This window comes from Gopherus evgoodei, chromosome 5, assembly GCF_007399415.2.
Source record: "Gopherus evgoodei ecotype Sinaloan lineage chromosome 5, rGopEvg1_v1.p, whole genome shotgun sequence".
In the NCBI taxonomy this organism is placed as follows: Eukaryota; Metazoa; Chordata; order Testudines; family Testudinidae; genus Gopherus; species Gopherus evgoodei.
This window is the reverse complement of record NC_044326.1, coordinates 30,844,815-30,956,753: the sequence shown is the minus strand read 5'-3', so window position 1 is coordinate 30,956,753 and position 111,939 is coordinate 30,844,815. Positions and strand designations below refer to the sequence as shown.

At 40.7% G+C, this 111,939-nt stretch overlaps 2 protein-coding genes across 10 annotated transcripts; both read left to right on the top strand.

Annotated features, from left to right (window-relative positions):
* The first annotated feature begins 10,429 nt into the window (after nt 1-10,429).
* On the top strand, nt 10,430-103,324 carry PROM1 (prominin 1). 9 transcript variants are annotated; one of them, XM_030564558.1, is made up of 29 exons: nt 10,430-10,520; nt 19,534-19,961; nt 42,611-42,669; nt 47,166-47,192; nt 49,368-49,573; nt 54,881-55,001; nt 57,707-57,770; nt 59,859-59,948; nt 61,617-61,834; nt 62,248-62,322; nt 63,734-63,797; nt 78,048-78,207; nt 79,234-79,386; nt 80,690-80,813; nt 81,411-81,514; nt 81,973-82,057; nt 84,031-84,177; nt 84,482-84,553; nt 90,259-90,351; nt 91,381-91,398; nt 91,796-91,849; nt 94,651-94,731; nt 94,847-94,915; nt 95,462-95,554; nt 97,135-97,250; nt 97,962-97,985; nt 98,356-98,424; nt 101,330-101,369; nt 101,618-103,323. In XM_030564558.1, exons 2-28 carry the CDS (start codon nt 19,742-19,744, stop codon nt 101,346-101,348), a joined length of 2,625 nt encoding a protein of 874 aa, XP_030420418.1. In that variant the 5' UTR covers nt 10,430-10,520; nt 19,534-19,741; the 3' UTR covers nt 101,349-101,369; nt 101,618-103,323. The 9 variants fall into 9 exon arrangements, 8 of the variants coding, with proteins under 8 accessions (XP_030420418.1, XP_030420423.1, XP_030420420.1 ...); XM_030564559.1 differs by lacking the exon at nt 10,430-10,520 and adding an exon at nt 10,661-10,741; XM_030564563.1 differs by lacking the exon at nt 59,859-59,948 and having other exon boundaries at nt 101,618-103,324.
* Nucleotides 103,325-103,843: 519 nt separating this feature from the next.
* FGFBP2 (fibroblast growth factor binding protein 2) lies at nt 103,844-106,104 on the top strand. The gene is made up of 2 exons (XM_030564275.1): nt 103,844-104,813; nt 105,776-106,104. The coding sequence occupies exon 1, from the start codon at nt 104,136-104,138 to the stop codon at nt 104,799-104,801; it is 666 nt and encodes a 221-aa protein (XP_030420135.1). The 5' UTR covers nt 103,844-104,135; the 3' UTR covers nt 104,802-104,813; nt 105,776-106,104.
* The last annotated feature ends 5,835 nt before the right edge of the window (nt 106,105-111,939 follow it).

Sequence of the window (111,939 nt, the reverse complement as noted above, 5' to 3'; positions counted from 1 at the left end):
CCTGATTTTTTACAATCCTGTTGATGTCCCACTCTATAAACCTGCATTTTCAGTTTTCTTATGTGATTGCACTTCTCTTTGTGCATGCAAATCACATAATTATGCTTGCAGTACACAGTCATATGTCCAGATGTTGCACAGGCAAATGTATAGTTAATGCACACTCATTTTGGGTGGCCCACCCACTGCACACAGCTATCACAGTTTGCTTTTAAGATATAATAAGAAAGATATGTGGATTAATCACAAAGAATGCAAGCTACAGAGCAATCAGTTTGTTCACCTCTCCTTTATAATATGCATTTTTCAAAATATCATAAAATTTGTCCCCAATATCAGCCTTTATCTTGGGTGTAAATATATACTTTGTGTAATATGCTCTATTATAAAATAGAGACTTCTGAATGAGCATTTCCCCTTCTGCTATTACCATCACCTTTGTCACCACTGAACACTTTTCAGTACCTCCTACTGCGGCTGTTTGAAGATTAACACATAGACCTGTCCATCCAACTTAGTCAAACATTACCTGCATTTTTCATGTGAGGGTCCTCAATAGTCTGTTCGGTTTTTTCCCATGACATTCATTAACAACAAATAAGAAAGGTCGTGGGGCCATAGCAAAGTTCAGTGACTTAAAGTGTGATTTTTATGCTGAAAAATGAAACTTCCTTACTCATCACATTTGCTCCCTCTCAGTTCTGTCTCTTTTGCTGATTTTAGTGGCAAAACTAAGTATTTAATGTTTTTACTCGTTAGCTCTGCAGAGCCAATAAAACTGAGAGCATGAGTGAGCAGGCATAAGTAACAGGACTGACTGGAATTTAGCAAACCATTACATTGGTGCAAGCCCCTTGAAGACCATGTGCTTGCACAGGTGTTATTGTGGGCATAATCTGAAAAACATGGAGTTGCATTGGTGTCAAGACAGGGCCAAAATGGACCTTCTGTTGCTGGTGATGATATGCAAGATGGAAATAAGAGCCATTTTGGCTCTCAGAGCCTGGGCTGAGTTCACAAAACTGATAGGAAAAACATCCTTTTACTTGCAAACTAAGCATACTGGAGAATAAAGTAAACATGGAACCGCACAATGCCATTTTTGAAAAGTCACTTTTCAAACCAGATCTGCACTTTAATACCTAAACAAATATTTCAATTGAGTGAAGAAATACTATTTAATAAAGTATTGGTAATGGGCTGAGCCCTGAAGAGTATTATTTAAACCACAGGCCTGAAAACACTGTATGAAGAGGTACTGGTGCCATTATCTTTGTTTTTAATTGGAGAAACAGGAACAGAGAAGTTAAGTGATTTGCCCAAGCTTACAGATAAAGCCGGTGGCAAAGACATATCCTATTTTGCTAATTATGACTATCTGTAATAGGTGAAGCTTTCAGTCACATCTATTGTTAGGGCTGCCTAACACTTTCCATAATAAGTCCCTGTTTATAATTTTGCTGGGTTGGAATTTTTCATGCCAGTTCTCTGCCTCAGGGTGATTTTTTTTTAAAACTTTCAACAAAAAATACTTCATCCATGTCAGCCAAGGGTAGGGGAAAATACATAGCTTTTTCAATGTTAAAATAATCTTACATCCATTTAATTGAGCTCTAGCCCCACCTTGCCTTAAAGCAGAGCTTGACATTTGGCAGGGGAGTCACCCTGAAGTCAGAGACATGCCTTCTTGTTGTTCTCGTGACAATTCCCTCAAGTTTGTCTGCTTTACAAGCCTCTGAAAATCATAATTTACACATACTCAGAGGTTTGCTAGACACTGGCAGTAAAAGTCTGCAAAAATTCCATCTGCCCTGAATGCGCTTCAGCTCAGACTTCCTTGAGATTGCTCCTTCTGGTTTGCTAGAGGCCAATGTGGAACTGGAAGGGAAAGCAAAAAGTCCCATAGTTGGGATCCTCCTTCCAGATGATAATGTGGTATCCTCTCGCACTGAGGATACCTCTCCAGGAGAGTGAACTCCAGTTATTAGGAAGAGACAGGTATTAGTAATGGGTGATTTGATCATTAGAAACATAGATAGCCAGGTTTGTGATGACCAGGAGAACTGCATGGTGACTTGCCTGCCTGGTGCAAAGGTTGTGGATCTCTCAAGACATCTAGATAGACTTATGTGTAGTGCTGGGGAGAAGCTGATGGTTGTGGTACATGTAGGTACCAATGACATAGGGAAGGATAGGAGAGAGGTCCTGGAAGCCAAATTTAGGCTGCTAGGTATGAGATTGAAGTCCAGGACCTCCGTGGTAGCATTCTCTGAGATGTTCTCAGTTCCACTCACAGGACCAGTTAGACAGGCAGAATTGCAGGGTCTCAATGTGTGGATAAGACAATGGTGTAGAGAGGAGATGTGTAGATTTATTAAGAACTGGGAAAACTTTTGGAAAAGGGGAGCCTACACAGGAAGGATGGGCTTCCACCTAAACCAAAATGGAACCAGATTGCTGGCACTTGAAATTAAAAAGGTCATAAAGCAGTTTTTAAACTAAGGGCTGGAGAAAAGCTGAGAGGTGCAGAGAAGCATGTGGTTCGGACAGAGACATCCTTTAGGGGAGGATCTGTTAATGGAGATTCTCTATGTCCGAGTAAGGAGAAGAGGATGGAAGATGATAAAGTACAGGTAGGATCTGATGAGAAACAGTCAAATGAAAAAAAGTCTCATTCAATTACATCATGTAATGGGAGACAGCTAAAAAGTGACAAATTTTTAAACTGCTTATATACCAATGCTAGAAGTCTAAATAATTAGATTGGCGATCTAGAGTGCTTCATATTGAATGAGGATATTGGTATAATAGGCATCACAGAAACTTGGTGGAATGACAATTACCGACCAGCTAACTAGGATGGTGATAGTGACTGTGAAATGTTCAGGGAGATTGGAGAGGCTATTAAAATAAAAAAATCAATAATAATGGGAAATTTCAACTATTCCCATATTGACGGGGTACATGTCACCTCAGGACAGGATGTAGAGATAAAGTTTCTTGAATGCTTAAATGACTGCTTCTTGGAGCAGCTAGTTCTGGAACCCACCAGAGGAGAAGCAATTCTTGGTTTAGTCCTAAGTGGAGCACAGGATCAGGTCCAAGAGGTGAATATAGCTGGACTGCTTGGTAATAGTGACCATAATATAATTAAATTTAACATCCTTGTAGTGGGGAAAACACCACAGCAGCCCAACACTAGTATTTAATTTCAGAAAGGGAAACTACACAAAAATGAGGAGGTTAGTTTAAAAACATATTAAGAGAACCAAGAAAGAGCCACCGTGGTTAAACAACAAAGTAAGAGAAGCAGTGAGAGGCAAAAAGGCATCCTTTAAAAAGTGGAAATTAAATCCTAGTGAGGAAAATAGAAAGGAGCATAAACTCTGGCAAATGAAGTGTAAAAATATAATTAGGAAGACCAAAAAAGAATTTGAAGAAAAGCTAGCCAAAGACTCAAAAAGTAATAGCAATTTTTTTTAAAGTACATCAGAAGCAGGAAGCCTGCTAAACAACCAGTGGGGCCACTGGATGATCGAGATGCTAAAGGAGCACTCAAGAACAATACAGCCATTGTGGAGAAACTAAATGAATTCTTTGCATCGGTCTTCATGGCTGAGGATGTGAGGGAGATTCCCAAACCTGAGCCATTCTTTTTAGGTGACAAATCTGAGGAACTGTCCCAGATTGAGGTGTCATTAGAGGAGGTTTTGGAACAAATTGATAAACTAACCAGTAATAAGTCACCAGGACCAGATGGTATTCACCCAAGAGTTCTGAAGGAACTCAAATGTGAAATTGCAGGACTACTAACTGTAGTCTGTAACCTATCATTTAAATCAACTTCTGTACCAAATGACTGGAGGATACCTAATGTGACACCAATTTTTAAAAAGGGCTCCAGATTCGACCCTGGCAATTACAGGCCCTTAAGTCTGACTTCAGTACCAGGCAAACTGGTTGAAACTATAGTAAAAAACAAAGTTGTCAGACACATAGATAAACATAATTTGTTGGGGAAAAGTCAACATGTTTTTTGTATAGGGAAATCATGCCTCACCAGTCTACTAGAATTCTTTGAGGGTGTCAACAAGCATATGGACAAGAGGGATCCAGTGGATATAGTGTATTTAGATCTTCAGAACGCCTTTGGTAAGGTCCCTCACCAAAGGCTCTTAAGCAAAGTAAGCTGACATGGGATAAGAGGGAAGGTGCTCTCATGGACTGGTAACTGGCTAAAAGATAGGAAACAAAGGGTAGGAATAAATGGTCAGTTTTCAGAAGGGGAAGAGGTAAACAGTGGTGTATCCCATGCGTCTGTACTGGGACCAATACTGCTCAAAATATTCATAAATGATCTGGAAAAAGGGGTAAATAGTGAGATGGTAAAATCTGCAGATGATACAAAACTACTCAAGATAGTTAAATCCAAAGCAGACTGTGAAGAGTTACAAAGGGATCTCACAAAACTGAGTGACTGGGCAACAAAATGGCAGATGAAATTCAAAGTTGATAAATTTAAAGTAATGCACATTGGAAAACATAATCCCAACTATACATATAAAATGATGAGATCTACATGAGCTCAACAAAGAGATCTTGGAATCATTGTGGATAGTTCTCTGAAAACATCCACTCAATGTGCAGCAGCAGTCAAAAAAGCAAACAGAATGTTAAGAAAAGGATAGATAAGACAAAATTTCATATTGACTCTATATAAATCCATGGTATGCCTACATCTTGAATACTGTGTGCAGGTGTGGTCACTCCATCTCGAAAAAGATATAGTGGAATTGGAAATGGTTCAGAAAAGGGCAACAAAAATGATTAGGGGTCTGGAATGGCTGCCATATGAGAGATTAATAAAACTAGGACTTTTCAGCTTGAAAAAGAGACAACTAAGAAGGGATATGATAGAAGTCTATAAAATCACATATGGTGTGGAGAAAGTGAATAAGGAAGTATTATTTACCCATTCACACAACATATGAACCCAGGGTCACGCACTGAAATTAATAGGTAGCAGGTTTAAAACAAACAAAAGGAAGTATTTTTTCATACAACACAGTCAACCTGTGGAACTCCTTGCCAGAAGATGTTGTGAAGGTCAAGACTATAACAGGGTTCAAAATAGAACTAGATAAATTCTCAAAGGATAAGGTCCATCAATGGCTATTAGCCAGAGTGGGCAGCAGTGATGTTCCTAGCCAGTTTGCCAGAATTTGGGAATGGGCGACAGGGGATGGGTCACTTGATGATTACCTCTTCTGTTCATTCCCTCTGGGGCACCTGGCATTGGCCACCGTTCTTGTGGCTTGAGGATTATGCTGTGACTCAAGTGAGAGAAAGGTGCCCAGGCGCCAGCCTGAGTGAGCAGGGCTCATGCACAAGGCAGACACATAGGCGCTGAGGCCTGGGGAACTTGTACAGTGAAGTCTTAGGTGATGAGGGATTCTAGGTGCCTCCAGAGTTAGGCAGCAGTGGAGCAAGGATTCTGTGGATCACAGTGCTGCCTAAATATTGGACTTAGGTGCCTAATGTGAGCAGTCCTTTTATGGATCTGGACCTTGAGGACCATTGCGAGCTGCTGTAAATTGGTGCTTGCCAAGTTAGGCTGCTTAAACTTGTTCCAGGTCAGAAAATCAGGGGGACATTACTGTCTGTTAGTTCTCAGCTTTCTTCTCTTTTCCCCACTCTTCTTGGCTGCACTTGGGGAGCTGCCTAGAGCAAGGGAGCCATCACTTGCTAGGCGCTTCCCTAGATTCAGGCAGAACCAGTTGAGCTCCCACCCTGCTGTCCCTCATCCAACAGGAACAGAGCATTCAGAATTGTTCTCTTCTCCCTCCCCTGAGGGGCAGCAGGAATCAGTAGGGAAACTGCTGAGCAGCTGCAGCAGGGAAAGGTCAGCAGCTGTTCAGAGTGCTCTTGGATCACATCAGAGCTGCTCCTGGAGTTGCAGGCAAAGCAGTAGAAGGCAGATAGTGAGGTCAGGCCCCCATCCACTATCTCATGGTGATAAGGCTAATTCAAACATTTCCATTTAAAAAACAGTGTGTCACTCAGTGAACACATTGTCATTCGATAGTCCAATAGAAATGATCTTGATAATCACTTTCAAGTGCCTCAGGGCTGGACACCTATAATATAAGGAAACTCAAACATAACTGGAAAGTTGTACCTTTCTTTCATTCACCAGCCTATACACCAAAAGCTGGGAAAGACGTTATGCATTGTTCATTTTGAACAGAACGCATGGACTTGCCTGCAATCAGCAAATTAGTTTAATTGACAAGTTTATTTTTGCAAAAACTAACTCTATTTTGTGAAAATTAGCATATCTGCCTATAATTCCATTTAAGTACTTCAGAAGCAGCCCACCTACAGGGATATGTGAACTACTGTTGTTTTTCATACAATAGAATGGTTGTAGCTCACCATTGATGAGCCAAGTGAAAACCTGAGTTTCTTCTGGTCAAGCAGAGCTAGATTTACTTTTATATCTGACTTCTCACCTCCCCCTATTAGATACACAATCTCTTCCAAATTTATGACTGCTCTCCTGTGCATCCCTGCAATTCTTTATCTCTGTAACTGTATGACTTACCTTGGTAGCCTGTAGGTACAGTAATCAAATTGGCACTGAAATTTTACCTTTCCATTTTAATTTTTATATGGGGCAAAGGAATCAAATTCAGTAGATAGTTTGAAGAAAAGTTTTGGGTGCTCATGACCTACATTTGCTATTTGGAAACAAATGTTGCCCAAACATTTGTGCCTATTTTAGGCGATGTACTATTGAATCTGAACTCCTCATTCTCTAGTTCATTCTTGAATGCTTCCAATTTGGATTTAAAAGTTTATTAGAGAATGTTTAAATAAAAATGATACAAAGAGTTCAAAGCATCAGTTGTTGGTCATTGGGGGCAACATACAGAGTATAGGGGGACGCTGGTATGTGGGAATTGGTTAGCACATAACATATACAGTCTGCAAGGTCCCCCAATGTGGGGTGCATGGTGGGTGGGATCAAGAAGCAGTAGGGAAGCAGTGAGGGTACATCGCTCATACAGTGGGTTACACGTAGTCATGGGTATAAGTAAGTGGGCCGGGTAATGGGGACAGGATGACCCTCGCATGGTGGAATCTAGGTCGGTGGCTTTAGGGCTTAGGGGATATGGTTCAGTAGGGGGGGTTTATAGGCCTCCTCCCCCCCATGGGTGCACAGAGCCACGCTGGCTCACTCTTGGTATTGGCGGTGGCCGGTGATGTGCTCTATGTAAATGTCCCTAGACCACCGGATAGTGTCCGAGACCATCAAACGTCTCATGAGCCGTGCATAGCGACGGCCCACCCCACAGGCCCTAACTACACGTTCATTACAGGGATCCCAGGCACCCAGGGCCCCGACAATCAGGGCATCGGTGTAAACCTCGTAGCCCTTTGCCCACAGGGTGTCCGCCAAGGGGGCATATTTTTCGAGTTTACGGGCTTGGGCTTCACGGAAGGCTGGGGTCCTGTTCTCAAACGGGATCGTCACGTCGACGAGGATGATCTTTTTCCGCTCCTCGTCCATGATGACGATGTCCGGGCGCAGCAGGTTGTCGGTGTCGAGGATGGTGTGGTTGATTGCGACCTCACCCAGATGTGGGGCAATGGCCTTCATCAGCCGGTCCTGGACGGCGTTGTGGCGCAGCTGCCAGGCTCTGGCGTGGGGCTTGCAGCTGCACAGGACGTGGGGCAAGGTCTCCAGGGCGTACCCACACTTCCTGCAGCGCTTGTCTCGGTTCCCATGGTGGATGGCTCCATTGAGCGGGACGCAGTTCAGGCGGGCGCGGTGTATGAACCGCCAGTTGGCGAAATGGGTGAAACTGCCCACGGGGAGAAAGTGGTTGCTGGAGTCCCACTTGCTGGTCACCTCAAAGGCCTTGCCCTGGTCGGGTTTTTTCCTCAGGGTGTCCACGTAGAGCACGTGGACAGCGGCCTATAGTGACTTCTCCAGCATGCCTCTGGCTCCGGGGCTGATGATGGTGTTGTCCTCTGTTTCGATCCGTGGCACCAAGACTCCCAGCTCCTGTCGTTCCTCGCTCCATATCCAGCGGCAGACCAGTCGTTTTCCCAGCCGGCGCATGGCGTTGCGGGCACGGGACCACAGCGAAGTAATGTCGCCCCCGTCCCAGGCGAATTCACCGTCCAGGGACCCGCTCAGGAAAGTGGCTACATCCGGGCCGGAGGGTGGCCTGCCAATTCGCTTCTCGATGACGGTGCGTAGGGCGGCCACTGCGACGTTCTTTACCATGGCGTCCGGGCACGTCAGGAGGCGGAAGGCGTGCGTGACGACCGCAATGTCGCAGAGGTCACCCATGCGGGGGACGTTGGCACCACCGTGCCTGTGGGCAATGTATATGAGCTCGTTGCTGGCTCTCTGGGGCAGGGACAGCCACTGCTTAACCAGCTGCCGGATGGTGTTGTCTGCCTTGTTGAGGGGCACCTTTGCCACGGCAGAACCTCTTAAGATGAAGGTGATGCGGGGGATTAGGAAAGTGTTGAGGGCATTGATCTTCTGCCACGGCGCCAGCAGGGATGCGTCGATCTTGGCAGCGTCCTGTAGGATCTCCCGGATAGTGTCCTCAGGGGTCTGCCGGACGCGGACACCAGTCGGCGTGCTGAGGTGTTGGTACGCCTGTCCTTCTGCCAGGGGAACGACAGACACCTTTACTTTCCCTGAGGATATTTTACAGCTGTAGATCCTATCCTTTGAGATAGCTCTGTCCTTGGTTTCTTTCCACCTCTGTCAGTTATTTCTATCTGCAAACAGAGTGAAAAAGGGAAATAAAAACCTATTTTTTCCAGTGTTTTTAGGGATATCTAGGGCAGCATTCTGATCTCATTTCACCAATGTAAATTCTTACTGTGCCATGAGTAGTAGCAGTGAAAAGTGAGATTGACTGTGAAAAGTGCACAAGAATTATTCCTACCAGTTATGTTTTGATATTCCAGTTGGGGAAAACCCAGTTGGAGAAATATTATTTACCCCTTCATACAGCACTAGAACTAGGTGTCACCCGATTAAATTAATAGGCATCAGATTTAAAACAAACATAACAAAGTACTACTTCACCCAAAGCAGAGTCGACTTGTGGAACTCATTGCCAAGAGATGTTGTGAAGGTCCAAAATATAACCAAGTTCAAAAAACGAATCAGATAAATTCATGGATGACAGGTCCATCAATGGCTATTAGCGAAGATGATCAGAGATGGAACCCCATGTTCTGGGTGTCCCTGAACTGCTGACTGCCAGAAGCTGGGACAGGACAACAGTGGATGGATCAAGGGATCACTTGATAAATGCCCTGTTCAGTTCATTCCCTCTGAAGCATCTGGCAACAGCCACTGTTGGAAGACAGGATACTGGGCAGGTGGACCATTGATCTGACCCAATCAGGCCATTCTTCTGTTCTTAAAACCAAGCTAAAATCTCAAAGCTGCAAATACGAAAATACATGATGTGGGACAAGGAACACAAAAACACAGTCCCTGGAGAATGGAAGTTCCTGCAGATTGACATATAGGAAATAGAGAGTTTGGGAAAATTAATTTGGCTCCCTGTCCTACTGATAAATCACTGGTCTCTTTTAGAAGCCAAAGGAACCACTTAGAAACAAGGACATGAGTCCTGGGAGTAGAAAGTATAATCTTGTTAGGAAACCAGGGCAACCTCAGAAAAGATAAAATAAGATATTGTTCCAAAAACCAAAAATAGAAGTGGCTTTTATTAATGTAATTTACAGGAAATGCATAACTGTGCGATTGCAAAAGAATATTAAGCTGCTTTATTAAACCCCAGAATAAGGGCAGAAGGGCATTCACAAATCACCAATCTAGGGGGTAAAAGTAGGAGGCTGGAGTCAACTGACAAAATCAAACTCTAGTTTCTCCCCAGTTTTTTGAGATACTCAGATTTTGGTTCAGCCCACTATGTATAGGGATACTGTCCCCTTGGATCCGTTTTGAGTTTGAACTCTTCACTGCGAAGAGGTGTCTTTTGGACCCCGTTTTTTTGTTTGCCCCACTGCAGAAATAAGGGGCGATCTGTGCAGACTTGATCCCGAACCCCTGGCCATTGGAGACCATCAGGCCCCTGCAGAAACTACCTGCACAACTTGGACCCAGCTCTGAAGAGTCAGGAGACCTAAAGTTCGGGGCGTGCAGCTCTGGGGGGGGGTCTCCTTGCCCCCCATACTCAGCTTGCACAGAAAGCAACTGGTGGCCGAGCTGTGCATACTGCTGGGGAACCCGGCGCGCGACCCACTTGACCGACTTCGCGTCCCGCAGCCCTCGCTTTGCATCGTTCATGAGCTGGGTGTGGGGCGCGGGGAGCTGCTGATTGGTCCGTGCGGCAGAGGGCGGTGCCTGCCTGGGGGGCCTGGCGGGGAGGCGGCCGGGCGGGGAGGCTCAGGAAGCCCAGCCGGGAGCCGCTGGAGCCGGAGCCGGAGCCGGCGCGGGCTGTCCCTGGGTCCGGGTGAGTGATCGGCTGGCTCTCCCCGCGCGCCGCTCTGCAGGGAGGGTGGAGACCGCGGGGGGGTCCCAGCGCCGCGCAGCCCCGGGGCAGAGTGCACGGGTCCTGCCCTGCGAGTTGCTGCTAGTCCCTGGGTGGCGAGTCCGCAGGCAGTGCCGGTCGCGGTCGAGGTCTGGAAAAGCCTGGCTGTGGTGTGGGAGCCCATTGGCGTGGGCTGTGAGCAGGTATAGAAAACATCGGGGTGTGCGGGAGAGAGGTACCTCCATAGAAAGCATTGTAGCAGAGGCTCTGCTAGCCCGTTGGAGGGCCCTAAGCAGGGACATTTGGGGTGGGGCCTGATCCCTCACCCACCCCTAAAATACGGATTGCTCTTTGTGCAAACCAAAAATTATGCTAACTTAATGCATAGTAATGACTTGTTAAAAAGCCCACGTTCAATAACGTGAACAGTATTTTGGGGGTAATACTAAATACTTTGAGCCTCTTGGGCCGCTAATCAAGTGCTCGGTCTACTCATGCCTAGCGCCACCATTTGTAGGGTGCGGGAGAGGAATCCCCTCCAGCAGCCGTGGGAGAAGGGAGCGGGACCTTGCTGTAGAAAACAGTGGATGTGGGGTGGGGGGAGCAGAAGAACCCCCCCTAGGAAGCACTGAGGGAAGAGGGGGTCCCTCTATAGAAAACACTGTGAAGGGGTGAGGCATGTGACACAGAAGGGTGAAACATCCTTCCCATTATAGAAAGCGTTGTTGTGGGACCGTATGTTCACATATGTGTTGTGAGGGTTTGGATGTGAGAGAAGCACAAGGCAGTACTGTGGGAGAAAAATGAGGACCTCCAGAGATTAACTAGTATACCACACTCTGGAGATGAATAGGGTGCTGTTTTAGAAACCACTTCATCTAGCAGGTTCAAGAGGGTGCGTTGTAATAAGCAAAAATATGCTGTGGTATCTGCAGTCAAATCTTGAGTCCAGACTTGAAGCAGAGACCCAGCCATGCTCACCTCGTGGCTTTGTATATGTTACAACATTTTATTGTGCTCAAAGGTGACTGTGAAGAGTTGAGGTAGCTTATGAGTTACTGGCCATTAGTCACTGTAGTTTAGGACAGATCGTATTGAAAGGTCATGAATGATTACATTCTGGTCCCAGCAGGGAATCATGAAGTGTTTGTTTTGTGGGGTGGGGAAGGGAAGGGGGGGGGCAGGGGAGAGGAGTTGACTCTATCTCCTTCTGTTCATCCTATCCAGGGAAGCAATTAAGAAAGAAGCTGTAAAATCAGTTCTGTAACTCCAACCAAGACAGAGTTTAACCACAAATCATACTATGTAATATTTAGAATTAAACTGGTGAGGGGAGAGGAAGAAAATCCCAACTGTTTAAATGTAATTGAGAAGAAGGGGGGAGGGTCTTGTCCCATTTATGAGATATTATTTACACAATCTGTTGTAATCCATTTTCCTCTGCATTAGAATCTTTCCAGCATACCCCACCAGTTCTGAACTGTCAGCACAGCAGATTTCCTTTTTATGGAATGGCTTCATAATGTTGAATGTTTTTATAATCTTTTATTTTTGCTCTACAGTGCCCTCATAGGGCATGCTTTATAAATATTATCAGAGCAAACAAGCTGATTTTTTTTTTCTGTCCCACTTAATGAATCTAATCTAAACATTTGGTCAACTGGCTAAAAGTAAACCAGCTGCCAAGTCTTTCTTTCTTCTGGGGATGGAGACTGACTCCCCTGGAATTAATTTTAAGGCAGTTGTTAAAATTATCACCTCCTTATGAGGTATTTTGCTGTGTTTCAGTGAAACGCAACCCAATTTTTAAATTTTCCTTTTTAAATCTTTGTTTTGTTTTTTTAAACAGATCCAGAAATGCCATCCTATGTTCTGCATATCTGGCTACTGTGACTCCAGCCATTCTCCCATTTTGAACTCACAATATGCATGTTAGATGCAAGTTGAGACTTGAGACTCTCCAGCAGGGCTGGTGCTACTATTTAGGCAGCCTAGGCAATTGCCTAGGGCGCCAGGATTACTGGGGGGGCGGCAGGTGGCTCCGGTTGACCTGCTGCAGGCATGCCTGCGGACGGTCGGCTGCTCTCGCGGCTCCGGTGCACCTCCCGCAGGCATGCCTACGGCAGCTCCACTGGAGCCACAGACCAGCGGACCCTCCGCAAGAATACCTGCGGCAGCTCCACCGGAGCCGCGGGATCAGCGCCATAGCGGCGAAATGGCCATGCGCCTAGGGCGCAAGAAACCCTGGCGCCTGTCCTGCTCTCCAGTGTTAGTTTTCTTTATTGTTTTGCTACTGTGTTCTGCAGTCCCTGATGTTTTAGAAGGAGGTTTTTTATCCACGAAAGCTTATGCCCAAATAAATCTGTTAGTCTTTAAGGTGCCACTGGACTCTTTAGTGTTTGTGTGGATATAGACTCACACGGCTACCCCCTGATACTAGAAGGTACACATACTCCCTACTCCTCCTATGGCAACAAGTTGCAGTCATTATATCACAGGCCTAGAAGAGGTTTTGTAACCAAACGCCAGATCTTTTGTGACTTGCCAATGGCTAGTGTGGCTTATCATTTTATGTATTCTGAATGTGAAGCTTTTATATTTTTGTGTGTGTGGAATGTACAGTGCAAGTAACTTTCCCTCATGTGGCTGTGACCTCATAATTTGCATTGCTCTTATAGTGGTTGGTGTCACTGGACTCTGGAGAGGGAATTATAGACCAACTTTTCAAATGTTTAATTTAAAAAAAAATGTAATGCACACAGCGGAGTCCTTGATCTGTGTCCAGTGTGGGCAAATGCCCCATCTTCTGCCCTCCATTCTTTGTTCATTGCCAAAGGGCTCCCACATCCTGCTCTAACAGTCTGGCTCCTGGTTAGTTGAATCTCAGTTCAGAGTGAATTGCAGTCACATCACTGGATTGCAATATTATGTTTGCATAGATTGCAGCATTAAAGGGAAGAAATGCAGTGTAGTTGTTAAAATTGAAAACTAGACATTGGAGAACCTGTGTGCTATTTCTAGCTCTGCAACTGAGACTTGGTCTGATCTTAGAACAATTCCTTAATCGCTCTGTGTCTCAAACTCTTCATTTATAGCAAGGGGATTCTATCCTACCTATGTGTCAGGCATGTCTAGGCTTAATTAATGTAGTAAGGTGACTTGAGAATCTTGGATGAAACGTGTTTGCTCGCTCTCTCTGGAGTTAGTATTCTAGCATACTTTTTATACAAAAGTTTGTGGCATGCTCTCTACAGAGTGATAGATCGCAGATGCCCTAGAGTTGGGTGTAGTTCATGGGTGGGAAATCTTTTTGGTCTGAGGGCCATATCTGGGTATGTTCCCTGCCAGTGGTAGCTGTGGGGGCAGCATGCTGAGCCCCCTGGCCGCTTCTGTGTGTAGGGGGGATATGCTGCTGCTGCTGCTGCTGCTATTTCAGGAAGCCACTCAAAACCATACCCCCAACCTCGCTCCCCAGCTGGAGTGCTGGAGAGGGATAAGCCCCGGACCCCACTCCCCAGTGGGACCTCAAGGGCCAGATTAAAACTTCTGAACGTCCGGATGTGGCCCAAGGGCCATAGTTTACCCATCTCTGGTGTAGTGACTTCTATACATAGAAAAGTATGAGGAGGGGTTCAGAGGGAAAAAAAGCCAAAATCTAGTATTTTTAAAGATGAAAACTAATACCTGTGCAAATTACAATGAGAAATAAACTAAATTATTCCATTCAGTTACATTTTATGTAGCTGAATTTAAGGTTTTCATGAAAAACAAGGACATTAAAATGAATGTCTGGTATCATGTGGATTAATTAATAAACTCCTTTTAAAATACTATACAGTTCTGTTCCCCTGCCCACACACTTATACTGAATATGAAGAATCTGTGTATCACCATGAGTGTAGCTCACAAGACGCAAGAGTAAAGCGTAATGTGCGGTTTGTTTCTAATGATACAAAAGTCTTGTGCAATGGTGAAGAGTGTCATAGAAATAAACTCTCATATATGTTTGTAGCATTTTTTTTTGTCACTGTTGCAGCTTTGCCTTGGGGATTGGTGGCATTTTTATTGATTGCATATTCTATGGATAGGTTTCTTTTTCCAATGCTGTTCATCTATTGTAGCATCGTTAGCTAGCAACAAACTTCCAAAAAGTTTTTGTTTGCATAGAAAGATAAGGAAAACAAAAGAATCCCATTCACAGCCCCGATCTCTTGTGATTTGAGTAGGGGAGCTTTCAGTGAGTGCAATTCCTGTTCAGATGCACATTGGCTTTTTTGAGCCATAGGACTGGTAACATTTCTGTAAGCTTATTATTTATTATTACTATTATTATTGATATAGCACCCATAATGTGCTGGTGCTTTACACAGCACTTCTCTTGAGGAGAATTTACACTTTTTTTTTTGAAATAGCATGGCAAGAAATACCACCTTATTATTAGAGGGAGGATAAGAATTCTAGAGGCATTCCTTTTTGATTCCCAAGAGGCCAGGGGAGCGAAAACTATTTTATTTCTAAAGTGTAGTTGCTAAATTTATTTATATTTATAATGATAGCATCTGGGGATTTCACTGGCATCTGTAGAATTGAAGAACATTTATGTTCATGTTCTCATAGTAGGGTGCCATTAGTGTCCTCATAGCAGGGTGCCATTAGTGTCCTGAAATATGGGATTGGACCTTGCATTTTCAACAGCATTCTTCTGTAAAGCCAACTAATCTTTTTAATGTCATAATATTGTATGACTTAATATTTTCATCAGAGTCACACTAGTGACTCTTTAAGTTTTTTTTCTTCCTCAAGAAGGCACCTTCATAGTGCTTTACTCTTGTCTACATAATTCTGTGAAACTAAACATTCTCAGGTTTGGAAATTAAGGGCTCAGTTTATTACCAATTGAAGTCAATTGGAACCTTTCCAATGGCTTCATTAGGCATTGAATCAGACCCTAATTGATTAGCACTCAGAAGCTAAATAATAGATTTACTTGAAAATTATCAGAAAATTCAAATTGCACTCAAAGTTGTGTACCATTTTTTTCGTGCAAAATGGAGGTTGAACTCCTGTTAAAGGTGGGTTTTATTTCACACTTAAAGTTAACTAAGATGTTCCTACCATTCCATAATTAGAAGCATTCTAAGCAATCTACAATATATGCTGCTTATTACATTTAATCATAGGGCAATCTATAAAGGGATAAGATAGCAATCCACGATGAAGAAAATCTTGAAGACTAAAGAATGAAGTAAACAAATTTGGGGAAAAATATAAGATGTCCTTTGGGTCTATATATCTGTCTGGTTCATAGCATAGATGCTTTGTAACCATCAGTTATTGCTTTGAAAATGCTGAAATATTTGAATTTATATGTGTAGTTTTATATGTGTAGCATTGAGTGTCATGCTTCAGGGTAGTTGGAAAGACTGCCTTTTTTGAATAAGGCATAGGTTTTTCAAATATTTAGAGGAGTATTAGAATTGTTCTTTCCTGGCTTTTTCTAGTAAAGATAGGCCAGTTACTGAGAGAAAATAGAAGCTGAACACCATGAAGAGGAGGAATAGTCTTTATTCCTGGCTCTGATTTTGGATTTTTCTGTCCCAGAGAGCTCCTCTAGCTTTTGACTGATATTTTGAACAAAGCATGTTTATTGCTCTTTGCAACAATAAGTAGTGGATCTGTGGTGTAGCTTGGTGTATTCAAGGTTGATAAACTGGATTTCTCCTCAGAACACTTGCTGTGTGTAATTTAGCAGGAGCGATGGAGGATGGGGAAAAGGTTCTTAGATTTCCCCATAGCTGTGGTGTACTCCTGCAAGAGAACCCATCACCACCAACATTGTAGTTTTTTACCTTCATGCTTCATCAGATTTTGGTGCACCATGGAGATCTGGGGGACAGGGGTTGTTTGATAGTAAAGCATGTATATTTTTGTATTATTTTACCTTTGGTCCTGCAGGTGAATGGTTCTTTTCTTCCAGGGCGTTCTAGAGGCTCAGCAGATTCATGACCCTTCAAGGATGAGCCAATCTGGGTGGTTCACCTCTTGCTTGGGAAATAGGGTGACCAGACAGCAATTGTGAAAAATCGGGATGGGGCTGGAGACCAATAGGCGCCTATATAAAACAAAGCCCCAAATATTGGGACTGTTCCATAAAATCGGGACATCTGGTCACTCCATAGGGAAAGTCATGAACTCTGCTGGGGGAAAGTACTGTTGGACCAGGAAAACAGTAAGCTGCTTATATTCCTCATTTCCACTCATAAGCCAAAGCTCAGTCCAGCACACGGGTCCAGACACAATTCAGAAGAAATTAGTGGTTGACATAAGGTGTTACAGGTGTCCTTTATATGTGTACTGATGTTCTGAAGGGCAAGAAATCTAGGATACTCCAGTAGAGTGCTAGACAGTGCCTTGATTGGCCCCTCTAAGGAGTTTGCAGTCAGTTGAGGCCTGTACACCAGCCAGGAGTTTGGATCTGTCCTATACTTGGATTTGTATTACAGATGGATGCTCTTGAAGGATTTAGCCTTTAAAAAAAATAGCATTTTTGGCATCCGAAGTCAGAGGAGAACAGAAATACCATCTTTTTGTTTTTGTTTTTCTGCTTATGTTGTACCAAATAGCCAGTACTGGCCAACTGGCCCAGGGCTGAGTTGGCGGAGTTGTCTAATTAGGCCTCAGTGACACAGAGGCAAATTCATATGTTTCATTTGAAATGAACAGTATTGGCTCTTTGCTTATAGACTTCCTCAGCAGTAAAATTGACATGACTCATGTATTTTCACAACTGCTCTTCTTTTCTTAATAAAAGATGTAAAAGTGACCAGAGTTTTGCTAATTTCACTGTTTTGGGAAGCTACAACCAGCAACAGAATCATTAGAGTTGAGTTCACTTACTCAAAAAGACCGTATCTCATTGGTTCATATTCTATTATTTGTATTATCATAATGCATCAGAGCCCCAGTCATGGACCAGAACCCCTTTGTGTTAGGTGCTGTACAAACACAAAATAAAAAGACTGTTCCTGCCCCCAAAAGTTTACATCTAGATATAAGACAAGAGACAGCAGGTGAAGCAGACAGACTGGGATTAAAAGGAAACTATAGGACAGTATTGGCCAGTAAAATAGGCAGTGATCTCAGCAACCTAACTATTCTCCTGTTTTTATAGGCCTCACAGCAAAGGAGAGTTCTGAAGGGGGATAATGAGTTAGTTTGTAAATGTTTATGGAGAGTTACTCTCAAGCATGGGGGCAACATGGAAGAAAGCATAAAGGTGCTTGTTTGAAAATTTTAACAAGTGGGTGATGGAGGCTGACATGGGCTGAACAGATGTGGGAGTTGACTTGTCAATGCTGAATAAGAGATAATAGGTAGGGTGGCCATAGGCTACAATAATAAGACAAATAACTGATTTTTGAAATGATAGAAAGAGGGAGCCAGTGATGGGATGCAAAGAGGGGTTACATGATCAAAGCAATGGGTTAGGAAAATGAGCTTTGGAGCAACACTTTGAATGGATATGAGTGGGTGATGGTTCCATTTGTCAAGGCCAGAGAGAAGGAGGTTGGAGTAATTGTGATGTGAAATGATGAGAACCCAGAGAGAGGTCTGAGTTGAAGATGACACCCAGCTTACAGGCCTGAGTGACATGTAGGATTGGTAATGTTTTCCACAGTGATTTGAGAAAGGGGGCAGCAGGGAGGATTGGTGGGGTGGGGGATTAAGAGCTCTGTTTTAGCCATGTTGAGCTTGAGCTGACAGACATCCATGAAGAGCTATCAGAGACAGACCAAGTTTTTAATATGGACAGAAGACAGGTCTTCAGTAGAAAGGTAGATTTGTGAGTGTCAGCATACGGATGGTAGTTGAATTGGTGTTTGTGACTGAGATTGCTTTTTGAGAGAGAAGAGAAGGAGGCCAAGGACAGAGCACTGTGGAAAGCCTTACAATTAGCAGGAGTTTGTGAATGAGACCCACTTGTGCTTTATAGGGAAAGCTTCCTATCTACCTGTGGCAATCAGATTTTACAGTAATTGGCAGAGAAGGTGTTTCTTGAATCTAGAACATTCAGCATCAGTACAAAGATTTAGCTTCATTTTGGTTACAAATTGAAAGTGAAGAATAACTTACATTACATTGTTGGCTATGTTGAAAGGGAAATATATTATACTAAATATGTGGGTTTTTTGGGGGGGCATTTTATGTTTGAGGGAATTAAGTATTTTAATTATTTAAATTTTAGTATTAGAAAATGCATGAGGTTGATTGTTTTAATCCATATTTTATTTTTAAAGTCCACATACCCTGTCTGATGTCCCTATAATGTTATGTGCCAGAAATTTTTTTCCCCCATGACCATATGTTACTGACACTATAAAATGAATTGAAAGTTTTTAAATCCTTCTTTGATAGGTGGTAATTTCTGGCTTCTCCTTTAATAAAATAATGCCATAAGAGTAAAGAAATAAATATGCCTCTGCTAACCTATGTGGAGGGGGAAGTTTTGCAACACTGGCAAGTTATGAATTCTCAGGGCAGAGAAATTATATCATTTTGTATTAATCATCTGCTTATGTATATCAATCCTTGTGTGGCTGTCTCCATGCATTTAGAGTTGGATGTTAAAGCATTCATAAAATGCACTCTGATTATTTTGTGACTAAATACAATACATCTGACTCTTACAATTATAAGTAAAGTAAATATTTGTCCCTTTGATTTCATTTCCTCTTTATGCTGCATACCGTGAGATATATAATATTTATTTTAAAGGCTCAGTCAAAACTGTGAATAATCAGTGGTTTCCTCAAGTACTGTGTATAATGGATCAGTTTTTTCACACATAGGAATAAATTGGTCTGGTCTGCCCTATTTAGCTGGCTAGTATAATCTTTTTGTGTTATATTTCCACATGAGATTGGAGGCATCTCACACTTTCATATCCTTGTGGAGTGAAGGTGCTCATTAAAGAGTTGTTTTCTGTCTTTGCCAGAAATGGTGCACTGCCTCAGTTCTGTGAAGAGCTTCCACGCTATTCCGAAGTCAGTGTACATTATCGAAGACTAACCAAAGGACTGAAGACATCAGCTTTTTCCTGCTGACACATCTCACCCCCCGTGAAGAGATTTCTAATGTGCTGAAGATTGCTAGACTTCGGGGGAGCAAAATCTCTACCTCATATTTTATGAATATTTTTAGCCATGGCTGTGGAACTTTGTTTACTGCTGCTGTCGCTTTGTGGAAGTACTATTTCAGAGGTGCAGCCTTTACACAAACCACCTCCTGGAACTTTGGATTTTGGGTTTGTGCCTGCAAAGACATATGATACAAATGCATATCATGAACCTGGACCAATAGGAATTTTGTTTAGACTAGTCCATTCTTTCCTTTATTTAGTGCAACCAAATTCTTTTCCACAAGGTAAGTATGTAAATTATATCTTATTTTAATGACCTACTTTTAAGATATTAATTTTCACAGTAAATAGTGACATCCCTACTTAAAAATAGATGATATATATGGGTTCATTACCAGCAAGCAGTGGGGTTATGAATCTGTAAAAAAAAATCACTGGTGTTTGTCAGTGATTGAAATCTGCCAGTGAAATTTTTTTTGTCTCATAAATTTATTCTTTAGCTATTTGAGTTTTTTTATTTTATTGAAATTTGTTCCCATCTCAACTCTACTCTGAATCCACTGCTTCTGAAAAAGTATAAAAGCCTTGCCTCAGGTTTTAATCTGGGATAAAAGTTTAATTATTCTCGTTTTCGGTGGTCATTGACAGACTGTGACTTTTTACTATGTAATTACAAGATTTGTTCTAGAGATTATTCTGCAAAAGGAATGTCAGTAGCAAAGTAAATTCCATGCATTTCTATATCTGTGCATCTGTACTGAAGTCATAAAGAGAATTGCATTGTATAGCTACATCTAACTTGTGACTTATTTGTTTAGCTTTGTAACCTTAAGAACTTAAGCTTTTACTCTCTTATTGGACTATTTCTCTGTTCTCTGCCCCCCTCCCCCTGCCCCCGCCCAACCACTCTGGTTTCCAAAGCTGGAAAAGAATTAATAAATTCTTAAGAGAAGTATACATGTTTAAGATTCTAGATTGTCCATGAAAGACCCTTCAATAAGCTCTTGGAGCTGTGGATCTGGTTTTTTATTACTGGTTTGTGTTTTTTCACCTCATTTACACCGTCTAGTTCAGGTGTTAAAACAGAATGTCAATAGTGTTTTTGTATAAATTTGGCATTAAAATTCACAGCAGGCTGAAATTTTAGTATATGAAAGCTGAGCAACATTTTTATTTTGTTTTACTTACAGATTTTCACCAAATTACTTTGTCTGTTTTTAGCTGTAGCTGTGCACAAAAAATACTTACTGGTTTTAAATGTTACCTGCATTTATATCTTAAAAAACCTTTTCAGTTCAAATAATTGGGATTTAGAAAGACAATATGTACATCAGTCCAAATGCTGTGCTTCTCAGGATAATTACAAGGAGCTATAACTTCATAATTGGTTACTGCTGTGTATAAGAAATGAGCTGTAGCTCACTAAAGCTCATGCTGAAATAAATTTGTTAGTCTCTAAGGTGCCACATGTACTTCTGTTCATTTTGCTATGTATAGTGTCTCCCATACATTTGTTTTTTCAATATAAAAATATGAAGTCCACAACCATGTCAATGCTTATGGAAGAAAGCGGTCAAAACAAACTTGAGTGGGTCTCTAGTGTTATATTGAAACCAAACTTAAAGAATAGGCTAATTCTTATTCTGACTACGCCTCTGAGTTATTACAAGTTCACATAAATACTGTACTGGATCCTGCAAGCCTTGTAAGTATCCATTTCTCATATTTATTATCCAATTGATTTTAATGAAATTATTCTTGTGAATAAGAGTTCCAGGAATGGGTCCTATGAACATAGGTGCAGATTTTAAGTTTATGGGGACTAAACCTGTAAATACTACCAGGCATAGGGTTTATTACAATTTTTGTAATCCTATGGGACTACTTACAGTAGTAAATGCTATACCCAGCGGTAGGTGTTTCCAAGATTAGGCCCGTGGAGAGCAAGTAGATACCTAAACATAAGTTCTTTGTTCTTATTTAACATATGCTTTTCTTTCCTTCTCTTCTCTCCCCCCTATATTTTTCAAAACCTAGTTTCTAACGTTTGCGTTATATGAAGTCTTTTTTGTTCTCCCTCATCCCAAAATTTAGATCTGAAGGATGATGTGGATTTCTGAGTTGTCATCATATAATTAGTTTAATCCCATAATCTGTTTTAGCATATGCTGTTCTATTTCATATCTAATGTATTAATTATGAGGTTACTTTTTAACTGTTTATAAAAAACAAAGACACTGGAATAGGATTTAGTCCAATCAAGAGTTGAAAAAAACAGATAATTTTTAGTGCACATATACCTTTTACACAATCTCTTCCAGAGTGTTTAACTGTAAACTTTGTTGCTACTAATTAGGCAGAGGCTTCAGGAGAGTTTAAATCTTAATGTAAGCTGTGGGTATTAGCCTAGTTTTCCCCTGAACCTTCATGTAATCAATGTGTGTTGTTGCTTTATAGCCATGAATCAGAGAAGAAATGTAATTAAAAATGGTACTGATCATTGAAAGGTCCGGAAAATATGTCCGTTCGAATAGCAGTTGAGAAATGGGGAGATTGCCAAGAGTCCCACTTCCACCTTTGACCTTTCTCTTTGTTCACCTGTAGTACATGGCCTGCTGATTTTCCTTGTTAGTGCTAGAGAGGGATTTCTTTAAAGGTACTGTTTTAAGACTTAGGGCTTGTCTACACTGGCAGTTAACAGCGGTGCAACTTTCTCGCTCATGGGTGTGAAAAAACACCCCGCCTGAGCACAGCAAGTTGCAGCGCTGTAAAGCGCCAGTGTAAACTGTGTCCCAGCGCTGGGAGCTATGCCCCTTGTTGAGGTGTGTGTTTGTGTTTTTTCCCAGAGCGCTGGGAGAGACCACGCAAAGCATGTCAAAGTGCTGCTGCAGCAGCACTTTGGTGTTGCCAGTGTAGACTAGCCCTTCGCGACTCGTACTATTTAAATTGCATGTATGTATTCTTACTGTGCTTAAATCATTTATCTGCTTGCAGTAATGTTCAGGTAAAGCTGAATGTTTCAAGGCCAGCCAATGCAGATATAAAATGCTTTCAAGCAACAGTAAGCAATTAATAAGGAAGCTATTGCTAACTTTGTGCCTCATGGCAAATGGCAGTGGCACAATATTCAGTGGTGTAGCTGTTAGTCCCAGGTGTTTAGAATGACAAGGTGATGAGGTAATATCTTTTATTGGACCAACATCTGTTGGTGAGAGAGACAAGCTTTTGAGTTTACACATAGCTCGTCTTCCAGTCTGTGAAATAAATTGGCTTCCTGTGCATGCTATGTTGGAGAAAGATTACTTTTAAAAGAAGCAAAGTCTTAGAAGTTACTGATCTTGCATTCTAGATAATAGCAAGTTAGATATGGGGGGAAAGGTGGATAACTGTCATTGGTTTGCAGAAAAAAATCAAGTATAAATCTTTAAAAAAAAAAATGATAATCCTGACATGTTTATTGAATGTTATGGTGATTGGAATCAGAATAAAAATAGGAAACATAATTCATAGCTTGGCTATTTTGACAAAGATAATTGAAATCACAAAATGGGTTACTGTAGAAACATGGATAAGATTTATGTGGCAAAGTGCTGTTTTACTAGATTGCCTTGTGTGGGTGCATAGTAATACTCCAATAATTTTAGCTATTTTTAAGAAACTCTGTGTAATTATGATTTGCATTGTAAGTTAAGAAGACAGGCGAAAGTTGTTTGTGTCTGAGTAAAGATAATATCAGAATGACGTGTGTGTGTGTGTAAGTAATAAAAACAATGCTCCAAATGGTAGCCTAAAAATGTGGATGCACTCGTACTGCAGTTGCTAGTTCTAAATGTTTTACTCAGCTTCTATTGAAAATTTAAATGTTACCTTGGTTTCTTTTTAAATTAATGCGTAATTGAAAATAAATGGTCACTGGGAGAGTTTCATGGCCATAAATCTAACTTTTAAAAATCCTAAATTTATATAATAGGAAAATTAGTTATGTGATCAAATGTGTTTCTTAAGTGTTATGCACACTAACAGAATTAGGACAGGGAATTGCAGCACCTCTTCAGTACACTAATTGTTTAAGTTGCTGAGTTTGAAAGGGCAATATTAAGTTCCTGCTGTGAGGGAAAGAAACTAGTCCTAGTTTTTTTTTAAAAATTGTTCATTTTGTTATTTGACCGGAAGGACTGTAGTGAGTATTGAGAGCTAAAGTCTGTTTTCAGTTCTACCCACTAAATCCCATTGACTTCACTGGAAATTGCACAGGTTTAAATGAGAGCAGAATTTGTCCTTAAGCATATGATACATAAATATTCTGTCGGGAGATGTGGCCTAATGGATAGAATTGGAATAATGGTGCTATCCTCCTTTATAAAGTGTTTCAATATCTGCTGTTGAAAAGCTCTATCTAAATAGTAGGTATTATCTCATGTTTTGTTATTAATTTAACTTAACATTATAATAAATGTTGGCATTTCCAGGAGAATTACAAACAATTTGTTGTCACTCAACTAAGACAAGATATAAGAAAACAGCCTTTGGGTTTTTTCTTCTCACCAGAGGATGTTTTGAAGACCAAGACTATAACAGGGTTCAAAAAAGAACCAAATAAGTTCATGGAGAATAGGTCCATCAATGGCTATTAGCCAGGATGGGCAGGGATGGTGTCCCTAGCCTCTGTTTGCCAGAAACTGGGAGTAGACGACAGGGGATAGATCACTTGATGATTACGTGTTCTTTTCATTCCCTCTGAAGCACCTGGCATCGGCCACTGTTGGAAGACAGGATATTGGGCTAAATGGACCTTTGGTCTGACCCAATATGGCCATTCTTATGTTCTAACTTGTTGAAAGATGAAACAATCATTTATTAGTGAAACTAAATTAATCTGTGATGGTAGCATGGTACTAGTGAAACGGCTTGTTTATTCCACTTGGTGGGCTATGAGCCTTCAGATGTGAATTTGTTGTATACAGGGTATGGTCAATATGATCATTTGGTTGCTATGAATATCTTAAAGTGGCTTCTATCTTTGTTCCCTTGGAAACCAGTTATTAGTTCCAATAAAATGATTATCTGAGATTCATTTGCCAACAGGGTATGCACAGCAAATATTAATCTTAGAAGTTTTCCTCTTCTAGCTAAAGAGTGAGAAGTCATTAAGAGAAGCAGGCTCAGGAGAAACACCCATTTGTTTTCCAGTAAAATAAGACAAAATTATAGGCATGGCCTACTGTACTTAATCAGGGTGGTACAGGCAGTGTATTATGGAATTCCAACCATTACCTTCCAGATATGCACCATTTAGAACAAACCATTTGACAAGTAAACTTGTCAAACATATGCCTTCATGGCAAAACATGGTTTGACATGTTAAACACACTACTTCCCATGAGGAGGAAGGATAAAATATTGACTGAATCTCAGAACTCGAGTGCAATTGGTCTGAGAGCTATTGTCTAGTAGTGTGAGCACAAGACTGGGGTTTAGGAACTTGGGAGTTCCAATGCTAGCTCTGTCATTCAGTCCCCATGTGATGTTGGGCAAGACAGTTATGCCCTGATTTTCAAGTCATTGGGAGTTGCAAGTGGCAGTGTTCAGCATTGTAACATCTCTTCTTCATTTTCCCCATCTGTAAAACTTCCATATCTCTCCCAAATATTACAGTGATTAGATAATGTTTTTAAAAAAAAAGGAAAACAACTACATTTAATAGAATTTACTATTACTGCATAGCACTTTTACACTGACAACTGTAAGTAAACTAACAAAGCACAGGTAAAACCTACTCAAATGATGACTGGAAAGGGAAAGATATTATGAATTGTTCGATTCCGAAAACTGCATTTGATATGGTGTTATGTGTAAGGCATTGAAGCAGAATCTCTTTGCAAGTTTTAACACAAAACTATTGTCACTCAATGTAATAGATTAAAATTGTTACTTTTGTAGACCTGTAACACTAATTTCTTTAAAAGCAGCAAAGAATCCTGTGGCACCTTATAGACTGACAGACGTTTTGGAGCATGAGCTTTCGGGGGTGAATTTCTTTGCTTCCCTCATTAATTTAACCAGTTACTAACAAGGAGCAAAATTAAGTGGACAAGAATGGCCTTACTGAGTTATCCCAGTGGTTCATCTAACCCAGTATTCTATCTTCTGATAGTGACCAATGCCAGATGCTTCAGAAGGAATTGTTCTGTTCAATTCAATCATTGAGTGATCCATCCCCTATTGTCCAGTTCGACCATTTGGCAGTCAGAGTCTTAGGAACACCCAGAGCGTGAGGTTGCCTCCCTGGCCATCTCGGCTAATAGCCATTGATGGGCCTATCTTCCATGAAATTATATACTTCTTTTCTTTGTTGAGTCAATACAATGGCAGATGAATTCAGTGTTAAGTGGAAAGTAATGCACATTGGAAAAAACGATTTGCCTGGTATTGAGGTTAGGCTTACTGGCCTGTAATTGCCGGAAGCACCTCTGGAGCCTTTTTAAAAAAAATTGATGTTACATTAGCTATTCTCCAGTAATCTGGTACAGAGGCTGATTTAAGCGATAGGTTACAAGGCGTGAGAGAGTAGTAGGTATCCTAATCCTGTATAGTAATCGATTAGTTTGTGCATACCCAATAAATATTTCTTCTTAGTATGGTTTCAGCCAAAGAGTAGGCAGAAATGTGGATCTTTACTCTGATAAGATCTCTTTATTTGTGCAGACATTCCAGTGATATCCAAGGAGATGTGTGCATGTTGGGAAAGTATAATATTGAAGTTGAAACCAGCTATATAGATCTGAAAGCTAAGTTTTGCTCTTAGACTTTAAATGTCTTTGGATCCTTTCCACAGAAAACTTAGATCCCCTGAGTATTGTTATAGAGTTGGTGAGATGACTGTTCCATTTATATTGTCTCAGTCCAGATGCAAAAGACTATCTATAAATTGTCACAGAAGTGTGCGTATACTCCACAACCCTTTAAATGTGCCATATGATCCTGTACCTTCATCCTCTCCTCCAGTGCTGTGGTTGAAATTATGATATAGCTTTAAAAAAAGTAAGTATCAGGATTTTACTAATCACCACAAAACATGTATAGCTGGGCAATTTATACGACTGTGTGGTTTCTGAACAAGAGCATGGCCCTGAGTGTCTGATTCTGTCTTCTCAGGGTCCTTTTTTGGGGCTAGTCAACAATTATACCCAGTTTAAGTCTCCATATCCAATTCTAATTAGAAAATAACATTGAATGTTGTTGGCGTAGGACAAACAAGAGAGAGACGTATGAAATGTCCGAAAGGTTATGGGTTCGGGTGTTCAGTTTTCTTTACATAAGAGCAAATCGTTTTTGATGTTTCCCAAAGTGGCGTCTGGGACTGACTTTCTGACTGCTAACAATCCTTAAGTCTGTGGCTAGCATGAAAATGACTTGCATGTCAATAGCTGGAATGATGTGGTGTAACTGCTTAAATCCCGATAGCACCATACTTCGCCCCCTAAACTCCAAGATTCTCAAACTAGCTGTTCCTCCATTTGTCTTGCCTGCAGGAGCTTATCCAATTGGTATGGTAAGAGCATCCCTAACCTGCACAAAAAAACAGCTGGGGGCTGTAGATTGTGAAGTTTCTCTTTTTTTGTTTTTATGTCATTTTTGTGGGGTGGGCAGTGCCCACAGCCTTTTTCTGTGACAAGGAAGGGCTCTGGCGAGGAGGGGGAGGCAGCAAGGCACTACGCTGCTAAAAATAGCAGTGTAGATGTAGGAGGCCTGGCTTCAGCGTGTAGAGTGCTGTGTAAGGTGTATACTCTGCAGGTTCACCATGTAGGGCACTCTACTCGCATAAGTGATGCCTTATCATTTACACAGCTATTTATACCCATGCTAGCTGGGCATGCGGTGATATATAATCCCATTCTACCAACAGCCCGGTCCCTGTCTGCATGGAGTATACATTCAATATGTATGTTGGATTGTGCTTCTGTCTCAGACAACGTTGTTTGTTTGTTAATCTGTGATCACTTTTGTATCCCTGTGTGAACTTATTTTGTTAAAATACTGATTTTTGTTCCCCAAAATACAGTGCTCTTCAGAGGATATTTAGATTTTTATTAAGAAATATAATCAGTAACTGAAATATCTATGAGATATAACTTTATAAGATGAACCCTTGCCAGGATAATGTTTATCACAGGCAAAATACAAAACATTTTAAGAAGTTGTCCACAGCTATATGTAGCTTAAGCATCATTAGCCCATTATACTGATGGGCTCACTTAAAGAAAGAGGTTAGACTGTGATTGGCCTATGAAACACTGTAGTATAAATGTATTGGTCTTATCCTAGTTAATACATTGACTTTGCTGTGTGACCTCAAGCAAGTCATTTACTTTTCTCTAAGCCTCACTTTTCCTCATCTACAATATAGTATAGGGATATTTACCTACTATATAGGTGTCTTACACATGATAAATATTTTTAAACTGCTTGTAAGTTCAGTCAAAGGCAGAAGTGACTAATAAGAGTGCCAGTGTGGAACTGGATTGAGACTGTCCACTCGTCTCTCATAGGCCAGCAAATGGCTGTGAGATGACAGCTGTTGACCTGGGATGTATTTGAAATACTGAACATAAGAATGGCCATACTGGGTCAGACCTGTGGTACATCTAGCCCAGTATCCTGTCTTCCAGCAGTGGCCGGTGCCAGGTGCTTCAGAGGGAGTAAATAGAATAGGGCAATTATCAAGTGATTCATCCTCCTGTCATCTGATCCGAGCTTCTGCCAGAACACAGGGGTTACGCCAATGCTGGACCTATCCTCCCTGAACTTTATTGAACCAAATTATACTTTTTGCCTTTCCAGCATCCCCTAGCAGTGAGTTCCACAGGTTGACTCTGCATTCTTGGAAGTAGTGCTTCCTTTTTGTAGTTTTAAATCTGCCACCTGTTAATTTTGTTGGGTGACTCTCTGCTTCATGTGTTATGTGAAGGGATAAATAACACTTTCTTATTCACTTTCTCTACACCATTTGTGATTTTAAAGACCTCTATTATACCCAGCCTCAGTCATCTCTTTTCCAAGCTGCATAGTCCCAGTCTTCTTAATCTCTCCTCACATAGAAGCTGTTCTATACCCTTCATTTTTGTTGACCATCTCTGTACCTTTTCCAATTCTAATGTATCTTTTTGGAGATAGGTCAAACAGAATTACACTCAGTGTTCAATGTGTGGGTATATTATGGCTCTATATAGTGGCATTAAGATATCCTTTCTATCATCTATCCCTTTCCTAATGTTCTGTTAGCTTTTTTGATTCCTGCTGTACATTGACAAGATATTTTTAGAGAACTATCCATGATGATGCCAAGACCTCTGTCTTAACTGGTAACAGGTAAATCAGATCCCATCATTTATGTACAGCTGGGATTGTTTTCTAATGTGCATTAATTTGCATTTATCAACAGTGAATTTCATCTGCTATTTTGTTAACAAGTCACTGAGTTTTGTGAGATCCCTTTGTAACTCTTTGCAGTATGCTTTGGACTTAACTATCCTGAATAATTTTATGTTGTCTGCAAACTGTGCAACCTTCCTGTTTACAGTTACACAAACCTCGACTTAACACAAGCCTGCACTTATGGAAAAAGTTCTGTAAGCGTTGTTTCTTTGGGTTTGTTTTTTTTAAATGTCGGGTATCCTTCCCCGACTTACGCAAGGCGTTCCGGAACAGAACTCTTGCATAAGCCAGGGAGCGTCTGTGCCCCTTTTCCCCGATCATTTATGAATATGCTGAACAGCACTTGTCCCAGTATGGATCCTTGGGCACAATTTACCTCTCTCCATTCTGAAAGCTGGCCAATTATTCCTACTCCTTTGTTTCCTGTCTCTTAACTTTAGTTACTGATCCATGAGACGACTTTACCTCTTCTCCCATTACTGCTTATTTTGCTTAAGAGCCTTTGGTTTGGGACTTTGTTCAAAGGGTTTCTGGAAATCCAAGTACACTGTATCCACTGGCTGACCCTTGTTCACGTTTGTTGGACCTTCAAAGAATTCTAGTAGATTGGCGAGGCGTGATTTCCCTTTACAAAAGCCATCTTGACTTTTTGCCCTACAAATTGTGTTTAGATTCTGATTTTGTTCTTTACTATAATTTCAACCAGTTGGCTTCATATTGGAGTTAGTCTTACCAGAGTCACCTCTGGAGCCTTTAAAAAAAAAAAAAATAAAAAAATCCATTCTTACATTAGCTATCTTCCAGTCATTTGAGACAGATGCTGATTTTAAGCAACTGGTTACATACCACAGTAGTGGTTCTGCAATTTCGTATTCGAGTTCCTTCAGAACTCTTAAACACCATCTGGTTCTGGTGATTTATTACTGTTAAATGTATCAGTTTGTTCCAAAACTTCCTATATTGACACCTCAATCTGGGATAGTTCCTCAGATTTGTCAGCTAAAAAGAATGGCTCTGGTGTGGAAATCTCTCTTACATCCCTTGCAGTGAAGACCAAAGCAAGAAATTAATTTAGCTTCTCCAGAATGGCCTTTCCTTCCTTGAGTGCTCCTTTAGCACCTCGATCATCCAGTGGGCCTTCCCACCCCCAAACTGTTTGGCCAGCTTCTTGCTTCTAATGTACTTACAAAAACTAATAGCAAAATTTTGTTTATCTTCTGCTAGTTGCTCATCAAAATCTTTTTTGGCCTCCTAATGATACTTGTCAGAGTTTATGCTCCTTTCTGTTTGCCTCAGTAAGATTTGCTTTCCAATTTTTAAAGATTGTCACCTATGTCAGAGTCCTTTTAGCTGTTCAGATCCAAGTCAGAAATGCAGCAATATTCATAACATATTTAATGAAATGAGGATTTTGATAACTGTGGAAATAACTTTCTAAAATTTGTGCTTTCTCTTTGATAGGCAAGAATAAGCACTATGCTCTTCTCTGCCTTTTAGCTGAAACTATAGATTTTGAAAGTAGCAGTTAACTATTCTTAATAGAGAAAAATATCAGAAATGATCTGCACTTCATCTGCTCTTGAGAACTCAAATATTTAAAATATTCTTCCAAAATCTGGGACCTAAGTGCCAAAAATTATTTTCAGGTATATTGTAGCCTTTTGTGAATTGCTTCCAGTTATTATCAGCTAAAATACGTTGTTGTTTCGTGCGTTTGGAATAGACACTAGTCAGGCTACTATGTATTAGCATTGATTTCTCTTCACCGTTCAAGAAATCTGCTGACTATAAATAGGCAGTCATGCATGTTTCAACAACAAGTATGGGTTGGCAAAACTCAACTCTTCGAGTAAATAGAATTTTGGATTCCACAGCATCTTTCTCCATCTTGGAATGAGCCTGGTGGCAGGCTTTAAAGGGATAAAACCCGAAGAGTCAAAAATAACTATTAGCTTTCCTTTACAGAACATACGACTTTAAGGAGCAATGTTTGTGTGGCCTCATCAAAGCGGATGGGCTAGCAAGAAAGCCAGCATTCTCCAACATAGAACTTCAGGAGATTTAATCAGACTCTGATTAATTGGATTAACAGAAACCCATAACAGAAATCCTGGAAACTTTATTTATATCGGAGTAGTTGTTTGGTTTTTTTTTCTATCAAAAGTATCTTCTGAGCATCTTGTAAACCACCTGATTTTGAGTCTGCCTCAGAATGCTATCTGCTGCAGACTGTATGTTAGGTACCTCATTAAACAACTTATACTAAAACACAACTCCTGACTTTTCAATTGGAGCCATGTACATAACTCTGGTTTCATAAGGAACTTTGCCCCTATTGTGTTTTGAGTGAGACGGGTAGGGGAGAAGAAGGTGCAGCATAATTCGGATCTTATTTAAAAATGTTAAACATTTGAGCTCAGTCAGTCTGTGACCTATGGTACTTCTGCAACCATGGTATATTTAGTGGTTTGGGTTCATGTGGCATATACTGTCCTTTGCAGAGAAATGACAAATACAGAGGAGGAATTCTGAGACCATACTGTGGTTGCCAAAAAGCCAGTTGTTGAAGTAATTAAAAACCAGTACCAGTAGTGCTCTCCTGTGTCACTTCCAACTGTCTGCATTCATGTTGCCATAGGCACAAGTTAGAGTATGAAAGCAGAATTCTGTACTATTCTCAGTTTACTTACAATATACTGGAAAAAAATTTTGAGAGGAGAGGGAGGGAGCTGGAAATCTGACATCTAAGGTAAAACAACCTTGTTATACATATATGTTAAAATAATCTCTTTAAATGTTTTAAGGTGTCACTCCAGTACACCTTGGACATGCGAACCATAAAGTACCAGCAAGTTGTTCAGCATCTCCAGGGGGTTAAAACGGGCAATCCTGTACAGCACCCTGAGCTGAACCCTTGCCCTTAATCTGTTGTTAATCTTTACCAGATGGTGGCCTAGAAGAGAGAACTTCATATAGCCACTACAGACAAAAAATATATGGTGATGGATAATTATAGTGCTGTAAACAAGATGGTTTAGTTTAAGCTTTAAAATGTCTTACTAAAAATGATTGAGTGTAATTTCTGTATAGCATACTCTTTCAAGTGCATCCTACTTTACATTGTTTGCTCAAAAATCTGCATACATAATACAAAGATTTTTCTGGAGGCAACTTTTTTTGGTTTTTGTTGCATATTTGCAAGAAGTAAGAATCACCACATCCCTGAAAAGGTTATTTTCAAAGGAAAAACCTTTTATTCTGTGTGTCCCATTTTCTTGACAATCAACATATAGTTCAGTGGCTTAACTATTCAACTACAAAGATAGCAATATACACTCTGAAATCTTGCAATTTTTGGTAAGCGCTTACCTTACACTTACTCCATGGTTCATTTTACGTGTTGCATCTACTGTAAAAGACAGATCTGCATTTTGGGATTTGAGTGAATAGAAAGGGAGAAATGTGAAATTTTAGCTGCTCCATTCTGTAGTGAGCTAACAATGTTTGAGTGGGTTTAAAATCTGGCAATGTGAGTTCCCATCCTTAATACAAATATTAAGTCTGCTGAGCATTGGAACCATTTGATGATGTTTGTGGGGGTTTCCAAGATCCCCTAGGGCAGCATGTTTTTTGTGGAGTTTCTATGAAACATTCTAATTCTTGTGGCATAAGAGGCATGTTTTCCTACAACTTGCATGAGTTTATTATTTAACAGCATTTTAGATATGTGAAAATGGGAAGTTATTTACAATTATTTGAATTATTTTGAAGACTATTTGCAAGTGTCAACTGGCTAACTGCTAGTTATTTTTATTACCATTATAGCTACCCTTCCAGCAGTCCTGACTCATTTTGCTCCAGTCAAAGCTTCCTTATGCTCAGTCACTAATTCAAAACTGAGAACTCTGAAATATATTACTAGATAAACCAGCTGTATACAGAGTAATCAAGTGATTTCTGTGTTGGTGGGTTCCTCCAGAGAATGGCAGTTGACTAGGCAGGAGGAATATCTTCCTTTCCTGCAAGAAGCCCAACAAATTAGACACAACGCAGGTTGTATCATACCCTCTGATAACCCTGGACATTCTTCCTGAGAGAGAAGTAGGAGATGTGGTCTTGGATCTCAGAACATGCACTCAAAAGTTATGTCTGCAGACATCAGTTCTGTAATGTCCTATGACAGTGAGGAATGATTGCCAGGTTTCTACTTTTCTGTCCAAGATGTGTCCAGCTCACTAAGGATGTGCGCTTTGACACACAAGGCATTTATCTCTACTATTAAGTAATTCTTTCATCTGAGTCCTTTTCCCTCCTTTTTGTACATTTTGAGCAGTACAGATAGTAAGTCTGATTTACAAAACTTCCAGGTTTTATGCAGGAAGAATGTAATGGCCAGATTACACTTAAGTAAGGAGTTTCTTTGACAGAGGTGGGCAAAAGAATGATAACTGAATGACCTGATGACTAAGGAAACTAGTTAATCTTGAAGATGGAGTTAGCAACTGCGTGGAGAGATACCTTGCCGAATATAAAGGGACAGGGCTACTATGAGGAAAGACCTCTAATTCCCTCATCCTTGGAGGGAAAAGTGGGTGTAATCTGCCTAAAGGAGACCCTGTGAGAAAAGGAGTAAGCTCTCTTACCTGCTCCGGAGTCCCTAACCACTTGGAGTGTGGGGAGGAATAGGCTTGGCCACTCACCCCCTACTGCAATGTAGACACTTCATACACAGGCCAGAAAGCTACAAGGAACATAAGCAGGTGGGGAAAGAGGGAACACTTGGTCCCTATCTGGATCCCTGCCTTAGCTCAAGTGCTTCCTATATCAAATGTACTGCCTTCCTGGTAACTGCCCTGGGAGAGGGATGAGTCTTGTGGACTTTCTTCTTGCTTGGGCAGGGTAGAGATTCCATGGTGTAAGCAGGGCAGAAATGACCTACGCAGAGGGGTCTGTCCCACTCTGCAACAGCCTGTGTGCTGGGTCCTTCTGCCATTGCCTCTTCCACTAGGAGCTCTTGTCTGACTGAGGTAGTAGAAAACTAGAGCTGATTTGGGGGGCACCTGGAATAAAGAGCTATGCTGGGTGCTGAAAGCCATGTGGCATCAAGGAGTGGTAGCCTAGATTCCAGACTGAGGGGACCTCTTCACTCAAGATCAGATCCAGCTCCTACTGAAGTCAGTGGAAGGATTCTGACTGACTTCAGTTGGCTTTGGATCAGTCCCATGAAGTGAAAACAGAGCCTTTAATTGATGACAAACTGAACTTCCACTTATCTTTGCTGTGAAATCACCAACTATTTTTTGATATCTCCAATAAGCATGAAACTTGCTGTGCATTGACTAATCTTGAAAGTTTGAATTAAAATCTGGGGCAGACCTTCAAGTCATATTTTAAAAGAAACAATGAGTTTGAAGTAGCAGTAATACGTTCATTTAAGGCTAACAAGTAAATTTTCTAAGTGTTGTGAAATTACTTATTTTGACACTAGATGTATTCACATGGACACCAATCCAGAAAAGCACTTAAGCACATGCTTAACTTTAAGCATATGAGTAATCCTTTTGACTTGAGTTGTACAATGAAATACCAGGACATACGTTGAGTAAGAGCATTTTGACGCTATTAAAGTGGTGAGCAACTTTAGCATGATGTAGTTTTCCATCATTGTCTTAGAGTCCCAGAGTCAGCAAGTACTTACACGTTTAAATCTCCCCGTAGAAGTCATAGGTGCTGCTTACTTAAAATTAGGGATATGCTTAATTACTTTTCAGAATCAGGGACTAATATTCTGTATTACACATAATGAGGCAAATGTATTTCTGGCATAACTTCATTGACTTTACTGGACTGACACTAGAACTGAATTTGGCCCTAAGTAATTCATTTTTTTTTAAATGCTCTTTTTAGAGGCACTGAGAACAAGAATAATATCCCCAATTGTTAGGGATCTACCAAATTTGCTGCTGTGAAAATTGCGTCACGGATTGAAATCTCGTATCGGGCCACCCAGCCCTGAAGCCAGAGTGTAGAGTGGCAGCTGCTGGCCACACGCTTAGGCCTGGCCTACACTATGCTTTTTAAATAGATTTTATCAGCGTTAAACTGATTTAACGCTGTACCCGTCCACACAATGAGGCCCTTTATATCGATATAAAGGGCTCTTTACATCGGTTTCTGTACTCCTCCCCAACGAGAGGAGTAGTGCTAAAATCGGTATTACCATATCGGATTAGGGTTAGTGTGGCCGCAAATCGATGGTATTGGCCTCCGGGCGGTATCCCACAGTGCACCACTGTGACCGCTCTGGAAAGCAATCTGAACTCGGATGCAGTGGCCAGATAGACAGGAAAATCCCCGGAAACTTTTGAATTTCATTTCCTGTTTGGCCAGCATGGAGCTCTGATCAGCACGGGTGGTGATGCAGTCCCAAATCCAAAAAGAGCTCCAGCATGGACCGTACGGGAGATACTGGGTCTGATTGCTGTATGGGGAAACAAATCTGTTCTATCACAGCTCCGTTACAGAAGACGAAATGACAAAGCATTTGAAAAAATCTCCAGGCTATGATACAGAGGCCACAGCACAGTGCTGTGTGACAAGCGTAACGGAAAGCCAAAGAATCAAATGGATGCTCATGGAGGGAGGGAGGGGGTACTGAGGACTCCAGCTATCCCACAGTCCCCAGCAGTCTCCGAAAAGCATTTGCATTCTTGGCTGAGCTCCCAATGCCTGTAGGGTCAAACACATTGTCCGGGGTGGTTCAGGGTATAGCTCGTCAATTTACACACCCCCCCCCGTGAAAGAAAAGGGGAAAAAAATCGTTTGACTTTTTTCAGTGTCACCCTATGTCTACTGAATGCTGCTGGTAGACGCGATGCTGCGGCAGTAAAGAGCAGTATCCGCTCCTCTTCCCTCCCCGGTGGCAGACGGTACAATATGCTTGCTATCTGCTGAGTGCTCCTGACTGGCCTCAGGTGAGGCCGGCCGGGGGCACCTGGGTAAAAATAGGAATGACTCCCTGGTAACCGTCTTCATCATAGCAACTGGGGGCTGAGCTCCATCAGCCCCCTCCCTTCCATGTGTAAGGAAAAGATTCTGTACTGCCTGGACTATCATAGCAGCGGGATGCTGGGCTCCTCTCCCCCGCTCCGCTTAATGTCCTGCCTGGGCTAATAGCAGTTGGAGGCTGCTTCCCCCTCATTTTATCTCACTAACAAGTCAGTGTTTCTTATTCCTGCATTCTTTATTACTTCATCACACAAATGTGGGGGACACTGCCACGGTAGCCCAGGAAGATTGGGGGAGGAGGGAAGCAACGTGTGGGGTTGTTGCAAGGGCACCCGCCGTGAATGGTGTGCAGCTCATCATTTCTGCAGGATTTGACACTGAGCAGCTGTGCTCTCTGGTTCTCTGATACACTGGTTCTCTAGTACACTTGCCCCATATTCTAGGCAGGACTGACTCTATTTTTAGATACCATAAAGGAGGGATTGACTCGGGGAGTCATTCCCATTTTTGTCTTTACGCCCCCGGCCGACCTTAGCCAGGGGTACCCATGACAGCACCAGACAGTACAGAATGACAGATAACCGTCTCTGCTGTCATGCAAAGGCAAATTAATACTGCTGCGTAGCACTGCAGTATTGCCTCTGTCAGCGGCATCCAGTACACATATAGTGACAGTAAAAAAAAAAAAACCCAAGCTGAACGGGCTCCATGGTTGCCATGCTTTGGCGTCTGCCAGGGCAATCCAGGGAAAAAGGGCGCGAAATGACTGTCTGCCGTTGCTTTCCCGGAGGAAGGAATGACTGACAACATTTACCCATAAGCACCCGCGACAATGATTTTTGCCCCATCAGGCACTAGGATCTCAACCCAGAATTCCAAGGGGCAGGGGAGACTGCGGGAACTATGGGATAGCTATGGAATAGCTACCCACAGTGCAACGCTCCAGAAATTGACGCTAGCCTTGGACCATGGACGCACACCGCCGAATTAATGTGCTTAGTGTGGCCGCATGCACTCAACTTTATACAATCTGTTTTACAAAACTGGTTTATATAAAATTGGAATAATCCCGTAGTGTAGACATACCCTTACTTTTGTGCTGTAGTTTTGCCACCCTTACTTCTGGGCTACTGCTGCTGGTGGCAGCACTACCTTTTGAGCTGGGCCTCTGGGCAAGTTCAGGCAGTGCCACCAGCAGCCCAGAGAAGTTAGAATGGCAATACCGCAACCCCCAACCCCCTTTGGACCATGGGCCCCTAGTTTGAGAAACACTGTGGAGAAATCACACATTTTTTTGTTGGTCACAGCATAAATAGCAAATTTCACATCCATAAAATTATTTATCCCGTGACCAAGTGGCGAAAAAAGTGATTTCTCTGCAATTTAAATAGACCCCCATCAATTGTATTGTCCCAACTTTTTTGTTTTTGTTTTGTTTTTCTGTCATCTAGTCCTATAAAACTTTCCTGGCAGTGAGAATTGTGTTTGTTTGTTGTATTTTTGTTAATATCCAGACAGCTTATTAAGTCTCTATTGTCTTTTGCCATCACTTTCCATTGAATAGTGCCAAGAAACAAACTTTATGGGTCCTGAGTATTACAACATTGAACAGAAGTATCTAGAAACATCTGCACAACACTCACACCACATGGAAAGGAGTATTTATATGCAGCTCTGCAAGAAAGTGCTAGTATCAGTAAGATGGTGGTGTAATAAGTCAATAGGTCAGTCTGTTAGAGCAGATGGCATCTTGCATGTGCGTGGAAAGCAGGAAAGAGACTGAGTAAAGTATTAACGTAATTAGTATTGTAAGTGAGCCTTATAAAGCAAAGCTCTTTAACCTCAGTGACAAAATGTGTTTTATGTTAAAGCCTTGGATTACTGGTCATATGAAACAATGCATACATCTGCTCAGTCACCGACTTAAAAACTAATCCAGTTAATTTGTAAATAGAGGTCATCGTGCTTTTCACAATGCCTTCCTGTTGGTTTTATTTTGGAAATAAGAATTGGACTCGATAAATATGTTAAAGTTGTGGAATCCTTTGGTTTTATAGACTTCTACAGAGCAATGTAAACTGTAGAAAGATGATTTGTCACCTATAGGAATACAACTTGTGTTGTAAGTTTTTGACAACAGTGATGCTATTGCTCCCGAATGCACACTTAATGTTTAATGACTTCCACATTTAATATCAAATGAGTTCATTATGACTGATGTTACTACAGTTGATGCCAAAGAACTTCTAAAATATTAAGTTAAATCACAGAGAATATAACTGTTTGCATAAATGACTGACACCTGATCAGAGAGGATTAGTAGTCTGTGGCACATCTGGAAACCTTACCAAGAGTGAATGCAGAGGTGATGGGCTTTCTAAAAATAGAAAAAAGTAGTAGTAGTAATGTAGTGTTCATATTATTTGGTGAATAGCTCAACACATGGAGTGAAATCTGAACTTCATACGGTATTTAATGCCTACTTTGTCTAATTAATTGAAGGGACATAATATATGACTACTTGCTAAATAATACATATTAATCTTGATAATCATGATGTTAAAGATAGTTCGTTTGTTTCTGCTGGGCCTGCTTCAAAGTGTATGCAGTAATTCACACAGTTTGAAAAACTACTCTCTCCATCAATTTTTCATAGTATTTCCTAATCAGTTTCATCAGTCTTGACTGACAGCTCTGCTAGTGTCTGAGTAAAACTTCTGTGATTTGGAACCACATTTCAAAACCTTATCAAGGTCATTAAAATAAGAAATAAATTAGTTGACTCTTCTCTGTTTTCTTATTTGTTTCTTTTAAACATATGGCATTTGGCTGACTTCTGTTTAATTCTTAATTCCAAAAGACAAAGATGCCTACAAAGTTACACTGGTTGTGAAACTTAATTTCCATTTCACAGGAAATTCCAATGTTTCGAAATCTCCTATCATCCCCAATTGGAACAAAAATTTAAAATTTCTGACAAAACTAAAATTCTGAAACATTTTGTTTCAGAAATATCAAAATGACCTTATCGAAGTGTTTCTGTTTAGATTGTTTTCACTTTTATATTGGGTAATGTTGTGTAATATAAATATCATAAAAGGGCTTCAGTTATTTTTTATCAAAATTTTAGAGTGGATTCAGCATTTTCCAATAGAAGACTGTCCCATTGGGAAATTTTTTGACCAGCTCTACTATGAAATTCCCTTAAGTTAGGTTCCACTAGTATTTTATTAGCTGCTAATGTAACAGCATTAGCCTGGGGGGTGTCACTGTTCAGTAGGATGCAGTACCCGCAGCCTTTTAATTTCAACATGCATTTATTTTAAAGTGCAGCTTCTCAGCTGCAGGTAGCACAGCCATTGCTTGCTTGAAACTTGTTTTGTTGCAAGTATGGGAATCCTGCTATTTGTGCCTATTCTTGCAGAGTCCAATATCCTTTCTAGGCCCGTACTTCCCCATGTTCAGAATATAAAATCAGTTAGTCCTTGTGAAAAGCTGATTTTGCATTATTGGTTATTCTCAAGAAGCTTTTGTATTGTATTCAGATAACTTTCCTAATCTTGCGCAAGATCTTGATGGTACCTTGTATAAGTGGATGGTCCAAGGCTGGCCTGTAAATAAATGACAAACAAAGGACCAGCTACTCAGTGTAAATTGGCACAGCTTCATTTAGTTCAGTAAAACTATACCAATTTATAGTAATTTTAAAACCATTGCTGGTTATTAGAAAAGACCTAAAGAAATAAGGAATTTAATTACACTTCTTTGCACCAGATGGATCCTTAGTTTATTTTAGATATGGAAGTTTTTTGACGAAATTCACTGTTTCTGTTGATGTGGGAAAGGTGTGTAGTGTATTTGTAGAATATCTGCATTGTGTTTGGCTAAGTCAGTTTATTGAATTTGTCTGGTGTGGAGATGTTGCATCAGTGGGTTCTATTCTGCTTTTGTGTTTCTGTATTGCAGCTGAAGAATCTTGGGAAATATAAATTCTCTGCCTAGAGTCCTTGGCCTCAGTTACTGATTTTGATGCAATAAGGACTCCTTGTTGATCCCAGTATATTTGTAATCTCACAACTATAGCTTTCGGTGTATTGCTTATCGCCCCTGCAATTCTATGTGTCCTTTCAGTCAGAGGTCTGCTAACATTTAAATGTTTAAAGCCATGTTTCAAAATATTTTCCTTGATTAGGATTCTTTAACTTCCAGGAAGCTTTTATATGTACCTCTGTTCCTGAGGCATTCGCCTACATTTTTCCAGCATTTTTTAGTCTTCCCCAAATGATGATGTTTTGCAGTACAAACTCCTTGGTTATCTATTGCTACCAATCTCTCCATGTTCTTATGTGGCCTTTGCTATCCTGCATTTCCACTTTACTCTGTAGCTTCTATGACCGGATGAGTTATCAGTAATTCCCCTTCTCTCCCCCCTTCACCCCAATCTTGGTAGGTGCACTTTCCTCACTTGGTACATCTACCTTGGTGTGCTGGAAACAGCCACTGCTGCCTTGCTCATTGCATGATTGCTTCTTTCCTTTGATGTTTGCAATGCTATTGTAGCTGTTTGGTCCTAGGATATTGGCGAGACGAGGTGGGAAAGGTAATATCTTATGTTGGACCAACGTCTGTTGATGAAAGAGACAAGGTTTTGAGCTAGGAACAGCTCTTCTTCAGTTGTTGAAGAGCTGTTCCTAGCTCAAAACCTTGTCTCTTTCACCAACAAAAGCTGGTCCAATAGAAGATACTGTATTACTTCACCCACTTTCTTCCTTTTAAAGCAGTTTTCTGAGTAACATTCATTTCATTTTTCTCCATAAATCAGGCAGGTGCATATTTCTCTGCCTTCAGGTGTTCTTATTTTGGGGAGTCAGTGAACGTTTGGCGTTTTTGTCCTCCTACTTCCTGCTCCCCCCCCCAGGATTTTTGCTGTAAAAACTGGAGGGGAATTGGGAGCCACAAATACTCCTGCTGACTCCATTGAGCACATCATATGACCTCTAAAAATTTTTAGTGAATTTTTTGTTTTTGAAAAGTGCTGGATTAAGAGTTCTCGGGACTTCAGTCCTCAAACTCTTAATCCTCCTTGAGCTACAGAATAGAGCCATAGATAATACAATGCAATAGGTAACACAAGGCAAGCTTTCTTTTATCTGTCTGCCAGTGATATCACATCTCTGACCTGGAGGGACCAACTTCAAGGGTGAGAATATGAGTTTCCAAGAGACCTTAGCGTTCCAAATGTGCCAAAATCAATACACTGCCACATGTTCACTAGGAATTGGATTGACTCCCCCTCCTGTACTTCACATGGGCTACTAAATTGCCATCAATAAACTACAGTCAGCCACTGCCATCTGGTCTGGATTTAAACTGATAGTGTAGGGTTGAAAGGTTTTATATCCCAGACATAGTTAATATCCTGGGCTGTCTTAACTTGTTTTTAATTGGGGAAAAAAATCAACATTTGTTGATGTAACTCTAAAATGTTGTTTGGATTGCAATAGTGCCTAGAAGCATCAGCATGGATGGACCTGTATGAACATGTAACAGACAAGGGTCCCTGTCCTTAAGAGCTTACAAGTGAACTCATAATTTACAGAATATTAATTTAAAATTAAACTGTCACTTTACATTCCATTACAGTATATTGTGGTGAACTTCTCTTCCATTTTTTTTGGCTGTCGTTTTATGTTGGGTATGTTTTAAATCCAATTAGAAATTAACACACTGAGCTGAGTTATTGGTCTAGCACAACATGGACACTGGTAATACAGATAGTAAGTAAGTAATACTAAGTAGGTGTGCCTGAGAATCGCCTTTGACTACAAGGACTGGGAAAGCTCTGGAGTCTGTTAGGCAAACAGTGTCCCACCTGGAGCTGAGATGTGGAAAATTGGGGGCAGTATTGGAGATCTGAGTACCTTCTTCCCTCCAGTTTGCAAGTACAGTGATTCCCTGCCCATGCCACACCCTTACCTCCTCCCGCACCTTAAAAAGCTACATTGAATATCCACATCAGAATATATGAGCACTAGTTATACAGTTCCATGGGGTATGTGTATGTATATATACTTTAGAGGATCGCTATGATAAAAAACTTAATTGCTGAGTAGATGGTTTTCCAACAAAAATATGGTTGACCTGGCACAAACAAGGTGCATTAGAATCACCCAAATCGATATGCCTAGGTAGTAGGTAACCTAGTATCCGATTTATCATTTCACTGGTCTCTGTGGCATATAAGATCACCTCAACAAAAATAACTTGACAGCTTCTCAGTATGACCTCATTGACCTGGTTATCGTTCAACATTCTCATAAAATGTACAGGTGAGTTTTAAGATGTAGTATTTTACATAGTTATAGAAACTTGGGTATATTTGTCTGTCAACTTTGATTTCCATTCCCAATTTCATCCCACGTAACCTAATTTATTAACGTTTTCTAATTTATGTTATCTAAAACTTTGAAATGTTCTTGCTTATTTTCAGATCTTATCAAAAAGCTAACACAGCAGAAGTTTGGAAATGTGCAGAGTGATTATCAAAAGGTAATTTGTCTACACATAGTAATGGAAGTGCATGTATTCATAATTTAGTTGAAACATTAAGACTCTCTTCCATAAATAGAGAAGAATAATTGAAAATAACAATTGGATATATTATTGACATCTGACAATAACTATTTTCATGGTTTCAAATAAAATACCATGTAAAAATCTTTTTTGAAAAATACTAAGAAAATTTTTGTAAGAAAGTGTTCATGAAATGTGTCGAATCTTTTGTTCAAAACTAATATTTGAAGCCAAAATGTTTAGAAGCAAAAAAGGGCAGTTTTTTACTAGTTATGAACAAGGAGTTCCTGCTGGTCTTCAGATACCAGAAACTTTTTAACCCTATAATAATGCTTATTTTTAACATGCACAATGATTGCATGTAAATATTTATTGTAAAGTATATATTTGTCTCTTTCTATGTATGTTGTTTTTTTGATGTTATGGGAGGTCCAAAAACCGACTGAAAATAGGTTTTAAAGTAGAATTACTCAGGCAGTCTTAACAGCAGTTTTCACTAGCACTCCAGCTATAAAAATGTGACTGTATCTGTCTCACAGAAAATAAGCTCTGGCTTTGTGTTAAGAAAAAGGCTGGTTACATTTACTACCTCCAGATTGCCGAGTTTCCACATTTACTGATAAAATATTTTTAGTTTAAAGTGATTACAGAAACATGTTTTCCCTACCTTCTTCCTATGGCATGGTTACCCTAGAATAGTGTACATTCCCAAGATATCCAGCAACAAGGAATACAACCCAATTTGGATGTGCTACTGGTTCATTTCCTCGAGCCATACTCAAGCACTGTGGTGGGATGAATTCCCGTAGTAAGGACCTTAACTGAGCCCAGATTGGTGACATGATACTTTGTACCATCGGCTAGGTTATAGGTTACTGGAGCATGCTGTGGATAGTATTGTGTGCACTCAGGAAGACAAATCAGGCCCCTAGACTCATGCCCACTGACTTGAGGCCTTTCTGGGAAGCCTTTCTAGCCTGATATCCTTTGCCTGGTATCCAGATGCATGGAACTTGTTCTAAGGTTGTACCAAGTTCCTCCCGATCTCACAAGTTCTTTTGGAGGGATTTGTGGTGATGATGCATTAGAGGCTGCAGGGCCAAACAGAACACCTTGCATACATATAAGGAAACCTAGAGGTTAAATTTCATGGACTGACTGACCCTTTGAACAAGACCTCTAGATCTTTGGTGACATCCGTAGGTCATTCCCTGCTACTGGGAACTGGGATAGAATTCACAGGAAACTTGAAACTACTGTCAGCTGTAATCCTGTGTAGTAAGCCCTCCTAATAAGATCATTTTTAAACTAAACTTTTGTCTTAGCCACAGAGGGTGCTAGGACAATTATCATCTCAGGTATGTTAGAATATAAATCACCTTCTGCCAGGATAAACAAAAAATTGATTGGAACCGCGGTTATGTCCCCGCAGATACCCAATTGATCATGCTGCCATGATTTTAGGGTTCTTTTGTGAGACAGATGAACTTACCTTTTATTTTCTAAATCAATTTTTGGTACCCATTTACAATGAAGACTAAAATTTTTTTTTTATGAAAAATATATCCAGTGCCATTACCACTTTTAGATAAATTGTGGCTAAATTTGATGGCATTTCCAATAAGTGTTTAATGGAATTTATGGAGGTACGTATAATAAATATCCATATCTCACAGTTTGGGTAGATAGGCATCTTAATTGGAGCTGGAAACAAACAGGTTTCCCATCCCACAAAACTTTGAGATTTTGAAAATTTTCCTGTTCCACAATGGAATGAAATAGACCTTTGCAATTTTTTCATGAAAACCAGAGAGAGACCCTCCTTCGAATGGCCAGTATAACTTGGTGGTCAGGGCATTCAAGTGAGATGTGGGAGAATGACAGGGTAGGGACTAGGACAGCCAAGCAATTAGAAGTTAGTTTTTTGATTAATTGCTCTGTTAAACAATAATAGAATACCATGTAAATATTTTCAATGTTTTCTACATTTTCAAATATATTGATTTCAATTACAAAATAGAATACAAAATATACAGTGCTCACTTATTTTTATTACAAATATTTGCACTGTATTAAAAAAATAAAAGAAATAGTATTTTTCAATTCACCTAAGTACTGTAGTGAAATCTCTTTATCATGAAAATTGAACTTAAAAATGTAGAATTATGTACAGAAAATAACTGCACTCAAAAACAAAACAATGTAAAATTTTAGAGTCTACAAGGTCCACTCAGTCCTACTTCTTGGTCAGCCAATCACGAAGACAAACAAATCTGTTTACTTTTGCAGGAGATAATGCTGCCTGCTTCTTGTTTACAATGTCACCTGCAAGTAAGAATAGGCATTCGCATGGTACTGTCATAACCAGCTTCACAAGATATTTACACGCCAAATGCACTAAAGATTCATATGTCCTTTCATGCTTCCAGTCTGGAGGACATGAGTCCATGCTGATGATGGGTTCTGCTTGATAACAGTCTAAAGCAATACAGATTGCATGTTCATTTTCATTGTCTGAGTCAGATGCCACCAGCAGAAGGTTGATTTTCTTTTTTGGTGCTTTGGGTTCTGTAGTTTCTGCACTGGAATGTTACTCTTTTAAGACTTCTGAAAGCATGCTCCATACCCTGTCCCTCTCAGATTTTGGAAGGCACTTCAGTTTCTTCACCCTGGGGTCGAGTGCTGTAACTATCTTTAGAAATCTCACATTGGTACCTTTGCGTTTTGTCAAATCTGCAGTGAAAGTGTTCTCAAAACAAAGAACATGTGCTGGGTAAATTCTACCACCAGGAATACAGTCAGAAATGTAATTCATTATTTTTTTAACATGCGTCATCAGCACAGAAGCATGTCTTCTGGAATGGTGGCTGAAGCATGAAGGGGCATATGAATGTTTAGCATATCTGGCACGTATACCTTGCACTGCCAGCTACTAAAGTGCATGTCTTAATGATTGGCTGAACAAGAAGTAGGACTGAGTAGACTTGTAGGCTATAAAGTTTTGCATTTTGTTTTTGAGTGCAGTTATGTAACACAAAATATATACATTTATAAGTTACACTTTCGTAATAGATTACACTACAGTACTTGTATGAGGTGAATTGAAAAATACTATTTCTTTTATCATTTTTACAGTGCAAATATTTGTAATCAAAATAACAAAGTGAGCACTGTACACTTTGTATTCTGCATTGTAATTGAAATATATTTTAAAATATAGAAAAACATCCAAAAATATTTAATACATTTCAATTGGTATTCTATTTAACAGTGCGATTAAAACAGCAATTAATCATGATAAATTTTTGTAATCGTGATTACTGTTTTTGAGTTAATCGCATGCGTTAACTGCAGTTGATTGACAACCCTAGTAGGGACTTGAGCTTGGGTCTCCCACATCTCCGGGAGTATGTCCTAAATGCTCATCTCTTGCTTATTCTGGGGTAGGTGTCTCTCTCAATCTGAGAAGCCTCCCATCAAATCTGGACAGCTCTATAAAATTTGTTTTGGTAAATTGACATTTCTGATGCAAAAATGTTTAAGTATAGTGTCAGGAATTTTTCAAGTCTTTGGGTGATTTGGAATTGTTTTCTTTTCAGTGACTTCTGCACTTTCAATATAGCAACTCACAACTGATGGGTTGCTCTTATTTTCTAACTTACGAGGAAAAGAGGAAACCCCTGTCTGGTGTGAATTGCCATATGAAGATGCAGAAAAACAATTTAATATTAAGAAATTTGTTGTTTAATCTGTGCATAAGATCTGAAAACAAGAGGGAAGAGAGTAGCTTCTTAAACTCCTGGGACTGATTTTTTTCCACTGTTTTCTCAAAAGGCAAATGGGGTAGCAGAAACGCTTATGAGCCTGTTAAATTAGATTTCTCCCTTCTGTCTCCCCACCTCTTTACCCATTTCCGCTCTTGTAGGTTTTAAGTTTCCTACAGACTTTTAAAGTGCATATGAACTTTCTGTACAATGTGCCAAGGCACGGAAACTGCTACTGTAACTGCTTCTCCTAATGCCAAAGCAATTCATAACTTCAAAAAGCAAAAATATAGTGGAACAGCTCTGACAGCTGGAATTCTTTGAGAAATCGCACACTAATACAGTATCTGAGCCTCCTTTTCCTGAAATATCTTGGGAAATATAACTGACGGTCCATACAAAAATAACTGGTCTGTTTTTATTTTAAGACTGAGAGCTATTTGTGGTGAATGAAGAAATCCTGAATTCTTTTAATTTACCAAGGCAATCAGAAATCCTCTACTACATAATATATGTTCTTTAAATAATTAATTTGGCTTAATTATTTACTGCTTCTATGCAATTTTTTTTAGTTCAGTTGCTTTTATTTTTTTATTTTGGGTATTTAATTGTTTCAATTACAGTTAATTATTCATTACTCACATGACTTGTTTTTGTGCATGCTGCCTGTGCATTATACACATTCTCCATCTGCTTTGACTTCCCCAGCCAGAAAATGTTGTCCTGACTCTTCAGGTAATAATGCCTTCTATTGTATCTGGTAGATGTGCTCTGTGTCTTGCTCCCCCCCCCTCCCCCCCCAAAACTAGCAGGGATTATATTCACTACTCCTGTCAAAACATGCATTACTATTTTCCATGCCATTCTAAATGGAGGTGTTGTTTTTCATTTAAGCCACTTTTGATTTGGTTATGTTCCAGATCGTTCAGATAACCTACTAAAACATATTTCTGTTCATTTTTAGTTACTTTGTAATCTTTTCTGATTTTCTTTTTAACAAATTTTGGCTAAGTATTTGACTTGTAAAATCCAACCAAAATTATCTTCCAAAATATTAGTTATTCTGATTCAGAAAGCAAGAGTAGCAGTTCTAAACCATCACTAGTCTCCTATTTATTCTAGGATTGGCAGTTAGGTCAGAGATTGCAACCATGTTAATGATAATGGGTTACTATTGACACTGCATGTGGAGCAATTTTTTTTCCCCAAGGACTGGTGGGGTTGGAGGCAGATTCAGTACGTCTAGAACTGAAGTATGACGATGGATAGCTAGTGAGAAATTATGATTTGTAACTTGTATTTGGTGAAAATACAACACACATTCCGTCTTGATACTGCTGCTTACAGATTGTATACAAGAGAGAGGAGGAGCCATAGTAGTAAGTGTAATAATTTCTAGTACACTTAAAGTTAACACAGACTTTCCCAAGTGACTTTAATAGCCTTTTAGGATAGGGCTTCTCAGCCCATGGGCAGGACCCAATTTCGGGTTGCCAGAATGTTTCAAAGGTTGTGTGGCAGTTCCTGAGGCTCCTGTGTCACAGGGCTGGCTGGGCTTGCCTCCCTGCTCCAGGCGCTGCAAACTCTGGAGTCCCAGCACCACTCAGATTTGGCCCAGCCGTCATGATAATAGGAGTCCGGGTAGGCTAAATCTGAGTGAGTGGCACTGCAACTCCATGAGCCACGTCACAACTCCACTTAGACAAATTTGGTCCAGCCAGGGGATTGGGGGCCAAAACTGAGGAGCGCTGCAACCCTGGAGGTTACAACGCCCAAAATGGAGAGCTAAGCCTGGCTAGCCCCACAGCACAGGAGCTGCCACTGAGGTGAGTGCTGGGCAGGACCCAAGACCCCAGGAGGCAATACTCAACCAAAACCACCCCAGGACCTTCACCCCCAAACTATTTACTGGGTCGTGACAGACCATAAACATTTACAGGTGGATCCTGAGGCCAAAAATGTTGAGAACCACTGTTTAGGGTATGTCTACACAATATAGAAAAGCCTGTGGCTAGCTTCCCTGGGAGGGTCCCAGAGTTGGGTTCCAGCCTGAGACCTGTAGTCTACACAACAATGGTACAGCCCTGCACCCCAAGTCAGCTGGCGTGGGCTAGTTGCAGATTTTTCTTTGCTTTGTAGACATACCCTTATCAGGAGGTTTGCAAAGGCACCAAGGACAGTTAAGCATCCGTCTCACTGATTAAAAGGGAGTTGGGTTCCCTGCTGCCTTTTGCACCTTTGAAAAATCTCTCCTTTAATTACTGTTTGTTTGTTGCCAGCTGAACATAGCAATGTACATGACACACAGATCAAGAGTCTCCGCCCTACAGAGCTTAAAATCCATCCCTTGATGTTTTTTGTGCCTCAGCTATTTTTACATTTTGTTTTGGAGAGGGTACAGTCCTTCGTCATTTAATATTTCTCTTCAGTTTCATAATCAGGCTTCCTTCTCATAACAGAAATCTGTTTGTTTGTTTGTTTTCAAAGAACAAAAACAAATAATTTCCCACCACAGTACAGTGTATTGGTATATTTAGGGTTGCTAATATTCTCCAATAGTTTTTTGGAACAGCTATGAGAATGAGATCAAACTGTGGGCCTGCTAATCAAATGTACCCATTTTTAATATATTATAATGCAAGTTGCATCAATATCATGAGCATGTTTACTTGTTGAATATGCTGCTTAAACCACTTCTTGATAGGTTAGTTGTCAACATTTACAATGTTTTTATTTGCTTGAGATAGAAATGTTGCTTAGATATGTATTGATGACTTAGAAAACATTGATTTCAGACTACAGTAACTAGTGGATCTTGTAGCTTTAACTTCATTTTTAAGCAGTGGCTGTATATGAATCTCAACAACTATATAATATCTGCTGTTACAGTTATTTTTGTCTGAATTGCAGGCAATCTACTATGAAATCGGCTTTATAGTGTCTGCTGCTTTGGGATTGCTATTTGTTCTGTTACTGCCTCTTGTGGGACTGTGCTTCTGTATGTGTCGTTGCTGTGACAACTGTGGTGGGGAAATGCACCAAAGACAGAAGAAAAATGCTGACTGTCGGAGAGGCTGCTTTGCAATGTTTCTTTTTGTTGCTTCTTTAATTATCAGGCAAGTATAATAAATTGCACAATGCTCATTTTGCCCAATACTAATACTGCATTACTGTACAACAAGGAATATTAAGTCTAGTTTATCGTTTGTAGAAGCTGAAATGGTTTTATTAGGCTGAAAATAATATATTCACTTTTACTCAAAAAATATTTTACAAAGGCATTACAGTAGTGCTAATATGATTAATGTAATGTTAATGAATGAACTCACTTTTTGAGAGGTTTATGGTGTGAAACATTGTTATGATGGAATTTGGCATATGATACTTTTTCTAGGGAGATCACTTCTTGTTTTTAAATCAGATTATCCAAATGGCCATTTAGAGTTGCTAATTCATGAACAAAAGATTATCTGTCTTGTGCTCAGATGCCATCCCATTGAGAAGAGATGTTAGGATGCATTAGCACATTTTTATAATAGTCAGGTGGTGATCAGAAGCGATTGTGTGTGTTTGTCCCTCAAATTTTTTTTAAATCAAAATGAGAATTTTCTAAATGCAGCATGTAAGCTCATGCTGACGTATGAATATTCCAGATTCATACATAATCACTACTGATAAAGATTCTAAAATCAGAAATTGACTGGCAGTGTTTCCCATGAGTGAAAACTATCCCTGCGTTTTCATTGCTATGCAACAATGGTGAGAGTATTAAAACCTTGTTTTAGTAAACTAATTAGAGTTGAGTGGAAAGGTTCATGGAAAGCAAAAAAGTGCAAAGTTTTTTAAAAAAAAAAGTTCTACAGATCATTTTTCTAACAGTATACCACACTTTACAAGTACTTTCCTCCACGAGATCCAAGTAGCTCTGCAGTTCTTTTTGTCCATAAATGTGCCTTAATTCAGCTTAATAAGCTTCAGACTAGTTTCTTCTTGTAGACACATTGCATTTTCTCAAACAGATGAAATATTTTGTGTTTGATTGAAAACGAGGGAGAAAATGTTCTAATGCCAGAAGTATGTCCAGCTACATTTCTGTTGTGAGGTGGTGTTCACACAACACCTTTCAAAATCCATGGATCCTTTACATTCCTATCACAACGTGGTATATTTTGTCCAGTGTACTAAATGCCCCACTAACAACTATGTGGGTGAATCCAGACAATCACTATGCTCTCGAATGAACTGTCACAGGAAAATGATGAGACACAAACACCCTGTCACCTTTGGGTGACCACTTTTCATAAAGCGATAACTCTGTCTGACCTGTTAGTTCTCACTCTCAAAGGAAACATGCACAACACTTTCAAAAGACGAGCCTGGGAGCTTAAATGCATTACTCTACTAGAAACTAAAACTCATGAACTGAACAGAGAGATGGGATTTTATAGCTTAGTCCAACAATCTGTAACCCACTAACCTCCTCTCTTTGTCCTATGACTGCAGAGGTGTTAACGGGCCACTCTACCATGAATTGTCCCTTGCAGTTTATGCTAACTAATTTATGCTAAACAATCTGTTCCACCTTGGATTTTGTTGTCATGCTGGAAGTATCTTTCCCAGACCTGAAGAAGAGCTCTGTGTGGCTCTAAAGCTTCTCTCTCACCAACAGAAGTTGGTCCAATAAAAGATTTTACTTCACTCTCCTTGTGTCTCTGGTTACATTGCTGGCAGCTGGGAGTTTGAATATGTGAATATTGTGGTTATAGAGCAGGAACTGTTGTTAATAAGCACAGATATACCTTTGAATTTGAGCATATTTTATATAGATTGAATTGAGATGTATACAACTTATGATCCTTTTGTGTTGTATGTCTTTTTTGGGGCGGGGGAGTAATTAAGTGCCTATTCAGAAATGTAGATCCTAAAGTACATAGGTTATATCTGTTATCTGGACAAGTGCCTTATTCATGTATCAAGGAAGAACATCTACCTACATGTAATTGGTAATGCAAATAGTTCAGAATCTGGGATTCAGCATGAATCAGAAGAATTGACAAATGGGTTCATAAAGAAAACTCTGATCCAACATTTTATTTTTGTATTAATGGGGGGGAGAACTTTTTTCCTTAGTACTTTTTCTTTAAATCTGTTTAATATTAATTTTCTGTGACTTGAATCTTTTGCAAGTAAAACAATCCCCAGCTGGGTTGATGGTGTTTGCATCCGTTTATGAAATCTCACAAACTAAAACCGAAATATCTGACTTTCGGGGAGACTAGTTAAACAGATATACACCACTCCAGTCTGTTATGAAAAAGGCAGGTCTTGTGTCATCTCTTCCTTTATTTGGTAATTTTTCAAAGCTCATTAGGTATTAAGTAGAGTTTTTCCCCTTTGTGTTGTGTATCTGTTTAGAACAGGCGAATGTTTGACTGCATAGTCTGTTTAAAGATTCCCATCTCTCCCCCACCCTCCTCTCAGAAAGCTAAAGAGAAAAAGATCACATTTGAATTTACAAAGTATCTTTTTTTGTTGGGTTGCAATTGCTGACCTCTTTGCTTTGTGAGAAGAGTACGCTAAGGATATAAAAACAACCCCTTCAAAGAACAAAGATGTCATTGTAAACTTAGTCATGTGAGTTACACACTAATACTGTACTTTACATTTGAATGACAGTTATGAGACATTTTTCTTTTTCATTTGGTCAAAAGAAAGCAGCTAATCGGTTTTCTTTCACTGGGAAAATATTCAGAATCATTGTTCTCCTGGTTGATGTGAAAGAAACAATGTATACGTTTGCCAGAAATGCAGCCGCCGTATTTTGAATGTCACCTTTTAAAGATGCTTAATATATTTATCAGGTCTGTTCGGATTTTTTTAAATGGTTTGGTGGAGACACTTGTCTCTGCTTGAGTGTTGACAGATGTGACTAGGAAGGATTTTCAGGGAGCAGTGGGCTGCAAATGGAATTGAACCCATGCCCTTTCAGTTACTAAAGACAAGTGAGATAATGCTGGTGCCACTGTTGCTAACCCATGCTGCCATATCTTCTTTACTCTTGTCACCAGCATTCACTAGGTCAAAGCTAGCATGGTTATGCCTACCCAAGCTACAATTATACCTTTTAATTTTCCGTGTAGACAGCCCTCACTGGACACTAGCTCTTTTAAGGAAGCAGTTGTTAAACCTTTTGAGTAAGAAATTATCTCTTGATGCTCAACTCTCCAGTTGTCATCCTATCCCAAATCCTTCTTTCTGCGAGGTGAAGGTTAGTGATGCAATTCTAATAGAACAAATCTAGAGTATCTATTTACATCGTGCAGTACAGTAATAAACAGCTCCAAAATCTGACCTCTTCTCTCTTAGCTGCCCATGCCTTATAGCTAATTTCCCAGTGCCACCTCTTCTTCTCTTAGCTGCCCATGCAGCTAAGATTCTTGTCCATTGCTTCTTTGTCTTACTTTCAGAGCCCTTCCCGCTATATCCTTGCTCTGTTACGTTTATTGCAAGATTGGCTCCTCTCTTCACTCTGGCAACAATGCCTGTCTTGATTATCTGATTTGTCACGTCTGACAAGCAACTTTCCTACTTTGTCCCTTGCCACCTCCTTATATATGGGAAAAACTCTTTTTTTTAAAAAAAAAATATAAAAAAACTGCTGTCCAATACTGTCTCTCCTCAAAAACAAACTCAAATGTAACAAATACAGAAAATTGCAACATAATTGCTAATCAGATGGCAAGTTGTGCTCCTGATTTGCTAAGAATTGTGCATGTCATTGTTTGTTTGTTACCCTTCCACCCCACCAGATATGCTTGTCTCCTCCACCTGTTGTATCATGTGTTCCCTAGATTATGAATTCTGGAGTCAGAACAGTTATTTACCATGCACCTAACACAATAGAGCCCTCAATATGGCTGGGTTCTAGGCACTACTTTAAAATAAATGATTAATAGTAGTATGAAGTGCTCAGGTCTCTTTGACCCCAGTTGTAGAGCCAATATCATTTGTGTTAGTGATCTTCTAGCATGATGATCCCATTACATGGTGTTCTTTTTATCTGTCAGCTCCCTTTGATATTGCTAGCCTCAAACTGGTTAACTGCAAGGCAAACTGCATGAGGTTACACCTTAAGACCATCCAGAAATTGCAGGTTGTGAAGGTAACTGCCTGCCTTCTTAAACAACATTTCCCATAGAGGGGCATGTTGCACCCATGGTCTGATCTGCTACCAGGTAATGTCCGTCTGAAATTTAAGGTTTTAATTTTTAACCTGCAAAGGTGGGTTTCTTCTCTGCCTGCCATAAAGATGGTCTCTCTTGACTCCACTGTTGCATTCCCACCTAAGCTTCAGAGTGTGGCTGTTAGTCTACAATAGCAGAGATCTATACGTAAAAGGAGCAGAATAGGGTTTAAGTAATTACAGGGATTTTTTAAAAAGTGTCTCACTTTGGCAACTGATAAACGTAGTTCCATGTGGAAGGAAAATGAACAAAGAATATCTGACACAGGTTTGTTACAGGAGTGGGTGGGTGAGATTCTGTGGCCTGCATTGTGCAGGAGGTCAGACTAGATGATCATAATGGTACCTTCTGACCTTAAAAGTCTATGATTCTGTGATAACACTCTCAAGCTTGTCATGGGCTTTTAGTTACTGTATTTTACTATATATACAGATAGAATGGCGCAATCATAATGGCCAAACTGGGCATATAATCACCAAACGCACTGATTGAAACTCTCATCTGCCTCCCATTTTTCATGTTACTAATTTATGTTTTATATATTTCTCCCTATGGCCCAAGTTCTGCCAACTCTGTGGGCATCCTTTAATTTTAAGCCATTGAAGTTAATTAGACTATGTGCTTTTAAGTATATGCAAAGTGTTTGAAAGATTGAAACCACAGTGAAAAAATTAGCAGTGGAAGTAATTCTAATTTAAAAACTTGTTTCATGTATAATTCCTTTTAATACGTTATTTTACCAACTGTTTTCTTGTAGATGTGTCAAACTAATGATTATTCGTGAAAGGGAATGTTAGCCATCATAAATCATGGCTGTTTTTTAAAAAATAACTAAGTATGTATACTATTAGTATATCTTGTATACATTTTGTAAATTTTTGACAACTGCAGTGCTGAAAATATGTCTTGCTATTGTGTGTTCCTTTTGAAGGCTTTTGAGTTAACGAGATTTCTTTATTAAACATGTAGAAAATTAGTGATCTATCAAATCTTATAGCTAATTTCCCAGTGCCACCTAGTGGTTAAAAATGAAATTTATAGTAAAAGGAGACGTTAATTTGTCTGCAGGGCACCCATTACCCAGATAAATGTTGATTGCTTTGCTAGGTTTTTTGTTCTTAATTGGCAGAATGTGTATTTGCAGTAGTAAAGTAATATCTCGTGTCATTCTGTTTATAGTATTGGTGTCCTTTGTGCTTATGCTGCCAACCAACACTTAACAAGTCAAGTCCGGGGAGCAAAGAACCTGGTGCACAGTAATTTTAAAGACCTGAGAATTTTCCTCAATGACACTCCAGGGGTAAAGAGATGCTTTCTTTATATATGTGGTTGTATATGTAAGATAAGTATTCTAGAAAGTAGTTTTTCTTTCTATTTGGTATTAGTGATGCATGCAACAAGCTGTATTTTCTTTATGCATGCCAATCCATTACGCTGGTTGCCAATCGCATAAAATATAACACAATACAATAAAAGATAAAGGACATCTCATACGTTAATAAATATCCACCTGTTATTCTTGTGGACCAGCATTCTTCGAACAAATAAGGGGCTGTGCAGTAATGTGACACTCCTTTGCCTTTTTTCTTTTGCTGCGCTGTGCGTTGCCCAAGAGGTAATTTTTTAAAAGGGAAATAACCCCCTGTTTTTTAGCAATTCTTATAAAAGTATGCATGGGCAACAGTGCCATACATCCCTTTTCTTTATGCCAATATCCTCTGGAGTGAACTGTAGCCTTTTCTGTTTTTGTTGAACACCTTTTATGCTTTTTAATGCATATATTGAGGCATACCATATGTGAAGTACAGTGTCCTTAATGGCTTCACACTTCCTTTTACGTTGCAAAGAGTGCTCCAAATACTTCTCTGTGACTTTTTCCAATGAAAGATTAATTCCTATTAGAGAACTTTATATGATAGCTTTTCCCTTCTGTGTTGTTGGATGTTTAATTTGTTACAAGTTGAAAAAACATACTGTTTAAAAATCACATGGAAAGCAAACAAATATCCCACTTCTTACTGAGCCAGAGCCAGTTCAGACAATACTGTCACACCTGTGGGCGCAGTGACCACCCTCTGCTTTGGTCATAATAATCCCACTCTATGATAGAGTATGAACTGCTTTTCTTTTGATTGAGGGCTTTATAATGATGATGTGAGAGTCTGGGAATTCAGGATGTCTCCTCTAACATTGCAGCCTGGGCTGAAGTATATTGTTGTTTGAAGGGAAATCTCCATCCACCACTTCCTTAATTCTCTCCACATCTGGGCATATTCTATGTGCTGGAGGCAAAAGGGAATGTATGTAAATGCAATGTCATGGCAGAACCCTTTGGGGTAGGTGTGGGGAAGGAAAGATGAGGTTACGTAATGAACCTTTGGTTTGCAGTGTGTAGTGTTTTTTTCATAAATCTACAATCATTTTGAGCTGGCTCAGGGCACTGAAGTGAACCTGACATTGGTAGTTGTGACCCAGTTATACCAAGAATTCTTCCAATCCCAACCCCCCCCCCCAACACACACACTCCTTTGCATCAGCCACAGCTGGGTGCTTGTTGTCGGAAATGTCAGAATATAAAATCTGTCGTGTTTCCTTCAGCTATTGTGATATATATATGAAATAGCTAAAAAGCTAGTGACTCCTAAAAGTACTTTTGCACTAAGCTAAAATAAGTATTAGAGACCGAATGCTCATGGAAACTGCAGAAACTCCTCAAAGTCTCAGTTATGTATAGTTTTCCAGTTCTTACCTAGGTTTATTAGTTCTTTCTCTGTATAATTAACTAAATGTTATCTATAGTCTATTCTATCAGATCTGACTCTTCTTAGTAAGTTGCTTTGTTGTGCAGGGCATCTTTACATCATGTACTCATGTGCCCCTAATCAAATCCCGGAAATTCTTGAGACTAGTAGGAAGGGTCTTTAGTTTTGTTGACAGTGGTATAGAATCCATCTGATAGATTGTAGGCTGCAGACAGACTTCTGAAGTACGAACTTAACATGTCCAATCAGCATTAGGTGCATAATATATAGAGGATGTGATGAAGATGTCAAGTGCTCAGAGCTGTTGTCATAGATGATTTGCAGAATATGTAAGTTTTTTGCATTATCAACATCACGCTTCAGTGCAGTTAACAGTCTGTCTATTAAGGACATCAACTCATACACCATTCCCCTAGGATATCTGTCCTTGTTTTGCTAGTCATTCTAAATCCCACTTTGTTTTGTGACGTTTGAGAATTCATAGCAGTTTAAATTAGTTTCTTCTGCAGACTCCAGAGCCTAGAAAACTGTGGTATATTGATGAGAGGCAAAAACATAATCTCAGTCAGGCACAAAATGTTTCATATGCTGCATGTGTTTTCGGCCATTTAATCACTGCTGCTTGTGTTGGATTCACCACACTGAATACTTGAAGATGCAAACCAAATAGAAATACAAACCAAACAAAAACTGATTAACAAAAGACCATGTTGTCATAATGCTGCTATCTGGAATAGTGCAGAGCCCAAACTGTCACTGGACAGACCCATAGAATTGGTAAAGGGCACAGTCTGCAATTGGAAAAGGAAAGCCACCTCTCTTCCTGTGGCCAGCAATGGAAGTGCCTGCAAGCTGCCTAGCATAAGGGCAAACAAAGGAATAAAAAGTGGTGAAGCAATTCAGACACTTTCTACATGTATCACAGTGAAGGAGGGACTAAATACTGTTAGATAGCCAGAGGGATAGAACTAGCATGAAACAGATACATGAGACCCTCATCATACTAAATCACTTGACGGAATCCTCATGAAGCAGCAATTGCTGCTATTTAATTATCATTGGGGTTTAAATCTCTCCCTAGGAGACTTCACAATTAAGCATCTCACGACTGAAGAGAATTGTACTGTACATTGTTGGAAGTATTAATGGTAGAGTTCAACAGCTTGGGGGTTTTGCCGCTAAATATGTATGTATGGGGTGGTTACTATTTCTTTACTAAAAATATATTCTTTTAAACTTTTAGCAAATTGACTACTTGGTGAGCCAATATAACACTACCAAGAACAAAGCACTCTCCGACCTTAATAGTAAGCAATATGTTTTTATTAGCTATGTCTGTGTTATGTTATATGTATTCAGTGTAGAGTTCACTGAAGAGCTCGTGAATGACTTCTATCACAATACAAAAGTCAAGTTGTTATAACCAGAATAAAACAAAAATATAATTCTTCCTGAAAAATGACACGTGGCACAATATAAATTTTTCTAAAAAATAAACTCCACTCTTCATTAAATGACTTTCACTTTAAGTCAAAGACTAATAATTTTTGCCTTGTTGAGTTCAGTAATCGCTGGTGGTTTCAGAGGAAGTAAAGCACAGGACTGGGTGCCAAGTGACATGGCTCCTGGCTGCAATGCAGGTTGTGTTTTGAGCTTAGTCAAGTCAGGTGCTGTGTTTCAGTGTTCTTGGCATTATAATAATACCCACCACATAGACATGTTGAGATATAAGTTTACTGATGATTGTAAGACTCTTTCAGATATTTGGCTGGAGCAAGAGAGAACTATTGAGAGCAATTATTTTATAACTAGCACCTGAAAAGCACTGATCATGAAACTTAAAGCAGTTGCTGCATGGTCCTCAGCAGCACAGTTTATAGCGCTTGGTGACGTTTCTGAAGCTTTTAATTTAAAAATAAAAAGGCTATAATGTGGATTTTTTTTTCAAGGCTTTTACTTCAGTGTCTAAAGTTAAAAGGAGCCCAGCTACATATGGATCTTCTCTAGACTAGACTAAAAGGTGTGGTGTTAGCACCCTAGGGCAAGCAAGTTTTAAAAGTCTGTATAGATAAGACAGTGTGTACTTTAACATGCTACAGCACATGTTAAAGAGCCTGTCTTGTCTATGCTAGCCTTTTAAAACATGTTATCACATTATTTAACATCATACTTTTAAAATCCTAGTTTAGACAAAGCCACAGAATGCACAGCTGGTCTCAAAGAAAGGGAGGTCATGCACAAGACTAATGGGCATTTAGAGGATAATTTAAAATTGCCATCTGCATGTTCAGCACTCATTTATGGCTTTCCATGCTCTTGAAGTTGCAGACTAAACTGAGTATTTATCTGCCTCCACTGCCAGTTTAAGGCCTAGGTCTTAATTTTCAAAGCCATCAGTGGGACAGGTTCCAGCTCATAAGAGACCACATCTCCATCTACAAACCACTAGGGCAAAGTGTATAGGAGCTGCTGACAATGCATTTTAAGTTAAGGGTGGCAGCTGTGGAATGAAGTTATGGGGGAATTTAGACAAATCCAGAGCTTGACTGCTTTTAGGAAGCACTGAAAAACCTTCCTATTTAGTAAAGCCTTTCCACCATAACCAGAATTGACAGTGTTGACCACCTAGGATACATCTATGCCATAGCACCCTGACACTGCCTCCCAAACCTGACCCCCCCCCCCACACACACACCCCGCACCCTCAAAAAACCTACCCTAAGAACTTTCTATGACTTGAAAATGGAGAAAAGCCAGAGACTCCATGAAGTTCACTAGTGACTTCACTATTGCCAAGCTATTCTATGTGGAAGATAGATACTGTGATGGGCAGACGTACAAAAATCTAAGATTGATGGAAAATTTAAAGCATCTTTGGGACTGTCTTTTAAGAACACAGCTGGGGCTTTGGGGGAAAAGGAGGGAGAAAGGGATCCAAAGAATCAGTTTCCCTATTTTTTGTGCACTATGAAAAATAGTTCATAGTAAAAGATTGTTGCCCAAAGTTCACTGCAAAATGATGGACTTTTTTCGTAAAATGTGTTCTGAAAAATAATAAAGTAAAGTTAAGGAGCAGTGCTTTGATAACAGTATTGGAGTATGCATTTCTGGTTTGTTGTTGCATTGCTAGAGTGTCTTCACTTTCCCAAGTCAGGCACTAGTAAATAGACCTCACTCCCTTTTGATTTATTGCTTAATCCCGTAAATCTTAGAGGTAAGTGTTGCCAAAGAAGATGTGGGCAGTGAGGTCTTTTTACGCTGAACTTTGACTTTAGTCCTGAGTGCAGCTTTTTTAGAAGTTAGTAAAAATTGGTGCAAGATACTTGTTCTGATAGGTAGTGATACAGGATTGCATTGAACTGGCCTGCAATGGTTTTTATTTTCTCTTACTACAGATGTTGGGTCATTGCTTGGCAGCAGAGTTCAGGAGCGTTTTGCGAAAGAAGTGCGTCCTGCACTCGATGCAGCTCTAACAATGGCAGGAGGTAAATGCATGTCTCCTGCTTTTATTTATTAATCTTCCATTGCCTTGTTAAGAGAGACCCTCTTCCTAGTCCACAAGTTTATGTAATTTTGTAATCAGTCCCTACGTAGAGGTTTTTTTTTCTGGGCATTGTCAAGTGACTTGAGAGTGTTGTGCATGCCTTAGGACAAGAGGGAAAAGCATGGTTCCATTACAGAGGAAAGAGAGCATTATTCCAGTGGCAAGAGCTTTTCCTCAGAATATGCATCCTTGTATCTTTCTGTTTAAAAAGGTATTTGGCATCTGTGCACTTTCAGATGGATAGATACTGGACCTTCTGGGTATTTATAAGCGTCTTTGAATGCTAGGTTTTGGCTAGGTAAATGTCCCATCCTTGCCTCTTCCAGTAGTACCAATGGTTTATGGAAGTTGCAGTGGTAGTGAGTTTACAAAGCAGAGTTAGCCAGTGGATTGATTGCATTGTATGAAAGGTTTTGAGCTTATTCAGCTGCGTCTTTGTAGTGAATTTCCCATCATTTGAAATTGTATGTCTACTGCCAGATTTTTTCTTCTTATATGGAAAGGCTGATTTGGAGAAATTCAAACTTTTTGTGAACAGTAATTAATGAATAGTAGTTTATCTGCTTCTCAGGCAGGTCATACTGTTTTATACCTTCAGTCCTCAAAGGGGTGTTGCTGCTTTTTATGTGTGGGCTAGCACCATCAAGTTAAAATATTTGTCTAGTTTATTGTGAAGGTACCAGCAACTAAGATGTCTTGACCATACATGCTTTGGGCTTATTAACACTTGATTCTGTGATTTGTCCATTATGAAGATGATTTCAACAGTTCTTGTTTTATGCAAAATTTCTAATTCAGGAGTTTGTAAGTAGTGCAGTTGTACATATGAAGGTGAAAATTTTCACTTTCTTTAGTCAATTTTTTTGCTTTACCCATGCACCTGAATCTGTTTGCACACGTCACCAGACCCCTTTCTCATCACTCATTATCATTCTCCTTTCTTTGCTTTATTTTTCTGTTTGGCTTGAAGTCAAAGTGGAAAGGGCTATAAAAGGTAAAAGACTTGACAAAATCTTGTGTGTTGTGTGAAGTGTGGTTCATTTTTTTTGTGCACGTTCTTGTGCATTTTTAGCTGTATCTGTTTGTCTATTACCCTTCTTTTGAGCACTTCATTGTTTTTGTATGACTGGGCTGAGATCTAAAGGCAGAAAATGTTGCACCAGCCATCACTAATGCTGGTTCAACATGTTCTGTTTCACTTGAAACTCAGTTCAGTGATGTGCCCAAAGTGTACAGTAGTGATAGAAATACAGAAAATATTGTACTAAGCTTGCAAAACAAGGCCCTGGATTTGTTGCTAATGACTTGACCCACTTGTGCTAGTATATAATAATGAAACAGTGGACTCATTGTATTTCTGTGTTGCAATTCACCCAAACTAGTGAACCGAACAAAGAGTAAAAGGGGGTAAATTTGCAGGGGGAGGGGGATGGAATCCTGGTAAAAATAGATGGACTGTTTGGCCTGTGCTAGCAAAATGTGCTATGCATCTATTCGCAGTATATTTTCTGCTGCAATAGAGTTGGTTTTTATAGTTAAATGTATGCATCTTGCTCAGTAGCTAGACTGAGTTCTAAATCAAACTTTTAAAATCTTTGTATCATTACAGCAATCAGAGAAACAAAGGAGGCATTGGAAAATGTAAGTGTCTCTGTGGAGGTTTTGCAGGAAGGTACTGAAAGGCTGCATTCTAACCTGACCGATGTTAAAATACACCTGAGCAACACACTCAGTGACTCTGCATGCTCTGCTGCTCAAGCTGCTTCAACTTGCAATGTTATCAGAAATTCATTAAATCAACTGAATATCAATGCTAACTTCAGTGGGGTAAGAATATTGTTTCAACATTTCACAGTGTAGTTTCATTGTATTACCTCAGTAATATTCCTCTGATTTAGGCTCAATTTGTGGAGTAATTTGTGTAGTAAAATGATCTATTCTGCGTCACTTCATCTATGCAATTTCAGTCACTGCTTTTATCTTGAGTGCACTAAAAGTGAGAGAGAGAGATATCTCAAACAGTGATGTTAAAGTGCTGCTCTAGCCAACACTATGATCTGCTAACTATAATTGCTGAGTATAAATTTTGCTTTCATCCAACGAAGGTTTAAGGAGAGCATTAGCAATATTGTGCTATACACATTCTTCCAATTTGTTTTTACTGCCCCCTTTGAAATATGTGGTCAAGTAGTGTATATGGTATCTTCCATTGAACTCAAGAATGCTTTTTTCCATCCTAGTTGCCAGGTGTGAGCGCACAGCTTGCCAAAGTCAATGACGTCCTTAAAATAGACCTTTCCAGTTTGGTTCAAAAGGTACGTTTCTTGGTACATTAAATAGTAGGATGGGATGATTACATATGACATTTGTTCTTGGCTTTCCCAAATAGAAGTCTTTCTCCCCCTTATTGCTTCTTAGCGGGTTTCTCTCCTGACTGTCCCAGCATTGGTTCACATCTTAAGAGTTAATCTAATAATACTTACATAGGGCTTTACATCTTCAGAGCACTGTGCATCCATAATTAACATTAATTTTCTACTAAAGGATATTCTTCAAAAGCAAAAAAAACAAAATCTGGGTCTACTGCAGTGGTGAGCAACCTGCAGCCTGTCAGGGTAATCCACTGGCGGGCCACGAGACAGTTTGTTTACATTGACTGCAGGCATAGCTGCCCACAGCTCCCAGTGGGCACGGTTCACCATTCCCAGCCAATGGGAGCTGCAGGAAGCAGTGCAGGCCGCAGGGATGTGCTGACCACCGCTTCCCACAGCTCCCATTGGCTGGGAATGGTGAACTGTGGCCACTAGATGCTGCAAGCAGGTGTGCCTGCGGACAGTCAGTGTAAAACAAACTGTCTCACGGCCCACCAGCACAGTACCTAACGGGCCACAGGTTGCCCACCACTGGTCTACTGGCATATACGATACCTTTTCAAATTTTAAAGTTTAGGTGTTTTTAGTAAGAGCCTTGTTAAAAGATAGAAAAGCAGTCCACAAGCCCCAGAGCATGAGGGGTTCATCCTGACCTGTGCCTGTCACATGGGTGGTCAGGGTGAGGGGGAGATACAAAGGGAGTAGGAGGTGGCTAGGTAGAGTGAAGTGTGCCCTTTCCTTTCCCATCTGGTTAAGATGCTGGAAAGTTCTCTGGCAATTGGCACCCACTGTTTTCAGCATCTTGGGGTTTTTTTTTGTTTGTAATCCTTTGTCTCCATAAAACAAAGGTCTGAAGAAAAGGATTGAAATTCTGGCACCCGTGACAGTGTTGTTCATCTTTCCTGACTGGTGTTTCTGCTTACCAGTCTCAACATGACATTTTTGTTTTGGGATGGGCTGGGGGCACTCTGAGAAGAGTAGACTATGTAGGTGTTCAGCATGTCAGCATTGTTTACTGAGAATATGTGCGTGCAACCTTAGCTTTGTAAGCGTTAGGTCCACGTTGGACAAAAAGCACCTTAGGGTCATAATCATGCAAATGCGACTGATGTATGTTTAAAAAAGTGTGTTTTGTGTTTGCTTCTTCAGGGACTAATTTTGAGAGCAAACTACCTGGATTAGACTCTCTCATTAAGCTTTCTATAGTATTTTGTACTTTTAATGGGTGACGTAAAATTTGTTTGACATACTGGATAAGATGTGATGTGTATAATGTCAGCCCTTTTACAACACAAAAACAAATGTGAGCAATTCAGCTTTGAGATAGTCTTTTAACTCTCTCCATTTATTTTAGGGCTATGCAGCCTTTAATGATACTCCTGATTTAGTGCTGAACCAAACCAGGAACATCTTATCAGGTGAAACTGATAATAGAATTTGCTTTTGATTGATCAACTGTTTTCTAGAGCATAACATTAAAGCATAGTATCACTCGTTTACCATGGTTATATTTTTGTATCCCCTTTATTGGTGATGTTTCAGGAAATGCTATCAAAGATAGAATCTAAAACTTGTTCTCATTTTTGTAGACTGAGACGACCACCTTTGGCAGTATTATTGTCTCATAATTAAATCTAAGAATACAACGTATGGTGTTTTGTGCATTTTTTCTTAGACTACTACTGCCTTGCAGGTGAAATCGTGAAGTCTAAATGGGTTACTCTATCTTTATTGTGCTATAATGTTGACAGTGCTTTGGTTGGAAAAAGCACATATACAGTATTTATTATTTATTTAAGCTAAGCTCCTAATAAAAAAAAGAAACTGATCTATGTAGTGGTATGAAATCTAGTGGATAAAACACATAATATTTTAACTTGTTCTTTATCTAACCTTTTAAGTACCCAAAAATAAAGCAGTTAAATTGGCTAACGGCTTAGTTATCATTAAAAGGTGACGTAGTACATTACTATATGAATGTGTATACTAATGTGTTTTAATTTTTGTTCTTGCATTGTGGACCTGTTCTGCCAATGTAAACAGCTGTTCCTTGTAAGTTTGGCAAAACGATACACAGTATGTATGTAAACATAGCATACTGTGTGACCTTGTCTAAAATGAGTCAAAGTTTTCTAAGATGATGATGTTACATTTTCTTCATTAAGGAGATCTCAATGCAAAAATACTTCTTTCCAATAGCTGCCAATTTACATAAAACCAGACAGACTTTCATTATTTTAGCAGCTTGATGTTTCTTACTAATAACTGAGTGCAGGGTAGAAATCAAGTGGAAAAACAGGAAAAAATTGTAATAGAGTAATTTCATAAACAGTTTAGTTTTTAAAGAGAAGGAGGGTTTGGGTTTAGGAAAGCTGGTACTGGAATCTATTTGTTCCAAAGCGTAAAAAAGGCCTGATTCTCCTGGAGGCAGTGCTGGCCATTACCAAATTCCTGGGGCATTTCTTTATATATTTATAGTACAATGGTAATATGAAATATTTTAGGAGCTCTGTGTGGCTAAGTATAACTTTTAAATTATGCCAACAGATTGACATGTTCCCTCCTAAATTGAGATAACCAAAATATTACTTCATTAGCACATCTTTTTGAAGAATGCTGCTAACTAATTGGAAAGGCTTTTTATTTAAACTATGCATTTTGTATAGACAGATTATAATTTAACTCTTTCTGTGTTGAAGTTAATATAGGATCTTTAATTTAACAGGGTGTGTTGTAAACTAGGGCTGTCAAGTGATTAAAATATAATCACAGTTTTAATCATATTGTTAAACAATAGAATACAAATTTGAAATTTATTAAATATTTTTGGATATTTTTCTGCATATAACTCAATCATAAGACGGTTCGTTTATAAGCTGACCTCCTCCCCCCGCCCCAGATGGATAAGTAAAAATGGAAATTTATGACCAGTTCAGAAGCTGACCCTGTAATTCTCGTGTTTTATCTCGTATCCACAGGCATGGAGGTAAACCTAAGTAAACAAAGAGTCCTGTGAGCCAGTTGCTTACCCTGACGGGCCAGGACAGCAACTGGTGGAGAAATTTTTGGGGGGAAAGAACCTGAGGGTCAGGGGGGTAACCCCTTTGACCACCCACCACATGACCCCACCCCTAGCCTGGGACTCTCAGGCCTGGTCTACACTACTGTTTAAACCGATTTTAGCAGTGTTAAGCCGATTTAACGCCGCACTCATCCACACTACGAGGCCCTTTATATCGATATAAAGGGCTCTTTACATCGATTTCTGTACTCCTCCCCAACGAGAGGAATAGCGCTATTACCATATCGGATTAGGGTTAGTGTGGCCGCAAATCAACAGTATTGGCCTCCGGACGGTATCCCACAGTGCACCACTGTGACCGCTCTGGACAGCAGTCTGAACTCAGATGCACTGGCCAGGTAAACAGGAAAATCCCCACGAACTTTTGAATTTCATTTCCTGTTTGGCCAGCGTGGAGCTCTGATCAGCACAGGTGACCACGCAGATCTCATCGGCACAGGTAGCAATGCAGTCTCCTGAGAATCGAAAAAGAGCTCCAGCATGGACCGCACGGGAGGTACTGGATCTGATCGCTATATGGGGAGAGGATTCAGTACTAACAGAACTCCGTTCCAAAAGACAAAATGAAAAAATATTTGAAAAAATTTCCAAGGCTGTGATGGAAAAAGGCCACACCAGGGACTCAGTGCAGTGCAGAGTGAAAGTTGAGGAGCTCAGACAAGCCTACCAGAAAACCAAAGAAGCAAACGGAAGGTCCGGGTCAGGGCCAAAAACATGCCGCTTCTACGCTGAGCTGCATGCAATTTTAGGGGGCTGCGCCACCACTACCCACCCCGTCCATGGATTCCGAGGTGGGAGTTGTAATCACAACCATGGCTGAGGATTCTGCGGAGGGGGAAGATGAGGAGGAGGACTACCTTGCAGAGAGCACACAGCACTCCGTTAACCCCAACAGCCAGGAGCTTTTTGTGACCCAGACGGAATTACCCTCCCAAGCCACTAGCCCAGACAGTGAAGCCATGGACACGACCTCTGGTGAGTGTACCTTTGTAAATATAAAACATGGTTTAAAAGCAAGCGTTTTTTAATAATTGATTTGCCATGAGGGCTTGGGATGCATTCGCGGCCAGTAAAGTTACTGGAAAAGTTTAACATGTCTGGAGATGGAGCGGAAATCTTCCAGGGACATCTCCATGAAGCGCTCCTGGAGGTACTCCAAAAGCCTTTGCAGAAGGTTTCTGGGCAAGGCAGCCTTGTTCAGTCCACCATGGTAGGACACTTTACCACGCCATGCATGTAGCAACTAATCGGGTATCATTGCATGACAAAGCATTGCTGCGTATGGTCCCGCTGATTGCTGGCATTCAAGAAACATCCGTACTTTATCTCGCTCTGTTATCCTCAGTGGAGTGATATCGTTCATGGTGACCTGGTTGAAATTCAGGAATTTAATTAAGGGGACAGAGATGGCCATTTTCCTACTGGGCTGTTGCTTACAAGAAATCCTTCCTTGCACGTAGCCAAGCGGGGGAGGGGAGGAAGGATAGCCCTGAGCTTTTTGCGTTTAGCTGGGAAGATTCCTGCTAGCCACGCGGTGGGGGGAAAGGGGGATGATTAGCAGTGATCTTCCATGATACCAGCCATGCAGTGGGGGGAGGGGTAAAGCAATCATCCTAGAGAATTGGATGGAGGGGGTTGGCTTCTGCTGCTGCATGTTAACAGGAAAGAATCATCAGAGGGTACTGTGTATATGAAGGCTGGAGAAGCCGAAAGACAATGGCTTACCATGGCCACATGCAAGCTAAATTCTGATGCCCAGACCTGCATCTGTGAGATCTCTAACACCAGAGCCACAGACACTCAATATTAAGATGCAAAATGCGACCTTGTAATGAAATCACATGTGCTATGTAAGGTGAATAGTGTTGTTCACTATGAAAATTCTGTAAAATGTATCTTTTTAAATACTTCTCTCCCTTTTTTCCCTCCCTCATGCAGCTGCAAATTTTTCAAGCCTCCCTACTTCATCCCGAAGGCTAGCTCAGATAAGGCGGAGGAAAAAGAAGACGCGAGATGAAGTGTTCTTGGAAATCATGGAAGTAACCCGCAATGAAAGAGCTCATCTGAATGAGTGGAAGGACATGGTAGCAAAGTACAGAAAAGATGCCAGTGAACAAGAGGATAGGAGGGACCAACGTGAGGATAGGAGAGACGCTCGAGATGAGAGGTGGTGGCAGGAAGATCAGCGGTGGCAGGATGCAACGCTGGAGCTGCTGCATGATCAAACTGATATCCTCCGATGTCTGGTGGAGCTTCAGGAAGAGCAGCGGGGTCACATAGTGCCGCTGTAGCTCCTGTGTAACCACCCTCACCACTCACTATGTTCCATATCTTCCTCACACAGACGTGTAAGAACGCGTGGGGGAAGGCTTCGTGCACCCGCCCACTCCACCCTCGTAGACAGTCCAACCAAAAGGCTGTCATTACATTGAAATGTGTTTAATGGCCTTTTCCTTCCCTCTTATCCTCCTACCAATCCACACCCGGGATACCTTGTCAGTTCTCTGCCTCTTTTTCTAATTACTTTTTAATAATGAATACATGATTTTTAAACGATAGTGACTTTATTTCCTTAAGCAAGCTGTAATCGAAGGGGGAGGGTGGGTTGCTTACAGGGAAGGAGTCAATAAAGGGGAGGAGGGTTCATGAAGGGGAAACAAACACAGCAGTCACACCGTACCCTGGCCCGTGATGAAACTCGTTTTCAAAGCTTCTCTGATGCGCACCGCTTCATGGTGTGCTCTTCTAATCGCCCTGGTGTCTGGCTGCGCATAATCAGCGGCCAGGTGATTTGCCTCAGCCTCCCACCCCACCATAAAGGTCTCCCCCTTATTCTCACAGAGATTGTGGAGCACACAGCAAGCAGCAATAACAAAGGGGACATTGGTTTGGCTGAGGTCTGAGCGAGTGAGTAATGTGCGCCAGCGCGCCTTTAAACGGCCAAATGCACATTCTACCACCATCCTGCACTTGCTCAGCCGGTAGTTAAACAGCTCCTGACTACTGTCCAGGCTGCCTGTGTATGGCTTCATGAGCCATGGCATCAAGGTGTAGGCTGGGTCCCCCAGGATAACTACAGGCATTTCAACATCCCCAACTGTTATTTTCTGGTCTGGAAAGTAATTCCCTTGCTGCAGCAGTTTAAACAGAGCAGTGCTTCTGAAGACGCGAGCGTCATGAACCCTTCCTGGCCATCCCATGTGGATGTTGGTGAAATGTCCCCTGTGATCCACCAGTGCTTTCAGCACCATTGAAAAGTACCCCTTGCGATTTACGTACTGGGTAACCTGGTGCTCTGGTGCCAAGATAGGGATACGGGTTCCATCTATCACCCCCCCACAGTTAGGGAATCCCATTGCAGCAAAGCCATCCACTATGACCTGCACGTTTCCAGAGTTGCAACCTTTCGTAGCAGCAGCTTAATGACTGCTTTGGCTACTTGCATCACAGCAGCCCCCACAGTAGATTTTCCCACTCCAAATTGATTCCCGACTGACCAGTAGCTGTCTGGCTTTGCAAGCTTCCAGAGGGCTATTGCCACTCGCTTCTTCACTGTGAGGGCTGCTCTCATCTTGGTATTCTGGCGTTTCAGGGCAGGGGAAAGCAAGTCACAAAGTTCCATGAAAGTACCCTTATGTATGCGAAAGTTTCGCAGCCACTGCGAATCGTCCCAGACCCACAAAACTATACGGTCCCACCAGTCTGTGCTTGTTTCCCAGGCCCAAAATCGGCGTTCAATGGCTAGAATCTGCCCCATTACCAGCAGGATCTCCAAAGCACAGGGACCCGCGATTTGAGATAATTCTATGTCCATGTCCTCATCATTCTCGTCGCCGCGCTGCCGTAGCCACCACCTCCTCCTCGCCTGGCTTTGCAGGTCCCGGTTCAGCATAGACTGCACGAGAATGCGCGAGGTGTTCACAACATCCACGATTGTGGTATTGATCTGAGCAGGGTCCATGCTTGCTGTGCTATGGCGTTTGCACAGTTCACCCAGGAAAAAAGGCGCAAAATGGTTGTCTGCTGCTTTCATGAAGGGAGGGGTGAGGCTGTACCCAGAACCACCCGTGACAATGATTTTTGCCCCATCAGGCACTGGGCTCTCAACCCAGAATTCCAAGGGGCGGGGGAGACTGCGGGAACTATGGGATAGCTACGGGATAGCTACCCACAGTGCAGTGCTCCAGAAATCGATGCTAGCCTCAGACCGTGGACGCACACCATCAAATTAATGTGGTTAGTGTGGCCGCGTGCACTCGACTTTATATAATCTGTTTTACAAAACCGGTTTATGTAAAATTGGAATAATCCCGTAGTGTAGACATACCCTCACACACTCCCCTTCCCATCCCTTCCCACTTTATCTGGGAGGGCCAGAGGAGGATGTCTCTGGCCTGGCTGGAGCTGCTCCAGCAGACTGGGCAGTGCGGCCATAGCCTGCTCCAGCGGGCCAGACTGGACGGCACAGCTGAAGCATGTTCTGGGGGGCGGGGCCAACCAGCGTGGCTGCAGCCTGCCAACCCCGGAGCTGCAGCTGCTTTGGAGGCTGGGGGAGAGCAGCATGGCCAGAAGTGGAGAGACTCTGGCCTCGCCTCTTCCTTTCTGGCTGTGTTGGCTGTGCTGCCTCTCCTTGCTCCCTCTGTTGGGAGGAGGGGCTGTGTTGCACCTCTCCCTCTCTATGCCCGTTCATAAGCCAACCCCATTCTCTGGTGCTTCCCTTTTTTACTAAAAAAAAAAATTGACTTATGAACGAGTATGTATGGTATATTGATTTCAATGACAACACAGAATACAAAGTGTACACTGCTCGCTTTATATTACAAATATTTGAGCTGTAAAAATGATAAACAGTATTTTTCAATTCACCTCATTCAAGTACTGTAGTGCAATCTCTTTATCGTGAAAGTACAACTTACAAATGCAGATTTTTTTTTTTGTTACAAGATTGCACTCAAAAACTACAAGTCCATTCAGTCTTACTTCTCGTTCAGCCAGTCGCTAAGACAAACAAGTTTGTTTACATTTATGGAAATAATGCTGCCCACTTCTTGTTCAGTGTCAGCAAATGAGAACAGGCGTTCACATGGGACTTCTGTAGCCAGCGTTGCAAGGTATTTACGTGCCAGATATGCTAAACATTCATATGCTTCTTCGTGCCCCGGCCACCATTCCAGAGGACATACTTCCATGCTGATGATGCTCATTTTAAAAAAATGTGTTTAATTAAGTTTGTGACTGAATTTCTTGTGGGAGAACTGTATGTCTCCAGGTCTATTTTATCTGCATTCTGCCGTATGTTTCATGTTGTAGTGATCTTGGATGATGATTCAGCACATGTTGTTCATTTTAAGAACACTTTCGCTGCAGATTTGACAAAGATAGCTGCAGCACTTGACCCAAGGTTTAAGAATCTGAAGTGCTTTCCAAAATCTGAGGGGGACAGGGTGTGGAGCATGCTTTTTGAAGTCTTAAAAGTGCAACAGTCCGATGTGGAAACTACAGAACCCGAACCACCAAAAAGAAAATCAACCTTCTGTTGGTGGCATCTGACTCATGATGATGAAAATGAACACAGGTCAGTCCACACTGCTTTGGATTGTAATCGAGCAGAACCAGTCATAAGCATGAAAATAACATAAGAATGGCCATACTGGGTCAGACCAATGGTCCATTTAGCTCAGTATCCTGTCTTCTGACTGTTGCAAGTGCCAGGTGCCCCAGAGGGAATGAACAGAGCAGGTAATCCTCAAGCCATCCATCCCATGAACGCATCTCCTTCGGAATGGTGGTTGAAGCATGAAGGGACATATGACACTCTAGCTCAGGGGTCAGCAACCTTTCAGAAGCGGTGTGCCGAGTCTTCATTTATTCACTCTGATTTAAGGTTCTTTGAGTGCTGCTCAGATCGATTCCAATTAGGTGTGCGCGCACCAGGTGCACGTTCATCGGAAGATTTTTACCCTAGCAACACTCGGTGGGTCAGCGGGGTCGCCCCCTGGAGTGGCGCCATTATGTTGCCGGATATATACCCCTGCTGACCCAACGGCCCCTCAGTTCCTTCTTACCACCCGTGTCGGTCGTTGGAACAGTGGAGCGCGGCTTAGCTGATCTCCACCTCCCTAGCTACTCATAGTTTTCTCGTTGTTGTGTATATAGTTCAAATTTCTATACTTGCAGTTAGTTTATTATTTTCTTTAACATAGTGTATGTAATTAAGAGGGGTTCGGGGATTAGCCCCTTCTCCTCACCCGGTGCCGAGACCCATGCCCGGTTCACCAGGTTTCAAACCATGCTCAGCCTGTCACAAGCCGATGCCTATAGGAGATCTTCACGACTCCTGCCTTAAGTGTCTCGGGGAATCCCACCTTGTAGATAAGTGCTGCATTTGCAAGTCCTTCAAGCTGCGGACCAAAAAGGAGCGGGACTTTCATCTCAGACAGCTCCTGATGGAGGCAGTTCTTACTCCTCCACCCTCGGCACAGAGCACTGGACAGTGTCCACACTGGGGAGAAGCGCATCTTCAGCACCGGAGCGCACTGGTACCGCTAAGGCCCCTCGGCACCAACCATCGCCGGCCCAGATGTCTGCTCGGCACTGCTCCCTCTCCCCGCGGGTCAAAAAACATAAGACTCCTGCAGCTTCAGTGTCCACACTGCAGTTGGAGCACCCGCCTAAGTCGGACCACCCAGCACCGACAACTTAAATACCTTCGAATCCGGTCCCGCAAGAGCCGTCGAGTCCGGTGCCTGACAGCTCCCTGGCACGCGCCATGGTTGAGCTTACTATTCCCTCCACGCCGGAGACATTCTGTACGGCAAGGGAACTGATTGCACTGATGGAGTCTGCACTGCCTCAACCACCGGCACCACCGGTGTGGGTTATACAGTCTATTGGCAAGCCTGCCCTACTGAGACCATCCTCCAGTGCCATCACGCTCCATACCGTCGGAGCACCAGGTGCCAGAGGCTACTGTTAGCTTCCCCCCTCCTGTGGGTACGGAGGATGCTCCCATTCAGGCACCAGACCCTCAGGTCCCACCGGAGCCGGACATCGCCCAAGTCCACAAGACAACGGAGGACCCGATTGTCCCTGGCCTTTCCTCTTCCTCTTCTCCAGATGAAGCGGTGGCGGGGACATCCTCCTCGGGCCCTCCTCCAATTGACCTAAGGTCACATCAAGATCTCCTGAGACGGGTGGCCCTGAATATGAACCTCCAGGTAGAGGTGGTTCCAGAGATAGAGGACCCGGTGGTAGATATTTTGTCAGCTGACACTCCCACAAGGGTGGCCTTACTGTTTATTCGGACGATCCAAGCGAAAGCTGATACCATCTGGCAGTCTCCAGCATCTATTCTACCCACGGCTAGGGGAGTTGAGAGGAAGTACATGGTGCCCCTGTATGTACACCCTGCTCCTTCGTCGTCCAATCGGTTAACGAAAGGGAGCGCCATGGCCAGCAAGCCCCTACTCCAAAAGCAAAGGAGGCTAGGCGCATGGATTTATTGGGACGTAAAATCTACTCTGACTCAGGGTGGCAAACAAACAAGCCCTGCTTAGCCACTATAACACCTTGGCGGCGGTTGAGAAATTTACAGAGCTAGTCCCCCAAGACTTGCCTCAAGAGTTTGGCCCTTTTGGTGGAAGGAAAGAAGCTGGCGAGAACTTCTCTCCAGGCCTCATTAGACGCAGTTGACTCCACAGCCAGAACTCTGGCTTCAGGAATTACCATGAGGCGAATATCATGGCTTCAGGTGTCAGGCCTTCCACCTGAATTGCAGCATATGATACAGGACTTGCCCTTTGAAGGTCAGGGCCTATTTTCGGAAAGGACTGACCCTAGGCTGCAGAGTCTGAAGGACAATAGGGTGACCATGCGCTCACTCGGGATGCACACACCGCAGTCTAAGTGCAGACCCTTCCGGCCCCAGCCTCAGCGCCCTTACACGCCGCCTAGACAGCAGCAGGACTTCGGCAGGAGGCATGGCTGAGGCAATCGTAGACGGGAGTCCGGACCCCAAGGGGGTCAGAATCACGGCCCCGTCAAACCACCCTCGGGACCTAAACCAAACTTTTGAAGGCACGCCCGCGGGCAACGTACCAGTTGTTCAACAGGATCCTTTCCCTTCCTTTTGCAATCGCCTCTCCTCTTTCCTCCCTGCGTGGACCCAACTAACTTCAGATTGTTGGGTCTTACGCATGGTAGAATTTGGATACTGCCTTCAGTTTATTTTGCCCCCCCTTCCCACCCCCCATCTTCACTCCTCTTCAGGGACCCCTCTCACGAGCAAATCCTCTTGCAGGAGGTAAGGTCCCTCCTTGCCATGGGAGCTGTACAGGAGATACCAGAGGACTTGAGGGGCAAGGGCTTCTACTCCCGCTATTTCCTAATCCCCAAGGCGAAGGGAGGTCTCGGACCAATTCTAGACCTGCGGGGACTCAACAGGTTCTTGATAAAGTTGAAGTTCTGCATGGTATCCCTGGGGATCATCATCCCATCCTTGGATCCTGGAGACTGATATGCCGCACTCGATATGAAGGACGCGTATTTTCACATTGCCATTTATCCTCTGTACAGACGGTACCTCAGGTTTGTGGTCAACCGTCAACTTTTCCAATTTACGGTCCTTCCGTTTGGCCTCTCCACAGCCCCAAGAGTGTTCACAAAGTGTATGGTCATAGTTGCCGCCTCCCTCCGTCGTCGACGCATACACGTCTTCGTGTATCTCGAAGATTGGCTCATTCGCGGGGCCTCCGAGACCCAAATAACACGGCACGGGGGCATCGTCAAGGACCTATTCATCCAGCTAGGCCTGATGATCAACCTAGAGAAGTCTGCTCTGGATCCCACACAAAGAATAGTGTTCATTGGGGCCATTCTGGACTCCAATCTCACCAGGGCCTGCTTACCACAGCCACGGTGTCACACAATGATATCTATTATACAAGGCCTACAAAATTTCCCAACCACTTCGGCTCGAACTTGTCTCAGCCTCCTGGGTCACATGGCTGCCTGCACGTTCGTGACCAAGCATGTCAGGCTACGCCTACGTCCCCTTCAAACTTGGATCTCCTCAGTATACCACCCGGGGAGACACAATATAGACAGGATCCTCACAGTTCCCCCGAGACTCCTAAGCTCCCTCGACTGGTGGTTGACGCCCTCCCTGGTGTGTGCAGGGATGCCGTTCCATCCGCCCCAGCCTTCTATGGCCCTGATGATGTATGCGTCATCTCTCGGCTGGGGTGCTCACCTCGGACATCTTTGCACTCAAGGCCTTTGGTCATCTCAGGAGCTGGCCTTGCACATCAATGTCCGAGAGTTGAGAGCAGTCCACCTTGCTTGCCAGGCATTTCAACAGCATTTGCAAGGCCGTTGTGTCTCAGTGTTCACTGAGCCATGTATTACATAAACAAACAGGGAGGGACACGGTCCTCCCCCCTTTGTCAGGAAGCCATTCGACTCTGGGACTTTTGTATAGCCCACTCAATAGATCTGGTAGCGTCCTTTCTCCCAGGGGTTCGGAACACTCTGGCGGATCGACTCAGCAGATCCTTCCGCTCTCACGAGTGGTCCATCCGTCCGGACATTATTCATTCTGTTTTCCGGAAGTGGGGATTTTCCCGCATAGACCTCTTCGCTTCCGGCAAGAACAGGAAATGCCAGATGTTCTCTCCTTGCAAAGTCTCTCCCCGGGCTCGATCTTGGACGCTTTCTTGATACCGTGGACGAGCCAACTGCTTTACGCCTTTCTCGCTGGTTCACAGGGTCCTGCTAAAGCTCCACAGGGACGGAGCTTGCTTGATCATGATCGCCCCAGCGTGGCCCAGGCAGCACTGGTACACCATGTTGCTCGACCTGTCGATAGCCAGCCCATTTACCCTGCCTCTTCACCCAGACTTCATAACTCCAGGACCACGGCAGACTTCACCACCCAGACCTGCAGTCCCTTCACTTCACGGCATGGCTGCTCCATGGGTGAGCCAGTCAGAGTTACGCTGCTCTGCCTCAGTACAACAAAGACTCCTGGATAGCCGGAAACCTTCCACTCGGTCTGCGTATCTGGCCAAGTGGAAGCGTTTCTCCTGCTGGTGTGAAACGCAAAATGTTACTCCCACCGAGGTCTCGATCCCCACCATCCTGGATTACCTCTGGTCTCTCAAACAGCAGGGCCTAGCGGTATTATCATTGAGGGTGCACTTGGTGGCCATTTCTACTTTCCACCCAGGGGAGAGTGGCTGCTCCATGTTTTCACACCCTATGGTTTCCAGGTTCCTCAAGGGCTTGGAGCACTTATACCCCCAGTATGCCGCCCTGTCCGTACCTGGGACCTCAACCTGGTCTTAACCAGACTTATGTCTCCCCCATTCGAGCCATTAGCAACTTGCTCACTACTATACCTGTCCTGAAAGACAGTTTTTCTCGTAGCCATTACATCGGCCAGACAAGTCTCCGAGCTTCGGGTGCTCACAGTGGACCCACCATATACTGTGTTTCACAAGGACAAGGTGCAGTTGCGACCACACCCAGCATTCCTCCCTAAAGTCGTATCGGCCTTCTATATCAATCAGGACATCTTCCTTCCGGTCTTCTTCCCGAAGCTGAGCTCATAATGACGGGAGCAACAATTGCACTCCCTAGATGTCCGTAGGGTGATCACATTTTATATCGAGCGGACAAAGCCCTTTTGTAAATTGCCCCAACTCTTCGTCGCAGTGGCAGACTGAATGAAAGGCCTACCTGTCTCATCCCAGAGGATCGCCTCTTGGGTGATGGCGTTCATCCACACTTGTTATGACTTGGCTCATATTCCCTCAAGCCATCTCACCGCACATTCTATCAGGGCTCAGGCTTCATCATCTGCCTTCCTGGCTCATGTACCAATCCAGGAAAGATGTTGTGCAGCTACCTGGTCCTCGGTCCACACCTTTGCCTCACATTACACTCTGGTTCAACAGTCAAGAGATGATGCAGCCGTTGGCTCAGCAGTTTTGCATTCTGCAACATGTCACGCCGACCCCACCACCTAGGTAATGCTTCGGAATTACCTAATTGGAATCGATATGAGCAAGCACTCGAAGAAGAAAAGACGGTTACTCACCTTTGTAACTGTTTGTTCTTCGAGATGTGTTGCTCATATCCATTCCAAACCCGCCCTCCTTCCTCTCTGTCGGAGTAGCCGGCAAGAAGGAACTGAGGGGCCGTTGGGTCAGCAGGGATATATATCCGGGACTATAACGGCGCCACTCCAGGGGGCGACCCAGCTGACCCACTGAGTGTTGCTAGGGTAAAAATCTTCCTACGAATGTGCACGCAGTGCGCGCACACCTAATTGGAATGGATATGAGCAACACATCTCGAAGAACAACAGTTACAAAGGTGAGTAACTGTCTTTTTTGCGTGCCAGTAATACATTTTAATATTTTTAGAAGGTCTTTCTGTAAGTGTATAATATATAACTAAACTATTGTTGTATGTAAAGTTTAAACTTTTTAAAATGTTTAAGAAACTTCATTTACAATGCAGAGTCGCCCGGACTGGTGGCCAGGACTTGGGCATGTGAGTGCTGCTGAAAATCAGGTTGCGTGCCGTCTTCGGCACGCGTGCCATAGGTTGTCTACCCTTGCTCTAGCACATCTGGAATGTAAATATCTTGAAACGCTAGCCACAACAGTCCCATGCGAACGCCAGTTCTCACTTTCTGGTGACATTGTGAACAAGAAGTGGGCAGTATTATCTCCTGTAAATGTAAACAAACTTGTTTGTCTTAGTGATTGGCTGAATGAGAAGTAGGACTGAGTGGACTTGCAGGCTCTAAAGTTTTGCATTGTTTTGTTTTTCGGGTGCAGTTTTATAACAAAAAAAAATCTGCTTTTGTAGGTTGCAATTTCACGATAAAGAGATTGCACTATAGTGCTTGTACGCGGTGAATTGAAAAATACTGTTTTATCATTTTTACAGCTCAAATATTTGTAATAATATAAAGTGAGCAGTGTACACTTTGTATTCTGTGTCACTGAAATCAATATATTTGAAAATGCAGACAAACATCCAAAAATATTTAATAAATTTCAGTTGGCATTTTATTGTTTAACAATGCAATTAGAACTGCAATTGATCACGATTAATTTTTTAAGTTAATCATATGAGTTAACTGCAATTAACCGACAGCCCTTGTTTGAACAATCCTAAAACGTCTATTAATGTAGTACCTAATTGCCTTGCTCAGTATTGCTATTGGGTATATTACAAAAAAAAAACTGCAAGATTTAAACTAGCTGGATTTTAAAAAGACACATTAATTTTAAAATGAATCAACAGAGAAAACTCTGACTTGACTTCAACATCTTTCATTGCTAAGTTGAATGTTAAAACTACAGTATGTGTGTCTTAAAATGCCATTTATCTTACGTTGAAAGCTATATTCCGTGTGGCTTGCCTGTCCTGTTTCATGTTTGTCTTCATGGCTTGTCTTTCTCCATATACAATGTGGCTGAAATGAATGAGCATTTTAACTTGGTGTATGTAGAATATAATTTTCCTTTTATGGACTTGTAACGATATACTCCCACAATGCTTGCTTTTTCAGATATCAAAAATTTGTTGGACCTCATTGGTACAAATATCACTAGCTTCACTCAAATGCTTCCTGTTCAGAAGGTTCTAGCGGATTTAACAATATATCTTACTCAGAGTGAGGCATATGTTCAAGATTATTTCCCATTAGTGGAACAGTATGATTTCTACAGGTAGGTACATATTACTTAAATAATAAGGTAGGAGGGGAAAAATGCTGTCTAGGAAAATTTTGATATAATTATTTGTTTTTGTCAGGACAGTAAAAGTTTGATCGCTGAGCTATAGTGGAGCCTTGATGCTATTGTGAAGTTATTGTAATTTAATGTTTGTCTGGTGGTAGAGGCCCTGCCAGGATTTTGCTGGGCACTCTACAAACATAAAGTAAGAGACAGTTTCTGCCCTGAAGAATTTACTCTATTTAGACAAGACAAAGGGTGGGGATAAGGGATGTAATATACAAGTAGCGTAATGGTTTGCAAATATCATATTCGTTCCAGTTTTCTTTTTGGTTAGCTGTGAAATTTTTATTTTTGGTTTGGCATATTTTATTTTATTGCATCCAGTGTCTTGGAGGGCAAGAGTGAGAAGGAAGGGGAGATGGGAGGGAATTAGCTGAAGGGAGAAGGAGAGAAATCAGAGTAAATGAAAGGAAGGATGGAGAGAGACATGGAAGGTGTTAGAGTGAAGAAGTGTTGGATGAATTCTACATATGTAGGTAGATTGAGCAGAATTACTCTGTCATGAGTAAAAAGGAAAGAATACTTTGGTAGGAATTAGGGTTAATCTTGCATTACCCCAATTATATACATTTAACCTTGTACTTTTGTAATTGCAGCAATGCAGAGTTTGGCATTTTGCAATGTATCTTTACCATAGCTTTTAACCCCAACAATCTAAAAACAATTGTTCTACAACATTCAGATATGAAGTAATATGTGTGTATTTTCAGACAAGCAAACTTTACAAGAACAATCGGTAATTCTATAACAAAACAACACACAGATTTTTAGTTGATTTTTTGCACCGCTCCATTTATAACCCATTTGAGATGGTTCTCTTCTGAATTATTAGTCACCCTGCATAATATTTTTACCCTTTAATCTCTTTGATATTTCTTCTTTAATATTCATGATTGCTTCTTGGACTGTGGTGTGCCATGCATATTAATCCTGTAACTGTCTATATTGATTCATTAGATGGTTGGGTTGTCTAATTCTCTGCTGCATGGTGATTCTGATCCTGGTCTTTTACTATCTTGGACTATTATGTGGTACTTGTGGTTATGATAAACATGCTTCTCCAACAACCAGAGGCTGTATCTCAAACACTGGCGGCAATTTCCTTATGGCGTGAGTTTTTATTTTTAACAAATATAAGTAAATATTATACAAAGTTCTCTTGCAGTTATATACTGTATTGTGGAAAGTATATTTTGAAAAGCAGTGATTTTGTTACCTGGGTAAATATATACGCTGGCCAACTGAAGGGGGAAAAATAGATTTTAAGATGAAAATACAGGTTAAATGTTTGGAAACTAAGTGTCTCAGTGGAAGCAAGTTCTAGCCTTGGGATGCTTTAAAAGATGTTAGGTTGGCATTAATATACAGTAATTTCTTTACTAGAGGATCATGTGAGAAGATAAACCATGTTTATCTCTTATAGTGAGAGCTTTGTAACTAACAAACATCCATTTAAACCAACTCGGGAATTGCAAAATTGGGACATACGTCAAATTATTTACACTATAAAGGGAATCTGTAGTTTTCCTCTAAAAATAATGTGTGGAACATATTTTTAAACATGGTGTGAGCTCCCAAAGAGAGAGAGATTAGATCTGCTGCATCAGAAGAATAGGGGAATATGGCCTATTTCTATCTGATCGTTGAGGGCTTTTTTCTGTGGGCGATAATGATCCCTAGGGACCCTAGCACTGGGTTTAATCCATTCTTCCTGCTGAGGAGGGCTGGAATTTGCACAACCACTCTTGAAGACTAGAGGCTTCATTTAAAAAAAAAATTTAAAGGCAATGCGCTCACTTTTGACAGAGGCAATGTGCTCCACTTCCAACCTAAGAAGTGAGCCAGCCTGTTTGTGTCTCAGACTCTGATCCTTAGTGTGCTTTATTCTACTCCCGTTTCAAGGTGGGGTAAATTAGGTGTGCACACAGCAGAGTCCACCCAGCCAGGTAGTGCACAGCAGGCAAGTGTGATTTAGTTTGTGGCAAGCTGGGGTATAAATCTATATGTCTATATAGACAATTCAGTGGTCCCCAAACTTTTGAGAGTTGCGCCCCCCTCCTCTCAAAGCCAGGAGCGGAGCCACAGCTCCTGGGTGGGGGATGCGGACAGGTGTAAGTGAGGTGGAGGTGGGTCTGGGAGCAGAGCCAGGCCTGGTGGGGAGGAGCAGTGGGGGAGATGGGGGGAGCAGGGGAGCCCTTCCCACCCCTTGGGGGGGCTAGCCCAAGCTGCTGCACTGCACCCTCTGAACATTCCTCTGCATGTCCCATATTTGAGGAGCTCTGATACAGCATTACTGGGAACAGTCTTTGCCACCTCTTGTTAATTGCTACAGTTACTGAATTTTGCTTCGCTACTGCATGCACTTTAGTGTTCTTAAACTCTCACTAGATTTTTTTTTTTCCCCCTTTTTCAGTGGAGTAGGATTCAGTTTCCTTTTCTCCTGGGTGCTGATGATCACAGTGGTCATCACCTTCGTTACAGGTGGAAATGTAGAAAAGCTGGTCTGTGAACCCTTTGAAGACCGGACTTTGTTCAAGGTGAAGTTGTTCATATTCAAAATATTAAACAAAACAACCAACCAACCCCCTCCCCCCCAAAAAAACCCAAACCCACAAGTCTTTAAGATGTTTGTAAATTTTGGTGCTGATTTGGCATTTTTGATGACACACATCAGTCATGATAATAGTGTCCACTCTGGTGGAGAGGCTCATCCTCTGCCATTCTGAGTTGCAGATTCAACCAAGAATGGCAATGCAAATACTGTCTGCTTATCGCTGGAAGTAATCCCTGCAGCTCAGCAGCCCATGATAACATGTGGAGCTACACTTTTCACTTTCTGCTCCTGAGAGATCATTGTATCAGAGGGCAGCCGTGTTAGTCTGGATCTGTAAAAGCAGCAAAGAATCCTGTGGCACCTTATAGACTAACAGACGTTTTGGAGCATGAGCTTTCGTGGGTGAATACCCACTTCCTCAGATGCATTGGGTCTTGTGTATCTGCTTCTTTTTCCATCAGCAGGTGATAATCTCTGAGGGTGAGGCATACGTGTGCATTCAAGATTCGCATAAGCAAGTGCAGGCAGGAATTTAGAAATGTAGAATTATGATAAATAACTTCAGTGCACTTTGTTCTAGGTTTTGGATACTCCCTACTTACTGAATCGACATTGGAGAAACTACCTTTCTGCCATCGTGCTTAAAAATCCAGATATTAATTTGACCTTTGAAAAAGTTTACAGGTATAAAAAAAAAAAAATCTTGTCCAGGATTTACAGCTGTTACCATGCATTCCTTTTTATGTCTTCAAAAAGCAGCAATTTCCATATTCTATATTTCCAGCACCAAAAATTGCCTGTATAAAGTGGCCTGCTAATTTCATAGGGAATCACTAGCAAAAGTGAGTGAACAACGTATAAACCAGTTATTATAGGTAGTCTTAGTATAATACAATTGAACAAAAGCAGCTGTCCTTGTGAAAAGCCTTTGTGTCCTTTGTGTATTTTACAGCATCAAAGAATCTTTAAAACTAAGCAAATTGTTAAATACTGTCCTTCCTATAGCCTGACATCCAAAAGATATGTCTAGAACTCTATAAAAATTGACTAAACTAGAATGTGCTGGCATTGTTAATTAATTAAAAAAATAGCACCAAGTTTGGTTTTCAATTTGATATATATATATCATTTTATTTTCATAGTGACTGCAAAGAAAACAAAGGAATTTATACCACACTTCACCTAGAAAATCTCTTCAATATCAATGAGTTTCTAAACATTAGTATGGTAAGTAAGGGAAGTTTGTGATTGTGCTCCTAATTTTGGTGTGTGTGGAGGGACATTGCAGTTGTCAGCTGTCTTTTCAGGTGTTCTTGAACACAGTACAGTACTGGTGGTTTTTGCGGGGGAGGAGGGAGGGCTTGTCAGTTCCTATATTCTCTAACAGTCAAACCTGGTTAAGATGGAAGAAAGTGTCTTATTTTTAGTAAATAACTTTGTAGAATTCTTCCATTCAGGGCCTTCATGGGCATGGAGAGCTCTATGCATGGGACCGATTACTTACTTATTTATTAGGCTAAGATTTTGTCACAGATAGTTTTAGTAAAAGTCATGGGCAGGTCACAGGCAATAAAGAAAAATTCATGGAAGCCAGTGACTGGTCCCTGACATTTACTTCAACTACCCATGATAAAGCAGGAAGGGGCTGGGCAGATGCTGGTTTGCTGGGAGTTCCAGGTCCCCTCTTTCACCCATGGCAGTGGGGAGCTGCTAGGGTCCCCATGCCAGCCACTGCATGGGGAGTCACAGAAAGCCCCCCACGACCAGTGGTGGTGGCCGCAGGGAGCTGCAGGGGGTTCCCCTGCCACCAGCAGCTGCAGGAAGCTTACAGCTCCCTGCCCCTGTGGGAGGCCGTGGGACCCTGCAGCTGCCAGGGCTGAAGTCAGAGGTCTTTGGACGTCATGGATTCTGTGACTAAATCATAGCCTTATTTATAAGTCATAACATTGCAGGAGGTGTTCATGGCTTGTGATATTCAAGAGGTCAGATTAGATGATCTGGTAGTCCCTTCTGGCCTTAAGCTCCGGCACTATTTTTTATTTTACGTACATGAAGACCTCAAAATCTAGCATTCTCCAGGAGATGCTGAGAATTTTTATTAGTTGAAGACAACATACAGTCTCTCTCCATATGGCAAGCCTCTATAATGACATGTTCAGTTTGGCAGGAACCAGAATTAAAGTTGGCCAAAGAGATAAATTGCTGTCCTATATGCACCCCACAGCCCATGTTAGAATTTGTATTATTTGAGAGATGAAAAAAAATGATTTCTCCCAACTTGGTTTCTAGAATTGGCCACGGTTAATTGGATATCGTTACTAGTTATCAGCTGTTCTACTTTGTATTGCAGTAGCTTCTAGAGGCCCCAACTAAGAACCGTGTACCATTATGATAGGCATTGAAACTACACATAGTAAGAGACCGTCTCTGCCCCAAAGAGTATACAAACAATAGACAAGACAGAGGATGGAGGGGAAATGAAAGCACAAAGACATGAAATGACTTGCCCAAGATCTCTCACCAATCCAGTGGCAAACTTGGAATAGAATTCTGATCTCCTGCATCCCAGTCCAATGCCTTGTCTGTTGAATGGCACAAATCAAGGCAGTACTTGTCTTTCATTACGTAGTAGGCTGGGACCTTTCTGTTATCTTGATAAATTGTTAGAGGATCTTTTCTGGTCAATTGGTGATCCCTTTACCTAATTATGGTACAGAATTTCTGTCAGGGTTGATGATAAAATCCTAGGCCCCTGTATTTTCTAGATTTATCATACAGTCTATGGCATAGCCCGGCCATTTTAAAACCGCTTAAACTGAAGAAACGATTTCCTGCATTTTATCCCTGTATCTGTTCTGGATGGAAGTTGGACCCTCCTGAGGAAAGCACATTGAAATAGATCCTGGCAATAGAATAATCTGTAGAGGAGTCGAAAGGATGTAGAGACAGGTTAGGACATTGCAAGATGAAAGTATGGGGATGCTGCAGGGAAAGGAAGGATTGGACCTGCTATATGTCCAGATTAATTTGACTTCCACTGGTATAACTGGGAGCAGAATTTGATCACTGAATTTTTATGTGGTTTAAGTGACATGAGTGATAAATCAAGAGGAGCAAGTGCTTTCAAGGGGGAATGCCTTAACACAGGAAGAATATGGACTCAGTGAGAACTGTTTCTTGTCTCCCCCCCCCCCCCCCAGTATACAGAAGATGTATCACTGAAAATTGAACATATTAATGTAAATCTTAGCAATATAGTTTTGCTGGATGAAATCGGAAAGCGGAATCTTCTGGATTTCAGTTCTTCAGGAATAGATGGAATAAACTTTGCAGCATATTTGACAGAGGTAAGATAATGGTAACCTCAAATCTGGCAGGCCCTGCACATCTGGAAGAAAATATAGCAGTATATGTTTGTCTTAACAAGCAAAACAGATTAGAGGCTGGTTCCATATGTGTGTGTGTGGGCTTTTAAAGGACACAATAAGTTGGATAAAAACACTTGAACAAGGATGCTTTTTAGGATTAGGTCCATAAGTAACATAGTATTTAGGGAAAGGGCTATGTTTATGTAATAGCAGTGCCATAATTTTAAAATAAATGTAAATGCAGTAGTAATGACAACAAAAATGTTGCTTGTATCTTGTTTAGATCAATAAAAGTGTTACCAAAGTGGATCTTTTATCATTTGCTAATGACTTGGAAGCAAGAGCGGACCAGTTGGTGAGTTTTATTTGAACAGTGCAAAGAATAGATAACTGATGGCTATTCACTGCTAAAGGCTGTTTTGCTTTCTGACATTCTGATAGTTTAATCGCATTTTGTCACAGTAAATATCCACCAGTCTGGATTTCATATGTGAACAAAGTCATTGCTCCTCTCTCACACACATGCACATACCCTGCCATGTGGTATATGGAGGGATATATGTAACTCTCATGTAGTGTTTCATTTTACCCCTTTTCTGTATACCCCCCACACGTCATTTCTGCCTCTGTTGTCTTGGTTTTCATTTATAGTAGTATATATTGCTGCTTTTTTAAAAAAGAAACTGGCAAGTCCTGCAAAGTTGATTACAGATAAGCACTCCTTATATTTTATGATCACAGCTTAACGAGAAAACTGACCCAAATCATGGTGGGGAAAGGCCATTTGCATGCATTGTCCAGTTATTGTGTAGTGGATGTTTTTAGTAAATAGTTCTATAACCCTAGCTGAGCCTGAGGCTTCATTGTGCTAGGCACTGTACAAACACACAAAAGAGATTATACCTGCCCTGAAGGGCTTACAGCTGAAAGTGGGTAGGAGGTGTGGATACAGCATACAAGCAAATTAATCTGGGGAGGAGCTGGAACAGCTTTGTAGGCTAATATTGCACATTTGGTTTTATATTTTCATACATAGTTTCTTTTTTTTAAAAAAAAAATATGAAAACAGAATAGCCAGCAAGCATTATAGTCAGGGCCAAAGCAAAGCAATCAGGTATCCTACACACCATGGCCTACCATATGTATGCCCCTGTTCAGTGACAGGGGGTTCTCCTCCTTGCAAAGAGACAGACAGTGGCATGGGACTCCTTCCGCATCCCGGGGTGGTAACAGGAGCTCCTTCTTCCCCAAGACAGACAGGAGTAGCAACATAGTGCCCCAAATACTTACTCCAGCTTGTTGGGTGCATGGGCCAGGCCTGCTGCACTCTTCTCTTCTTATCACACATTCTCTGTTTAGATGGGGGGACAGGCACCCCCACTGTTGGGGGTTTTGGAGTTAACACCACATTAGATGTACAGTGCAGGTCAAACCTTTCATAGCTGTTGATTCAGGCTGTCTGCACACTCCGACAGATATCAGTGGTTTGGTTACACTGTTTTCAGCTTTTCTTTGTAATCATGAGAACAAGAGACCTTTTAATGAAAGCAGAGCTTCTTCGGTTATCGCATGACTTCAAGCACCTTAAACACAGGTCAATACTGCCTTCATCCAGCCCTGGTAACAGTTAGGATATGTTTTGTATTTTGGTGATGGCAAGATCAAGTTAGAACAAGAAAATTCCAGGGTTGATGGGAGTGGCTTCACGCTAGGTTTGAATGTACAACTCTGATTACATGACAGTAATGTGATTCTTCATTGTACTCTGAGATTTCGGTTGACTTTTCAGTGATTCTAGCTCTCATTGTTCCTTTTATTCGCTTCCTCTTTAAAATAATGTTGACTTAACTGAACCCTTTTTATGAAAAAATTTAGGAGATGAATGGCTTCTCCCAGAAGGTGTTGCTTAGAAGCAACTAAAATACATGTAATCTCTTCTGTTTGTACAGCTTCCATAAGCGCAAGGCTCCTATATTTATGACAATGCATTCATTATCCATTTAACAGCCAAAGAATTGCATTCCAACAGAATTACTACAGAGGGAATTTTCTGTGAGCTACAGTGGGACACCTCCAACACGCTCCCAAATCCTTCAGTCAGAGCCTTCCAACACGCTCTTTTCTCTGGAATTTCTCATGATAGGGGTTCTTTAATGGTAGATTCTACATACATCCATAAAATATAAGATGTTCTGTGATGCTATTTTAATTTTTTTTGTGAGTGCTTAATAAAAAGCAGAGAAAAGATCAAGTCAACTAATGTGATGTAAAGTATACAGTAGTTAAATGCATTACTTGTCATTGTGAAAGTTTTCCCTCTGTGTATTTTGATGATGCTATTAGTGTAATGGATGAGATCATTGATGGGACAGCATAACATGTTAGAATCAGTGCAGGGAAGCTAGACTGCTTTGAAATTGACACTAGCGTCTAAGGATGTAATGTCTATGATCCTGCGCTGTTTCAGGTAACTGTGGATGTTTGGGTGAAATTTAGAGGAAGGCAACATAGTTTTGTTTGTGGGAGATTTTATAAATGGGGACTTAACTTATCTGGGCAACTATAGTTCAGGAGCTCAACTAAACTACATTTGCTAAACTCTCTTGCCAACAGCAGGTCTGCACATTAATCTGCTACACTCGAGGATGCAGAATGTTTTCTGACTACTTATTAGCCCTTAGTGTCATGTGAGGCTGAACATTTCACTGAATGATGTGGCAGGACCTAATTCCCACTCCTTCACCATCTGCTCTGCCACCACAGCAATTTGGCATTTGCAGAGTCTTCTGTTTTTGCCTCCCTATATCACTTCCCCCTGAATGGTTGGGATGTTTCTTTTACAAGCCTGCAGATTCACTCTGTCAGTGTGTCCACAGTTAGCTGTCCCATCTAGGATCCTGGAGTGTCTCCCGCAGGGCAGTTGAGCTGTAGGACTGTTGATGGCTCTGGTTTCGGTTGTTCCTGCTGTCTGAGTACCTTGAGTTCTCCAGCCCTTCAGGAATCGTTTGACGGTTGCTTTTCCTTCCTAAGTCCCTAGATAGTACAGATTCTGGGGCCATGTCTATATTATAAAAGAGATCTGCTGCCAATGGGTGTCAGCAATGGATGCAGCTGAACTGGTGCACAATATAGTTTTCTTATCTGTGCTTACTCATTGCTCATGTTTGGCACTGGTTCTGCTGCACATACTGCTGACACCCATTTTCAGCAATGATTCTTGTCAGTGGTGTGGACAAAGCTTTAGATGTATGTGAATCACCTCCCTGTTGCAGGCACAGAGGGTGCCCGAGGCAAGCAACAGTGGTTTGTTGCCCAGAGTGCATAGTGCCAATAAACACACCAGGGTGGAGAAGCAAGCAAAGTTTATTTGAGATTTCAAAGCGGTGCTGGCAGACTTAGCATGCCTCAGATCCAGCTCCCCTACACAAGCGGCTTTCTCCTTTTATATCCCAGTTGCTTTTTGAGAACTTTTTTTTGCTGACTAGCTGATTTTTTACTCCCCCATCCTTTCTCATCCAGCTGCAGTATCTTTTCTCACTCAATCTTTTGTCTTCCCCTTTTCTTCCCCCTCTCCGCTGCTGAAACATGTATACTGTATTTAAAAGCGACCCTAAAACTTGCTTCAATTTAGCTCCAGTGTCTTACAGCAGGGAACTGGCTGTTACAATCAAAAAACTACCTGCTAACATTACATTTTACAGCTCTTATCATATTAGGTTACACTAGGTTACACAAAGTGTTTAACATAAAGAAACATTGGTTTATTAAGGCCTACAACAGGAGGGCTTCATTAACACTTGTGGTCTACCACCCTCCCAAGTTACCTCGGGTTATGCCTAGTGACACCAACATCCTTGTACAAGAAGTGATTGCTGCTCACTGCCAGGGACTCCAGTTCTACCAGTCTGCATGGAAAGATCAGACCCCTGACTTTTCCCACTTGTCCTGCTGACAAATAAACTATTAACCAAAAAAAAACAGAACCCACCACTTGTTCTGTTCTCTGCAGTGAGGAAAAACAGGCTAAAGTCTAAAAAAAAAAAATCTCTCAGGCCTGTTCATCCGGCATGGGAGAGGAAAGCGAGATCTTGTCGTCTTCCTCATTTTAGTTAAAGGATTGAGATTTGGGTGGGACAGAAAGTGTGACTTACTGGATGAAATAGTTGACACAGTATTGGTACATTTACTCTGATTAAAAACCCCATGGTACCAAGGCATCTCAGGGCTCAGGCTTTGGGGCTATCAAATTGCAGTGGAGATGTTCTGGCCCGGGCTAGAACCCAGGTTCTGAAACCCACATGATACTATGAGTGGCCAATGTTCTGTTTGGTTCCAAGAAAAATTACCTGAATGGGGGCAAGGTAATTTTTCCAGTTCCCCGGAATGAGATCCACAATGTATCAGCTAATGTCCCCCTAACTGGTGCTGCCCTAGACTGAGTTAAGCTGAGTCATACCACATTTAAATGTGCAGACCTTAATGAGTAAGCATCCAGAACATTTGCTGACCTTAAGATAGGAGAGTAAGTATTCAAAGTGACATAGATGCACTTGGAAACGCCCTATGGTGGGAGTTAGTATATTACTGGGTTAACATCTGCGGGTATGCATGATATTAATGGGCTTTGTAAGTGTGCAGGCCATACTAGTAGTTGTGCTGATTGCATTGATTTGGAAGGTTAATAATCTTGGTTAGGCAGTTGGGAATGAAAAGAGATGTATATTAAATATAGGCTTCAATTAAGTCTCAGAAAGGATTCTGAAGCTTTGTGGTAGGGAACGTTGGGAGTAAAGGGGCATGTTCAGGGCTGACAGAAGCCTGCTGTGGATATTAAGTCTGTTCTGATAACATTTAACAGCATAAGTGTAAGAAGAACTGTGTATGTGTAAGAAATTGCAGAATAATCATGTTTTTGAGAAAAAAAGATAAAGTAACTAAAAAGCTAGAAAAGAACTAAAACTTAACCTGTACTGACAGCGGAGGAGAGTTAACATGGAAATAAGAAGCTAATGCAAGATGTATAAGGAAAGATAACAAGAAGTTATAAATAAGTTTGTGTAACAAAAGGAGGGTGAAGTAAGTAATTGATCGCTACTTGCTGAGTGTTTTGCCTTAATAGTTGTTAGACCCGTCTGTTAAGTGAACCACAATCCTACGCTGTCCCTCTTGGATCATCTCAGAGTCTGGATTCCAGCCTTAGCCCAAATGTCTACACTGCAATTTTATAACACTGCAGCCCCAGCAAGCTGACCTGTGCCAGCTGCAACTGTGCTGTGTGGGTCTACGCAGTGTAGACAGACCTTTTTTCAGTGTCTAGAAGTTGACTGCAAAGTCTCTAATTTTCCTTACTTTTTAGCTGAGAGAACCACTAAACAGGAAAAAGCATAGGCACAAATGTTCCCTTCCCCAAGCCAGAATCACTCGAAGATTATAATATTTCTGAATATAAATTCCTTAAATCAATTGGCTATATTTAACATTGTAAATAGTTCAAAAGACTAGGTGTCCGTAAATCTGTACCAATCCTACATGTAGATGTTTTGGTTTAATCTATAAAGGAAAATTATAATCCCAGTGGAGGGCGCCATTGCACTTTAGAGACAGTGAATAAATAACTGGAGCATTCCCTTAATAAGATCAATCATTCTTAATGAGCTTCTCAGACATTAGGGCAAAAAAGAGTGAGGTTGTCCTGTGCTTTTGATGTTGAGAAAAAAATGACTAACTCAGTGCACTATGTGAAAATTCATACCATTGAATTTGTAGAGGTATCTTTATATTTCTCTGACTATATTAGAATTGCACATTTGTTTCACTTACTGAGATTTCTACTATTTGTATGATGATTTCCCTGTGCTGTAGCATATCTAATGCCATATCATATTTCTTATTTCAATTGCAATTATTTGCAAAATATGACCAGAATGTACATGTTATTGATTGCTACACATTTCCTTGTTTAGCTTGAAATATTCTTGATGCTTAGGAAAAATACCACTTTTTAAATAAAAAAAAAAACAACTGCAGATCAGCAAACTGAATGATTGTTTATATTTGCAGCCCAAAGGAGCACTGGAAAATGCATTAAAAGGCCATGCAAACAGTATTCGAATGATTCATAACCAACAAGTTGTTCCACTGGAGCAAGCTATGGTAAAATATTTAAAAGTGTTGTTGTACTATGAACACAGTTACATTAAAAATATAGATCTAGATTACAAAACTACCTATTGGAAAATCAGCAAATTACAGTGCAGCTAAGGACTTTTTTCTTTTGTGCAAATTTCATATTAAGTTTAGTTTTATGTATTGTATATTTCCAAAATATGCAAAATGTCTTCATTTTTGTATCAAAATACAGTTTTATATATATTTTATATAATTAAAATGGTAGTCAGATAATTTTTAACAAACCAATGTCATTACATTTGTTGTTAGTATTGTATAACGTTGCAAAAACCAAACTTTTCTTTTCCCCTTTGTTTTCCACTTTTACGTGTACAATTTTATAGAAATACAGTAGCACTGGGAGAAAACTTCCACAAGTTCTAACTTCGCATCATTTATTTTTTACTTTTGCTCTACATTTATGTTGGGCAAAAAAGATAGTTATAATTTTCACATTTGTATAATGGTTTAGTTTTCCTTTCTGGGTTTGGTACTTTTGGAAATCCCACAGAGTAATGCTTACAGCCAAAGAAAAATCTTCTTCCTTGACCTTTCAAACGATATGGAAATGTTTCTTCTAACAGGTTTTGCCAGGCCCCCTCCCCTTTTTTTTTTCCTAAGAAAAGCAAGCTCAAATCACAACTCTGCCATATATCAGTTTTTCTCTGAATATTCTGCTTAAATTTTTCAACTTATACTATTTTAGTGTCTGAGGGCCCAGGTCTGTTAGGTGATGAACATCTCCTGGAAAGTGCTGAGGAACTGTCTGAAATCACTGGGAATCTAGGAGCTCAACATCTTCCAAGGGGCTTTCAGTATCTCACAGGACTGGCCCTTAATTTAGCAGTTCATATATATAGTTATGTATAGAAACGTATTTGTCCCTATGTTCCTCTTATAGAGAAGTATTAGGTCCTTTGTTGCATTCTGCTGATCCTTCACTGTTTCTCTTCTAATTAACTCTTAATTATTCTCATCTTTTTTTTTTTTCTTTTTCCAAAACTGACTGTCAAGAAATATGTCAAAGCTAGGGTAAGTGAGTTTCCTTTCCAAAACTGTAAAATAATATGCTGTGCACAATGAGCTTTAATTTTAGCTATTTTCCTTTACACCCCCCACCCCCAAATAAATGATATCCAGCCTTATTGCTGCAAACTTTAGTTATATTTGAAGTCTTCTAGCACGCAAAGTGTGGCTGCTCTGTGCTTTAAGAAAACATTGTTTCCTTCTGAGAGTCTCTTACACACACTGGCTGCTAGTTCCATTAGTATGCAATCCGTTCTTAGCTAATGCAACTAGTCTGCATCCGTTAATATTAATTTGTTTGAAATATCTTACTGGTTATGATTATCTAGGTGACTTGTTCTTGTAGAAGAAGCAAGAGGATTCTTATAAAATCTTTTTTTCTTTTTTCTTTTTTTTTAACCAGAGCACTTTAAATCAGAGCATTAGATTACTACAGAGAACATCATCTGAATTTATGGTAGGTTAGTCTTTCTGGCAATAAGTGTGACGCTGTACCCCATAATGCTTTATGGGAACATGACATAACTGGAATATGTTTTGTGCTGCCTGTGCCATGTAACATATCTCTATGAAAGTTATGGTCGCGTGTGCGTGTGCGTGTGACACTCTATATTTTTATATATAGATAGACAGACAGATTTTTGTGTGTGTGTATGTATATATATGTGATCCAACCCGTCACAATAAACATATTTTATTTTTTTACTTTAAATCTACCCTACCACAAGCATGCAGGGCATAACATTTGCAACTTTTTTATTTTGCTAACTTTTCGGGGGCAGGAAGAGTGTGTCATGCTTAGAGCTGGGGATGAGGGATGGAATCCATGAAGGTACTTGAGCAACAAAGTCACATTTTTAGGCACCACTTTGATCCATAAAACTCCTGCTTGCCTGACACCCAATCCTGTAGGTACCTAAACTCATGTGGCTCCCAAATTTTTACCTCTGGGCATGTGCAGTGCAGCCTCACTGTAGGTGTCCGGATACCTGTCTCCCACTTAAGCCTCAGAGCAGTTCACAAGCCCAGAAAAACAGGCATTAGGCTGCCTGTGTCATGTGTGAGGCCCGTCTGATAGATTGCCTCTGAGACCCTTCTGGTGAGTTCACACAAAACAGTGTGGGGGAGGGGAAAGGAGGAGCCCCTTCAGAACATTTAAACCAGTGGTTAGGGAACTCACCTGGGATATAGGAGACGCCCCTGGTTCAAGTTCCCCCTTCTTCCTGAAGGGGAGAAGGGATTTGAACTGGGCTCTGCCACTCTCTGGTGAGTGCCCCAGCCATTAGGCTATTGTCATGGTGGTGCGCTCTCAGTCTCTCATTAAACAACTGAATAATTAAATATTAACTGAAGCAGTAAATGAGTTGTTTTGTTTTGGGCTCCACATGTAACTTAGGCAGCCAAAACACCTGTCTTCCCCCGGTTCATGGATTTCCAGCAGAGATAGGCACCAGGCTTACCACTCACCATCTGGCTGGCACCTCCCCTTGGCTAAGTTAGTTAATATCCTGCCTAGTGCACTGGCTTTGTGGATCACAGTCTAATGCACCTATGGCGTTGTGTAGGGAGTCAAGGGGTCTAACTCAGGCTTTGTGTATCAGTGTGGTTCCTGTGAATTCTGTTTTTTTTCTAGGCTCCTAAATAGTTAGGCATTGTGATGTTCAGTGTTGCAATGTCCAAGTCCCTTTGCAGGTCTGAGCCAAGGAGTCTGAAGCTCGGGGCTCTATTTTACAGAGCTCTAGGTGCCTTGGTTTCCCCATCTTTCACATTTCCCCTTGTAAAGCACTTGAAGTGCAAAGTTTCGTTGATTTTTTTTTTTTTAATTGTTAATCTAGGTAGTTACAGTGCCCAGGAAGCAGCCACAAATCAGAAGACGCTTTGTGGCTATTTTTTAAACAGGCCATTGGAAAGTTTTAATTCTCACTTAGTAAAATAATTTCAGTACAATTTTACATGCTGTGGTTTTCCTGTTACTCAGCAGCTTGCTTTTACTCTTAGTCATTGAGGTAGGATTGCCTCACCTGTCCATATGTAAAAAATAAAATAAACTTAGCCCAGTCATGTGCTTAATGAAATGAGCTCCACTGTCTTGTTAATGTTGGATGTCTCTTCCTGTGGCACCGTGCGTCCATCGTGTCCCCTTACTCTCTCTTGCAATCCCAGCCAAACTGCAGGAAGCTTGAGCTTGACAGAGCTTCCCTAAGGCAGCCCACCTGCTTTCCTTCTCTATAGCAGCTGGTGCTTGCACAGCCAAGAGAGCAACTGCCTTTATGCTCTGCTAGTCTCTTGAGAATCAGCAACAGGGTGGAGAGTCCTTCTGGCAGCAGCTTTCCCTGTTACGACCAGCCTGTCTTGGCTCCTGTAGCAACAGTCCAGCCCCAGTAGCACTAGTGCAGTTATGTCACCCTAATTGCTCCTTACCTGCTACAGTTCTTGCCACTTTTACACCCATGCATGGCAGCAAACCAGCTGCAGGAAATCCATTCAGAACTTGTATGTCCTGGACCTAGATGGGCAGGTAAGAGGGGTTGGTGAGAACATGAGGTTGTTGTGGGAAAGGGACAGAAGCTTAGAAGCTTTTCTTAAATTCACTTGCAACATAAGGCTGTGAGTACATCATCCTTTGCGTGTATTGAGGAGCTATTGGGATTTTTTTATAATGAAAAACTATCAGGTTTAAAAAAAAAAGTGGGGGGAAACCAAAACGTTTTAAGGACACTAACAGTCTATGTTGTAGTCCACAGCTGAGATATTGTTTGACCCTGTGCTTCCCTTCCACATGCATACTTCTGCCATGATACAGGGTGTGAAATTATTTTCTGAGGCAAGACTTCGCTTATCTTTACCTCTATAGTACATGGCTGTTGTTGTGGGGGTCCAGCTGGTGACGGAATGGCCCAGGAGATGAGAGAATCCTTGCTCATAAGGGAAGGAAAGAAAAGAAGGGTAACCTGTTCTAGAAGTATGAAAGAGAGTACAGCAAGGGCTGCTGCCTGACTATAGAGGTGCCTGCCTCTGACAGTGATGAGGGGGTCCATGTTGGTATAGAATGAATCCTTATGCATTAGGGGTGCCAGGATATTGTGGACCCACTGTTGTACTCACCATATTGAGAGAAACATTTTTCTCAGATTTTAGTGTTATCAGGACAATGATATTTGTTTATCTATAGAAAAGACTAAAAATACAATACCAGCAGTGTTGTCATAGCAACTTTGGAAAGGTCTGAGCTATCTTATGTACGTTCTTTTTTTTCAGGTAAAAGTAAGAAATGTGATTAGTGCTGTTGATGCTGCTCAGTTTCTCATAAGCAACGATGCGTCACTGGTTATCATCCAGGTAAACTCTCTTATGTTTAAATTACTTCAATGAATTTATGGTGCAGTAGAGGTTTTGTGTGAGGGATTGGTGGTTTGTTTGTTTTTGTTTTTGTTTTTTTTGTTTTTTTTTTTAGGAAACCAAAAAGTACATGGATATGATAATAGGCTACTTCAAGCAATATGTTGAGTGGGTCAAGGAGTCGGTAAGATGCATTTACTACATTGAGGGAACTACTGTAAAATATGACACAGCATATAAAAAATCTAAAAATAAAAGACTTATTCTATTTAAAGTCTTTTTTACTATGTGTTCAGAACAGGGGAAAAGTGTAAATTGTTATAGTGTGTTTACTATAAATGGAGTTTCATTATATTTCAAGTAGAGTGGAAGCAATAAGTTGTTTCAGTGCATAGCAGTGTGCAAAACACAGTTCTAATTACAGTGATGTTTCTCTAGAGTGCAAGTGGCTGAGATACCATTTGTACTTCTCTTGCACTGAGCCTGACTGTTTTATGTTTTTGCTCACCCTTTTCTTAAAGAAAGGGAAAACAAATGCATAATTGTATTGAGAAAAACAAGTTAATTCTTCAGGTGTGATTTGCATTCTGGGGATAGAATATATTGCAGGAATTTGCTTAGGGAGAGGGGAACACGCCCTTGGTAAATGGCACATAAAGCTTGTACCAGGTATTGCAGGGTTTGGTTTTTTTAAATGAATGACTTGAATGGTATTTTTAATCTGTTGTAGATTACCACGGAGGTAGCAGCATGCAAGCCTATTGCCAACGTGATAGACACTGCAGTAGATATATTTTTATGCAGCTATGTAATTGACTCTGTGGTAAGAAATATTTCCCATTTTTCAAAACTAGGGCTTAAATGGGGAATTCTTGCTTGTATTTCCATCGAACTGTGAACATAACTCTCTGCATTTCATCCTTTGACTAAGATGTTCTGATGAAAGAGCTTGTTTAAATCTGAGATTGGCCAAGGAGGAAGTGTTCTGATCGAGATTAGATTTAATTTAAAGTATGGAGCTCAGGTCTGAAACCACTCCAAGACTGGAGTTTCAATACATTCCCATGAGATTTTGTCCCATAATTGCAGAAATCCCACAAAATCCACTGTTAAGAGATTTTGCCATCTTGAATGAAAAGAGACCAATTTTGATTCAAGTTCAGATCCGGAATGAGAACTTTTTTGTAGGAGGTTCTGTTTTGGGGAGTTGAACTCCTCTGAAATTCAAAGGGGAGTGGATCTGACATTCCAACTTTGACCCATCTCTGCTCTGAGAATAATGAAAGTACTGAGGAAAAAAATTCCACAAACATTGCTGGAATCTAGAAAATGTGAATGAGGAAAAGAAACTTTTTTCAGGTGGCGTGCAGAAAACAAATCTTGATTCATTCATGTACAGAGAAGAGCTTCATTATGGCTTATAGTACTTTGAGGTGCTATTTGGCATTTTCTCACCTCTCAAAGTATGAAAAGTTGGCTGTGTATATTAGAAGAAACCACACATCTGTAAACCACCTAAAACTTCTCTCACCAATTTTTTCTTTTCCTCAATCAGTCCAAACCAAGCAATAATCAGAACATGTATAGAAGAACCACCTCTAATTTTCTGAAATTGAGTCTGAAGTGCCCTAATCCTGCTAACACTAAATCCTGAAACCTGCTGTCCTGCCAGAGCCAAGCCAAAATCACCTGGCACCACAAAGGAACTGCAGAACATCTCTTCCTTCCATCCTGCAGAAACTGAATAGGAAAAATACCACTCACCAAATCAGTTAGTCGTGCATGGGTCAAAATCTTACATGATGAAAGATCCCAGCTGGGCTCACATACAAGTCAAAACTGCTTCCAGCCCATAGGAATCAGGTTTAAAATACCATTTTAACAACTGGAGCCAGCTAATCTGTGCACTAATGAAATTACTTTCACAGTCGTGAATTGCAGCTGTCAAGTCTGAAACTACCTCTAAGGTGCTGAAAATTCAGCTTGCCACAGGAAACGTGAATAAGGCCACTACTGTTAAATATCAAGGCAGGAAAACAACATGGCTAGCAGGTTCATCTCTAGGAACACAGTATCTTCCAACTTAGAGTTGGTTGGTTGAATAGTAATGTTCTGCTAATGGCCAAACAATTGATAATTCATGGCTACCTCTCATTATAGGGTCCTGCAGTGTCCTGGACCATGCCAATGACTTCAGCTTTATGCTTTCAGAAACAACATAATTGACAATAGAGTAGTAATAAGGGCAGCAAATTTAGCTACTAAATAAAAGCCAGTTTACAACTCAAGACTCTAAGTGGGGGTCTGTTCTAAGAAGAAATGTGAAAAGAAACTAGCAGTGGTTTAAAACACTGATACAGTATTTTATTGAATGTCCTTTTCTTGATTTTTGTTTTCTTCTAGAATTCCTTCTGGTTTGGTTTGGGAGGCTGTTCGATATTTTTAATTCCTGCCATAATTTGTGCTGTAAAACTATCCAAATACTATCGTAGAATGGATACAGAGGATGTGTATGATGAGTAAGTATACAATCTTAAATAGGCTAAAAAGACAGTGGACATGAATACTTTCCTGCATAACGCACAGTATTTTACATGAACTATATGGTGCCTTGTTTAAACCTTCACTATTGGCAAAATGAGCACCACAGTATCTTCTGAAAGAGTACAGATATGGGCCCCAATGTGTCAATATGTGTCACGTAGGTGGACTTCCATATCGTATATTGATTCAGTGGGGCTCTGCACAGGTGTAGCAGGGTCTGCCTGTGAGAAGCTCCTTGCCGGTTCAGGGCTTTAGAACTTCGTACACCTTTATTTAAAAAATTCCCAATTTCAGTAGATCTTTGCTCAATTATTGCATTAAGATAACTTGTACCTGCTTTGTAGTTTCCTTGTGTTAATTCTTTCGTTTTTTCACTCAATATCCTATTATCCCTAACCAGTCTTTCCTTTTCACTTGCAGTTCCTCTGTCTCAGGGACTTGGCATTTTACTTTATGATAACTGTTTTTACTTATTTTCATTTTGACTATTTTTTCCTATTTATTTTAGCTGTTGTTCAGTAAACCTGTGCACTTCGTTTTTTCAGATCATTTTATTTCACATTGGTCAATTTACATTGTACATTCACAAATGAACAGAGCAGCAGCAAGACATGTACTGCTGAGACAAATGTTCACTTGCTAGTATATTTAAGTTGATTGCTTCTCCTTTTTTTTATATTTTTTAGTGTTGAAACTATACCCATGAAAAAGTAAGATACTTTTACTGATATTTGTTAAAATTATTTTACTAAGGAGTGAGGGTTTATATTTAGAATGTAATTCTTTACTATAAAAACTAATGTTTTTTGGTTTAATTACGTTTTATAATGTTAGGATACAACTGAACACAAATCTCTATTAAATTGAAAATTGAAGCATGCTAAAATAAGATTTCATAGAATTATTTGATATTATACAGTATCAGTATGGTTGAAAATTAAAGAATATTGTCTACTGAACAGACCCAACATATTTTTACATACAATACCATCATCCATTTACATGTCTTTTGTAGCCATTTTGTACATATTGCATCTTATAGTTAACATAGTCTTTTTTGGTGTATTTATTTTGTTACAGTATGGAAAATGGTAATAATGGTTATCATAAAGAGCATTTATATGGTATACACAATCCTGTTATGACAAGGTAAACCAAGTCTGAAACTGCATGCCTTCATGTTTCCTTGCTTAGCGTACTGTGCTAATCAGCTATCCAATTTTCTGCATGTTTTAAAGTGAATATATTTATTTTTCTATTTGCTTTTGCATGGTTGCTTACTGTAACAAGGGCTGTATGTTTAATTTTTTTTGAATATGCCTACATAGCCATAGATATTGTAATAGTATCCAGTCATTTAACTATGGAATTCTATAAGCTTAAAAGCCACATAATTCCATATTACTTCTCTGACATGATGGCCCTAAAATGATGAAGTTATTAAAGTACTCTGCATAGCAATTAAGAGGCTGTGGGATGCATGTTCACTTTTTCCTGGGTTTGTTTTTTTCTTATATAAAGGTCTGTAGGACCAATTATAAATTAAAACCTAATAAATGCCACTTTGACTGTAACCTAGGGCATTAGTAGATTATTCCTTTTAAATTCTAGTTTGATTTTTAGAATTTTTTTCATGATGATGCATAGAAGTAGGCTTCTTCTATGAAAGATATGAAGTAGGTTACTTCTATGAACAAGCAGGACTAGAGATTTAAAAGATAAGAATAAAAAAAACCTCATATTTTATAAAAGCAAAGAGTACCTACAGTAACCTCCCAAATTAACGTAATGTTTAATTGCTCAGTAGTCCCTCCAACCTGTGCCCTGGGAGCAGCGTTTTAAACAGCTGAGGAAAGGCAAAGTTTGCTATGTGCAGGCTGCAAGTGGGCCAGGGGGATGGAAGAGGTAGAGGGGAAGACGGATGTTACTGCACTTCTGAAATTAATCTAATTCTATATGGCCAAATAGTTAAGTCACAAGTCTGGGAGACGGGAGTTGCGGGGTCTTCTCCTGTCTCTGCGGCTCACTTGCTGTGAGACACTGGCAAGTCACTTAACCTCAGTGCTTGGATTCCCATTCCATAAAACTGAGATGATGCGATCCGCCTCACAGGACTGTAGTGAGATTTCAGTAGGTTTTGTAACCTATTTCTGAGCTCCTTGAATGAGAAGCTAAATAACTGACACACAAGGAATAGTGAGCCACATAACTCTTTTATGTAGAACACATTTAGATTGAATTTTTGGTAGAGAATTCATTTTTATTGCTTTCTGGGTCATGAATGGGATGTTGTATGTTGATGGGGCTTCAGGTTGAAATTTTTGACAGCCCTCAGGGCCGTATCAGTTGAGTTAAAGTCTATTTTGCATTGATTATTTTATTAACCAAGTATCTTCCCTATGCTTCCTTTAGGAGGAAGTATTTCTTAACAGTGGTATTAGTTAGGGCAGGGGTCAGCAGCCTTTCAGAAGTGCTGTGCCAAGTCTTCTTTTATTCACTCTAATTTAAAGTTTTGTGTGCCAGAAATACATTTTAATGTTTTTAGAAGGTCTCTTTCTCTTAGTCTACATACAGCAATAGTTTAGTTATATATTATAAAGTAAATAAGGTTTTTTTAATGTCTAAAGTTTTTAAAATGTTTAAGTGCCACTGAAAATCAGCTCGTGTGCCACCTTCGGCCTACCCCTGAGTTAGGGTCACCAGATAGCAACTGTGAAAAATCAGGACAGGGTAGGGGGTAATAGGGACCTATATAAGAAAAAATCCCAAAAAACAGGACTGTCCCTATAAAAACAGGACATCTGGTCAACCTAGTATTAGTGGTGTTATAATGTTCATTATTTTGGCATCGCCTGTATCACACTGGGGGCTTTTGGGACTCCTTATATTAATCTATAAGAGATTTGACTCCAGAGTCAACTCCACTGGCACATCGGAGAACTTCAACATTAAAGACTTTTGATATTTTCCATAAGAGGGAACCAATAATCATCCAGACTTTAGAAGTCACTTTCTGATCTTTGTAATTTTTTAATATTGATTTTTAACATTCTTGAGCTGTATGGCACGTTATTTGTGTGATATTTAAAAAAAAAAAGTATAAGGAAATCTTTGTTCAATGACTGAATATACAAGATATTCAGAAATAAGCCAAAAATCATGAACATAACAAAAACACTATGTTAAATGAAAGCACACTAGCTTTCCACATGGACACATACATGTTAAGGACAAGATTCTGATTTCAGTTGTCCTACTGTCAGTGAACTTTCTCTGAATTGTCCCTCTCCCCATCCCCACCTCCCCGTAACTAACATTAGAATTTACTCTAAACTGCCGCTTCCTTTTGGTGATTTCGTACCTGAGACAGAGTTTGGAAAAACTGGGCCAGGGCTACCACAATCCAGGGATACCACTCTAGTAGATTTTTGTTTTCTGTTCTTAACTGCACAAACCATTTTCATGTTTTCTGCTGCCCTACTTTTTCTCAGTTCCTACAATCTTTTAGTTGGCTGTAAGTATTTGTAGTGAGATTGTTAGCAGTGAAACCATATCCTTTTAAAGTGACAGGAATAGGAAGCCTCCCCTTTTGCACCTGCAGTGTTATGGTTGCAGGTAATTGCAGGTTGCAGTTGCATTTAGAAATCTACCTGATCATTTTCCCCTGATCAGGTAGGTAAAGAGAGAAATAAAAATCAAAAGCATCTACAATTATTTGTGAGAGCAAAATGGGAGGTTGGGTTAAGACCTTTTCTAACTCAGGTCTATGGTGTTTAATTGATTTATCTGAGTGTTTCCTTCCACCCCAAAACAAGTCTTTAGAAAAAAAAAAAAGACTGCTATACAATGAAACTAAAGCCATTTTTTCTAATTAAAAACTTCAGTAACTGGCAGGAAGACTCAGGACTTATTTATATAGCACAGATAGGTTTCAGACCCAGGAATGATTGGTCACACTATTGACAGCTGACAGTGCCACGCACTGTAGTTATGAAGTCAGTTTATTCAGTTCTTTTGTTAGCAACAGAAAAATATATTTCTGTGTTCTCTTTAGCTCTGTGGAACAGTGGTAACCAATATTGGAAACATCAGGGGTAAGTAATGAACTTTTTAATTTTTTTTCAGTACATCCTCCCATTTTAAAATCAGCTTCGTAAAATGTAAAAGAACAAAGGTTTGTACACTTTTATAATAGCATGAGTGTTTGTAAAGTAAAGAAATTTATCTGTTGGCACACCCATGACTTTCACATGAAGACCACATATGTATAGTGTTCTAGCTAAATTATATTACTACCTTAATCTATTTTTTACTGATTCTTTTTCTTATGATCTATTTTCAGCCTATAGAAATAAGGCTCAAGATTCTTCTACAGGAAACATGAAATTCTTCCAACCACACTGGGATCTGAATTCACCATCCAAATCCCATGCCACTTGTTCTATGTGGCTTGTACAGTAAATCAGTCTTGAATCAAGAAAGCAGCGTTTAATGTTATGCCATTAACTATTGTACAAAATACCAGAGCACTTCCTCTTATTCACTACTGTTTAAGACTTGAACTAAAGTGGTTTCTGTTTTTTACTTTTTTTACACTAGGGTTTCTATTTCACATCACAATATGTATATTAATGTGGCTTACACAGACTTGGTTTAAAGTTAACTGCCCTACCATGATTACTCAAGTTCTTACCTTCCCGTTTTGTTGGGAATGTGTTAAATACAGTATATACACACTTGCATAAAGAATACATTTTGTATACAGAGTCTTTTGTATACACATTTTCTTAAAGCTTGAAAGTGTTTTAGCGAAATTTTTGATATTGTTTAATTTATCAGCATGTTCAGTGTTGACTTTTGGTGCTCTTGGGCGACCACTTTGGACTGAACTTTAAATGTACGGGATATGCAGTATCCCCTGTCTCTGAAAAATTAATTCAGTGGAAGGTTTTTCTCCCTCTTTTTGAGTTACTTAAATCATTATGTATTAAATATTAGACCTAGAAGGGTATTTGCAGAGAGACTCATTTAAAATTACAACTTTTGTGTATGTGGCAGGGTGTGGAGCTCCCTGGACTTTGAGTGATGCTCTAATTAGACCATGAGAGATGTCATAAAGTTGGTAATTTTTAGAATACTTCATCTCCAGACCAAGTTCCTAATAAATGTCAGTGGGTCTTTAAACAGGCAGTGATTATATTTTTGCTAACTAATTTTTAAATTAAACTTTCTACACAGGAATTTGAACACTTTTAGAAGGTTTTTTTACATCACTGTAGTTTAGGGTATTGCCTTGAATTTAGACATGGCGGTTGTGTTGCTGGATTATATGACATCATAAATCCACTGAAAGGACTGTAAAGGTCTACACTACAAAAATGAAGCACAGGGGATAGGAAAGATGGAAGAATTAGGTATCTTAAACTGAAGAGCAAACTGATTATATACCAATATTTAACTATGTTTCCAGAAAGACTAATTTGGCTTAAAATAAGGATAATTCCAAAAACCTTTGAAAGCATAAAGTAAAACTGAACAGCAATACCAGTTTTATCTGGAATAACATTGTAAGTTTTTCACTCTTTGGTCAGAAATGGGAATGTTTCGATGTGACAATATGTAGCGCGCGCGTGTGTGTGTGTGTGTGTGTATACGTTCAGAATTGTAGAATTTAAAAAGTTTATTTTTAATTTGAGAAAATATTCCCAATCCATTTAAATAAACAAAAACTTGGTTAAGTAACCTGTATTTGATTCATAATTAACTATTTTATTTCATTTTAAGTGTGTTTGAGAAGTGTAGGAAGCGCACTGGTTTAAGATGTGGGCTAAGATCACATTGGAAAATGGATTTTGTCCTCCTTACAAAAACTGATGTACTGTTGGACTTCATTGACAATATTGGCTCCAAGCAAGATGAGAAACCCAGAAATAGAATGAGAGGTATTGGATTACATTGATAAACCTGTGTGGGGAAGCCCATAAACCCCCTGGCCACACTCAATATGTCTACACAGAAAAGAGAAACCCATTGCTGGCCCATGCCAGCTGACTTGGGCTGCAGGGCTCTTTCATTGCTGTGTAAATTTCTGGGCTCGGGCTGAAGTCGGGCTCTGGGATCCTGCGAGGTGGAAGGGCCCCAAAACTCAGCCTCCAGCCTGAATCGACATAGCAATGAAGCAACCCAAGACCTGTGAGCCCAAGTTGGTGGTACAGGCCAGCCATGGTTTTTTCTTTGCTGTGTAGACATACCCAGTGTATCCTAAACTCTTTCCTTAGTTAAGAAATGTGCTTTTGATTTTTCCACAGTATTCCATGTTTCTGGTATTGGCACAATAAAATATAAAAGCCACATGCTTACCAGTGCACATCCACATCCACAAAAAACATAAAGGTACCACAAATCCATTTTTATTAATTGAATAATTTTTAATCTTCTGGACAAAACCTCATAGGTGTGATTTGGCTGACCTTCTGACTACTTCCATGTGGTCATACAATATCTGGCATAAAGATAGCTATAAAATAGCTGGAGAGTGGAAAATATCTGTTAAAATCAAAGCTGATGTGTGCATTTTGGGTAGGAATGAGCTTTTAAGTTATACAGCTATCGTGCTCTATTTCGCTGCAAGATGTGTCTTGTTACCTTCTTGGGAGTTCACAGGTTATTTGACATTCCCTTGAGCTATAAATTATGGGCATATGCTTACACTAGCATGGTTTATTTAAAAAAAAAAATACCGGCCACCTTGAGAGAGAGACTTCTTTGTGCACAAAACCTTTAAATTGTGGGCAGACAGTTGCTTGTTTCTTTTGCTGTTTTGGACTGAGTTGCTTCAGGATCTTAGTTCGTGTTTCACCATGAAGACTGTCATCCTTCTTCTAATGATGATCTGTTGCATGGGAGGATTGGGACAGAAACAGACTCAAAAGAAAAGGAGCAATGGTGAAGAAATTCTTTTTCAGACTAAAGTCAAAGACACTTGCACAATGAACATGAGTGGTAATGGGGAAATGAAACTCAGAATTGAATGCAAAAACCAAGGCAAGTCTTACTGGTGCGAATATACTGGCAAACCATCAGTTTGTCGTCCTTTCAATAACAACCCAAAGGTTTATTGGAACCAGATTGCCCTTGAACTTAGAAAACTCCCAAACGCTTGCCAGTCCACCCTAGTGCTGAAGCCCAGCATGTGCCAAAAGGCTCCCACAGATGCTCAGATGAAGCAAGTAGCTTCCAGCATGAAGCCAAACCAGAATCCTAGCCAGCAAGCAGATACAGCCAATCAGGGGAAATCAGTCCAGAAATCCTCAGCTTCTCTAAAGCAAGTTAAAGAAACCCAGGCAGGGAAAAGTTCTGCCAAAAAAGCAGGGAGACCTAAACCATCTACACTACCTCTTGTAAAACCAACACAGCACGGACAAGAGTCAGAAAATGAGACTGAAGTAATGAAGTTGGCACGAGAGCACTGCTGGGAATCACTGCACACTTTTTGCTCCTACATCATCAGCATCTTTAAAGGTTAAGAATTGCTTCAGGTAAAGCTCTCTTCAATAATGTACAGCCATAATAGAATCTCTTCACGTTGTTTTTGTTTTTTTATTTAATTAAGCTCAGGGCTCTTTGGGATATAGATAGGGATAGTATACTGTGTAATTAATTCAGAAACTGTAACCAGACTGGAAGAATTTGTTCACCTTGAAGATTTAAACTTGTTGACTGTTAAGTGATGTAGGGTCTCATCCCATGAGGTGTTGAACAGCATAATCTCCCATTTGAAGTCAATAGGAGTCAGGGGACCCTAATAACCCTCAAGATTGGGCCTTTAGTAAGAATTAAAACAGAGTGCCTGCTATCTTAGTTAATAATAAATAGAACTATTTTCAGAATTACTTTCCAGTATACTACTGTGTGTGATACAATTCTTAACCCAGAAGCTCATTAATTCCATTTGTATAAACTGGATTTATTTCCCCCCCAAAATGCATGCTGCTTCGATTAAAAAATTATGCCATCTCAATAGTTTAAATGTATTGCATGCATCTAAAAGCACAATTTAGAGAAAGAGACATTCAAATTCTGAGAACACAAGGATTGTTGCCCAAAACTACTCGTTAATATTTAATTAACTTTAAAACTATTTTATGGAGTTTAGAAAAGTTTACTTACTTTACATACATAAACCAAAACATACAATTCTTTGAATATTTCTCGTGGAAATGAGAGGCAATCACATGCTAAAAATGAGAGGCAGTCGTATCTTTGCTGCTATAGTTTGGGCGTAAAGATAAAGCCGTCACAGAAGTAATCGGAGTTGTACCCACTTGCATTTTACCTTGGAGACTACCAATAGCTGTCTACAAAACCTGATGAGCTTTCCACAGGAATGGAAATGTGTACAGTGTGAGCCAGAAAGTTAATTAATTTTAGGTGTGCTTAGACTGCTGAAGATCCCAGCTGTGCTAAATGACTAATTTTTATTTTCTTTTTTATTTTGCAGAGCAAATTTCTTACAGCTGAAGAGAGTTCCCTACTGGAGTTTCTGTTTAATACCCTATTTTAGACTAAGTTTTAGTTTCAAAATGGGACCATAATTATAAATCTTGTAGTTACTTTTTTCTTTTGCACTTCTAAAATGAAACCGTTTTAACAAGTTTTCAAGACAGTCGCCAAAGATGCATGAAATTGGAATGATTTTACTGAAATTAAGATAAACTCTCCTATATAAATTCTTTGATTCTTCTAGGTGTAGATATAATATATAGGAACATGACTGCATTTAATCTGAGATGCCAGGTTAACTTTGTTTTAAAGTGCTACATTTTACTATTTGTGCAGCTTTATTTTAATGAGCATTTATAGAGAGATGAAAGCTGTAAATAATGCTCCAGTTTGTGCAACCAATAAAATAATGATTTTTTGAAAATATCTTTGTGTGTTTTGCCGCAATCTGTGTCTGAATAGTGATTAACATAATGCCAATGCCAGTGTCTGAGGACTGGGTTAGATATCCGGGGAGGAGGAAACCACAGATCTCAGAATGAGGTGGCAAATGCTTGCCCATGCTATGATGCTGAGAAACTCCAGTTGCAAAAACTGAATGGAAAACTTAAAGTATAAATATAGTCCAAAATAGAATATAAAACAGAGGCAGCCCACAGAATGTTGCTTTTTTTTTTTTAATTCACTGCTATTATGAACATGTAATGAATAATCTTCACTTGTTCTTGACTCCATATTCTGTATTTGCAGGAAGGATTTGGAAAGGGATAATGGAATATTCAGGTTCTCGCAAACGTACAGATCTGTGCACTTGCAAAATTACTCATTACTTCCACGCAAACATCAACATCAAAAACTCGGCCAAATGCTGAAAAGATTAACTTGTCTTCATTTTAGGCTATTAGAATTTGCCAAACACATTACTCTATTATTAGTCCTCTGAAATAGTTTTTAACAAGTACCCCACTTTGCCTTGGTCCCCTACGTGAGTCGAAGAGACACAACTGGAAAAATGGATAAGGTTTGTTTCATACCCTGATTCCGCAAATATTTAGCCTCTTGTGCAACTTTACTCACTTGAGCACTTCCACAGATGTCTTATACTGAAATGCTAACTAACGTTTCAGGGGAGAGTTTTGAAGAAAGAAAAACAAGTGACAAAATTGAGAGAGAATCCTTAATAGTACAGGATTAGTACAGTAGCAAGTACACAGAAGGAATGAAAATATTTGCCAAATAGTTTGATGTAAATGCATGTGCCAGGTCTGAACTCTGATAAAACAGGTGCTCAAGGAAGCTTACATTTGATCTCCATTATAAAGTTAATGTTGTAACTATCACCAGTAATTTCAGTTATCTTTCCTAGCTTTCTGCTTCCTGTGGGGGGCATTCTGATGGGTACCTCCAAACATGGGGAGAGGTGAATGCAGTTTTATATCCAATTCTCAGACTGTTTGATCATGCCTATTACTCTAGTGTTTGGGCACCATACAAAGCAATCTTTTCAGGGAATAGATTTATAAATATATAAGTAAACTCTGGTAAGAAACAAAACATGATCTTTTAAAGAGAATTAGGCTGCAGTATGTTTATCATAGTTTAAAACTTTTTTTTGGAGACTGCACATGGCTGCTTGCACTCAAACAATATATACTCCCTAGAATAGCTTACATTTCTTCTCAAGTAATATTTAGACATAGCAGAACTATTCCAGGAATGTGTGTGAATTTTCCAACAAGCAAGGTGTTTGACATGAGTGATTTTGTATGTGAATATATGCAAATGTGGGGGTACAGGGTGGGTGAAAGGGTCGAGAAATGAGGCCCAGGAAAAGGAGCAGAAGAACCTGAATGAATTGAAAGTTGTCAATTATAAATAGCAGGACATCAGGGAACAGTTACTCTGAAATGAAAGGCAGTCTGAGAATACCAACACTTTCCACCAGTGGTCTTCAAAAGTGTGTGTGTGTGTGTATATGCAACTTGAATTCGACTCCCATCTCCCCAAGTTCCTGCTGCCTGCAAAGTCAACGTTGGTGTGTTTCGTTTAGCAAGGCAGGCATCCTTCCCTTTGTACAGTGTAAAACTTTACTTTAGCTTGCAGACTTAATGGTTGCAGGCACATTCTCCAGAAACTTTCTTCCTGCATAAATATGACATTGACCAACTGCAGAGCTGAAGTGTTAGTGTGCAGGATGGTGAAGATGGATGGGTGTGCAGATTACAAAAGAGCATTAGCAACTACTCTGAGAGGGTCAGCTGAGCAAGCACATCTTGAGCAGAGCTTAGATGCTATCATGATGCCAGTGTGTGAGTTGAGGGAAAGAGGAGCAGGAAGTATTGGTCCCAGTAAGAAACTGCAAGTGGAAATCAGAGGGGACTCCATATAATCTGCCTTTCAGATCCCAGTCAGCCAAAATGGGGGAAGAACCCATCACTGAATGTTAGAGGAGTCTAAATAAAAACTGAGCTTTCAGATCAATTAAAACGAAAGGCTAGAAATGAAAGAGGACTGCACAATCTTAGCTGGAATTATCATTATTTTTTACACATTATGAAACCTCTGGCTTCCTAAAACTTCACAGTTATTCCTATGCTGGACATGGTGGCCACTTGAAGCTTCAAAGAAGAAGTGGAATAGAGTTCTGGTCCAGCTGCTACCACCTGAGCTACAGGAGTCCCCATTAGCTGCTCTGGAACAGAATTGTTGTTGTTCCTATGGAGAGTTCTAGACTTTTTACAGCTATGTAAAAGCACCAACTTCTAACAATAAATTAAACAATTAAGATAAGTCCTATCTACTAAAAATTGGCTCATGCCACAACAGCTTCATCCCTTTGTCTCCTCCCTCAACAACGCTACACAGGAGAAGTCTAAGTAAAAACAGATGAATGAAGAGTGCCTTAAAGGGTCAACAAATCTAGCTTCTGTTGAAGTCGGAGGGAAAGTGAGCTCAGTGGCCAGGAGCACTTCACAGAGGAAAACCCTGCTATTAGCATGCTCCCAATTAAGCAAGTGGGCCTGTTAGTTTGAGTACTTCTGTTGATAGCTGCCATGGTATCATGCTCAAGACGGCCTGATCCAAAGCCCATGGAAGCGCCAAGTAATTTCAATGGCTTTTGGATCTGATCCAGAGAGGTGGGGGGTGTCCTACAAGGAGCTAGAAGCCCCAACTATATAGAGCAGGGGTTGGCAACCTTTCAGAAGTGGTGTGCCAGGTCTTCATTTATTCACTCTAGTTCAAGGTTTTGCGTGCCAGTAATACATTTTAATATTTTTAGAAGGTCTTTCTATAAGTCTATAATATATAACTAAACTATTGTATGCAAAGTAAATAAGGTTTTTAAAATGTTAAAGAAGCTTCATTTAAAATTAAATTGAAATGCAGAGCCCCCTGAACTGGTGGCCAGGACCTGGGCAGTGTGAGTGCCACTGAAAATCAGCTCGCGTGCCGCAGGTTGCCTACCCCGATATAGAGCTTTATAGGTCAAAGTGAACTGCATCTAGAACTCGACATGCAGCCAGTGCAGCTCATAAGTATATTCTGCTTGTTGTGTGAAAACACTGATTAATAAGCAGTCTGCCAGATGCCACACTGCCAACCATTTCCAGTTGGTCTGAAGATGTAGCCATATATAGGTCACACTGCAGTGTAGTCATCTAGCTTTGAAGTGAAGGAGGCATGTAGGGCTCTAGCAAGGTTTGCCACAGCAAGAAGAGGATGCAGTTTGTTCTTGCCAAGTGCAAATGAATAAGGGAATTGTAGCTACCTTCTTATCCAGAAGGAGCTGGGGGTTGATGACTCTCAGGCTGCGAACCTTGCAATGGGGTATAGATGAAATTTCCTTTTGGGTGGGGGACTGTTTTCTTCCTTCCCCCCTCTCTCTCTCTCTCTAAGCAATCACCACCTCTTCTGGGTGAACTCTTAGCCAGCTAGTCGTCTTCATTTCACATTCCAGTCTCCGTGAGAACGTTCCATTACTCTGAGAGGTTAGGAAGAGAGCTGGGTGTCATCAGCTCACCAAAGAAACCATAACGCTATTAAGCCTTCTCTCCCCCTGTATACGTTGAACCAGACGGAGGACAAGACAGGCCCCTGCCACATGATCTGTGTGATGTAAAACAGTATAGGGCCTATGACACACATTTGAACACCTTATTCTGAAAGATGGCACTTTGATATCAGGTGGTAGGCACCTTCAATCAGTTAGATTACATTAAGCAATGGTATGTGTACTCAACAGTCAGGTAATTATTATAACCTTGCTTTCAAATATTATAAAATTGGGTGTTAATTGCCCATGTTCCATTCTCTAATAGCATTATAATTGTATCAATTAAATTTCCATTTAATTGCTTGTGTTTAAAGCTGCAAATGCACAGTAATGAAACTAGCTACCATTTTGGTATAAAAGTGCCATTCATTCATGAAAGGAGCATTTCAAAACTGTTTGCTGTAAAAGTTCAGTGCAGTTTGCAAGTACCCTGTAAATGAATGAACCCTCCTTTGTTTTAAGTTAACCTGTTGGTCCCCACACTAGACAGGGAAATCTACACAAGTGGAGATGCAGTCTCTTTATTTTCTTGGCAGACAACTGAAGGTAGTGCTGGTAACCAAGAAGACTTGAATTCCAGACATAGCTTTCCCACTGACTCAGAGTTGTTGGGCAAGCAGTGTGACCTTTGGTTTCTCCTTATCTGTAAAATGAGGTTGGTAACAGTCTTACATGGGTGAGTGCCATGAAGACTTGTAGTAGTTTGAAAAGGTAAAGCACTCAGTAAATGCCAACTGTTTTTAAAAAGCACAACAAAATACCCAGAAAGGATATGTGTATTATACACGTAATTGAGAATGAAATGGAGAAAATATGAGAGCGTTTAAAGATTCCACTTATTAAATGTTGAATTCCTCTGTCAACCTGTGTGTATTCACAAAGAACTTGTTCGATCAGCTATTTTATCCTGAGTAGAGCCTGGGAGAGATTTTCCTCAGTTTCACTTATCTCAGTGGTTCCATATTGTGCGGTTCTATGGACTCATTCATGTGATCTTGGGTGGTAATAGCTATGTTTACAAAAGTCTCCTCATTTTGAATGCCTCTAATTTTGGTGCCTAATCTGACACAACTGGGGCCTGATTTTAAGAGGTACTGAGCATCTGCACATCCTAGTGAAATCAGCAGGGCTTTCAGGTGCTAAGCACCAGTGGAAATCAAGTCTTGTCTCTCTTAAATTGGGCATTCAAACACTGAGGCAATCCATTCTCTCAAGCTAGAGCCTGGCAGTGCTTAGGCCCCTCATATTAAAATGCAGCTCAGGTGTATGCCTAGATAACATGTTATTGTTTCAAGCTGCTTTTCTATTAAGCAGCCATTAAAGGAGCTTGCCTGTGCAATAGTGCACTTTGGTGATTTTTGAGAGAAATGATACATTTTGTTCTTCTTGGACACAGCCTTTTTCTGCTGATCTGGTTACAAACTTGTGTTTTGTATGTCTAATTTTTCAGCTGATATTATCGTTACTAGTAAGATATTTTTCCATCTGCAAAACATATCCTGAAACTAAGTGTGAGATAGGGGGGTTGGGGAAAATGTTCCTTTCTGTCTCCAGTTGCTGCTGCTTCCTGTTTTCTTTCCAATTGGTCTAGTCTGCACTACACAGGCTGTATCAATACAGCTATTCTAGTATAGTCCCCAAGTATAGATGCAATGTTTATGATAACATAAGGAGTTTTCCACCAGTATAGTAACACTGTCTCCCTGAACAATATCAGCCATGCTGACAGAAGCACTCTTTTGTCAGCAGAGCTGCAGCTGCACTGGAGGTGTTGGCTAAGGAATGTGGGTTTTTTTTCACAACATAGCTATGGTGACAAAACTTTGTAGTGTAGACGTGCCTCTGTCATGCAGTTGCTTTTTCCCCACTTTTCCTTGTTTGTTTGGGTTAAATAGGATATAGCCCAAGCGACTTTTTAGTCGTATCTGTTGTTCTCTGCTATCCCCCAATAAATAGCAAAAATGCCCCATCTGTTCTTTTTCAGACATCACAAATACATTTTCACAGTAACACTTGCATGTTGTGTGCTGAATTATACACTACTAGGGACCAAGCACAGAGGAGACAATAGGTATTGTCAAACAGCTCCATTGTCAGCTAGTGGACAA

Coding starts and splice junctions, on each gene's coding strand:
- PROM1 (XM_030564558.1), top strand. CDS start 19,742: ATGGCTGTGGAACTTTGTTTACTGCTGCTGTCGCTTTGTGGAAGTACT. Junction 19,962..42,610: donor ACCAAATTCTTTTCCACAAG/GTAAGTATGTAA, acceptor GCTTATTTTCAG/ATCTTATCAAAAAGCTAACA. Junction 59,949..61,616: donor AGCTCTAACAATGGCAGGAG/GTAAATGCATGT, acceptor GTATCATTACAG/CAATCAGAGAAACAAAGGAG.
- FGFBP2 (XM_030564275.1), top strand. CDS start 104,136: ATGAAGACTGTCATCCTTCTTCTAATGATGATCTGTTGCATGGGAGGA.